The following is a 144,179-nucleotide window of genomic DNA, read 5'->3' on the forward strand; positions in this document are numbered from 1 at the left end:
ACCTGATGGCAGCACTGAGACCAAAGCACAGTAAAATAGATTGACTGTATAAATCCCATGTGGAGCTTTCCATATCTTAATAGACCAGCGAGAGGGCAAAGATTTACAACACAACAAGCTGCGGCCGTGGGTTGGTGCTATATGTATGTGTCAGTGTGTGTGTGTGTGTGTGTTTGGCTGCTGCATGTTTGTGTGTTTGGCAAAGTCAGGATTTTCCTGTGTGACACGTCACATTACTTTCCACCGGGTTAAGAAATACAGCCGCTGCACGGCACATGTGCACGGAGCCGCAGACGGAGCCGGCGAGAAAAAACAAATGAAGCTGTCTGCTCGGCCCCGCCGCTCGCCGCTCGCCGCCCACTCACCAACTTTCTGCCGTCTACAAACTACTCTCTGTTTTTCATCGTCTAATCCACACCTGAAACCTGACAGCAAGCCCAAATGAGAATGACTGTGCAGACGGATGGATCGCCTGTAGGCTGCGGCTCATCTGCAAGAGGCTCCACAGGCACAGAGATGGGAACTTTAACCGATTTTGCCAAACACTGCAGCAGCCGTGTTGGTCAAACATCTCTAATCTGTTATCTGAGGCCAATCGCTCCCAATCTGACGGCTGGGATCGGCCCCAGAGGTTTAAAAAAGATAAATCTGTGGGGTTAGCGGATGATTAACCTGATTGGAAAGACGAACATCAGTTCTGTCTCACGAATGTTTAATTCTAGATATTAGGGTCCAGAAGCAAAATGGAACAATGCATACAAAGGTCCTATATCCATCCTGACGGAGGTTTGGCAAATGGAAATGGTGAATTTGAAAGTTAGCCATGTCGGTAGGTTAGCCTGTAACTTTGGCTTTGCTCCGTGACCCATCAGATGATTACTGACAACGTTGGTGCTTTGCAATGAACTCTGGTGCAAACATTCACGCCTCTGTTCTGATGACTTCTACTAACTTTTGATCCCTCGACAGCCAACATTTGCTTCTAGTGCTAAACTGAGCTAAGCTAAGATGGTAAATATGACTTTAGCTTGTTGATTTCATTGTATTTTAGAACATGGACACCAGCAATTAGCTTAAATCACTGTTGTGCCTCAGGAAAGCCACACAGAGCATGTTCCTTATCTATATTTTATATTGATGGAAAACCTGTTAATATAAAACATCTTCTCATCATCTTCTAAACTGCTACAGTTCCTCTAAAGACGTTGGGTTTGCTCGTGTCTTCTTCATCCCCCACTTCAATATTAACTCAGATTAACTATAACCAGATTCATATTTGTGCATAAACAAACCAACATCAACGAGAATAGCAACGTATAAACCAATTAAACCAGTTTAACCTGCAGGAGTGAGATATCAACTCGCGACTGTCGAGAATCTGCCCTGATTTTCCGGAGACCTTTGATCTGGGATTACACGGTGGCTGCCGAGGAGAGAACTAAGTGTTTGGCCTGGCAGAGCGTGCGGTGCCGCCCGAGGTGGTCCAGACCTCTGAAGTCAACGCTGCCACTGGAAAAGACGGAAAAAACATCTGATTTAAGTGCAAACGATATTCAGAGAAACTGTTTTATGCTGCTGCTCCGATTTGGACTGAATCATCCTGCAGTTTCTCCTGGAAATCATGTTTCTGTATGTGCAGCTAGGAAATGCATTCACTGCTGGGATTATAGAAAACCAGACTACAATTTAATCTTAACTATGTGTTGTGAGAGTGTAAATTAAGCAATTTAAAGGTTTGATATATTCGTTTCGAGGAGGTTATGTTTTCACCCAGGTCTGTTTGTACGAGAGGCAGCTTTACCAGTAATAAACCAGACTGTCTTTAGTTTAACCAAGTTTTGTGAGCGTCTAACCATAAAAAACTCTAATAAAACTTTAATATAATCCAGCATTGTGGTGGAAAACAAATACATCGTCTGTGAACATTTCATTGATATGCCTGTTTTTCATTCTCTATTTTAATCCAGCGCTTATTTTGAAATTCAAATCAGGAGCATTCTCTCGCAGCCTCGGGGCTCTGACAGCTCACTGTACTTCCAGAAGATGTCATCTCCCCTCAAACCAAAGTCTTTATGGGAACAATTGCACAATGGGAGTGTCACACGGCTCCCCCCCCCCCCCCCGGGTCTCAGGACTGACAGGTGAGGTGCCTGCTGGGATCCGTCGCTAAACTCGCTAACCTCACTGAGCCCCGGCCTTCAGAGGAAATATCCTTTTGGATGCAATTAAAGATACATATGTTTTCTCTGTCTTTCACCATTTTCTTTTTCAATCTGCATGAAATGAACTTTGAGTTGCATCCATTTTACCTAAATGCTCCCCCCCCCACCACCACCCTCTTCCCTTCCTCTCTTTCCCCATCAAAAAGCTTTGAATCAATTTCATGCCCTACAAATGATGTTTACCCTCTCGGGTGTGAAACATCTGCTGCTAGCTCGCGCTGGTTTATTGTGCCGTCCTTGCTCTCTCTTTCTTTCTTTCTTTCTTTCTCTCTCACTGGCTCTTTTCTTTCTTTTTTCTCTCCAATGCTTTATGAAGAATCTCGTCGCAGTTCAAACCCAGTGTGGAGACGGTCGATTGCTCATAATGTTCATTAAGAACGAGTGGGCCCGGTGTATTCATTTCCTGTATTCATCACCGAGGGACACTGCTACAGTCGGTCCACAGTCCAGTATATCATGCAACCGCAATCTGTTCTCTGTTTTCACCGTTCCCTTCGTGCACTTATTATCTCAGAGGGTGAAAACGTGTCTCTGAGGTCCATTCAATAAAAACTCCCCACCATCTGGAGAAGTCTTTTTATGAAACATTAAATAAAAGTTTTATTTACAGACGTTTTAATAGCAGCCGTACGGATTTCTCGCACTCTTGTTAAATTCTCTGTTCTGGGGTCTGTCAGATTTGGAGTGATTTAAATAAGGCCTGTAATTACTCATGGGGGGTTTTGTTGCCGTGTCATGCGAACAACTGAAAAGCAACTGCTCGTATACCGGAGAGGAGTCTGAGGAGGAGGTTAGTGCGTCTACAGGTTTAATGTCCAGTAATCTGAACCGACATGTGAAGACTTGTGTTATTGGTGTTAAAGCTCGAGGATCTGTTTGTACATGTTGTATGACATGAAGCGATGTAACATGGAATCCTGTAAGTCACGTCTCTCAGAAACATATTAAAAAAGGTTATTTTCAGAGCCCTGCAGGAATCATGACCACAATATCGAGAAAAATCGAAATATTGTTTGCAGGCTTTGTGACCAAACATGTTGTTGTGTTCCTCGGTTGTTTTCGAAGGTTGAGTTTACCTTTTTTAAATCATGAGAGTATCTGTGAAGTGATATGAATCTATTCACACCTGGCAGTGAACATCCAGCGCTTCGATGACAAACTGTTTTTCAAAGAGATAATCGCGTCAGACCAAAGATTCGGACACTTTCAGGCCTCAACTCAACCAACCAAACGGTAAACACGTTAAAAGACCAAAGAACATTAAAACTTTGTGGTCATGTCCAGGGCGGGACAAGGTGGTGACGCAAATCACATAGGTCCTTCATAGACCAGACAGTGTTGCCGGACATACGCTAATTATCATATTTGTACGATAATTTTGCCCTCTCTACAGTCCTTCCTGTCTTATGTTTCAAAATAAAAGCCTTGTGACTTCAAAAGGATTGTGTCTGTACACTAAATCCCTTCGGAATAACGATACAGCTTGGAAAGGTCGGTATTGAGCGTCCCGTCCCTTCTCTGCTCGCGTACAATAATTGTCATCACAATACGATAATTTAAAGCTTCTGGTACGATACTTCAACATTTCCCATCTGGCAGCGCTGAGACCAGACCTTCTGATTACGGATCAGCCATCACAGGCTTATAATACCATATCTTTTATATCTAGGCCCACGATCACAATGTGTCACGATCATTATAATGACAGTGCATTAAACAGACGCATGTTATTATCCAGAAAACTATTTCACATACAAATCACGTCTCTAGCATTTGTGTGTTACGCGGCCGTTTCCAGTTCCTCAGTTCGAGGAAAACTCTCGAGATGCTGAAAGGTGCAAGTTTTCAATTAACTTTTTGTGTTTCTTCAGGACTGTGACTAGGAAATGCCACTCTCTCTCTTTCCTCAGCGGGACCTGACCTTTTCCTCTCCCAGACAGTCTCAGCGCCGACTTTTCTAGCAGGGTTTCAAACCCACAAGACAAATATTTCCACAGTTCAGCACAGCCCCTGCATGGGTCCTTGTTATAAAACTGTTTTCAAAAAGTAGAAGTGAAGTTGTTATGCTAATGGAAGAAAGTGTGACAGGTGACAGGATGCAGACGGATATTTAAGGTGCCACCGTTTGGAAAATCCATTCGAAAATTAACATTTGTTCGACTTGTCATTTACATCGGAAAATGTCAAGTGCAATGTTTTCATTATTTTATATTTGTATTGCATTCACACACTGTACAAACTCTGAATATCTCTGCTTTCTCTGCAGCTCATCGTCTGTCCTGGACTGAATCTTCACTTCATCAGCTGGAAAGAGAAATATCAACAATTAGTTTATATATTAGTTTGTGTTGCAATGTGAAGACACCAATGACAGAGCAGTTCCGGTCGGTGCAGCGTCGGCTCCCTCTCCACAAAGATGTTATCAGATCAGGACGGATACACTGCACCTCCGACCTGCTCCTCCTCACCACCACCACCACCTCCTGCCAAGCGACAGACAAATCCCTTACTCCTCTTTCCGGCCATACAGATTTTTGAAACGGACAACAAACACATATCCAACAAGATTCATTGTGGGGGAAAAAAAGTAAAGTTTGGTAAAAAGCAGCATATTTCTCTCACTCTCATCTTGGTGCTTCCCATAGTTCACACATTGGTTATGCTGGAAACAATAGAAATCCCACTTCCTGCTTGTATGCTAGAGGATTTATAGAACTTCACAATACGATTCTGATTCAAAAGAAAACCGCCGAACACATGAAATCTTAAAAGATGCATTTGATAAAGATGTTCACGTGATTCTCCCTGTAATCCCAGTGATTACAGCTGTGGTGTGACACACAGACCATAATGCTCTTATCCGCTGGATTAAGGTCAAACTACAGGCGACAACATGCGCTAACATGCTAAAGTGGGTTTTTTCCAAAAGTGACATCCGATGCAAATAAATGTTCCTGGAGAACTTAAACTGATAAGTAGGGAGTTAAATCTAAGATCCTGGCATTTTTTGCGATAAGCAAAAAAAAAGAAAATCCTTAGTAGTTTTTTTTAATCTGTCCATATGTCGAGAGAACCAGAAAAATACAAGATTAATCTTTTAGCTTTCAAACCCTTGTGGTGGAGAAAGAAGGGCTCGTTCCAGAAGGTTTACCGAAGCTGTGTGTGTGTTGTGTTGCTACATCGAAGGTGGGCTGTTTCCGTTAACCCTTACCTGCGCCATAATCGGGTCGCCACTCCGGGGAGGTGATTATTCTCCAGCCTGGTTAATGGTCCTTACTGACGGCACTTAATGAAAATTAATGACCGGCTTCAGGACACGTGCGCACAAATGGAGGCAGCGACTGTATTTCCCCCCCCCTCTGCTCCGTGTGCAGAAACCAGACGGGGGATCCTACGTTGGTGTGGGTGCAAGGAGTTAACAGAATCCCAGGGAGCTCGCAGCCCGTGCCAACGTGTCGCTGTGCAGAATCAACACTCACAGATAAATCAAGCTGCCCTGCGGTAAAGCTCCAAAATTCACTTGATAAAATGAACTGCTGGATGTATTCCTGTCTAATAATAACAAATTTCACATCCTGGCACAGCCTCTGATGCACTACCTTGGCAGTATTCTTGCTTCATCATCCACTCATTGGTCGGCCCAGATGGCTGCGGAGAAAGAAAAAATAAAAAGCAAAGCATCACCCACTATAGCAGAGCTCAGCCTGGAGCCGTAAGCCGGAGAGTATCCCATTAATGAGCATTAACGGATGTCTTGGAATGCCGAGATCCCCGCAACATGGATTGGATCTACAGCCTCTTAACCCGACTCACTCTGAAAGATTAGCTCTTACTGGATTTGTAGGTAGATAAATTTTACACGCCGTCTTTACTTTGCTTCATTGGCTTTGCTGCACACAGGTACCGTGCACACAGCCGGGGCACCGGGCTGCGGAAAATCAGTTTACTGTTTCCAGAATCGTTTCCAGCGGTGAATCGCTCTCTCGCCGCCCCGGCTTCTTATTGATTCTGATCCAAGTCCCTAATATTGACAGGACTTTAATCAGGGTTTGATTTAGATGATGAGAGTGAGGACGTGTTAGCCAAAGAAAAACAGTGTATGCTGACATCATGCAGGATTCAGTGAAGTTCACCTCGCTCTCGTAAAGAGTCTCTGCAGAGTCACAGCTCGTCTAAATGCTGATGAAGATCGTCTTCCTCCTCCTCCTCGGCGTCACGAGCCTCTGAGGTTAGATGTGGGGGGGAGAGTCGTCACCAGGATTCTTCTGCCTGTTGCTGTCAAATAGATTTTTACTGTGTAATATCCCTGATATTTAGCACCAATAGTTCCTGACCTAGAAACAAAGATCTTCAGATAGATGTTACAAACCAAAATAATCAATATATTGTCTGATTAAAAACCGTCTGGAGCCTAATAGAGCTTAGAATTATCTGTATGTTGGTTAAAATGCACGTTTCTGGTGTTTAGTGTCTGATTTCTGTCAGCAGCTTAATCCGGCTTCTATAAAAGTGGATATGATGCATATAACTCATATTATTCATATAACACTGATCATCTCTAGATGGGTACGACATCAGATTCAAACATTCACGTCGGCCTCGTGGGTGAACACCAAGTTTTTTACCTTCGCCAAGGACGTTATGTTTTTCGCCTCTGTCCCTTTGTTTGTTTGTGGGACTGAAAAAAAACTACCAGATTTCCCAGTAAATAATTCATGGACCTTGATGGAAAAACTTCAGGCATATTGAAGGGGACCGATATTTACACGTGTGTGACTTGGTTTCCTTTTTTTTCGAATATGATCTCCAGTCCTCAACACTTTTACTCATGCAGCCGTTTTGTTGCTCCTTTTTAATTAAGATTGATTTTTTTTTTGTGGGTCTACTGCATTTAAAACCCTGCATAAGTGATTTAACAAATCCTCCAAATGTGCATTCCATTACCCATTCACCGAAGTTCCCCCTGTTCTGCAGTGTCAGGGGAGCCTCGGTGAATGTTGCCGAATCGGTGAATATTTAGTAAAAGTCCAAAAACAAACTTGTCACATTCAGACTTTAATCCGAGCACAGTATCCTGAGGTCATACGTGTGCGTGACTACTGCACATGCTGCCGTACATGTGAGATAAAAGGTGAGCATGCACCTGTGAATTAAAATGTATGTATGTATATTGCGTCCGCAGCATGTTCACACGTGTGCCCCGCCTGCAGAATTACAGTGTTGTTCTGAGATAACACGTATTTCCGTGTCTGGTTCGCGCTCGTTGCTTTTCCAACCCAAGATATTAACAGTCAATACTTGTGCAAGGCATCTGAAACCATTGCAATTTACAGGCCTTGTTTCTGCTGATACAGCCGGGCTGTCAAAATCATCAGCGTGTGCACACAAACACCGCTGCTGCTTCTGCAGGCACGGAAACGCATACAGAGCAGACACACCACACACACCCCGAGAACCAGAGGAGGAAAGAATCTCTCACTCTTCCTCTCTGTCTATCGCTTTCTCTCCTTCTTCTCCACTAGCTGTTTATTTTTGCCCGGCCTCTCCCACCCCTCGGTACTTCATGCCATTCAGAGATTATCTTGTTTTCCTCCTATTCCGTGGCTGCGAACCCCATCAAGCCGGGATTTGTGTGGAAAGCTGTCATTCAAAACCCTTCAGCTGTGTGGGGTTTTTTTTTTCACAAATAATTTTTGCGCATGGCATCAGTGAAGCACACACATCTTTTTTGTGGATCTTCATTGTAATGACAGAAGATGTAATTCAATAAAAGCAGCACGTGCACGGGGCACTTGATGTCAGAGCTTCTAGTTTCTTCAGATGGTGACCACCTCTGTAAAGGAGGTTATGTTTCCACCTCTGTCCACCTGTAGTGGTTTTTATTTTAAAGCAGGATTTTGCAAAACTACGGATCAGATCTCCACGGAACTTGGAAGGATCGGACATGGACACGTGCATCTGTTTTCATCACTTTCTTTACAATTTTCAGATGTTGCGTTGATCTTCTTGAAATGTCCCAAGGAATTATTCATGAATCTAGATGGAGGAATACAAAACAGGCCCATTAGGGGACTGATATAGTGTCATTTAAGTCTGGATCTGGTGGATTTAGGATTTGTTCAGGCGCTGCACCGTAACAAATAGGGATAAAAACCTGTAACTGATATAATGCATGTGATATATGGTGCAGAATTGATGGAGTGTTGGGCCTTGGCGGAGCTGTTTATGCTTTCCTGAACTCTAGTTGTTATTTGTGTGCTTATATTACCAGCAGGTTTCTCTCACCAGCGCCCCCTGTCCCTGTGGACGAGCGTTTACATTCAATCTGCTGACCACGTTTATAAATCACACGTTTCCACTGCGCCGGTGAAAATGACGAAGCCCGATGGGGACGGGATGAAGAGGAGTGTGAGATTTTTAAAGCTATCAAGGACTGATGAAGTCAAACTGATAAACCCCACAGTGGCTCCTCCAGTGCCCCCCCGATCCAACATACCTGTTTGGATCAAGCTGCCCTGTCAATAGCACGCAGTGATTTGATCTCTGCCTCCGGGTGCTGTGATAATTACACCGCTAGAGCATCAATGGGGATTTATTGGTCTTCACTCCACAGTGTATAAAAGAGCCTGCCTTTAATCTGTGTGGGGTGAGCGCCTTCGACTTGTTAGCCATGTGTGAAAAGCACCAGCGCTTCTTTATCCTTTAACGAATCGTTAGTGGAAATTAGCGGGGACGGAGGGTGAGTTCGGAGGCCGTGTGGAGGAAAACTGCGAAAAAGTGAGGAGTGCTTTTCTTACAAGTATGTGGTCGTAGCAAATCAGCAACATGTGACCATGGGAGGCCGAGGACGAGGACGAGGACGAGGCAGGTCACCGAGGATGGAGTCGAGCATTTCACCAACACTGAGCGGACAGACTCATGATTTTCATTACGTGTTTACCACCGTGTGCATCTTAATGTCATCGCTGCCTGTGTGTGTGTGTGTGTGTGTGTGTGTGTGTGTTTCTGTCCGTGACACATCAGGGACAAAGTTTTCTCTTAAAGTATCTTCACAGGTTTTTGAATGTCAGGCGCATTTTTTCTGTTTTACAAAACCCCGGAACCTGCTGTTCGGCTTCAAGTCAGTTTTATTACTCCGACTAACACAGTGTAATGACCTGTGGACGCTGTTAAAATCAACCATGTCTCCTTGACATTACGTTTCTATAACAGCTGGATTATATTCAGTGGAAATGTATTTTTTTTGTCCATGGTTGAATGAAGAACTACATTCATCAGCAGCAGTGGAGTCGCCAGGAGGTGGTTGTGTTGGACTGTGGGTGTGAAAAGCACACGGCTGTCACACCGGAGTTCAGGGTTTGATTCCAGAGAGACTTTGTGTGGTCAGGTTTACGTAACAGAAGCCCTTTGGTTAAGGTTTGGAAAAGAACATGTTGTTTATGAAGTGATAGAAATAGATAGAGAGATGTTTCTGTAATAAACCAAATCAGTCTTTACGTAATGTTGCCTAAACAGAACCATTAAAACATGGAGTTGTGATGTGGGCTCTACAAGTGGATGTTGTTCTGCAAGATCAGATATTTAATGTCTGTAAATATTTTCCTGACATGATAATTAACAACATATCCTAGTTGCATAAATAGAAAGTGCCATCCACGTGGTCCAAACACTGGAACACTTAGCAACCAGGGGCTGGTGGAGACTAAAACCGAGCTAAAAGCAGAGTGAACATTGGACTTACATTCAGCAGGTTGCCAAGAACACAGCTCAGAACACATGCTAATGCTGTTGTGTGTCTGCTGAGCATGTGAACAAGCAACCGTTTCCTCCAAACATCACCTTATCAGATCACATCAGTTTAGAAGTGTTGTGTTTACAGCTTGTTAGAGGGAGGTTACGGGTTTAGGGTGAAGTTCAGGTTGAAAATAGCCTCCAGGGGATGAGTGAGAGTCCACAAATTGTCTCGTAAACTGTGCTCGACGGTGTGTGTGTTTGTTCTGTGTGCACATCGGCTGTGTGTAATCCCACATCCAGGTCAGAGGAAGCAGTGTGTAGCGGCCTTGGCCCGAGCGTGTGAACTCCGAGGTCTGAGGAAGGTGACTCCCACAGTGTGTAATTAAACAGCAAACTGCCTCACTAAACATGGAAGCTGCCCTACTGAGCGCCTCCCCGCTCTGGCATCTGTGCCCGACACCAGACCGGCTTCCCCCGCCCATTTTTCACGCCGCTCCTCTGCACCGTGGAAGAAGCCAACGAGCAAACGAGGGGCCAAATTGCGGCGCCGTGCCGTCAGCGTGACAGGTTAGAAAGTCAGGAACTGCGAGGAACACAAAGGGATCTTTGTTTTACCTGAAGCTACGAATCTCAAACTGCCTCATTATACCGCAGCTCCCAGGACGCAGAGGTGCCAGTTATTAGACAGAGGCGAAGACCACACTTTGAAGATGAGCTTTATGTTTTTCTTTATGGGGAAAATAGCATGAAATGTGGAAGACAACAGCACCGAAGGAGGAGGTGAGACTCTCTCACTTCTCGTCGCTGCCTCGTCTCAGAGTATCGGAGCTAATAAATGCCAACGTGAGTTTAATATCTGCACGTCTTGAGAAAAACACACAGTAGTAGCTGAGTGTTTTGTTTTCCAATAAGAGATCCCACCGAGAATTAACTTTACTTCACCTGCTGGAGCTGACCTCGTTATTATCATCTGGCAAAAAGGATAGATAGATAGATAGATAGATAGATAGATAGATAGATAGATAGACAGACAGACAGACAGACAGACAGATAGATAGATAGATAGATAGATAGATAGATAGATAGATAGATAGATAGAATGGATGGATGACGGACAGATGGATAGATCAGATGTTCATCCTTTGAGGGTTAATTAACCTCCTCAGGATTTGCCTTTGAAGTCGACCCAGAGACTGGAGGTCGTGTCACACGCCACGAGCACACAATTCACACTCGAACACAACAAAGGAGCAAGTCGCACAACTTCCCCAAATCAAACAGTCCCTCACCCTGCTTCAAGTGATGAAACCTTATATTTGTGTGGGGTTCGGAAAATGATTCTGTGCATTGGTGTTTAACCACGGTCACCCGCATGAAATAGCCCGAGACCATCTGCGATTTATGATTCGCTCCCAGCCTCTGGAAAGCTAGGCTGAATAATTTACATTGTGCTGAGGCCTACGTGCCCAGAATTTCTGATGCCAAAAATAGAGGAAAAGAGGGGAGCGAGTAGTGGGATGGGGGGGGGGGGGACCGAGTCAGACGGTGCTACCGCTGCACCGTAGGAAGGTGGCACAGAGTGGGTGTGTCGGGGGGGGGGGGGGGGGGGGGGGGGGGGGGAAGGGAGCGGGGAGCACGCTGAGTAATTGGCCGAACACGCTGAGTCACGTGGAGGCGCCGATCGGAGGCCGCGCTAATCTGCGGCGCCTCCGGTGTGTTACCATGACACTCTCGACGCCGCGCAGGAATCTGTTTCCCCTTCCGCCGCAGCTCGAGCAGGAGACGCTGAGTGTGTGATCCACGAGTCAAGTGGGAAGGATGAAGAGCCTTCTTTCTCTTCAGCTGTCAAACGCCGTGCATTCAGATGACAGTCGTGAACGGGAAACATCAAACAAACAAATGAATCCAGCACAAAAGCCTCGGAATTACAAAAGCAGATGAAACAGGGGTATGGGAAATATTGAGGTGTGTATTGTATATTTATGTGTGTGTGTGTGTGTGTGTTTCTCCCCCGATGCCTCCTGGCTATAACCTTGGACAGCTCTGCCTCTCTCACAGGTGAATGCTCTTTAACAAAGGTGCATCCCCCCCCCCCCCCCCCGCAGCTCCCAGCCTCCCAAAGGCCCCCAGAAAACTGCAAAATGGGGACAAACCAAAAACACTAGCTAAGGTCACAAATAAAAGACTCATTAACTTGCGGGAATTATGAAAAATAAAGACACACACTGTGATAATGGCTTAACGAGAAGCACAACAAACGCTGTTTGTCGCCGACGACATGAAAACGTGTCCTTGAGGAGGCTTCTCTTGTGTCTTTGAACACAAAAGTAAGCAGGCAAACAGCGATCGCGTTCCGTGATAATCTTCTGCTGCCAATCACCCCGGCCTAATCACATTGGGGATTTAATGAAAGTGGAGGACCACAGGCAGCACAAAGTTAAACTGAGGCAGATAAGAAACTCCAGTGGCCTGTAATTGGACCTCATTGATCTGCTGGGTTTATAGATCCTTATCATCTTACATTATGTAAATTCTTCCATCTCCCAAGAGCATTAGCAGACATCCCTTGTGACTTTACTTGTGACCCACATGGTTGTGAAAGGCTGCCTGTATAAGAGACTCAGTGGAAATGAAAGGCATTACGCAAGACTGCATTCATCCCGTGCATCGGAGGGAACGATGGGGTCACATGGCAGCTATGGAGGTTTTCCTTGATCCTTCTGGGAGGAAACTCAACTTTAAGATCGACTATTTCCTCATTCTCCTTTTGCTTCCCTTATATTTTCTTTGATTCCAGAATAAAATGAAGAATCATCTGAGTCGAACGTCCCTCAAAATGCAGAGAGTAGTCGCCGCCTGCCCATGTCCTACCCATGTGAGCTTATGTCCACAGAGACCCCATGGGCAGTGGACAGATGGCGAGGCACTACCATCCACAGATGCCCACCTCTTATCTCTCGCGTCTCTGCCAAGACAAAACACATGAAGCCGACAACGGGATCAAGCAGTCGAGAACAAAATCCAGGGAGGAACGCTGAGGGAAGAAACACACACTCTTCTACTACAAAGATGTGTGTTGTGTCAAATCAGCAGAATTCTGTATTCTCAGTGTTGTCGTGTCTGGCACAGAAACAGTTGTTTTTTCTGTGTTCAACAATAAGTTGTCCTCTTTATGCAATTTGTTCCACAACTATGCAAAACTGAGATTTTTATCCAGTAAATGTTATTAAAATTGGCTTTTTTGTTTGTTTGTATATCTTTATTTCTGTGTGATACAGGAAAAGACTGAAGCACCAAATGAGTTTATTCTTTATACCTGCCGATCATATACAATGTCAGAGTCCCAACGTTTCTATAGTGGCTCTATATTCCTGAGTATTTTCAATAAGCTCATAATGATTTAACCGATCTTTAATCTCATAATCGTCAGACCACACACGAAACTGAAAATCTAAACGATTCTTCTTCCTCAGTTTTTGATGGTGGTTGGCAAACGACTTTGAGGTGATTGCCGTCAATTTCTGAAACGGAGTGTGGAAAACTGGTGTGATCGAACCCGACTTCAGAAGAAGATCAAACACGGAGGAGGACTAACCTCGTGTGTTCTGTTTAGCAGCGAAAAACTATGGATAGAGTCATTGGCTGAGAAGGTGGAGTTGAGTTGTACATTTTGCGGAGCGAGCTGCTGTTGAGTTAGAAACGTACCGTTGTTCTGAGTCGCAGCAACATCTGGCTGGAGACGTTTCCCAGTCGGCTCGCTCTTATTGGCTATTCTGTCAGAGCCGATTATCGTAAATATCAAACGTCTGATATTTATAACATCGGGGAGGCTGCCACTCAATAGCTAGACTATTAAGATTATTTTGTAAACCCCCCCACACTTGAGGATAATTATTATAATCGGCACTGACTTACCTCCAGTCGGGAACACCCCCCCCCTCGATTGTGGGCAGGGGCTAATCAGGTCTGAAATTGGTCCGATTATCCTCTAGTGTGCAGCAGCCTTTATTCATAATATCCTCCACAAATGTAAAAATGTAAATCTGCTGCACGAACTAAAAGAAACATCTGAAGAGATTCCTACATGTGGAGTAGCACAAAGGGTTAGAGAGCAATTATCAAGTGGATTATCAGCTTTACGGGGGGTGGGGGGGGTGGGGGGTGGAAACAGATTATTTGATAACTGCCTCTGATATTATCAGAGATATCTGAGGATCATAGATGAAATCAGACAATCAAAACAATGGGTATGATTTCCAGATTAAGAAACCAGTTTAAAGAACCCAGTGGTGCCGTATGTGAACATCTGGCATCGTGCAACAAATTTGAATTTACACCATAAATCATACTGATTGGAAGTTGGACCTGATATTTAGAGCGAGACTGGAGTCGAGTCGTGTGGAAGACATTCAACTATGGACAAAATTCAATAAAGCTGCCAAAACTGATCCAAGTCATCACTGGGACGAACTCCTGCAAAGAGAAAAGTTTCATCAGAAGCTTTGAATTGATGGGAGCTCAAACTCAAACCAACCCTCATTCAAGCACATCCAAAGCAAAGCAAAGAAACAGAGCATTTGTCCTTTATCGTGCAGGTCTGTAGCCTTATTTATTGATAAAAAGTCATATTTCTTATTTACTAAGTGAAGCATTACTGCCCAACACTGTGAAGTGTGTTTCCAGAGTCGGCTAATGGATGTTTCCTTTGTGCAGAACTCAACTCAAAATAATGCATCAGAAACTGAAGCAGAGACACAATCACATTTCTAAAAACACCTGACCTTGGTTTTGCAAATCGTTTCTGAAGTATGGGGATTGCAGCAGTTGAGCTAAAACATCCAGAATCATTGTCCTTATGAAACAACAGTGTCTTATTGTCACTCGCACCAACAGAGTGAATGATCACGTTTGTTTTACATGATCCAATCTGGTTTAATGTTCTTCCAACTCAGCCCCAACCTGAGCTGCAGTGTGTGCTACACAGCCGTCCAGATTGAAACCCAGCTTGGGGTAAAGGTTAATGGAAGAGACTGCAAAACAGGGATTTACAACAACCACATCTGCTGTGGCAACCTTGGAAATGTAACATTCTTCCTACCAAAAAAACATCTTTTTTTTTTTTTTTATAAAAGAGAAAAATAAATAAACACAAACAAAAAGCAAAGGCAGAGAAAAAAGTTTTACTTTCACTGTATTTACCGTATAAGCTGTCCCTGGATATTTGCTCCTATGATTCACATTCATAGGTGAACTCCAGAAACTCGGTGTCAGGTTGAAAATTGCCTTGAGGCAAGTTAAGATTATTCTGCCAGGCTTAAGATCAGAGGAAATGGAAAAAGAAAAAAGAACAGTGGAAGAGAACAAGTCCCGGTCTAATGTGAACATGGGAAGGACAGAACAGAGCTGTCTCTCACCCTGGAGATAGCCCGAATATATCTCCTGCAGTCAGAATCGCTAAGGAGATCACGTCCACCTGTGAAGGCCAGAAATTCAACCCATGCAGTTTGGTCGTTGAACGATTCACAGCCCCTCCAATCCGTCTTTGTACATGTCTGGTGTCTCTACTCTGCTCTATCTCCCAAGAACGAATATGTTCTTTACATTTCAAGCAGATTTTTTATTTTTCTAACTGCTGCTTTGTCGGCGATGACGAAGCTGGACAGATGTTACGAGCAGCTTGAGAAGATACTTTCAGGTCATTTTTAAATCACTGAGTCATGCGTTCAGTTGTTGGATTGTTGGATTTATAATTTCAAGCTTTTTCCTGTGTCCATTATATGCAGGAAACACATTGATTTGTAGAAGGCTGCGCGCCATTGCAATTTCAGCATTGTTTCTTATTTCATTATGCATTGTTCTATTTGTACATTATTCATAATGTTCTCTGTGTGGAGACTTTGATGGTTATAATGTCAATCTAATGAAAAACAAAAACAACAATAAGCATTTGAAGGATTTTTGTTCAATATGATAAATGAATAGAGCTCAGGAAAGCAGCGCTATTGAAATGACTCAAGGCCTCAACACCCGCGACCTGAAACTGTTCAGCGCCTGGAAATTGCCAGGCAACAAACAGATTTCCTGCTCATGAAGAGTGTTTTTGATAAACTACTTTTAAAACTAGAATTTGTTCATAAGAGTCTCGGCTGTTCAAGGTCCTTAACTTTCTTTTTACTTTGTATGTATCAATCTTGCAAAGGATGAACAGATGCAATTCACCGGTCATGTAAAAAAAAGCGGATAGTAAACAATCCAGTCATATTTCCTGAGGAGATAAATCACAGCTGGAGCCTGTGGACTGGCGCTGTCCGTGTCTCCATAACTTCACAGTGTATTAATTGTCTCAGCGCCGTCAGCAGAATGGCCTCGGCTTGTTGAATGGCATCCAGAAGTAAAGTCATCAGCCAAATTGCACGGGAGCAGAGACCGACGCTGTGCGGCTACAGTGCGAGATGCTGAAAATTTTAGAATATCTGCCGCTCTGGAAACAGGTAGTGAGCGGACGAATGGGTGCATCATCACAAATGGTTAATTCATCAGGACGGGGGGGTTACCGTGGAGAAGACGTGAAGGACGCAGGCATCACTGGCATTGACGTGACACACACTCTTATCCACAGTGACCTGGGTACACTGTGAATACGATGTACTAGAGTGGAAGATGTGTGTGAAGAGGTGCGTTTGGTGGCACGCTTACAGCAGTGATTAGCTAAGTGTTAGAGGTGCGGCAGGAAATAAACCCCTTGAGCTTCAGATGAAAAATCTTCTGGGAGCAATTTCAATTTAAAAAAGTCCTGTTTTTGCACAATGAAAAGGGAAGAAAAATCATAATTTTGTGGGATTTTGAGTTTGTAATTGGCTCAGCTGGTGCTAAGTTTGACCATTTGGGAAAATCTGGGAGTTTGACGTGTTGCAGAGCATTGTGAGTTTACATAATTTGCCTATATATAGGATAAAGATTTGCATATATAGTGGTAGTAAAAGTACTATATTTAACTCAAATATCTCGGAGCTGAAGTAAACAAACCACTTTTAAAAAAAACACAAGCACCTCTGCTAATGAGGACGTTTCACAAACGATCAAGCTTCATAAATTCTTTAAGACGTGTGTTAGCGGATCATTATATCTTAAAAGCTTTTCATTGGGGATGTATATATTTCATTATGAGGCCAGTTGTGTTGGAGGCTGAAAGGGGAAAGGGGGCTACATAGATTAGCAACCCCGCTGCAGATGCGATGCACATTAAAAATTCAGCTGCCCATTGCTTCCTTAAATACAGGCAGCTGGGGTGACGCAGAGGGAGGCCTGCTGCCGATTAAGCACCATTGCATTTCCAATACGGGGGTTAGAGCAGAATGTTAAGTAGGATTCTGTTTATGACTACTGCTCCAGTCGGTTTTTCCATAGAAACACGAAGTGAGGGGGAAAGGGGAATCAAACCCCCTTTGGACGGTGCCTGGATAACGGTGCGCCCGCATTCACTGGCTCAAATGGAGCGTGTCAGCACCACGGACAGCGCCCGGTGAAGCGCCCTGTATTGGATCGCAGCAGGGGGTCGGGAGCCGGATGCACCGGGGACGCACGCACACACGCGCAGGCTGCTGGTGCTCGTGTGTGTGCAGGCAACTTGTGAGGAGCCTCGTCACCACATGCACTTCCCAAACACACCAGGCTGCAGAGAAAACTACTATTTCAGCTTCACGATTTACATTTTTGCTCAAAAATGAAGGGGGGGAGGGGGGGGGGGCGGTCTTTCACAGGGCTCGTGCCACCGTGAAATGTTTTTAAACTCACGACGGAGCTCACGCGGGTCGCGGTCTCACCAGAAGAGGGCATTCCAGATTCTGCCTGGCAAAGTTGCCTTGACGTGATTAACGGCGCCGTCGTGCTGCATTTCAAACCCCGAGCTGCGAGAGGGAGAAGCCAGGGGGACGTTTTGGGGAGATAAAGCGGATTTTTGGGATACGCAGGGTCTCGCTGACAGCTTGTGGATAAGGTGGTTACTTCCCCCCCCCCCCCCACCACCCTGTGCGCCATGCGCGGATCCCTCTGAGCATCCTGTAGAACAGAGAGACGCCGGGGGTCTCACTCGGGAGAGAGGAAGGAATCTACTGCTCGACTCCTTTTTGGGGGGGAAATTACGCCGTGTGTGTGTGTGTTTTTCTTTGCGCATCGTGCAGATGTATTTGTGAAGTTGTGTCACACGGTTTTCGCGGAATCTCTACGACTGACATGCGTCGCTTGGATGGCGCTGCGTTATTGTATGCGCACACTGCAGTGCTCTTTTTGGCTGTAAGTTGAAAAAAATAAAAGAGAGGAGAGAGGAGACGATTCCTTGCGCCGCGAAGACATGGAGAGGGAGTAAAGACGCGGGATTGTTTCCCACCCTGACATCTGGAATTGGAAGTAAATGACATTCGCCCCGGTTCGGTCTCACGGTCACAGATGCAGAACTGAGCCGGATAGCGCATCCGGGACCGGGGGAGAGTAAAGGGCAGGTGCGCTTTGGAGTCGGCGGCTGCGCGGAGACACCGGGCTCGCGGATCATCAGGACGGTACCTGCCTGTGGAGAGCGCGTCATGCGGACTCGGACGTCGCGCACCAGAAGCCATTAAAACCTGTAGGCTGGAGCTGACAGATCCGCGGATATGGGTAAGTTCTGGTCGTGGTACCATCTTGTTTTTTTTCCTTACATTGCGTGGGTTGTTGGATGCTCCAGTTGTCCTCCTTTCTCGTTATGCACCCCCCCTTATAAAATGCACTGACTTCTCCGAGAGGAATCTGGTGTGAATCTTGGTTTTGCGTCAAACATCATCGTCTTTTCATTCTGCAGCGTCTATTGAGGGGTTTGGGCATCTTCTAAGCCAAGTGGATCAGGGAGCTTGAGGAATGTGGATGGAGCCTGTGCCGTATAGTCGCAGAGCTGCAATATACTGTTCCCTCCATTTCCTGAGCGGTATCGATCATGAGACACCGAGGACACACAATCTCTGGTTTTCCAAGACTTTGCGCATCAGGATTTGATCCCCCAAAAAATGTTTGGGGAGAATCGAGGGGGAATCTGTTTTGGGGGAGTGAGGACTATCCATTCTTAGTCCTGACTAGTTAGAGGGGCTGCCTCATTGACATGGAGCGGAATGCTAATCACGGTAAATGTTGGAAGCCAGTCAACTTTATAACGCGTGGTCCTGCATAATCATTGCCTTGGTTTTAAATCTGCACGCACGGAGCCCATTGTCCAGTTTTCAGCCGCCTCCCCAAAAAAACTCTTGTGGTTCTGCAGGAGCCGGCTCGTGCAGGGTTTTTTTTTTTTTTTTGCGTCTGATTCTAGAAAAGCTTCGTATGTCTTCACCTGGGACTCCCTAAGAATCCAGGGTAGAACTGTGCATCCATGTCTCAGCCCTCTCTCCTCGATCCCCTGCGTGTGCGTCGTCAATACGCATGTTTTTCTCATCTTATCCTTCCTTTCTGTGCCATTAAAATGTCCAATCTTGCCCTGTTCTGGTGTCCCCCATGCGCACACAGGACCCCCCCCCCCCCACCACCACTTTATCATGTCCTCTTCCTCTGTTGGTATTTCACTGTTTTGGGTTTTTATTCCTCCCCCTCTCTCACAAATGCTCCATCAGTCTGGGATCCCTCCACCTCTATGCATCCTCTCCATCTGATATTGTCGTCAGATGTGGTCTAATCTCCTCAGCCATTCTTAACTAGCATACAGATGGCCAAGTTCACTGGTGGTGCTGTGCCATTAATTGCAAGGCCGCATGATATATCGACCCTCGGTGGGTTACTGCACCACATCAATATAAGCTACAACAGCACACAAAGCCCTACAGTACGGGCCCTGGGAGCTCAGATGCAATTTATGTACACCGCAAAGAAACCGTATATGGTTAATCATAGAAGTGCGGTTTATGGCTGGTTCTAAATTGAATTTCAGAAAACCCTGAGACTCACACACACGCATGTGCACACAAACACACGTGTGTCCAGGTGCACCCCCCCAAAAAAACAAAAAGCCTTTTCAACCATAAAGCTTCCTGCTGTCGCCCACAATTATTTGGTGATTACGTGGCACTGTAGCTTCGGTTATCTACAACTGTAGCCGACTGTGATGCTCTTCATTAACAGCATGCGATGCACTTATGTTTCATGGACCACATCATTAGAGATCTGCTTTGCACACAGGAAGGGGGACGCTAAAAAGCCACAGCCAGCAGAGCACGTGCAGAGCTTTAAGATAAATTTAGAACCGTAATGATATTTCACATCTATCTGCTGCGGGGGGGAAAAAAAGTATGACCACCTGTCTGCATAATAGCAAATAAAATAAATGTAGAGGAAATGTAACCACATAGAAATAAAATCAGTATCATACAATATAGATAACAGATGACCTTCTCGTGGCCTCACAGCATCCAACAGGCAGCATTCTGGAAATGTCAGGTGAACAAAGTGCAGAGAGGAGATTCAACAGGCCTTTTAAGGGCCATATCCAGGAATTCGCTATTTACATTTGCTTATTTTCAAAGTACAAAGTCAATGGGTTGTGAAACACAAGGGGAAACATCCATTATCTACAGTGGGCCTGCCTTTACCATTCAGGACTGCAGGGCCTGGCTGCACGGAGCTACAAGCTGAGTGCACACTGGGATGGATCACCAGTAACTCTTGGTACATGCATACTTAAAACACAGATTGCTAAACAATGGCTGCAGTTGAAGAAGGACATAGGAATGTGTCTTGCACCCAGATTTAATGTGGATGTTAAATATCACAGATGAGCTTAACATAATTCAGTCTGATCATTTAGCTGATATTTTGCCAGGTATCTAAACATCTATACTTGCAAGGACTCCTAATAGCATGATGCATTTCAGAGCCCCCAACCATCACCTAGCAACTACTACTACAACCTACTTACTTTAACTCTGAATATGATCTCCATGACGAACACTGTCATGTCAATCTGGATTTATTGAACCTGATCAGGATGCGTCTTTTCTGCAGGATGTGAAAGACATTATAGAAGAAATAGAGAAACTTTTACAAATGAAGTTATGACACCGTTTGTGTTGAACCCAAGTGCCTCGAACACAATTTCCATGAGTAATGTTTTATCCACAAATATTATCAGCTGGAGGAAAGCTGTGCCCTGGTAACTATTTATTTACCTGCGCATGTTTGTTACTTTATCCAAATAGGATCTGACTTCCAGAGTCTCCTAACACAAATGTCAGTTTCACAATGCAATACAATGTGTGTGTGTGTGTTTGTGTGAACACTGTGTCGGGTTATTCTGCCCAATCAGTTCTGCAAATGCCAGACAGACAGTCCGGGACACAATGTTTCCAGACCACAGTTGAAATGGGTCTAACCTGACAGACCTTGCTACCATCTTAAAGATAATGGGGGACTAATAGGAAGGCTCAGGCTGGTTTGGATACGTCCTTCCCTATGTGCCGGGCTGCTGTTCAGCTGCTATGTGCAGTCAAGGCTGAGGCTGGAAGCAGTTTTGTCAATGACAGGTACCAAATAGCAATGAGCCACTTGTGTGCACTCAAAGTGCACCAGTTAGTGAGTCCATTTGCCAAGTTATTAAGCTACATTTGGTTTTATTTTAGGTCAGCAGTAAAGTGCACTTACTCTCTCTATGTGTTAGAGTTGAGAGGCAGAAATAGCTATCTTCTTGTGCTGAGGACAGCAGGGCTGTCTGCTACATAACTAAGCATTAGGGACATACCTTTAGACAAACTTTAGCGTGGACTTATCCATCCATATTAGATTTGAACAGTTAAGTGCAGAGGGTGACGATGAAAAACGAGTAGAAAAGATCCATGTATTATTATAAAGAGCACTGAAAAGGAAAGTAAGGAAAACATTGAAAAGTTGGAGGAAAGAAAGAAGGTAAGGGAGGAAGAATGTAAATCAGCAAGAGGAATGAAAGGGGTGAAGATGGATTTGACCCCATGCATAAAACAGACTTAATATCCTCAAAAAACACCCGGATGGCTGCAGGGTTCAAGGATATGCAAACCTCGGATATTTTCAGGAGGACGGAGAACAGAGGGAGCAGAAGTGTTCGTCTAAGTAGATACAGCAGAAGAACAGTAATTGTGAGAAGTACATCAGGTAAGAGGTTATGGAGACACAAGCCCCATGAGTGACACATCAGAGAGTGACTTGTGCTCCTTTGTGAATAAGATTAGAGCAGTAGTGAGGAAGGAGATGGCTTACCGAGGCATTAGCGCACAGAGCGCTCATTAAACCGCATGCAGTGTCAGTGAGGGGAGAGAGGTGTCTGGTGAGACAGTCACAATCTGAAAGAGATGGCAGGGAGACGCTTCTAATAAAGCAAGACTATTATGCACATGGGAAATAAAAGCAGTTGGGGGTCGTTGCCACGTCCTCCCGGGATTCGAGACCAACACTAAAAATTTACAAAACACGCATTCATGTTTAACATCCCACACACTCTGTTCCCCAGTCAAAGGCGGTGTGTCTATTAAAATTCCTGTAAATGCACATGGAACGTTGCACATGGGAATTGTTCTATATCGGTATTCCTCTGCCACCGCTACCTTTTCCTTTTCTAAGCCTCTGAGACACAAGAGTTGTTGCCGAATTAATTTACATTCAGAAAAACCTGAGACAAACTAATTGGCTACGCGCAGAAACCTGGCGTCTTGTGATCACCATGTGTCTCCCTGCAACATTAAAGGGAAACGAAGATGTATGACGGATGTATCTGTTGGTACAATCAATAGTCGGCGCAAGTTATTGGAACAGTTCCACACTTCTGTAGGGGAACGATGGAAGTTTCCTCTGAAAACAGTTTCCATCTCTCTCTCTCTCTCGATCACACTTTTGGACACGCACACACACAAGCAAACACACAAATAAAACACCCATATGGGAAGAGCAGATGCTTGGCAATGAGTGAAATGGCTATGTTAGATAGCATATGCTGTATGATGCCTCTCAGGCGCTCGATGTCAGGGAATTATTTCTGACAAATCCTGTAAAAATTATGGAAAACACTGGAAATTTAGCTCCAGTTCCTCGTAATGGTAACATGTCTATGAAAAAAACACATTCATTGCAATGAATTTAACGAGCGCGGCACCTGCCAGCACATCAGAGAATACATTGTGTGAGCTAATTCGAGTGCGGACTTCCCGTATCCTGACATCTTCGTCTTATCTCGTTGTGATAATGGTAATAAAGTCCAAAGTTGATGATGTTTCCTTGAGAAACACACATAAGCAGTGAATCCCTCCATGCCTCCTCCTCAAGGGGAAATCAATGCATCTTAATGACAGATCATTAGAGGCTCTGTAAGGGGGAACGATTTTAATGGAAACAACTCTGTCTTACCTCAGAACAAGGAGCGATATCAGGAAGCCACTGACCATTTTGCTTGACTTTTAAAATCACATTAGGAGCACACAGCATTTACTCCCATAAAATTAGGAGATTTGCATCATAGATAGTCATTCTCCACAGACAGCCCTGGCAAACACGCAGCCGTTTCCTGCAGCAGAGATGAATTGTGTAATTCCATCGGGGTTATTTAGACTTTTTCCTTTTGGACCCGTGGAAAGCAGGAGCGACGATTCCAGCTGAACCTGTCCTGCTTTGGTTTGGGCAAACACAAAATGGTCGGAGTCGAAATTGAAATGCCTCTGGGATTGTTGACACAACCAACAGCTCTTGAATGTTAATCTGCTCTGCATCGGTTTCCTTGTATGACTTACCTGCCTCTGCTGCTGGTGCAGTGAATACAAATACAGATAATACACGACTGAGTAAATTACAAGTGGCTTTGATTAAACGTTGATTTTCAATGCAAATTCATTGTGGCACAAATTACAGCAGTTTCAACAGCCAAGACCTATTTCTAGAAATTAGTCCACACGATGTGAAAATATTCTGTTGTTGAAATAAGTTAAAACACTTCTTATGAAACCAAATGAACAATTAAGTTCAAATAAATTGTCAATATAAAGTAAACTACACTACAAATTACTTGAAGGAGTAATGATTGATGATTTACAGTTCACAACCAATTTAATTTAAATTTGTTGGAGTAATACCATTAATCCCTATGATTAGGTCATGAACTTAACCTTCAAGTTAGGTTAGGCTGTATAAAATATTACATTCTTATATGATTAGTATACGTAACCAAGACGGAAAATGAAATGGATGACGAACATTATTTTCGTGACGGTTGAGTGGAGGTAGAGAGTTTCCAGGTTTTGGGGGAGTAAATTAAAATGATCGCAGATGTCTTTCAAAAGGAGGTTGAAGGAAGTTGATAGTTTTACTTTTACTAAACACCTTTTCTTTCTCCCCCCCCATAGGCTCTGCTCTGCGGCATCGCTGGCTAGTGGTCCAACTCCTGATGCAGGTGTGGCTGGCGGCAAATCCCTCTCTGAGTGAGCGCCCGTGCCCCAAAAGCTGTCGATGTGATGGAAAAATTGTCTACTGTGAGTCAAGCGCCTTTCGTGATGTTCCTAAGAACCTGTCAGGAGGCTGCGAGGGCCTGTCGTTACGGTACAACAGCCTCGCCAGTCTGCGAGCGGGCCAGTTTGTGGGGCTCAACCATCTCATCTGGCTCTACCTGGACCACAACTACATTGCCACTGTGGATGGGATGGCCTTCCAAGGGGTCCGCAGGCTCAAGGAGCTGATCCTGAGCTCCAACAAGATCACATCCCTCCACAACACCACATTCCATCCAGTCCCTAATTTGCGTAACCTGGACCTGTCGTACAACAAACTGCAAGCCTTGCAGCCTGGGCAGTTTCAGGGCCTGAGGAAGCTTCTCAGCCTTCACATACGCTCAAACTCTCTAAAAACTGTCCCAGTGCGTCTGTTTCAAGATTGCAGAAATCTTGAGTTCCTGGACCTGGGTTACAACCGCCTGCGCAGTATCACTCGGAATGCATTTTCAGGCCTGGTCAAGCTCACTGAGCTGCACCTGGAGCATAACCAGTTCTCAAAAATCAATTTCTCTCACTTTCCTCGCCTCTACAATCTTCGGGCTCTTTATCTGCAGTGGAATCGCATTCGCTCGATGAGCCAGGGCCTGACTTGGACCTGGGCCTCCATCCAGAAACTGGATTTGTCTGGGAACGATCTGACGGAGGTGGATGCTGTGGTTTACCAATGTCTACCCAACCTGCAGACGCTCAACCTGGACTCAAACAAGCTGACCAATGTTTCCCAGGAGGTGGTTGATGCCTGGATCTCTTTGACTACGATTAGTTTAGCTGGGAATGTATGGGACTGTGGCCCCGCCATCTGCCCCTTGGTGGGCTGGCTGAGAAAATTCAGAGGAGCAAAGGAGACCACCATGATCTGCGCCTCTCCCAAGAAAGCCCAGGGTGAGAAAGTGATGGATGCTATTGAAGCTTTTGGTGTTTGTCAATCAAACGCGGGGACAACGCTCTCTGAGAGTATCGCCCCAACCCCATCCAATGTCCCGGTGCAGACTGACCATCGCCCGGCCATTCTGGCCTCACCCACTGGATCCGGAAAGAGAGGAGATGGCTCTGTTAGGGGCTCCACCTCCTCGGCGGTGACACCACCTGTGGCTCTTCCCCCAGAGCAAGACATGGAGCCTGTGTCCTTCCACAAGATTGTGGCCGGGAGTGTTGCCCTTTTTCTATCCGTCGCGATGATCCTGTTGGTGATCTACGTGTCTTGGAAGCGCTATCCAAGCAGCGTCAAGCAGCTGCAGGAGCATTCGGCAGCCGCCCGCAAACGCCGCAAGAAAGCCAGGGAGACGGAGCGCACCCTGAGCTCTCCACTGCAGGAGTACTATGTGGACTACAAGCCCACCAATTCTGAGGCCATGGATGTGCTTGTCAATGGGACAGGACCCTGCACCTATACTATCTCAGGCTCCCGAGAATGCGAGGTATGACCCACACCACCGCCACCACTTCTCCTAAACAAAACTCTGTCCACAGTGAAGCGACCAGAGGTAAATATTTGTGCTGCTTTAAAAGATGATACGTCTGCCACTTGCTTACTTGCCCGCACACGGTGTTACCCTGGATTCTCACTGAAAAAAAGCAGAATCGGGTTTGTAGGAGCACGTCGTGTATAACGAGACATCTCAGGTTTTCAGAAAGGTGCTTGTATATTTGCGTAAACAATCTCTCTTAAGATGCAAATGTTTGTTTTTGCTGCACAATTGTAGAGAAATACAGATAAATGAGTATGATTACATTCTCTGTTCTGCGTAAGCTTGAGCGTAAGCAATGTTGTTTGTGCTTGTTTAGGTTCTCATTTACCTTTCTTTTTTTTTTCCTCCAGCATAACACAGACTTAGTGCTTTGTGTTTGCTCTACTGCGATTCAATTTTTGGACGAGCCGTATTGTGTACGGAGAATAGCTGAATGGTAGAGATACACTTCTGGACACTGGATGTGAATACTGATAGAGTCTCTTGTCACTGAGCTCAGCTTCCACCGAGGTGATGACTTCACACTTTTCTTGACATATCGATGACTCATGACAGATGTCGGAAAATACCTAATGCTCATCGTCTCCCGACAGCACTCGCTGAACTCACTGTAAACTTTCATGTGAAGCTCATACATGGAATGAAACAACACACACACAGACACGCAAATGGTGTTTTATAGTCCTAGAAGGAATTGGAATCTTCTGAAATGTTTTGTACACAGGCGAGTGTTCCTTCAAAACAGTATTTACAGACTACAGCAATGTGGGAATACCTTTTTTCCCTCTGTTCTTGCTTTCAATTACTAGCGTCTAGTGTACCTGACATACTGTTCCATTCTTGGTGAAACCTTTTTTGTCCTATTGCACAAAATACTGCAGCTACAAGAAGTAAGACTTCTGCAGACGTGCATCTCTCAATCGCTGATTATCTGGAACAGTTGTAAGACGGGGCTAATGATGGGCTAAGCCCACCTGGATCAGGTAGCCCACCCTGCAAAGCTGTTACCCGACGTGTAAGAGATATTCAGCTCTCTATCTTGTGTTTTTATTCGCGGCCCACTCATACTCAGTCTATCTCCTAGACTTGGCATATCCATGTCATGAATATCTGGTGTGTTATCTCTGGAGGAAATGAGTGTATAGGTTTAAACAGCAAGGAGGAGGTGGAGGAGGAGGAGGAGGAGGAGGAGGGCTCGATCCTCCACGTTGTTTTCCATTTTAGTTACTGACTGTCTGGCTTTCCTCGAGGCAGGTCACCTGGTATATGTAATACATGCAGGCTGCTCACGCAGGTTTGATTGCAAGGATCGAGCACACATCACACCTTGCCCTCCCTGGGCCTCCCATAGGCACGAAGTGCTGCCTTGTGTATTATGTGGATTTTTTTGTTATGATGCTGCTCTGAAGAGTCAGATCTGGAGGGGAATGCATTATTTTCTAGTACAAATTGATCTGCTGTGTAAATATTATTTACCATTTACAGAGGCAGAAAATTAAAACAGGAGCTGTCGTGCCCTCTGTGTCGACCTGTGGATCGGTCACTTCAATTTACTGTGATAATTTTAGAGCTGCAGTGTGTGCACTCTACCTGGTAGCATTGTTAGCCTAAATTAATTATGAATACATATAGAAAGGTAGTTTTCAGCTTATTGAATATGATCAAAGTAATTATTTTGACCGGCTTATTTGTTAAACTTGTCAATAATCAATTCTTTGATGAATTGCCCTGCAAACTTGTCTGTGTGTGTTGGACCTAGTCACTGACATTTTAAATCAAAGAACTTACAAATGTAATCGCGTGTCTTGAGTGTTGTAAACACTGATATTACGTAAAGAACAGAAGGCTATAGCACTGAGGATCAGGAGGAATTAACAGCGCTGCAGAGGAGGGGATACTGTCACACGAGGTGAGGGCAGACCAAAATACTCTGGGTGCATTCCAATGATTCACATTACAAGAGATGAAATGGCTGACTGTCTTTCTTATCTCTCAGTTTTATTCCTGTTGCCCCACGCCAGTGAGACCGGACTGTTATCAGACTCATAATGAAAGGCCTGCGGAGGGCCTGTAAGAGATGTTATCCATGAAAGGTGCCCTCCACTTCCACTTAAAAAGTAAACACGGAGCACCACCGTCTCGCCAGCAGTGTAAACTCGATTCGGGCTGGAAATCATGGAAGTCTTTTCATCTTGACTCGACTAAACTTGGCAATTTAGCCGACTCTTTTATCCCGTGAGCCAAATAAAGCAGGGATTACCCCCTGCTAAGAGGGGCGAGGGCTGAACTGCCATTACAGAGCCAGAAGAGTGTAATAACTCTGAGGTTCTGGGAATATGTGTAAGTCATCAACTAACGAGCCACATGAAGGGACTGTTGACAAGGATGCAGGAGCAGGAAAAGAAGGGGAAAAGTATAGTTTCAGGGTGATGCTGGAATAGATCCAGTGCAACATGAGTACAGGGTGGTGATAAAGAACAGCAAGAACCTTCCTCAATCAAGGGCAAACATTACACGGCAGAAAATTAATAAAATATAATTGAGCAACGATGACTGCCAATAAAAGTTTGAAACTGTGCAGGTTTCTCATAAATGTCATTTTGATAGCTTGGTCGTCAACAGTTTTTTATCATCCCTGACACGACCCACCTCTCTTATGTAAGCTGTCGAAGGGCGAGAGCCCAACCTGCTGTACACAGGGGATTTAAATAAGGCTAAAAGGTGAAATGCATATTCATAATACACTATAAATATCATATATGATTTCTTTATTGTAGATATATCACATATTTGAACGTAAGACAGTTGAAATTCCCCTGCATGGAAGACGAGGGCTTATACGAGAGGTACTGTAGCAGTAATGACTTCTTGCCGTGCTCCTTGGGATTCATGTCCATGAGCTGATTTGTTTTCATCCAAGACTTTATCTTGCCCCTCCTTCCTCTGCAATTTGCTAATTAACACTTCATCTGTAGGGGATTGTTATTGTCAACAGTTTTCACATTTTGGCCTCAGGACTCTTATAGCGCACGACCTGCGAAGCTAAAGCCGTATTACGTGGCATATTGCAAGAAAAGCATTTACAGTATTTGCGAGGAGAGGAAAGCCGAGTGTCGACACAGCACTCTGCTAACTCCTGTCACATTAGCACTTCTGTTTCCTTGAGCTTCTCTTTGTCCCCAAAAATCCCACTCGCTCACTCCTCCATCTTGTTTCGTGACACATCCTTGAAAATGCATTCACCCCGGCCTTATCTGTCGCTCTGTCTCATCTCCAAGCAGTGCAGGGGGGAGACAGGAACTATCAGTCAGCAGTCTGCAAAGTCCTGAGTTCATCGCAGGATGTGTTCCGATCTTGTTTCTACATTTTGTTGCCCCCTGCGTAGACATAAATCACTCGGCAGTACGCGGAGGCACCTGCCGCACTCTCGCCGTCTGTCCTCAGACGTAAGGCCTCAGATACTCTGTTCATCTCTGCTGAGTGGGAGTTTCTTATTCTCCCTGTGTCACTCTTACCCCTGTCTTTCATTTGGATTCTGTGCCACAACTCACCCTGAACCCCCCCCGGTCCACTTGATATGACTGAGGTTGGCAGCTCTTTTTAGTGAATTACCTGAAGATGGTGCAATCCTCGTTTTCCGTTGTCCCTTCAACCTTCGCTTAGAGATGATTATTTGGATTATTTCTTTTCTCTTTCGTTGATATTTTCCTTTATAGCTGTAATCCTGATCTTGAGTCTGTTCCACTTGTGGCCTTATGTCACCTTTTCATGTCACAGAGCATCCATTTTCTTTTCGATGTGGAAGCATCTGTGTTTTGTCTCCTTCTTCCCTTCACCACTGCTTCCCTTTCTCCTCTCATCTTCTTTCACTTCATAGGATTTTGACATCTCTCAGAGATCTATCATCATCCTCTGACCTCTGCCTCGCTTCGCACAGATCTGCTCATTTGCTGTCGGCTGCACCTCGGCGGCCAGAAGCCGAAAGAACTGAGCAGACATTGTTTTTTTTTTGCCTCCAACAAAAAGTAGCTCAAATCCTGTTCCTTGATAGGGTGATTGATTGAAATGCCAGGTTGGCTCTGGAAGTAGTGCACCAGCCATCACAGTTTCATCTTCCCAAACATACTCTGCATTACCCTTTTCTAAGTAAGTCTTTAAACTCATTTGTGCCAGCAGGACTTCTTCATGCCCTTTTGAGGTAGCTTCATCTCTTCTTTTGAAGACGGCTTGTGACATTTTCCAAACAGCAAATCAGCCACTTACTATAATGTCAAACTGCATATGGCTGTCTTTGAATTAATTATGTTGTTCCTATTTTTGAGAGCGAGACAATTATACCACTTCTCTTGATAGTGTTACCCTTTAGCACCGTGAGCATCATCATCGCTGTCACTCACATCACTTTCTGTTTGTACACCTGTCTGCTCAGCTATACGCAGACCTCACCACATTTGATCTGTTGTGATTAAACAAAATCTATTTGTGAATTAGATGATTGACTCAAAGTCAAGCAACAAGGATCGTAGCAAATGAGCAATCTCAAGCAGAAATGCCAAATTGCACAAAATGAAAATCTTATAACCTTTAAATACCAAAACGTAATGCTCTTACTAACTGTCCCTTTAGCAGTAGATGCTTGAATGTACCATTCTTTCTAAAGAGTAAGTTTATTTACTTCCACAGTCACAGTTTTTACACTGAGGACTCTCAACTCTCCATAAAATCCCGCCCCACTACTCAGAAAATAAGCAACGACTTCAAGGACAGGGAGGACAAAGTAAAATGTCACTAAAATCCGAGGCGAGGAACAAACAAAACAACGGACAACAAATGTCCAACACATAAATACAAGACCGGTACATTTGTGGTATAAGGGGTTAGTGATGATAAGTATTAGTTAATTCACAAGGCATCAACAGGTTGCTTTGTAAACATCGGTCTACAGCTTTGCATTCTGGGAAAGTGATCTTAGACTTTTGGACAGCAGAGGATTTTAGTCTTAAATTGAGACATGCACCACTACAAACTTTACCTGCCTCCTGGATTTATACCCCCAGAGTGAATCCAAGGCCGGGTCTAGTTGTGGTGTTTTGTCAATGACTCATTGTTGACCTTGCTCCTGAGATTTGCTACTTTTGTGTAATTCACAGCCCATGAGACAAGACTCGGAAATTAGCGAGAACCACACGTTCTTATACGATGTCAAAAAATCTAGTACCGTACAGCAGGAGCTATTCTTTGAACATACAAGGCAGTTTACTTCTCCCTCACTCTCTCTCTCCTCGGTCCAAGGTCACAGTGTCAGATTGTTAATTGCTCAGAGAAAATCAACACAAACGCTGGGAGGCAAGCCAAGGGCAAGCGAGCTATCTGTAATTCAGTGGGGAGGCAGAACTTCTCCACGCTTGTGTCTACAGTCGACAATTAGCCGCGCAGGAGACTTCAAACTTTCGCCGCGCGTGAGTGAGCAGCTCTGTCATCTGCTAATCCCGTCTGTTTCACACTCTGCCTCCATGACGCTGCTTTTCTGCACCCGCGTTTGATCCATGCTTAATGAGGGCGTTAGATCACAAGTACAGCAATTACATTACCTGGAGAAGAGTCTTGTTTCTCTCCGAGTTTTTCACAATGCAACCCAAGTGCATCATTAATGCTAAGCTTCGTGATGCACGGCCTCTGCTATCGTTTCTTCTTGCCTGCGATACCCGTCTTAAAACCTTTTTTTTTAAATAATTTGCATCTGATGCACTTGGTTTGTACGTTCTCCTTCTGCAGTCATTATTTACCCCCCCCCCCCCCCCCCTCCCGGCCCCTCGACTGGTCTGGTTACTTCCAGAGGCATTTTTCACAGCTGCGCATCATTTGTTTTACAGAGGCCTCTTGTCTGTTTTACTACCTCTTATTTGCTTCACTACCTACTGATACGAGTCCTGTTACTCCACACAGCCTGTTCTCCTCAGCCCTCCTCATGGATGGGAACACATCAATGACATGTTGTGACCATGTGTAACAGGACAAAGCAACAACAAAAACAAACAACGTCCTGTTTTTTATAAATTGGGTGTAATAAAAGAAAATCTCAAGTGACCAATGTGAACAATTCCTGGAAGGGTAATATTACATTAGAGCTGCGTCAATAGTGTTCCTGACCTGCCAGACTACCATGTATCCTTCAGCTACATTTTCTGCAGCATACAGCCCTGTTAAGTGTCTCTAACAGCGTTGTATACTGGCAACAAGCACAAAGCACACATAGTTACAAAAAAAGTATGTCCCTATATTTCGAATGAGGCCCTAGGAGCATACTAATACATAATAATCCTGGACGTTTGTCGTCATGGTGACACTAATAAACCTTCAAGGAGCTCGCAGGTGGCAGTAGCACCAGCATTTTGTCTCCACGGTAACAGTAATAAACATGTGATTAAGGTTTTGCAAGTTCAGTCAAGGTTTTGTCGGGTTTAGGAAAAGATCAGGGGACATATGCGCTGACAAGGAAAACAAAGCATGGATCCTCTCTTTTTAGACCTTTACACTATGTCACCTGACTTCTTTCTAATTGCCACGGCTGCTAGAGGTTGACCAACAAGAAATTATGATTATAGTTCGTAAAAAAGCTTATTGCATAGGCGTCTCATGAGCTTTTGTACAAGACGATGGATCTTTCTCTATCATGAATTATTCCATTTGACGATTTTCCATAGTTTAACACAAAGAAAGCAGCTTTTTACCTTAAAATCAAGATAAATTTTAATACCTGAGATTATTCCACTGTGAATCTACAGCTAAATCTGTTCTATGACTTTAGCAAACTTGAGAGACAAGATCCTGACATTTCAAGAGAGGTTCTCCTTTTTTCTTTCACGGCGGGCGCTGGGTGTCTTGCCTGCAATTTCGAATGCTTGACAGTTGTGTGGACTCAAGGCGAGGTTAGAGGACATTAGCGCCCCAATGGAGCACTCGTTTTTTCTCATTAACTATATGATAATTTCCAGTAAGGTTGGACAGCCTCGCCATCACCTCGCCCATTAGTCACAAAATTCAAATACGTGTAAATCAGCAGGTATGAGGGGAAGATGCAGATGAGTCATTCACGGCTCTGCATCTAAGTACACCACTAAGCACCTGCAGCAGTACATCTGTTCAGGCTTAAAGTGCAATAAAATGGAGACGTAAAATGAGACCAAGCCATCGCTGTGATGGGCATTTTTCACTTTTTTATCCGAGCAACACTCGCTGCCGGAGGAGGCACTTTTGCTGAACTTGTGCAGAGTGGATCTCTCTTACCAGAAAATGATGCGCTATTTCATGAATTGACACCGAGTCAAGTATAATTAGCCTGTCATCTTTACATAACGCAGCTGTCGACATTTTTTTTAGCTTTTCATATTCAACTCTATATTTCTGTTTAATAGGTTTCTCAGGGCCCAGTGTCGAGAAACATACTTGGAATTTAAGACGGACTCTTTCAAAGAAGTAAACTCTCAATTCAATGCTTCTAGGGAGACTCGTTATCTGATTCTGTAGCTCGTCCTAATTAACTAACTGCGGTAATTAAGAAGAATATTCATCAAAAAGAGAGGGCAGAGGCCTCGTCTTGGCTTCGTCCTTTGGGGTGGACAGAGTATTAAGGATAAAAATAAGGCTTTTTCTTGCCCGGCCTTGAAAATAGTCAGTATTCAACAAAGTAAGAAGCAAATAAAGAAAAAACATATTTCTGTAGCAGATCTCTTTCTTAATTCTCAACCCAGGTGTCATCATGACACCTTGGAGGGGTATTTAAACCCCAACAGGTTATTCTACTGATTACCACCTCTCAGCACTTTGCCTGAATGAGAACATCAACATTAATACATATTTTTCATTTCTATTCAGAAGTTCCTTGCGTAGTTTTTGCGTCAAACTTTTTAAAAAGTACACGGTATTCTCAATACACTATGAAATCATGTATAAGTCAGAGCAAACACCCCCTCACCTCCAGAGCAGAGGAGACATTAGCGATTTTATTGGCACTGACAGAATTGAAGTCCTGCTGCTCAGCGGACTCAACAGGCAGAAAAGACAGACTGGCACTCAGGGTTGATGTGGAGTAAGACAGGAAGGCAGGTGAACCTGGCAGAGACGTGCGTTGAACAGGAGACGCAGTTAGCAAGCCCGAGAAAATCAGGCAGTCATCCAGAGTCGACAGCTAGATTGGCAGGCGTCTGTCCACAAAGACACGTAGGCCTTTGTCCGCGGAGCAGCTGTCCGTCCTCCGATCGGTGATGGCTCCAAGCTTTTTTGAGGAAAGATAATAAGTCTGAGGCGAGGCGCGGCAGATTGGCATGTTTTCCACAGTGGTCGGGGCAGAACAGTTTTGCAGGAGTGTGCGTTTCCAGAATTAAAGGCACATGATCAATACCGTGTCAAAGTTGTCCGGTTATTGAAGGGAAGTAGTTTGAATAATTACAGCTGAGGTGACAATGCAAGACTTCAAGTGTTGGTCAGTATAAAAGAAGCTGCTGCAGTTTATTTGACAGAGTCTTCACTACTGTTATTTCTGGTATTGAAACAATTAGTTGATTGAATACAGCCGACAGAAAATGAATAGTTTGAGGTTTTGGATCTTTTGTCAAACCCTATAAACGTTTGAAGATTACTTTGGGTTCCAGAAAATTGTAATGACTGTGATTTCATTACTTTTTGCACATTTGTGCACAAGTGATTAAGTCAATTATACACACAACACAAAGAAAGATTAAATTGTTAGTTGCAGCAGCAAATACAAAGTTATTTTAGGCTGTTGTTCTGCATGATCACGTCAGTATTGGAAACCACAGGGGAACAGTATCAGTGGAATGAAAGTAATCAAGTTTGGCATCTTTGCTTTGTATCAATTTGACCCAGTTTCAAGGGCGATGGAGTCTCAGAGGCCAAATCTCATCCGTATGGCTTAGAAATCTACCCAAATGTTGTTGAAAGGTTCGTTAGCGACAGCAACTTGTAGATTTTCTCTCAGTGCTTTGTGTTCTTTCTTCATTTTACAGGATTTTCATTGGTTCCCAAGGTTCACGCTACGCACACGTCACTTAGCTTCTCTTACAACAACTGTTCGAATCAAAGGGCTCGTGCAGCGCACAAAGTTCAAAGGCGCAATCGGACAGAAAATTTCCGCTGCCGCTGTGATGTGCCGCCAGTCTTTTATGCCGCATATATAAAGAACTCACATGAAGGGATGTGGGTGAGTGAAATATATTGATGTTGAATGTCCAATGATATTTCCCATGCCGTCAAGTTTGATCTTTCCACAGTGTGTAGGTGTGGAAGCAGGCGGCTGCATGTGCTGCATCCACTCATGCCGGCACACAAAGTAACCTTCATCTCCCCAGCTGGGCTATTCTCGGAGGTTTCATTTCGATGCGTCTCCTGTTCCTTTTAAAGGCCGTTTTTTTCCTACCGTGTCAAGAACATATTATTTTTAGTTAATTACCTGTCTCTGTCAACCTCCTGCATCCCACTCTGTGGTCTGACTGCATCAGCCCGGTGCAGGTTGTCTTCCACTGCAGGAACATGTGCACCCCTCATGATTGATGACTTCTGTCGTCCCTCAGCTTCACTTCAGTATTCCAGCCTAAAGAAAAAAGAACATAATCCAAACACATTTTTCTGTTTTGTTTTCATGAATAGTTTTCCAGCACAGACAAAGATCCCACGACATTTGCGACGGGGGAGAAGCAGTGGCTGGAACATTATCGCTCTCCAATACACACACTCAAGCAATATCTGCTCTACAATGCAACACGCTCCATGTAGCAAATGTCGTACATTTGCAGTCCATCTTTCACCGTAAAATATAATGGTCCCTCTCATCGATTGGATTAGCAAGGTAATAAAAAGCTTTGTATTGACAAAAGTGACAATGGATACGTTGGGGATTGATTGTTCCATGAAGCTAGTGAGGCTACTTAAGGATGAGGACCCCCCCCCCCCCCCCCCTCTCTGTATCTGTTGCCCGTCGCTCCACAGGAGAACAATATCACAGATAATGAGGATCATAAAATGATCCAATGAGAGACCGCACACCGCACCTGAGCCTCGTGTCTGTGATAAACCTTGACTTTTAACGTGGCGTTTCAAAATCACTAAATTTTTCACTAAATATATATTTGAAGTAATAATAATAATAATCATTCTCAATTACGTCATTCAAAAAAGTTCCAAGTTGATCTCAAGCTGACAGCTTTTATTCTTTGTGACTATATGGCCGCCTTTGGTTCCACGCCCTGTGCATTAGGTTTCCTGTTTTAAAGAATAATGAATTCACTGCTTTTCATATTGTAATTAATTATACTGGTATTTGCAGTGACAGGGGAAATGGTAATTTGCAAAGAAAACCGACTAATGTGCCAGTTTAAACGATGGATAATTTCATGGGCGGTTATTCCAACTGAAAATTTCCAGTTTGACATGTTCCAACGTAGCTACATTATACATTAAACCAACCTGCCACTGAGCTTGAATAATGAGTCTCTAGAGATCTAAGGTTGGTTTTTACTATGTTGCACTTTGACCTGTCATGTGACAGGAAGTTAAAGGTTAAAACAGGAAGTAGGAAGTCCACCTGTTTATCTTCTCTGGCAGCCACGCTGAAGCCTGCAGCTCTGTATGCTAATGCTGAGCACAGCCTGTAAGTTGTCATCAAGTCTAAGTTACGTTTATGTGAACATGGCTTGAGTTTTCTACGTTGTTAGCATAATGGCTCTAGCATTAGCTGGTTAGCATGTCTTGTTTGTTAGCCAGCTTGCTCTAGCTTAGCCTGTTGGCTTTATTTTGTCACATGGGGGTTGATTGGACTGCCATGAGTGTACATTAAAACTACTGAGCAGTTAATTTGCTTTATGGTGAATGTGATACTTTGTGCCTTACGGATGGTGGTTCGTATTTTATACTGCCGTTTTCACTCTTGTCTGTCTTGAGTGGCAAACGTGAATAAAGTTCACGAAGGAGAATTACTTCAGTGTGTCATCGAGGGAAGAGTTAGCTATCTGCAGGGCTGCGTCGGGGAAGCAGCGAGGGCAGAATAATGGCCGCCCCAGGTTTTACAGCGTGGTAATTGGTGTGTAGGGATTTGACTGAAGCTCATTTATGAATGTGCACCAGGTAAGCATGTGACCACTATATTATAATTTGGAACAGAGAGAGGGAGTAAAGAAAGATACGAAATACAGATTGGTTGCATTGTGCCATATACAATATCAGTGCCAATTGCAAATCATCATTCTTGAGGAGCAAAGCTGCACAAAGTCTGCTCACATTGCTTCGATTGACAAAACTTGAGTTCTTGTCAATTGGGCCCGAGGGCGACATTATCAGGGTCAGAGGCAAAGGATCAGGCTCAAAATCAAGGTGTTTAATACAAAAGTCCGGTGAAACGAAAGTCAGCACAAGAGATGGCAGAGGTGCCAAAATCGTCAGGAGAAAAGGCCAAAATCACTACGAGGACGAGAGGTCGCACACGCAGGGAATTAACTTTAAAGTGCTGGAATGCTTAACATTGTGGGCATGGACCAGGTTTTGTGAGGAAAAAAGACTGAGTGGAATACCAAGAAACATATCTTTGGATCGGCTGCGTCACTATTTGTGCTTTTTTAATCTTTTTTTTCCAATTGTCCGCTGTGAACAAAGCTGTGTCTGGGTCCCAGGGCAGTTTTTTCCCTCTTTGTGTGCCTGCTTTAGTTTCACTGTATTAAAAAAAAGATCCTTGAGTGTATTGTGTATTTTGTGCGGTGGGGAATCTTGCCCCATCCGAGACGTTTACTCAATTCAGTGCAAATACAAGAGAATAAAACATTTAAAATCCAACATAGATATCGAACTACGCATTGCCTCCTGTTACCCTCGTAATGACTCACACCGTGAACGAGGAGCTGTGTTCTCTGGCTTCTTAAAGGGCAGAAAGAAATCCTCCCTCAGCTGCACTGATGTTCCAGCTCTGCTCATTACTTGTGAATTTGACTGAAAATCATTTTTGCAGCAAACACGTCTTCAATCGTTCACGCTGCTGTGCAAAGAAACCGACATATTTTGGACTGTTGACGGTTAGAGAATGTCTGTTTAATCCGTGTTGCAAATCATCGTTAGTGGCATCCAGATTCACATAGTTTGTTTTCATTCGTATTTCTATATGTTTTCTGAAAGACACAGACAAAACAGCATACCACTGGAAATCGTGCAAGGGGGGGGGGGATGTATCTAACCCTAACCATGGCAGAATTTGTAAAGATTCTTGAGACTTCGCCCTTTCATTAGTTGGACCACTTTCGAAAGAGTTGTGTGATCATAACCTCCTCCACCGTTACCAAGTTGTTGTCAGAAACTCTCGACTCTGTGCTGCCCTCTGTTGGACGTATTGGTCGACCACGCCAACGTACAGGGCACATGGGAGTATGGGTGCAGCGATGATTGCGTAATTTGAAACACTTTTTTGTAAAGGCATCACAAATGAGCATTTAGTAAAAGTATCGACAGTCTGTTTTGGGTGTGTCTGACACGCCAATCATTCATCGTACCTGATGTGCCGCCTTTGAGATACGATCCCCGGTGCTGTTTTTGCCACTGATTATAACCATTAACAAGCAGTCTGTCTGTGAATGGATGGGGTCACTACCCTCAACAGTAAAACATTCATCAGAGAATATGATTTACCGGGTGCTCTCACAAAGTGGGAGGATGTGCTCTTTGTAACGCGGAGATTTACAAATGGGATGTATTCCAAAGTGCAATCGCAATCAATGCAAATAGAACATTTTAATCATCTCCAGCTATTCTCCTTCACCTCTATTCTGATCGATTAAACACTTTGCTTCTGATTTGACGACGCGGCTCCTCTCCCGTGACATAACCAAACTCTAAAGAAAAGACCCCCGACCTTTTCACAGAGAACCATCAACAAAGTAGACGTGCGTTTGACCCACGGTAATTACATTCTGCGTGTTTTTTCTAAAGAGATCAACTGCTCACAACTCAAATAGTTAAGCAGATTTTTTTTGTCCTCTACTCTTTTTAATCAAGGCAGATGGAGTTATTTCGATTTCCTCATAATAAGGGGGCCATGCCGGGCAGCAATCAACATCAGGCTATTCAGATTTGGGTTAACAAATTGATGTTTTGGACCTGTGACCGCTGGAGTTAATGGAGGTAGAATAATCTACACAGTGCACGAGTGCTCAGGTAAAATGAAAGTGGTGGGTGTAAATCTGGTTATCCATTCATCCGTGAATTAAATCACCTGCAAATGGGACACAGGTATTTACAGAGCCATGCAGACAAATCATGACAAATGCAGGAGAGTTGCAATGACACGTTCTCCCAGGGCACCGGGACCTGGCTCCATAGCTCACACTGTTTTTGTTATTTATTTTTTTGCAGGGAAACATCCCTGTCACCTAAATTTATCAAGCCAGCAGCACAGGAAGGTTTGGTGGAGAAAAGGGCACAGAGAAGGAATGGAAAATTACAAGTTGAGCCAAAAAAGATGGGGGAAGACAAAAGTAGAGAGGAGAGACAGAAATGAGGAGGTGGACCTGCAGGATTTGAGGACAGGGAGGAGATGATAGCAGGAAGGGGAGAGCATCGCAGTCACTCCTCCAGCTCTCTCTGACCTGAGAGGCACAGCCTGTTTGATTTAGTGCCAATCAGAGTTTTTAATGTCTGTGCAGCGCATCATAATTTATTAGGATTATCATAAACTTGAGCTGGGAGAAGGAGCAGGGGCACTTGTGCCTCCTCTCAGAATGAATTACTCGCTGCAAGCTGGAGCGTCAGTCAGGGCCAGAAACGGCTATAGCAGCTTTTCCCCCCCTCACTTTGTTTTTGCTCCAGTCTCAGTGCGGCCCATCAAAGCCCGGACCCGCAATAAATATTCATCCCATCATATCCCGACCCAGACAGGGCCAAGAATATTAGATGCAGAAGAGCTGAAGGCAGGTTTGAATTACTTTCCGGCTGGGAGGGGGCATCTGTGTCACGAACAGCAGGGGTGGGAACTTATTAAAAGGACTGATTTCCTCTGGTCTCATTAGTAAAACCAACAACCACAGAGGCAGTTATTGTTCCTCCTCCATCCAAACCATGTGAAAGATATATATAACGACAATTACTGGAGCTTAGATTATTTAGCATCTCTTAATATCCACCATTACTCGAGTATTTATTGCCATTAGTTAATTAATCATCACTTTTTGCAGCTTCACCCTTCTCCTCCGTGGCAGATGTATAATTCTCATGTTGATGTTCTGGGTGTCTCCTGTTCGTGGCTGCTGAGCTTGTTGCTTAATTTAAACACTGCGTAAAGGGGGACACTTGTCTCCGGCTCTTTTTGTAGCGACTGAAATGAAGACACTGATCTCTCATCATCCGCTAAGCCCCTTCGACTCCATTTGTTTTTCATCAGAAGACGGGAAAGAGGCATCGAGGGGGATGTCTTGTTGCATCTGTTCAAGATTAAGAACCCTCCTTACCTACCTTTGCCTCTGGATGGACTGAGGCTGAATTAATTTACTCTGGGAGTCAAATGGTCGAGTGGGTGCAGATACAAAGGTTTTAGTTTGGTTTGAGAAGGCTGCAAAGATAACTAGCACTCAATCAATATAACCCAACTAGGGTGCCTCACAGAGTAAAAAGCCAGAGACCCTCAAACAGAGAATATTTCAACTCTTTCCAAATGAAAGCATCATCAACAAAATATGACTTGTGGTGATTCTCCTGCACACATGCAGCCACAATCTGTCCGTGCAATGTTGTGTCTGTCCTTTCTAGGTTGTTTTGCTGTAATTTAGTGAATTTACAGCATGGCTTTAAACTCCATGGTGGCCCGAGCTGATAGCGAAAAAATCCACATTCCGACGAATGAATGGGAAATCCGTGGAACAATGGATGGACCCGGCTTTTCGGGAGTTGGTCTGGGGCCTGTACTGGCACGGAGCTCTGAGGGAGTATGAGAGGCAGGCAGACTGGAAGCCTAATTAATCCAGCCTTCCTTAATTAGTCTCTCTTCCGCTCCTGACGCACTCGACGATCTTCTGATGCTCCCTTCTCCTCCTCTGCTCTCGCCGTTTTATGCACAACGCTCCCTCTTCTTTTCTCCCACCTATACGTGCACTGTGTCTTCCTCCCTTCCTCCGCCGCTCTGTCTGGTTCGCCATCTTTCCGGGCTTTTGACCGAATGCTGACAATATGTTCCGAGGTGATAAACAAGCACACGCTGCTACTGAGGGCAGCTTAGGCAACGCTGTGGTTGTTTGTGCCGTTGCCTGCGTTGCCACTAGAGGACCAGACAAAGGCCCAGAGATTGCCTGCACCACATTACCTCTGCAGATATACGGCTTGTCTCACAATGCAGGTGGTCGCCGCGCGGCGGGATGGCGCGGAGCCCTGCGCACTGCACCTTCCTCGTGCAGATCATGGCAGTCGTCTGCAAACAGGAGCGCGAGGAAACACTGGATGCTCGTCTCCAGCGTGGGGGGATAACAGGCCACGGCAGTAGCTTGTGACCATGGCCAAGCCTGTTATGCTCAAACACGCTGACTTTAATGACGCTGTGCGACGCAGAGGCCCGACCCGCTCGCTCTGCGCTCAGGATAATGAGGCAGTTATTCCACCAGTGGCCACGACCATTCAAAATGACTGCACTGTGGATCCTGATCAAGACTAACTGTTGACATTCTTACACGCGCCCATGCTGGTTTTTATAATGAGCTGCATGATTAATTCACCAGGGTTTGCTTGTCTTTCTTGCAGGATAGGTAATATACCCGTCTTCAAATTTACCCAATTATTACTCAATCATATAAAGATGTGTATATACAGTATAAATATATATATATGCGTGTGTGTGTGTGTTGAGCCCCGATAAATATAACATAAGCTTCCTGACAGGAAAAAGTTATTAACAAGCCGATGAAGAAGATGCACATATTTACCGTAGCTTCGGCCGTGGGAGTGGGATCCGTCTTCTTATCTAATTCTCAGCGAGAAAGTAAATGGCCTTATTTCCCAAAATGTCAAACTATTCCCTCAAGCAATTCGGATTGATAAACTACCACAGGCTAAATGCTCATCCTGCAAACTGCTTTACAGGTTTTATTTTTTTATGCATTTTCTTTCATTAAAAACATGACTGGAATGAAAGGTGAGTTACCACATAATGAAATCCTAAAATACAGCAAAGGGAAATTTTAAAAGAAGCAAAGAGTTTGATGGGTTTTAATAATGTATCTGAAGGAGACAGGTCTTAAACCACCGGCGTCCCCTCAGGTTCAGGGTCATGAAAAAGTTGCAGATGGACCATAATGTGATAAATGTCTTAAGGGATGATTTTTAAACTTTTTTTTTTTGTAAAGACGAGCTATTTGTGTAACAAGGTCATCTTCTATCCCTGCTGCATTTCCACAGAACACTTTTTCATTCTCTCACGCTCTCTTTCATCATCACCTTCTCTCTCTCTCTCATATACAGTATATATATAATATATATATATTTCATTGGGGGAGGAGACCAGATGAGGGTCGAGACACAAAAAAAAATCCCCTTTTCTCCAGTCTTTGGTGACTGCAGTGGAAAAGTCTCCCAGGTTTTTTTCAGGGTTGTGTTTCAAAGTGGAAACTAAACCAGTTTATGATTTGAGTTGTGAACATTGTGTACTTTATGTAAGCTGGAGCATATCATCCAGCTCAGCCCCAGGATAGAGTGCCTCCTCCGGAAAAGAGTGTGTGGCCAAAACACAAGCAGGAGGTGTTAACTTTTGCCGTAAAACAGCTCGGCGAGTTTGTCTGGAACTTCTTCACCCCTGGCCGGTATAATCCCAGGTTGCCCCAGCGCTGTGTGGGTCTGGGATCTGGGCGCTCTAACTGGTGACTCACCACTACGCTGCGGTCTGAAGACTTTGCCATCGCAGTCCCTGAGTACCGAGCACAAATCTGTTTAGTCTGCTCCAGTTTCTTTTCTCCCACATTTCTTGTGTTTGGCGTCGTGATTCACCGGCTTTGAATCGCCTCTTTGAGAACATCTCTTTGGTTGGTTGGAAAAAAAACTGTTTTTTGGTGTGTTCAGTTTGGCCCAATTCTTCCGTGTGGGTTTTTTCGGTCCTGCGTGCGTCTTTTATTTCTATAGCGCTCTCTTTCCCAGGGCCTCGTCGGCATCATTTGCATGGCCTACTTTCTGTATGGGGTTTGGTTAATACCCAGGAGCAGACACTTGAGCAGTAAACACTTCCCTTGCCGTGACTACCACTGGGCTTTCCCGAATGAACTGATCCACTTAAGACTTGATCTCTTTAATGCCTGTGATACCATTCTGCACCACACTTCCTCTCTCCAGGAACTGACCAAACAAATCTGCAGGGTTAAGAGAACCCCCGTCTTTCCAAGAGTGACACCTAATACAATAATCATATTAACTCAGTTATCCGCAGCACTAGGACGTAATCTGCGCCGCGTAATTCCCACACCGAGTCCTGTGTGAAATCTGAGTTACCCTCTCAGAGAATGATGAACACCTGCCTTGTTGCGGGAGGAGTTGCTTCAGAGACGGAGGGAATTACACCCTTACGTACGAGTGCGGAGATTCATGAGAAAAGGAAAAGAAAACACCTCGAAGGCATCTGCTGCTAATTAAAGTTATTGATCCGTCAGCAGAGAGCGCGCATTACTCCCGAGTTTGTCCGTGTTCCTGAACGTCTCGCAACGGTCGCTTTACTATTTTCCCACCTGTTCTCAGTCCCTTTTGCAAACGTGAGTTTCGGATGTGCGGCAGCTGAAGCTCGTCGAGGACGGGCAGCTGTGCCTCTTTCACTCGAGAGGAGTGTGTGTCGCCACTTGCAAATCCATGCTCTGATTTCCTCCGTGCTTATTATGGGGTTTAAATTTGAAATGTATTCAAAATATTCGGGTGTGAGATGATTTGGGATTGAGCCCCATTACCTACTACACTAGACTATTAGTTTTTCTGTGCTTTGTCCTTTTTCTATTATCTTGCAGTCACATGCATACACACATGCGAAGACACCGTATGCACATATATGAAATAAAAATATACAGATGACTAAAAAGAAAAGCATAAAACATCAGTAGACTATATGCAAAAACCCACATATCTACACTTTGTAGTCTTCACCTGTCAACCTGAGAGCTATTCTCCATACACCTCAGGGGCATTCCACTATTCCCCCCGTTTCAGAGTTCCCTACAGAGAGACAGAAAAAGAAACTGGATTCACATTGAAGTGTCGAATGCATAAGTTCACAGCAAATGATCGGCTGCATTCGCACATTTGCATTGATTTCTTCAGTATTTGCGATGGGGAAAGATGGCGATGGAAGGCAGATCTCGGGAAAAGCTAATCTCCCGCTGCATTTGCAAGGCTTTCTGGGACATCAGACCCCCCCCAGGGAGGAGGCTGCGTGGCTGCACCATAAACAACTTATCAAGAGTTTGTGTTGGTGGTTTTCTTTGAGAGAGCAGCAGGTGAGACGCGGAGGTTTGTCTTCCCAAGATGGGGAACAGGAAACGGGTGAGAGATGGCGAGGGGAGAGCACGGTTCATATATTACGGGCGGAGTGGTGCAGAATGAGAATCGGCTGTTTTTCATTTCACCTGTCGTCGTAACAGAAGCACCTGTCACAACAGGGGCAATGTCAACGGGACGGACAATGTTTCCATGACAACTGGGAATTTTTCCCCGTCTTTCTGATTTGTGTTGGGATAAGGTCTTTAAGCAGGGACGTGCCGCTCCTCCACAGAACTTAAACGAGAGGAACATTTCTGTTTTTTCCCCCACATCCAAGCTGCGAGATCAATCTTGCGTCTTTCTTTGTTGTCGTCGTCCCTTTGCTCTTAAGATCAGTTTCCTCCACGCTGCTGTTTAATTCTGTTCAAATCAAGCGGCGCCTTTTGATCGTCACTCCGCTTGTTCTACATCAGACGCAGGCAGTGGGAGTAAATTTATAGACTGTTGTGTCATGGTTCCACTAATGTCTCACATCTGTGTTTAACATCTAAAGACAAAACAATCAAGTTGTCACCCTCGCATTATCAAACGCTGCGAGTTGTGCACAGGCGTGTTCTGATAAGAGCCGTGGAAAAGAGGCACTGGAGATTTCACTTTGTCGGGACGGGAACAAAGAGGGCACAGGTTACAATCCCAAGGCAATCTGTAAAGATAACAGCAACCCACTGGGTTTAGGATGTTTCCTGCTCCATCCATGAAATCCCCAGGATGAAATGTATCAGTGCTGTGATCCAGGATAAGGCGCCGCTGCATACTGACACACAGCAGCGATTCAGGTCATCCCAGTGGTTTAATAAGGGAACATCCCAAAACCTCTGGTGATTGTGTAGGGGTGCGAAGCAGGGATACAGCCATGCAGCTATAGCGAGACCTGCATTCACCCAAGTTTTGAGATATTCATTTGATATTTCTCCTTGTCTGTTCACAGCGAGATCTGTAGATCGTCCTCGGGGGACACATGACACATTCATGTGTAACTTTAGCATTTTCATTTTTAAAAAAACATCAAATCTTTTGACATCCGTCAATTTTGGAAGAATTCTAAGATACAGATGTCTCAAATCCTCAGGAGGTAATAACAAAAAAAAAGAAACTATCTCCAGGCCACTCAGAGAAAATATGTGTCCGTTTGTTATTTGGGTGATTCAACACTAAAAGTGAAGTCAGCGTTTGTGTGAGGAGGCTTTTTCCATTAGAAGGAAGCTGTAAGTAATGGCACTGATTCAGATACGATCTAACACGGGGGGCTGCAGAACCCTTTTCCTATCGAGGGCCGTTTCAATTTCTACCACATCCTTCACGGGGCCAGAGTGAATTATCGAACACGCATCACACCGACCTCTCTGCCTGCTTCTCTTTGCAAGGCATCTGACTTCAGATGTCAGGTTTTAGCCCAGATACCTTTTCTCAAACGAATCCTCACCTTCGGTCGGGCCCCGCATGCCTTGCAGAGACAGCAATTCCTCCCTCGTACAAAACTCTGCAGTGATCCCACGAGCACAAATGGCCAGTTTGGAGGTATTTGTTATGTCTGAAAATGACTTGAGGCGTCCGTCAGCGTTCGGTGCTTTGAGACGAACTGACACCGAAGATCTCTTTTGCTTTGTCTGGTTTCTAGCAGGTCCACAGTGGCGACCGAGCACTAAAAATTATCCTGTTGGAATTCAGCCTCTTAGCTATTAGTCTCTGTCAGAGTGCAGTCCTGTGAGAGCTGCTTGTTGGACAGCCGAACTCCAAGACCGTTTACTCATATACATATATATATATATAGTCGCCTTTTTTTTTGTACGTATGAATAGCCTCGCAGTTCGAATTGCCTCTGGTATGAAGCCTGGAGGTCTGAGGTTCTCCGCCCTTAATCTAATTCATATTGCAGAGGCACCGTTGGCTCCGTGCACAATCAAACCTGAAGCCGACAGGAGAGACGCGTTCCAGCAGAATCAGAGGCCACTTTCCCATTGTCACCCTGTTGGAAAATGATGAGGCCAATCTGTTCCATGCGGCGAGAGACAGTCCCCTGTAGGCTTCTTGATTTTAAGGCGGTACGTTTGCATTATGCTGCACCATCGCTCATTTTGGGAGCTGTAGGTGGGCTCTTCTTCTGGAGCACAGATTGTAACTCCGACATCCCCGCCTGACATCGAGTCACTTCCCCAGGTACAGTGACAGACCTGCGGCAGCACGCACTGTTTGCAATATGTATTTACTTTGGTCAACGGTTATAATCAAGGTCCATTTCACCCTCACTGAAGCAGATTATTACACCGTATATATCAGTATATTGTGTTTTGGTTTCACAATTGTTTCCCCGGACATCACATGTATTTATTTTCCCATAGTATATAACATTCCTAAATGTCAGTGAGGAAATCAAATGGTTGTGAATTTAATGGTATGAATCTGGTGATGGATGACATCTCGTAGTTCTGCCTCCTCAGTGCAGTCGTTACAGAAAATCTAAAACACTTTTGGAAGAAATTGTGGAGTGAGGATAAGCACTTGTATGCGACACAGTGAATCACATCCGAGTCCAACTTCTACCACTATGGCACAACAGTATGACAAAGTGTGATTTTGTAATTATGCAAAGCTCAGGCTTCTTTTAACTTTCTCCAAACCCTGAGTTTTCCCACAAATCTAATTTATTCATTTCCAGGCACCAACATGCTCGTCTGTAAAAAAACACACAAAGAGAAGGAGGCTGTTTGTCAGACGTTGCAGAACTTGTGTTGGTAAAAACCTTTTTCAAATAAAAGGCAGAATTCTCTTGTGATTTCTGCCAAGAAACTTTAGATCTTAGTTTTTAGTCATTCCCATAATCAATCAGATATCTGTCTTTTCTTCTGTTGCCACTTTCACAATCAATCTTCGCCTTTAATCAATGAACGTATGGATTTTAAATAGCACGTTATTGATCATATGGTTTGATTAGGTGTCCATGTTGTGTTGTTTTTCATTGATGTCATCATTACATTCACTTATAAAAGTAAAAGTTGTTGAGTACATAGGCGCCTAATGCCAGTAAAGGACTGTGGACCTTTAAGTATTTATGATGGCCTTAAAATTAAAAGGTATATATTAAAAATAAGGTGAAAAAGCTTCAAAAGTTGCATAATTACATATTTTTAGCAATAATGAATTAATATTCCCCACATCTGCTAATGTCTGCAATGAGAATTGAAGGCATAAGAGTGAGACCTTATTCTCAAAAGTGCAGGTTCCGAACAGGTTCTCGATTTGAACCTACAGCTAAGCAACCACGTCTTCCGTGCAGGCAGGAAAGGTTCCCGGAACGTTTTCTGCCTGCTCATGTCAAGTGCAATAATGTGCATGTGGTCAAAATGAGAAATTGCAGTTCTGCTCGCGTTCTGTTTTTGATGGGTGGTATGGAGATGTACAAGAGTTAAATTGACAGCGGGTACAGTAAGTGCAGGCACTTGGCTGTCACGAGAAATGCACAAACACACCTCCCCGATCCCGACACTGGCAGCCGCGCTCCGCTCAATCAGACTCCAGTTGTCAGATCGAGGGGTCAAAGTTGAAACGAAACTCTTAACGACTCCCAGCAGACACAACATTAGGCTGTGGTCTCTCAGTTCGGCATGATGCAAATACACTGGAAGTGTGCATTGATTTTCCCATCATGTCAGGACCATTCAGCAGCGCCAAATCCTTTTCCAGTCTCTCCCAATTAGCTTTCGGCCCGGGGAACACTGTCGATCCCCATCTGCCCATCTGCCTGTCAGTGGCTCCATTCCACTGAAGGAGGGAGATAGGGATGAGGGAGAAGGGAAGGAAATGAGGGAGAGAACAAGAGAGCGATGGATAATTCTGTGTTTGGCCGCGACGGGCAAGAAGGCTTGGCAGATCTGTCCAGAGCCAAAGCCAGTGGGGGTGGTTTGGAAGCGGAAGGACTCCCTGAGAGAGATACTGTTGTTTGGATGATAGAGTGAGGCACAATGCCCACTCGCTCGCTCCGCAGTCATTTATCAATGGGGGAAAAAAACAACATGAATTTCTCCAAACAGACTTTCACCAAAGAGGGATGCAGATTTCTCATTTCCCCGGGTTTGTATCTGCTCAGTTTCTTTCTCTCCTCCCCTGGGGTGGAGATATCACTGCTCTGCCCTGAACTTTAGGGCATGTGGTCCAGATAATAGCCGGTCTGAGAGGACTAGGGTCTTTCACTCTCCCAAAAGGCCTTGGCGCTTGGCCTTTGCAGCACCAGGTTGACGTTCTGCACCGTTTCTGCCTCATCACTCTCCTCTACGGCGTCTCCTGCACCTCCCTCCCTGAAACGGAAGATGGCTCCTACCTGGACTGAAATGAGTGACACGATATCCTCCTCCCAGTCACACTGCGTGCGGCGTCTGACCTCATCTTCAACTGCCAGAAACTGGCCGCGTGCCACAGTTGTCAGGTCGGGAGCCGGGATGAGAAATCTGTGCGGCGTAAATGAGATAAAAAAAATAAAAAACAGTCCTGTCTGTCGAATTTAATTCAACATCCAGTTTCCTCCTTGCGGGGGTCTTTCTGCCTTGCCCACCTCCCACTGCTGAATAGTGTGTAATTGTATTTGTATGGAGTTGCTGTTATATTGCATTGGCCGTGAGTGGTTTCATCCTTTTGGAATTGGCTCCTTGCTCGTGACAAGGCTTGGTCCACGTACGTATAAATCACCGTCCATGCTGTCGTGGCAGCTTTGTTGTCCTCACTCTCCTCACTCATTGGTATTCCTCCTCACTCTTGGCCCTGATGGGTGGTGTAATTACTGAAGCCACGGGGAGGTGGCTGTATTTTATAGTTTGTGGAAAGCCTGCTGTGAGCCGCCGACTAGTGGGCAGGAAGAGAAATCCACCCTCATCAACCAGTGTGCGACAGACGATAAAACCCCCCCCCTAACTTTGACGGAAACAAAATGCACGTACACACGGCGATATTGAGTCACGTAATTGGACAAGATCATCCATGCACACATCGCACACTGAAAAACACTCATATAAATGCGCGCTCACACAGCAGGCCATGTAGTCACACGTTGAGGAAATGCATCTGTCCGCCCCTGCACACAAACAGATAAAGTCGCCATTGGCCCCGATGAATTTCCCTACACAGCCCTTTATGGGTTGTACTTTTTATTTTGCTGCTGGGGTTTTATCTGGCGGCAGCAGTAGCCGAATCCACATATCCTTGCACTGGCACAGTCGGGACTTCGCCCGCAGTGCATTAGTTCTCACATGAGAAATGAGTTTTTTGATGAAATGGCCCACCATTCTCAGGCCTGATGGAACACAACTATGGGTTTACCCACTGTGATCTAATCCACAGCTGGGCCCAGACACTGGCTGATGTACTAGAGAGAGGGCAGAGAGACAGAGGGAGATTGAAGGAGCTGGATAGAAAGGATGTGGAGTGAGAGCGGGGGATTGAACCAGAATGAAAAGGATATACTCTGCGAGGAGAAACAGCGTGAGAGGATCCTCCATTAGAGAGTCCGTATTTGACATGTGTCTGTGCGGGCGTGTGTGTGTGTGTGTGTGTGTGTGCATCTCGCCCATCTTGCTGTCGGATAAACAACGCCGTGCATGACTGCAGGCGTGCTGGTGGGTCAGTGTGGTGTGTTTGAGGGGGTAGGATGAGAGAGTAAACATCAGTAACAGCAGCCAGGGTAAGCAACAACAACAACCATCGGCGGCGGCGTTGCAGTGAATCCCGCGATGGAGGCCCGGGAGGAGCAGCGGCTGCATTCAGAAGCACGGCTATGACTCATCGGTGGGCCATAATGACCACAGATGGCCATTAGCGAGGTGTGAGGTGAACAGCGTAGGCCCCGGGCCCCCAGAGCCACAGAGGTGTACATTGCTCAGTTATGACAGGCTCAGACTTGATGCGCATCTAACGAGCCCCCTGGTAAATTGTGCTTGTGTACAGTGCAGCTCCCCTCGGCAGCCGCCAGTAGGAATTCCAGTAGAAACTCCTGCCGCTATAGGCAGATCTCACATCGCTGGTATCAATTACCGGCAATTTTAAGCTGATGCTCAGGCTTTCGACCAATTACAGATTCAATTTGTCACCACACCTTAGCCTGTCAACCGAAGTTTGGGTTTTTAGTGGGATAAGCAGGTCTAGCTTATACAAAACCAGTCCAGGCTGTCTCACACACTTTGGGGCATCGATTTTAAATTCGTATTTTCTGTATTTTTGTTGGAACCTCATAATGTGAGTTGATCTTTCCTTACTATTGATCAATTTACATTATAGCAACAGTACAACAACAGTGATTATTAAGGTTTAGAAGCACATGAATAAAAGCAAAAAGGACGTAGAAACTAAAGAATAACATTGTTTAATGGGTAAATGCAAATTTCTGCATGGAAATCCAGTTGGAAGTTTTTCAAACAACTACATAGTTTAATGACCCTTCTTCTCAAGTCCCGCTCTCTTCGCATCATTCCCCCCCTCGCTCATATCACCTTCTGTGCAGATGAGTCTCAATGTGCCACTCACGGCCTCATTGGCACTCTTATTCCCCAGGTGCATTCTGTGTAACGGTACGGGAGGAGTTAAGCCCCTCTTCGGGGAAGTGGGTGCTCAGATGCTTGAAGGAGTTTGCATCGAGTTTGCCGCTCCCTCCGTCGTCTGCGGTGCGTCCCACCTCCCTCCGCCCTCCCCCCGTCTCCCTCTGTCTCCCGTCTCCCTCTAAGCTTGTTTAGATTCCTCGCCGTGTCCCGTCGCGGCTAAGCCGAACAAATCTCTGCATATTTTCCTGAAAATTGCCTGATGCAAGCAGGGCTGTGAAATTTGTGTTTTATTTCTCTGAAAGAGAGATGTTGAGGGTGTGGAGGAGAACAGATTCATAGTTGGAGCTAAAGGATCAATGGTATGCGAATGTGTGCTTTTTTATTTATATACTCCGTTACGTTGTGTTTCCCCTTTTCTCAGAAACTATTTCCCTGTCACGTCATAATGACAAACACGAGCCTCCTGCTTAAACTTTGTGCGTAACCTGGTCGTGTGGCGTCAGTGACAGAAGAACTCACTTAAACTGGAAGGCGCCCTGTGAACACCAGTCCTCCACCTGCCACACGCTGGGTGAGGCCATGTATTATTAATAGGATACATTGCACTAAGCCTGGGACAGACAGAAAGTGAAACGCTACACGTCAGAGTAAAAAGCATGGACACTACTGTCTTTTTTCAGCTTGGTCAGGTTTTGTTTGACACAGTTCCACTGGCCATTTGAACTGGAACCCAGTTATTGTACCGTATTATTCATTTGTAACACAGATTTCAACATGAAAAATGTAATTGAAATGCAAAAGATACACCACAAGGGATTAAATATAAGGACATAAGGCAATTATCTGCAAGATAAATATAATATTTAGATTTATGTGCAACTCAAGACATGTTTTGTTTCTTGGAAAATGCTCAGTAGGCGGCAGAAGTGAAAGGAGAACAGCTCGACCTCCCCAGGAAGCTGCAGTGTTTTTTGTGTATACTCCTGAGTCACTGAATACAAGAGTATCGCTGCTTGTAGAGCTATTCAGTTACCAGAAATAGAATGCAATGGTTGAACTGGGCAGCACTGAGGTGGGAAGGATCAACAATATAACTGTGAAGCAGCTCTGCAGGCGAACAACAAGCGTGTCCGCTCAGATTCCTTTTGCCTAAATCCTCATGGCTTCTGTCCATGTGCAAGCATCGGCATCTTTCTTTTTTGTCACTTTCGGGTAAAAAGTTGAAAGCCAGTTTCACAACTTCCTCCATTAGTGTCAAAAATGACTAAACCTCGTTTGGAACCTTGTGAAGGATCAAACCCTTTTCATCCGCCGCATCCCTTCTCCTAGAGCTCAGAACTTCTTCAAACAAAAGCATCGCCAAGCAAGACTGTTACCGACTTTTTCCCACTTTGAATTTTTCCAGTCTGTCCCTTCTTGTTAGTCAAAACAAGTCTGATCCCCGGGAGACTGCTGCAGGTCCTGGCCGTCCTTCGTGGTCCTTTATGGTGCATCAGGCCGGTGACGGAGCAGCTTTGCTCCACTCAGCAGGTATCCGTCTCTGACTTCTCCTCTCAGAGGGAGTCGGACACCAGGCGGACAGGAGTGCAGAAGCCTGTGGCAGGGCAGGAGAGAATGAATCACATAAAAACAACACGGGCTTGACTGTAAATGAGCATGAGAGCTGACAGCGGGGAGTTGAGGGGGGGTCATCCGATGGCGGCGGCTGCGTGAGGCGAGGGGCCAACAGGCCTCGGACCAGACGTGCAGATTCCACATCTCCAATCATTGAGCAGTTTTGAGCCACAGTGGGAGTATTACGGAATTCTTCTGGATTCTTCTTTCCCTCATTGACTCGCTGGGTGATTGACAGTCATCCACATTGATTGACACTAAGGGTACTAGCAGCTTGCTGAGAGGAGGGCGACGCCGGGCTAATTGACTGTCTTCCAGCTGGTTGATGGCTGGATTCCTAAGAAACAGCACGGCTGCAGCACGCCGCTATTTTTCTCCTTAGATAGCGTCGAAATGATGAATCCTGCCCGAGTGTTTCGGCAGAGATGCATGGACACGGCTAAGTCGATTCTCACTTTGTCTTTCCCATAAACGTGGGTGTGGATGTTGTTAGTCACCGCCACCACCACCACCACCACCACCCTTTTCCCCTCTCCGTTATAAATACTGTCTCCGCGTCCCTAAAGGCAGAAGTTAGAGGTAGATGGAGTTGAGGGGCTCTACTAAATAAAGCATTTCACCGGATGAATTATTGAGCAAATAGAGATGTATACCTGCAGCAGAACAGCAGGACCTGATGGTGTCTTTTGAACACGCCAGCAGAACCAGTCATGTGTTAAATTATGTGTTCCAATTATTTACTCCAGCATACAACACTGGATTTTGGAGATTTTCTTTTCAACAGCCTCACGATTAGAAAAACGTGCAGAGTCCTCGGAGAACGCAACAAGACAGAAGAGACAGTTTCTGCACAACCTGTTGTAGTTGGACACTATGGAGGAAAAGTTGTGCATTATGTATTAAAAAGAATAATATAGTTTGCTCACCAAATATAAGATCTTGATAAAACAAATGATCTCATAGCATATTTTCTTCTACTTGTCTTTTGCTGCCTTCTCCATTCACTTCCCAGCTCCTGCACTTGTTCTGTTAACTGAATCGAAGCCGTCTGGCAACAATATTAACATTTCAATGAGTTATTTAATTTCCCATATTACTTTGGGACCGTCTCCTTTCAGCTCTTTATGCAGAACTCTAATACAAACTTTCTGGGTCGGAGGATAACGGCAACAACACGGTTTCAATAACTTTTAAACATACTCTGGAGTAATGCTGATAAACAATAGCTGATCCAAAGCTAATATCTTTTTTAATTTGCACTGGATACACACTGAATGCACCGAGGTCATCCTATTGATTTACCGTGAGCTGCCTCAATGGGGAAAGAAATGACATTCATTGAACCAATACATAGACGGGATGCATTTGAAATTGATTTTGCGAGAAGATGCAGCCGTTGCAATGTTTCCTGTTCACTCAGAGTATGAAATCTACATGACAAATTAACACATTTGATTTTAATTACGTCCGTGGACGACCGATCGTTAAAGGTGAAAGCTCGGTGAACCATAAAAACATCCCAGTCAACTCTCTATGAAATCCATGCATGGAGCCATCAAGACGAGAGGCAGCAGGTCCTTCGATAATACACTGAAAACGCCTCCTCGCTTAAGAAAAAAAGGAAAAGTGGCCAGCAGGAAATTTGAATGGACCATCCAATTTTCTGCTTCAGTGGACGTCTGTGGAAATCTTAGCTGTACGTATGGACGGCCATGCTCTGATGGTAACACATGGAGGATTCAGATTGGAGTCAGCAAGAAAAACAGATAGATAGATAGATGGATAGATAGATAGATAGATAGATAGATGGATAGATAGATAGATACAGCGAGCAGTGGGCTTTTAAAGAGTGTGCTGCATGTGGTGTCGCTCCACAGCTCTAGCTCAGGCCTTGGCATTGACAAGCTGTCCACATCTCACTGTAATTTAGAGACCTTACCCCAGAGAGCCGGCCTGAGTTATAACATTTCTCTCTCTACCCACTCGTCCTCCACTGCCGGCTCCTTCCTCTTCCCTCCGCCCATCTTCCACTCTCTCCAGCTTTCTTTTTTTTTCTCCAATCTGATTTTCTTTGCCCCCTCGCGATGCCATTTTGGTTCAGTAAGACGTGGGTCTAAGGTTTATCGCTTTAGTCCATCACGCCTACAAATAACACTAACACTGTACTCAGCACGTGTCAAACAGACGTCCAACTGCAGAGAGAGATCATACATCTATTACCATATACTGATGGATTCTGGTAATTATATACAGCAGTTTGCAGATTTACCCGTTAACCTGTGCGATTACTGATTGTTTGATAAATAACATTCTGGATGCATTCACTTTTACCTCAAATATAAATGGCTTATTACATAATCTTGAGCAAATGTTTCCTACTCCTATCATCAGTTTACTTTGTTATTGCCTTTACAATTGCTTTTGGTGAGTACAATATAATCGTCCATCCATCATTTTTCGGTACCATTTACCCTGCAGGGGTCCAGCCAGGGTGTCGCAGGGCCAACATACAGAGACAGACAACAACCATTGACACTCCCAGTCACACCATCGGTCAGGGCAGAGTGCCCAATTAACCTAACCACTGTTTTTGGGCTGTGGGAGGAAGTTGGAGTACCTGGAGAAAAACCACGCATAAAAAAGCTAACTCCAAAAGTTGCAAAAAAACCCAGATCATACAGTATCTTTCACTTCACTAAACCCAGTTTCATGTTTTATCCTAAAAGCACTTTCTTACCCGTCCAATAACCCAGCTAAGCCCCACTTTCCAATTTGTACAACATAAATCAGCATAGCATTGTCTGCACCAGAAACATCTGCACTTTTTGACCAACAGAATTGACTTTTTATGTAGATTAAATGACATTTTTATTGCATTTCCTCTAATGATCTTGCATTTTCCTGACATTACATTAGGCCGATATGGCTCTGTAGTTATAATGTTGACGGGATGACTGGAACGAAAAGTTCTCTGTTCTTCCTCTCGAGAGCTAAACTGCAGAGGTTGGTAATTGTGGAAACTTTTCCCATTTTCTTGACAACTAAATCATCACATATGCTTCTGTAGAAGAAGCATATGTAACCAATCAGCCCTTGATCAGATGTCCCGCAAGAACCGGTAACTGACGTCCCTCTGGATTCTCTGAAGGCAGTTTATCAAAACTCTTATTTTGTACCTGCAAATTACAATGTAAATCTGTCCCATCTTAGAAAAACAGATGCCTCAGATCAGCTTAACAAGGATTCACACGAACGCCGTTGTATTCAAAGTAGACAAGGTAAGGAGCCAATTCCTCGGAGGCTCCCGGTGCCTCCCCACCATCGACATTTCCATCTGACTGTGAGAAATTAAGACCGGCCACTTAAGATGCTAATTTAACAGCTTAGCACACGATTTGACTATTCTCGGTAAAGCTTTGATCCCGTCATGAAGCTGTTATGTCACGTCCCGCTTCCCCCCCCCCCCCCCACAAGCCGAGGTACAGGGGTACGCTGCCGCTCGCCTCACCCGCGAGGAGCAACCTTCATGTTTTAGTTTTAATCACTTAATCCATGCTTTAATACAGAGGCAAACAAATAAAAGCACATCTAAGTAAATGAACAGTCGGAGTCATTCGGTAATAGCTCGTAAATCTTTCAGAGTTCGTAATGAGCTCCTCTCTCCTCCGGGCTTAGCTGCGAAAAATCAGCACTTCACATGCGAGTGAGAGCGGCGGGCGGACAGGCTCCCACTCTGAACGTGCTCCGTGGAGAGACTTAGCGGGGCAGGACTGGATTGTTTGTTTGGGAAAGTCGTGTTAATCCGTATAAGAACAGTGGAGGGGCTTTAAAGGTAAATGTAGAAAGAACTGATTAGATTTTTTTTTGGTTTATTTACTCTGCTTTGTCATTTATGAGAATATTTTACAGGGTTACCTCAGCCTGTAAACAGTCATAAGGGTTGTTCTTTAAACAAGTGGCAGTTCTTTCAAATGCATTGCTTTGCATTTCATTTCAAACAGAACATACCTAACAAGATGAAATGACCATCGTCTTTCTTGTATCCAGGCAACTAGAAAGAGCACATTACATTATCCATCCTCTCTTCCCTGCTCTGGCTCTCTTCTCTCTTTTGCTTCAGGGAACTCCTCATCTTTAATTTTCAAATTAAAAGCCTGCATAGATAATTTATTTTTTGTCCCTACAATTTGTAACTGATTCCCATTCCCCCCTTTTTAAGTGCACGACTGTGTGTTGGTGGATTCCTGGTGCATCGTGCCACTGAGCTGTGACTGTGGTTTATGGCTCTCCTTGAGGAGTGATGAAATGTTTACCAGTGAGTAAGGAGCAAACAGGGCAAGGGAGGGGGTGACGGTGGTGGCTAAGCCCTGCAAAAGGGAGGAACGGATGGGGAAGAGGATGAGATATAGAGTTTGATGTCATGGAGGCACATCCCACACGCTGGAATAAATCACCAACGGCTGCAAAGTTCGTTAGAACACCGTCTTATTTTCTCCTTTGTGGGTGCACGTCACATCTGCACGTACATTTCGAATTGTGGCGCTTCACCATTTCATGTTCTCTGCCCACCAGCGTTCGGTTTGCAGTAATTTCCATTTGCTCAGAAATATCTGGAAGTCGTCGCTGATGCTCTCACATCAAGTTGCCAGAGAAACGGCGCTGAGCTTTTACTGCAGGAGAGAGAGAGTGAGAGAGTGTGAGAGAGAGTGAGAGAGAGAGAGAGAGAGAGAAATGACAGCTCGAGAAATAATTGTTTTCACAAAGTGCACGAGGTCGCTCATTGTTTAAAGCGGGAGGATTTATTTCTCATTAGCCCGTATAGAAGTAGTTATCAGTTATTGGCAGGTATTTTCTTCTACACTTGAATACATGTGATAAAACGTTCACGTGCTTCATACAAATAACTTTTAATTAGCCAGTGATATTGAAAGACATCTTTTTTTATAAGTTTTTATTTTATTTTTCTCGTCTTTTTTTCCGATATTCAGGAAATTATAAACAAACTTGTTGGATTAACTTGTACAAGAGCTCCTGGTGCATTATGTATTTTTTTTACTTTTAATCTCCTCCCTCTCACTCTGCCGCAGAAGCTTTTAATGGTTCAATTTGATGCATTGCTGGAGTTGCTATGTTGAGCGATTAAAGAGTTCGTTTGTTTTGTTTCTTCTCCCCCTCGCCATAGTCCCCCGGTGCGCACAGCAAAGTATTAAGTGACAGTATCTGTTGCATTTAAATGACAGCATTGAGAATATTGGTTATGAAACAGCCCACACACCCAGGGAGCTATTCTAGTAACCGGTCGCTTGCAGTAATACCTGTATATAAATACAGGTATTACTGCAAGTTTCCAACACGTACAGTAAAAAATAAATCGCACCCTCTGAGCCCATATAGGTCGTCTGTGCAAGCAGCTTATTACGACCTATAGTTAGGTTTTAGCGTCGGGGCGACCTCTAGCAGCCGTAATATTTATGGGAAGAATAATTATCAAAGGATAAAGTCGGGGGGGTGACATAGTTCACGTGTTAGAAGGAGGACGATGCAGGAGCTTCACACAGGTCACTGCCGCGCTGCTTTTACCCGAGACTTTCACCACCATACCTGCGTCTTTAGTCGAGTGGGTAAAGAAACAGGTGCAGCCGCGGACGCACTTTCCACTTAGGTCGTAATTTATTGCTGCGAAATAAGTGCACCTGCTGAAAACCCCAAAGTATTTACGCTTTTAGAAGTTTCAACTTTGACAACTTGGTGGCTTTATTATTAAGTGCAAAGAGAGTCGGAGGAATTTATTTTTAAGAGATGTGATGTCTGGCTTCTGCTCTTAAACCGTAATAAATGTAGTTAAAGCGACTGCACATATGCAGCGTTCACAGTTTTTTACCACTAGGTGCCGAAGAGTTTAATTCTATAAATTCTAAATATCAGCCTTCATCTAGTGTAATTCCAGCTGTTTGTTGACAATTGTATAGCTGTTTTGAACGCCCAAGATCTTTACATTTTACATGTGCTCAGCCCTCCGCCCTGTCCTCTGCAAAGCAGCAAGACAGGGCAGGAAGTCGGCGACAGCAGGAGACACTGACTCTAACCGATAGTTCCACGTGATGGATGTGGCTCGCAGGTGACAGTTCATGCCGACACCCTCAATGACAAAGCCGTGCTTTACAGCGGCCGACTGGCTGCTACCTGCACCCGCGGGATCAGACTTCATATCCTCTGCAGTGTGGAAATCACTTGTGCCACACGCTAGCAACTCTGTGCAGTGACGGTGCTGACAAGTGGCATGTAGAGGAAAAGTGGAGTGTGTGTGTTTTTATTTTTAAAGGAGATCACCAGCCAGAGCCACGCCGTTGGTTGTATTCCGTGTGTGGTGGAGGAGGAGTTTGCCTGGTGGGCAGACTTGCAGGAAAAAAAAATTACTAGGCCAGTTGTTAATTATAACTATGCTGCACTGTGCAAGCGTTCATCCGGGCACCTTTGTGCATGATGTTCGTGCACGTGCCTGTTTGCATGTATATGCATATCTTGTATATGCATCAGGGTACACGTAAAAAACGGCTTTCCAGGTTTTACCATGCATAAATAGCATCAGTAGCAGAATGTAAGTAATCCATATTAAAGAAATATCACACATGGGAAATATAAGACAGAGGGCGAGCAGCTTTCTGTCAAGTCTTGGCTTCCGTACCTTCCTTCCATGACCTTATTCTTCCTCTGAAAACAACCATTTCAAGAGGAGAAACCTTCAGGGCAGAAAACAACACATCAACACCTTGTTGTCTCTTTTCCTTTTTTTTTTTTGTCTTTTCTGTTTGTTTTTTCCGTGAACCAGACGTCCTGAGAAACGGAGACTTATTGGAGGGCATGAGAAAAACAGAGTGAGCGAGATAAGCCCAGACTCCTCCTTAAATACCTTTCCATCTATTAAGATGGAGATTATAGCTTCAAAGCTAATTGTTTTCCTCTTTCTTCCTTATTCTGTTCCTGGAGAATGTGCAGGAAATCAAGAAGTGTGGCCCCCTTTTCTTTTCAATTTCCCCTCCTAATAAATCCACCCGCTTTTATCCCTTGTCCTAATATAACGGCAAATTAAAATTCATTGGATTTCAACATGTTCATTAGGCTCTGAAGGTGAGCTTTCTGTGAGAGGATGTGCTGCTTCAGAGGCACTTGTCTTCCCCTGTGGAAGTCAGGGACAAATAGAGATGGAGTGTCAGAAGTGAATGCAGAACAAGTGTGAACGAGCTGGTGGCAGGCTTCCCATTTGCCGAGGGATTTTTCCCTTAATGTACAGTTTCCTGTGTGAGTGATGTGAGTCATGCAGATCCATTCGCACTGTGCTAACCTCGTGCTCGGAGACACAGGAGGGATGGAGATGGAGGAGCAGAGATTCACTTATTTAAGCCGACAGACAGTTCAGTGGCACATTTTGCTTGTGGATGATGATGGGGGGGAAAAAATGGGGCTGGCAGCTGCTTAGGGATTCATGTGCAGAGGAGAAGAACAGCGAAGTGACGGATGTGACACATGCAGTTGACGCAGGGAAGTCGTTTTCAGGCATGAACTCTGGGAAATAGCCGCACATTTTCCGGACTTATCGTATATTAATAAGGGCGGAAAGCGCGTCGACACCAGCGTTAGCCACTAATCACCAAAAGCTCTCTAATCTCAGTACTTTCCAAGTTAACATCGACTTCAGCTTCTACATGTATGGAATGAATATGTATTTGTTTGGTGACGTGATCCAACTGGTAAACAAACAAGCGATATCGAGGATGGCAAAAATAATCGTAGTCAAGTCTAAATATCGTACGATAAGTCAACAACGTAATTATCCTGACAAGCCGATGCTTAATGTATAAAGCTATTGCTTCCGTGTATTTGTCCTTTTGAGGTTTGCTTCGTCGTCTATAAAAAGGAATCCGGGTGTTTGCAGAACTAAATTGGGGCTAGGGGCCATTTCTTAATATATCAGAGTCTTTAATTGGGTATTTAGTTTATGTCTTAAGGTCTTTTTTTCCCTTTTAGCCTAATTTTTGTACTTCCACTTTAACAAGTTACAGCTTCAATGGTCTTTAGAAGGGAGGTCACTCATTTCTCTCTCTCAGTTCGCACAAGATGTCCGAACCCGTTACTGTGCGTTGCCATGGAGATGGCCATACAGGAAGAGAAGCATTATTGAAGCCTGTCCTCTTCAAGTATAGTCATTACTCTGCTGTAGCTGAAAAGACTCCAGCGGTCTTGAAAACAAATTTAAATTTAAATTTCACTCCAAACTGATTCGGTGAAGCTGTTATTTACTCCCACATATTATTAGTATAGCTTAATGCAAGTAAATAACTCAAAGGCAAACATATACATGAATAACCCACTCTTTTTATTCACATGTGGTGTAAATAACAACCCCTGTATATATTATGGATATATATCACATGTAATACTTTTGACATGAATGATTATAGTATGTTGGAATCCCAGTAGACTCTCACATACAATGTACCTTATCAGGGTCATTCATTTTCCCCGACAAGCCTTTCGCCTATTTGTTTTGTGAGATAGACGAGTAAACAACCGTGTTCATGAGGTTTCAGCCGACTGCGAAGTGTGTGTGTGTGTTTTTGTGTGTGTGTGTGTGTGTGTGTGCGTGTGTCTGTGTGTGTGTGTCGTGGGGTTGGAGGGTGATGAGAAAATCAAGGGCAGCCGCCTGTGCCTTCCCTAACTCTGTTAGGCCAGACTGGCATTTTAATAAGGGCTGGTGAATACCACTGCTTCATCCCCGTGGGGGAAACCAAACACACACACACACACACACACACACACACACACACACACCTTCCACCGCATGTGCACAAAGTATACAGAGTGAGGTCGGGGCACAAATCATGCATAGGTGTGTTTGCATGCTGGAGTACACAGAATGAGGCCGTGCACATAAAGAAAAATGCTCCGTGTCTTGAAGGTATAACGGCACGACTGGTGAATGTGTTCTAGATCTTAAATTACTTTAAAAGCAAATCTAAGAATGGTAAATTAAGTGTCTGGCAGAGATAACCACCAGGGAAACCGTGTCCATGTTGTAACGCCATGACTGTCCCTGCTAGAGCAGCGGCAGTGCAGTGCACGTGTCCTGCACCGAGCCCACTGACACTGAGGAGTGGGAGTGATCTGCGGCACGGATCAAACACTGCACAGGGCTTATATTAGTGTTTGCTGCCCGTCAGCCGCCGACTGTCGCACAACGTGTCACATCCAGAGGTGGAACACCGGGCACCAAGGGGGACTCATCTGTGGAGAGTAATGCAGATGGATGAACGCTGGCTCTCATTGACCAACGCAGATGAAAGCAGAGTCGTACATAATGTTCACACGTACGGGGGCCGGCTCTCGTGATCGATCGTGTGGAAGTGGCGGAGATGCTGCGGTGCACTCGTTGGATTGCTGCTGTCACACTCCTGACGCTCGGCCACATCCTGTGTCGCAATTTATGTGATGCACCTCGGGGCCCGGCCCAGCAGTGGTGCAGATCAAAAACAACCCCCCCCCCCAAAAGAAAGCCTGCGTCCAATGTCATCTGGGACAAATAGAAAAATGCATTTATTATTTCTAAATAATACGTTTTTTGTAGCAACTGCAGGAAAAACACGACGACTTGGAGCGACTTGCAAATGCGGCCGGCACCAAACTAATACGGTGACCTTTTAAGTTGACAAGTGTGTAATGTGATTGCATGCACGCGTCTCTGTTTTCCTTTTTCTTGAGATTCCCTTTCGCGCAGTCGGGGGGTGGGGGGGGGCAGCTCGTGCGAGGGATCAGAGGGGGCGTGATAACGCTCGGCCCCTTTTTTTTAAGCAAGAAAAAAGATGAAACAGCAACGTCCCCGATTGAAGATGAATCCAGCTCGATTATCTCGGCTGAACTCTTTAGGTTGTTGTTTCTTTTTCACTTCCTCTCGGTTTCCAAACCAACATTAAATACTCGTATAATCGTTCAATCCATAGTCACCTTTTTTCTAGATCCGATTTCTAGATTTCTCTGTCGCTCTCATTCAAAACCAACAAATGATTTGCCTTCATCTATAATGTGCAACTACAGGTGTGTAAATCATCATGCATGCTTGCAAGCAGGGGGCATTAAACCGTGTATATTACCATATGTATTACTTCAATTCAATTACCCGTATCCCCTTAAGTTGGAAGAAAGTATTATTGGATGTCCTTTCTACGTCCTGATTTATTCATTTTCATTTTCCCGCCATGAGCCAGGCAGCTGTGTCCAAGTTTTCTTTTTACATGCATGCAATTATTGCCTCCATGAGGTCCTTATACCTACACCTATGCATAACCCTGACATGTATAGGCTCTGGCTCGTCCCTTTACATTATTGGAATTGCCCAATGGGCATTGCCAGCAGGGGTTTAATGAATTAAAGTGTACATAGCTGACTCAGTTCAATCGATAACTGGTCCCCTGCGGAGGCCTTTGCTCTGTGCGCCAGAAACAGCCGAGCAGGGGGGGAGATAGAAAGACAGAGATATAGTGACAAAGGGAACGAGAGAGAGAGAGAGAAATGAAGGAGAGAGCAGAAAAGAGCGTACAAAGGAGAAAAAAGAGGAGGGACTAACCCTCGAGAGAGAGGGATGATGTGAAGGGAGAGAACGAGGGATGGAGCAGAATAAGAAATTGGATGAAGGCGATGAATGAGGCCCCGGCTGATGAAAGGGTTAAGTGTTTTGCAGTCGCTCACTGGAATGGCTCCTGAGGCTTCTCCTCCAGAGGGCTGCTTGGTGCTACGTCCCCGTTAGATCCCGGCTGACGAACACTTGATTTGCTCTCGCTAACAGCAGCTTGTTTGTTCTTTTACAGCACAAACAAAGTGGGACTTTATGGCACGTGGCCTCATTCAGTCCGGCGCTCGTAGAAACAACATTTGTCTTGCTCTTCATCTTGGTGCTGAAATCATAATCGTCGTGGCCTTTGGAGCAATAAACACTTTCCCACCGCAGGGCGCTTTGTTCCAGTGGCAGTGAGGGAAAAAAGTGAGTTTTTGTTTGATTTTCACTTTGCATGAGAAAGAGATTAAAGAAAAAAAACGGTCGCCCTTGAAAAGAATTACAGAAGACACAATGGAAAGTAAAAGCGTTTGACATGGTTGAATGATCTCTCTCGCTCTCCAGGGTCCACGCTGGCTTGTGTCAGGGATTCAAAACACCCACCATTAAATGGGATTTGGCTGTTTTATGAGATTTCCTCTGGCGATATGCGGGGAATGAATGCAACACAGGGTCCAGCAGAGTCCCTGGTCAACGGCTTACAAGCGAGAAATACTCGTCTAGCCTTTATCTTGGATACCAAATCAGGAAATGAGATGACATCTGAATTACATTTGACAGCTGCAGCAGACAATGCATTGGTCCAATATGGATTCTCCTTTTTGCTCTGCTTTAGTCTCCTCCAATTCTTGAGAAGAAACATCTGTCTCCGACTGTCCCTCACTACCCAGCTGCAGACTTTTGTTGTTTTAGTAGTTTGGTTCTGTGAAACAAAAGCAAATCAATGAGCAAAAAGCTCAGAATTGCTGGTATTTGATCCATTTAAAAATATATGCTCTTCACTTTATATATATATGTGTATATATATATAAACCCACTGACTGTGTATTTTGTTATGTATGCACTGTGGGTATGAGGAGTTGGAGTGTCCGAGTTCAATGATGAAGTTGCGTCTGTGGTCAGAGCGATTTGTCAAAAGCAATATTTCACTTTTTGAGTTTAGACTGTAGATTTCTTTCCGACTATTCCAAACTCATGAGCATGAACCGTCCTGTCTGGAATGACAGCCTCTATCTCGCCTGTTTTTAGCACCGCCACTCTTTTCAATCACAGTTTCTCTTTTTCTCACATTCTATTATTTTTGTTTTGTTTTAGCCTGCACCCCCCCCCCCGTCCTCCCAGAGCTCTCTTTTCATATTTCTCTGCCTTGACAGGGAACGGGTTCGCCTGTCATGTCACACTTGTGACTGACTGGGTGATGGATGGTGTTCTGGTTAGAGCCCTGCTCTGTTTAAGGCACACAGCGGGGCAGGAGCACCCAGCCACCTCCCACTCTACCTGTCACACGCCGCACCCCGCTCACGTCACCCTGCATTACCGAGATTTTCTCCTGCCGCTTCTCCGGCTTTCAAAGCCGCCTTGCTCCGGCTCTCCATCCATTTGTTGGCTTTTCACTCTCGCCTGCCAGTATTTGTCTTTGCACCCAGTATCTGTCTGCTGCAGACACTCCATCATTGTCTCATACTTAGCTCCGTGATTCCCCCCCCCCCCCTCCCTCACATTTGCATATTGCCATCATTTTAGCACAAGGTAATATCCTGTAATAATGCCGTCTCCTCCAGTGAACCTGTTAGCTGTCTGCTGTTTAGTCACAGGACTCTAGAACTTATCTGCAGTGTAACATTCCTCTCTCTGCAGAACTGTCGTCCAACAAAACAATATAATCTAATGTCACCTTTTTTTTTTACACATGGTCTCCTTCAGGCTCTCTGTTCTACCGTCTTCTTGCTCCCAGTCATTTCCCCTCCCACTAATCACGGCGAGCGCAGATTGGACAAAGTGTTAAAATTTAGTTATGCTAACAAGGATCAGGGCGCACGCAGCTTTTCAGACGCCGCCTGCTGCAGTAATGGGTCCTCGACTGATTGACAGGACCATTCTCTGCTCCTCCTGAGTGACAAGTCTGCAGTCGCCGCTGCAACGTAGGAAATGAGAGTGGAATTACAATAGCAGCCATGTCACCTCCTCAGGGGACAGGAAAAAGAAAATACAATCACAGTCCCCATCAGAAACACACACACACACACACACACAAACACACAAGTGGCATTCTCCATTTACCTTCACTCTGGTGGGGAAAACACACAAACATGCACAAACACAACAAGTCTCCATGCAAAGGTTTTGCCTGCGATTGTACTAGTTTGTACTTGAGCTGTTTAGACAATGAAATGAGTAAATCTGCATGTTTACACACCAATACTCGTGCAGGTTTTATTCCTATAAACCTGAAACCCCTAAAGTTTGTGAAATAAACAAACTTGGAAACAAATAAATCCGTCGAAAATCTTAAATCTATTGACGAATGGAGATATTTTCTGCTCGGGCACCTTGGGGACGTCAACTTAAATAGTTTGAGGCCACTTTATAGAGGAAGTGACAATGTGAATACAGGGGGGAGCTAATTTATTTCATCCATGTCCTCCTGTAGGGAAGTTAAAGTGAGTGTGTGAAGGAGTGTGGTTTTTCTTGGGCGAGGGGTTGTGAAAACACCCTTAATATTTTAGGGTAACCCAGGGATTCATTTAAAGTAAGTGTGAAAAAGACAGAAAGTGTGTGTGTGTGTGTGTGTGTGTGTGTGTGTGTGTGTGTGTGTGTGTGTGTGTGTGTGTGTGTGTGTGTGTGTGTGTGTGTGTGTGTGTGTGTGTGTGTGTGTGTGTGTGTGTGTGTGTGTGTGTGTGTGTGTGTGTGTGTGCATAAAAACAAGAGACACGGAGTAAAGAGAAAGAGCGAGACGGTGCAGGAGAGCTGAGGTATGTTGTATATTTACACCACATGAGAAAGATGCAAATTCAGACGTGCAGATTTGATTGCTGTCAATCAAGTCTAAGTAATATAATCCCAGTAAGTGTGTGTGTGTGTGTGTGTGTGTGTGTGCATGTGCGTGTGGGGGCGGGCACTAAGTGGCGCTGACCGAGTGAACCCTGCTTCGCCACCTTTTGTCCGCTTCGTGCTGCGGTTGCATTATGTGCTACTGAGTCATTACCAGGTCGGGTTAATATGCTGCTTTGGTAGATTAAAGTCTAAATGGGGAATACTTCCTATTAAAAGCTTTATATTTCCTGGGCTTTTACATCGAGGCGGCCACCAGCTCGCCGCCCGCTCGCCGCGGCTTTTACCGACGTTCCCCTGTTCGCCGTTTATTTACTGCCTGCAGTGCGAGCGGGGGAGTTTATGAGTTTATGAAGGCGCATGATGCACCATCATGCTTTTATAAATGCAGACATGAAAACTTAGCCCACACACCCTTTCCCGCTCGCTCCCCACTGTCAGCCCCCCCCACCCCCCTTTGTTTCCTAACCATCCCAGCACACTCATTTAACCTTGTTAAACTCACTAAACCGGGCCGCTCAAGGGCTGTTACATGCCACAGTAATCTCTAACAGGGGATTCATTCCCGTCACCGTTAAAAGGGGGGGGGGAAACAGTGCACATCAGCCGTATGTAATTTACAGACGCCGGCCCGGAGATCTTTAGAGGAGGAGGGATGGCTATTGTTGCGATGCTAGTTGAAGATGTGGCCTCGGGGGCCGAAGTGGAGACGAGGCGCAGGCCGGTTAGTGCTCGGAAGCGACTTGAAGGCCTTTTGTGGCGTGACAGGCGGACACAGGGCGAGGGGTTGAGAGCACAGAAGAGGCAGGGGGGTGGACGCAGGGAAGACGGACACACGCATGTCTTTAGCGTTAAGCAGCAGCTGGATGGGTGCTTCGCCGCCATAATGAACCCTATTGAAGGTGAGCAGGAGCCAGGTGGCCGTGCTTTCAGCGGTGGACAAAAGGCAATCAGCCCCGTGCACCCTTTGTTTGTGTGTGTGTGTGTGTGATGCACCCGCAGAGGGAAAGTGGGATCAGCCAGAGAATTGTGTGCGGCGTTGAGAATTGCTTTCAGGGGAGCTGGAGTGTGCTGCTGTAGATGGACTCATATTATAGCCTCAGCAGACATCTATTGGAAAATCCCCTCCGAATTCATTGTGGTTAGAATAAAGTCTCCGTGTCAAGCACGAGGCTGTTCAATAATTCTCCACTGTAAATTGATAGTTTTGAGTGTATTGCACCTCATGGTGTCATGGGCTTCTGAAATTGTTTTTTTCGTTGAGCTATAGGTTTCCAATCCTGCAGTTAATGATACTTGTATTTTATTCTTTCAACTGCGGCCATCTGTACTCTTTGAGTTTCAAACCGGGCTCATGAGCACACCTGTTTGAATGAAAAACGGCCGGCGCAATATTGTGCAGTTAAGGCGCGTCCTGCGGGGAAAGAAATGGTGATTGTTTTCTTCTTAGAGATGTTCTCCACGGCCGCAGCAGGGGGCCCACTCCATAGATAAACCACCAGATGTTCCCGCGCCCGCAGATTTGGCGATGGCTCTTCTTAACGGCGGCTCGACGCCCGGATGACAGAACGCGTATACGGTCAAATCACTGTTTGTGACAGCGCTCCCCGTAATCTTTGCTCTCCTAACAACCCGCCATACGCTTTTCCTTTACTCAGCTCCTCCTCGCATTTGTCATTTTTGCAGGGGATTCGGCTCCGGTGGCACTTGGCTATATTTTAAACTGCACTGTTTGCTGGTGCTAATGCATTTAGTATCAATGGCTAATTAAAACTGCAAGATCACTTTGGTGAACATCTGTTCCGCTCTTAATAAGCAGGGCTGTCTTGAAGCGATTGCGTTTAGTGTCATTAAGTGCTGATCAAACGCTGCTGCCCAGTCAATGGTGGTAACGTTGCTGAATGCTGAGTTGTGCATGCCCTGAATTCGAACACACTCCATGATCACACTGTCTCTTCCCCTTCTCTGCTTTTATTTCTGTCTATTTTCTGCTGTCGCTTTATATCTTATGGATCCTGTTTGTTGATCTACTTCATAAAGGTTCTATTTGTAATCAATCAATCCTTTTTATTTTATTCAATTTGTTTTCAGGCAGCATCTGTTCAGAGACCGAGGGTAAAAGAAAAAGTCAATCAAAAAGTGGCTCAATTGCAATTAGAGCACCACTGGTATTGGGGCAATTATAGATGTATTGGTTTCCGCTTGAATGGTGTCTGATGTGCAGAAAAAGAGATGATTGATATTTCTAAAGTTTGTATCTGCATCAAGCCCCTGAAAGAAAAAAATCCAGTATCGTTGTCCTCAATATTGTTTACAGAAAAGTTGGTTGAAATCTGCCCTGATCTGCGTTGACATCAAAACTTAGGATTTTAAAGCTGTTTACCAATTTAAACCTTAAAAAAAAACGCGAAGCTTCTCGGCTTGTTCCCACTGTGCAGTGTTGACTTACCCAATATCAGTAAATGGAACAACAAATGCTTCCCCTATCTGGGTCATCCATTTACATACAGACAAAAAAAAAAAGACAGCGAGGAAGAGAGAGAGAGAGAGAGAGAGAGAGACAGTGAGGGAGAGAGAGAGAGAGAGAGAGGGAGAGATAACCAAAAATGATTCATCTGAAAGTCTGAGTGCAGGAAGAAAAGAACCTCAAAAGGAAAGTGAATTTTAAGTACGGTGCAGGATTCAGAGAGAATGACAAGGTGCCTCCTAAACTAGGTCAGACCCAGAACCCACGACATCTGTCTGATCGTCGTGATGGATTTGTTGAGAAATCGCAGCCGACGGACGGACGTTTAACGTAGAGACACTTTGATTTTGATCAACAATTTCGTCCTTAGATCTGCAATTTGGCCTTCGATATCCGATCCAAAATTAAACAACCGTCAGCGCTTCTATCCGTCTATGTGTCAAAAAGGTCCTTTTGAAACGTCTAGGCTGGTTATGTATTCTCCAGGAGCTAAACGTGCATGTATTTTGTATAATCGTTATTCTCTATTTTTAAAGTTTGGATCTAAAGATTATACGAGGGGGAAGTGAAACCTCAAGAAAAACAAAGCACGTCGTGGAGAGCTTCACAGAATCCAAGAAGTTTATTGCCCTTGCGATGGTCTTTTTATTAAAACTTAATGGATTTGGCTGAGCAGTCTCTCAAAGGCTTTTGTGTATCCCCCCCCCCACCCCGTCCACCACCCTTGCCTGAATCGCCCCCTACTGTACTTCGGCTTCATAGTCTTTTTTCGGTTCATCCCTCTATGCAAGTGCTCCGTCGTTTGTCCCCCCGTATAATGTCTAAAAGGCACCATTCCAAGTCCTATTGTGCAAAGCATTGGTGTGCATTGCTGAACTAATGGCTTTTAAGATGTCAAAAGGAAAATGTAGCGCACCGGAGAAAGAAAAACTCCTCGTGTCCCTGTGTGGGTTTTTCAGCTAAAATTGGTTCCTGTGCACCGCGCACCCTCGGACAACCGCCATCCATTCTCTGCCTCGCTCAGAGAACGGTTAACAGCGGCAGGCAGCGGTGACAATTTAAGTGGATGCATAATAAATCTGTTAATGTTAACACGGCCTTGTCAACTTAAAAGCACGGCAGAGAAAAGATGTTCCTGTGTGTAGTTGAGTGGGTTTTTTTGCCACGTGCATTTCTGCATTTTAAACTCGGCTGTGGGACTCTGACGTGTGGAGCGTGTGTGGTGGTGCTGATCCCATTATTTTCACTCTTGGCTTGTAAAAACACTGTGCGGGCCCGCGCTCTAAGGTGACCACGTCGGCAGCCATCCGCTTATACAATGCTTCTCCGCTCCGGCAGTCTTATACCCCGGCAAATGAAGGGCTGTGTGAGTTTTATCAGCTCTGCAATGCTCCCTCTGAAGGCTTCCTCTCAGGAAATGGAGGAGGAAGTAAGGGGTTGTGCACCGTCAGTTATCAGATATACAGTAGTTGCGCTGGGATATTACTCTCTGATAGATTCTAAATAAGACATCTGCCAAAACGCTTCTGGAGAGCCACTCCTCGCGTAGGTGCTTCACGAGAGAGCGCACGCTATTGGATTCCAAGATTGGAAATGCCTTAGAAGTTGCAATTGTTCCGGCCCCTTATCGGTGCGGCATAGTGAAATTGCACGGGCGCCGCTCCCGTCCCCTACAATTTACCGAGCCGTGCGGGTTAAGACGATGTGTATCCAGCACAAGAGGACGAGTCTGCTACATCCACAACACTTGCACTGACACATCTGACAGGTGCTAGAATGAGACATAAGGGCCGGCGTGGCGAGCAAAGGAGCCGAGCGGCTGCGTATCCTGAGCCAAAAAAGCCAAGGAGCGCTGCCGTCTGAGGCCACAACCCCCGACAGCGTCGCTACGTGCCATTTGTCTTCATGGATGTGACAGTCCTTAATTATTTCCAGGGGAGGCTGAACGATTTGTATTTCAGTCGATGAGCTACGGGCTCTTTTCTTCATCTAGTGTTAGTGATTTGACTAAGTGCCTCTCATGTGCTCTATCTGCATATGAATTCTGTTAACCATACTTTTAGGCCCAGCGTCCTCTCACTGATGGCTCTATGATGCTCTGGCTTCTATTTAATTATCACTATCATTAGAGAATAAGGTAATTGTCCTGCTATGCCGATTGCATGGCTTCATTTCGTGGGCCAGTGGCTCTGCTGTTTTCTTTTGTTGTACATTTATTTATTTGTCTTTTAAAAGAGACGTCCTTCAGTTCACTGTGTGCTAATGACGTTCTTTTCTGAAAATCAACCTTTGATGCTCTGCCTCTCGCTCCATTTCGCGGTTGGGATTTTGTTTGTTTTTCCCCGTGTTCGTCGGTGAAATCTTTCCCGAAGCCCTTTTTCTCCTCCCCACTCTCTTCCCCTCGTATTTCCCAAGACGTCGCTGCTGTAAATAGATTTACCTTTCCCCATAAGTCCCTTCTGCACCCCCCACCCCTTTCCCGATCAAGCCTTTCATCCCTGACTCTCTTGTTTCGCTTGAGACGAAAGTGAGGGGACAGATTGATTCAAGCCACCACGTTAATAACAGCTCCCCTCCAGAATCTCAATGTTGCCATCTAGTTTGGTTGCATTTATTATTTCTACGCCATTATGCAGCGGGAGCCGGCTGTGTTGTTTCATCTGTGTCTAGTCAACTGCGTTTTTCCTTCTATGTCATTAAAAGAGCAACAAAAAACAAAACCCAGAATACGTACGGATACAAAAACATGTGTTTGCATAAAAAGACGACGTTTAAAAATGTATTGGTACACATCATTAGTGTCTCCCTAAGCTGACAGGGTTACCTTTCTATTCACGACATTTTAAATCTCCCTGCCGTACGACAGCAAACAATGTAGGAGTGGCTTCCAAAAAACCCCAGTAATCCATCTTCTTGGTGATTACCCCGAGAACTGGCTGTTAACTGCTTGTGACAGCCAACACGAAACACTGAGACAGATGTCATAAGTTATTGTCGTTGGCAGTCAAGAGGCATTATGCAACTTTAATGATGACTTTACATCGAGCTTCACGGAGCCTCGTCAACTCCAAACGAGGAAGCCGCGCCGCTCGCGGTGCCGTGTCTCTCCGGCGCAAACACACAATCCACGTCCGTGAGCCGCAAAACCAGAGGAGCATCGCTCCCAAAAGACTCACTGGAGCGTGGCCTCGAGCCACCTTGAACCACGCTGCTGCTCCTCAAATAACTCAAATGGAGGTCAGCTCGCAAAGGGACGTCACTGCAAGCACACAATGGATGCACTAGTCTGCAGCAATGGCCCAAGGAGCTGGGGAGCTTGAATGAGGCCTGGGATATTATTTTTTAATCTCTCTCGCTCTCCTCCTCTGTCATTTGTGCACAACATGCTCTGTCGCTCCATTTCTCTGTTCCACGTTTGGCTTCTCAGGATGATTTACAGCTCCGGTGGCAGAAGTCCACACATAGCAACACCTACTGGCATCCCTCAGCTCATTACCGCTCAGACAGTGGAAGTCCTCTTCCCGCGCTGCTCTTTCCCACCAGCAAGTCCCCCGACTGTTGCTCAGTGCCTGTTTTCAACCCCTTTCCTCCCCCCCCCCCCCCCCCCCCACACACACACGTAAATCCCTCTCTCTGCAGGACATGTCCCACTGTCTCAAATTACCCTCCATTAGACCAACCCTGCAACATGCAGCGCGGCGGAAAAAGCCCACTCATCTTTAAGTGTTTCCTTTTGTTACGCACGGTTACCGGCCTGAGACTCAACCCTCTGCCCAACTCATCAGGTTTGCTAATAGCCACCCAGAGTACGGGGAAGAAACCAGGGCGGTGTTGGGTCCGGACGGGAGGAGACAACGAGACGTGTGTGTGTGTGTGTGTGTGTGTGTGTTTGGGGTGGGATTCTCTTTGAGGCTGATCCGGCTTCTGAAATTAACGAAGAAAGATATCATTCGCCAAATCCCACCGAAGTGTAATATGCGGCCTTAATGAATGGGAATAGCAAACGAGGGAGGGGCACAGACAAACACACAGGCTGTCTGAATAATTCCATTAGAACACAGTCAATGTTCATCTGGGCCGTAATTAGACCCCCTCTCCCGGAGACATGCTGGCCTGATTGATAGTCAAATTGCAGAAGATTGTGTTTACTTTTTCATCCCATCTAGTTAGGAATTCTTCCTCCGTCTCATGTCTCATGTTCTCCCCTTTCATCCCTCCACCCAATACCCCCCCCACCCCCGATCCATCTCATGCATAAACCAACAGATTGGCTGGAGGTTGATTCTTGGGGGGAAAAAAAGGAAACGCAGTTATTGTAAACTCTGGGTACACCTCTCTAAAGGGAGGTGGGAGTAATAACAGAGGCGTTTCATCGCTGAGGTTGGATGTTTGCCGGTGTACGGCGGCGGCGGCGGCTTTGAAGCCACCATTATGAGTGTCAAGTCTGCCATTGCTCACAAAAAAACGGGGGGCTTGCTCGCCTCTTTCCAAACATTGAAATGTTCCAAAAATCTTTTCAGGTGTGAAGCATTGTAAACAACCCCCCCCCCCCTCAGTCTCTCAGTCGTCCCTTTCAATTCTGCTTAAGTGTAACATTGTTGTGTTTTTTCAATGCTCATTGTTTTGACGTTTTATCCGCAGGAGAAAAAAGTGTGGCACCGTGCCTCCTGCTGTGATGCAGCGTTTTTCACAGAGGGAAACTGGGCCTTCCACTCCCGTGTTTTGGTCGTGAACATGCAACACAATGATTTTTGTAATCATGTGTATGTTTCACAAAGTGGATGACATTGAGTTTTATGCTTTGCTGCGTGCACGTGCTGTTCGCTCCCCAAAATAATGACTCCGCCTCCAACTAAACCTTAAAATCCTATTTCATCCAGATTGCGTCCGGTTGCATCGTCAGTAAGTCAGTCAAAATCAAGGGATTGTAATAAGTAGGCACCGTTTTTTCGAGCGTGTTCGAAAAAATCCATCCATCGTACTTTCCGAATGTTCCAGAACTTTTTCTTCAAGCTTTTCCTAATTCCCCCGGATCCGCAGTGTTCTTCCATCATGCGAGAAAATGGGGATAAAATAGCATCCAATACATTTCTCTGACCATTCCACCACCAAATGGCCTGCGTGTCTCCCGAGTGCCCACGACAGCAGTTTTGTTTTCTTTATCGTGCACTCATGAGGCCGCGGTGATGAAAAAAGGCAGCGTGAGCGATCCAATGGCAGCCGACTCACCCTGGCAGCCATGAGTGTGCTGGCAGCGCCGGCGGTAATGACTTAATGTCCGTCCTCCCACAGCCGAGCGGATGAGTGTACAGGTAGGCAGATTGTCCCCTGTCACATGGCACTGCAGGGCCCACACATGCCATACTCCAATGCATGTATATGTCTGTGTGTGTACATACGACACACGTGTGCTTATGTGTGCATGTTGTCCTCACTCCGCTCCTGCAGTAGCTCTTCCTAAGCGTTTTTCTGTTTCCTCTAAGACGTGGAAACAGGAGCAGGCTGCAGCTTTCTTGATTATTTTTCCTCCCGCTTTCTTTCACTCTCCCTCCTTCTGTCTGTTTCTCTCTCTCTCTCTCTCTCTCTCTCTCTCTCTCTCTCTATCACACACACCCACGCTCTAACATGTGCCTGCATAACCACACTGTCTTGCACAAACATGGGAGGGGGGGGAGAGGAGGAGGGAGAAATGGTGATGACTAGCGAAGGGAATGAGCTTTGGCCTGAATCTCATCCCAAAGCCACCCCAGCTGCCCCAGAACAAGGCAGACGGACCCAGCTGTTATCACGGCGGTGCACGCGGGGCTCTGTCAACAGGTCAGGGTGCTTCACTGCATGCACTTTGCTCTCCCTCACTATCTGCGGCAGCTTTTGTGCTTTGAGACCCGGCTAAATTTAATCTTGTTTCAGTTTAGCTCTGCTCCCATCGACTCTGCCTGAATCCAGAAATAGTTTAGCCGAAGTTCTTATGTGGTTAGCTCCACATGGAAACAAGGAAGAGCTGTATACAAATCCAGTACCCCACAGTATATATATCTATAGTGATATATATCAAACAAGGCCACAATACCAAGTTTATTTTGTGCATGTACAATGATTTTATTTAGATCCTGGGGGTTCACACTAAACATAAAGAAACACTACAGCGAACAAAACGCCCACATGAAAGTGGTTAAATCATGCAACACATCCATAAACATACTTATATTCCTATATAAAATATGGTTGCAGGCGTAGGGCCGTGTTTTTAAAGCCGTGGACCAAATCAAGAGGGGAAATAGTCTGTTTGTTGAACATCAGATTCAATCGCGGCCGAGTTGTTGGCACGGTAATAGTTTCAGGTGTTTTTTAGTCTTTCTAGTGCTCAGAATAGTGATTGCATGTATATTGTTGTGTCATCTGCATACATACAAGTTGAAGATCATTAGTAAAGATGGAAAACAACCTCCCTGTGGAATTGCACACTCACACAAGCCTCCATTAGAGAGAGAACTCTGCATTTTGATTGGACAGGTTGGCTTTCTATTCATTATAGAATGGAAGGAGCAAAACCCACAACATAAATGTTTGATAATTTTTCATCAGGCAAATCAAAAGGCGTCGCTGAAGTGTAACAGTTCTGCTTCCATCATATGCATGTGATGGATTCGTGTGTGTGGTATTTGTGTGAGCAGCACTATGCATGTTAAGTGACCTCCCCTCTTGCAGGCAGTCAGAGAAATGGCATTTGTATTTGATTCGACATGTTTATTTATTTATTTGTTTTCCAGGAGTGTGTTCAGCGCAGGTAACAATCTGTTTGTTCGAGGCAGGAGGAGCAGCCCTGGCCTTCTTGGGTAGTGGCAAGATTTCAGCTTTGGGGACAAACATTACTTACAAGGCTCAGATTTAGAATTTGGCAAATCGGAGCCACAATATGTTCGTCTACCGATTGCTCTTCTCGGTAAGACGTCAATACCAGATGGTTCGTGATTATTGATAGACAGCAATATTTGTTTTTTTACTCCTTCATTACTTGGTCCTTTATACATAAATATATTGACTCACAATGTAGAGTTGGCATTTCCTACCTCAATTTAAAAGAACATTTAAATCATTTGCAGATGTCTTTATTACATATCATATCATTTAAGTTACCGCAGAGATTTTTCTAGTCCATCCTTTCTTTTCTATTGGCTCTCATTTTGCTTTATATCTTTCAAGCATACATCTCTATATCAGTCTCCTGACAGGTTTGTGCTTATCAATAACAGCTTTTCCATAAAACACTGTTTCATAAATCCTCTTCTTACTCGTATCAGACAAACAAATGTTCACAATAAACAAAATCCCTTGTCTCATCTCTTCGAGGGCTAATCCCAGTCTGTCACAACTTGGGTCTCATTGTGGTGCTTCTGGACGTTATTTATTTGACACACAGCGACACACGCCATGTTCCCAGGATCTCAGCTGATTCTTCTGTGAGAGCAGTGTTACAGTAACTGATGAAACAGACAGGCATGTCTGTCATAATAAGCCTTAAGTGTTAATACGTTTGAATTAAGGCATTTGATTTGACGCAGCTGTGGCGCGCTGCAGGTGAGAGATGATGAGTTGAAGTGACACGCCACCGGCGTCGACGCCACCGCTGCTTTCTCAACACTACACTTCTTTGCATCATCAAAAAAACAAAACGCATACGTTGTCGTAGGAGTTAAAGTTACACAACAAAACCCCTGAAAGCGGCTCCGACTGGCTGCAGGGTGTAAGCCCATTATACCCTGTACCATATGACTAAAAAATTACAGATGAACAAAAATAGTCACGATATGAATGTGTCATTTGGGGTAATTATACAGCTGAGTGTATCATCCTCCTGAGATACAAATGCATGCAACACTATTTCATCTGCATCCCCTCCATCTGCGGTGCAACTCCTGGAACCAGCGACACGGTTGACATGTTGCTCTCAGCTGACGGGTCCAAGAAATACACCGACGCACTTTGACCTGTCGCCAGACGCCAGAGAACTTGTGTTTGAAAACCTCCACAGATGGGTTCGGGTAGAAATGCAATATGAGACTAGTTTTGATAAAGACAAATAAAGATTTGTGGGTTTTAAAGAGGTGTTTCTAAGATGTTTATAGGGTTGGATCCTCTCAATACCTTGTGAGATGCATAACACAGGATTAATGAGTTTGCATCTTAATCTACTCGCTCTTGGGGCAAATATGGACGAAAGCCTTTTTTTCCTCTCCACAGATATTAGATCACGTATGAAACTCTGACGTTTCAAATCGATCACTTGATTGAATGATTCATCGCAGCTTACCCTCGCCTTGTTATCGATCCATTTCCCCACATAAGAATTTCCAATCACCTGTGTAAAGCCATGTGTGGAGTCTGGAGATCATCTTTTCTAATATCGCATGTCACAGTATTTTTTTTATTGATCGTCTGTTATCAGGTAAACACACAATTAGCTTCAAAGCAAATGAACTGACTGGAAAAAGCCCACTAAACACTGAATGTTAATGTTACGAACCTTACGACATGTTCGGCACCTCTCAGATTCACATATGCATGATTCATACAAGTCGCGGCAGAGCAGAGGGGATTGTGGGTGTGGAATTAGAGATAAGCCTGAAATATGAAAAAGATCATGCACGGAGTTTATTATCGGCTCGTTGCACGTTCAGAAAATAACTTTTTGATGAGTTCACCAAGTTATAGACATGTTACCTTATATTCACCATAGGTTAGAGCAGAAGAAGGAATGAATTCACCAGAAGTGACGTAAAAACCTAGAAAATCCAGGTTGCATTTACAGAGAAAATCTGTTTATGGAGTAATAATTAAAAGGTGAGTACATGTGCGATGCATGTGGAGCTCTGCAGAGACTCCTCCCATTCACTTAGCATCGACAAACGCAGGTTTAGTCTGTTTCTCAAGATGTTATGTTGCATTTATGTCTAAAAGGTTCGCAGTAAATATGAATGTATATTAGCATAAAGTATATTTTATTCATCTTCTGTAGCTGGAGAGAATCTTTTTTTTTATTCAGTGTAGATTCCACTGGTGAGGGCCACTCTGCATTGATTTCATTTTAATTTGTAATTGCTTGCAGCCATAAAGATCGATAAAGACCTTTTTATATTAAAGAAACCAAAAATATAGAAATACAAAAACCAGTTCCATCCTCAGCGCAGTTAAACATCCTCCCACTACGCGTTGCATGTATGGACAAGGCCAGTGGGTGGGCGGCCATGGTTCAGCACTGATCTGCATCGCCTCCAGCAGGGGTACTGGGACCAAGTGCATTTAGATTCCTCGCCTGACAGATATGAAACAAACTGAATAAAGTTAGTGCAGACATTTTCCATCATAATAATAATAATGCAGGGAGTTGGAGGAGGTGCTGGATTTACCCAGCTAACCCTGTCTCTGTAATTATGTGCAACAACAGCTTGAAGGAGACATAATGATGCCCGTCATTTCTTTATCAACATAATGAAGAAGTTTTGTTGCTGGAAGTATTTTTTCGCAAGAAACAAAGTTTTAACAGTCAATTCAAACTCTCATATTTCACGCATTATATTTCATTGCATCGCCTTAAACTAAAAACAGAGTTCAGGATATGAAGTGATAATCATTCATCGGCCCATTAGCTGTACCGCTTGTCCTTTGCGGGGGGGGGGATGAGGCAGGTGGAGGCAAAATAAAACCCACAGAGTCACAGGGAGACACTTAAACTACCTGGTGCTACCGACTCATCTCAGAAACAAAATGGCTGCTTGGTCATTTATTCAAATCACACTGAATTCGACACGGCACTTCCTTTGGGATGTGGATAACTCAGATGTTTCTCGAGATATCCGTTCCACACACAAGCAGACGGGTTTGTGGAGTTATCAGATGGATACTGTGTACGTCGGCGTGGATGGTAAACACCACTTCAACACACAACTTTAAGGTTAGGAACACAAAACACTCACAACGGATGAGTCATCTAAGTGATTTTGAAAGGCAGTGAAAAACTACGTTCTGTATTTTCATCATCTCTGTTTGCAAACTCGTCTCTAGTGTTTCCCTTCATACGCAACCGAGCATTCGTCTTTGAATTAATGCATAAACCTTATTTCTTTCTGTTTTTGAGGAAAGTGATTAAGACAATCGGTTTTCTCGGAGTCTAATAACATTTTCTCAGATGACACGCACTCCTTAATTACCCTTTCTCACCACCACGTCTCACAGGGACGTCTAAGACAAGCATCGTCCCCACTTCTGTCTTCCAAAAACACTGGTCTGGCTTAATTGACTCGGACCCGTCCAGAGTGGCTCTTCCGTATTACGGAAACCTAAGCTGCTTGTGAGTGTCATGAGGCGAGCCAGCAGGGCCCGGGGAGGAAATATTCTGCGACAGCTCCTCTCCCCTGAGCCCTTATTGTTCCTCAAGCAGCACCATTGGCGGAGAATGGAACATTTGGATGATTAAAGGGATTTTGGTGGCGCACTGTGTCATGTTCCTGTAATCTCCCAGATGATGGATTAGGGGTCTGCCCTGTCACACTCCCCTAATCTGGCCCGGGTGATGTCTGTGTGTGCGAGTCCCAGTTGCCTTGACGCCCCACGCCGTCTTCCCAGAGGCCTCCACTGCCCCGGAGGAGCAGCAGCTGCAATTTGACCCAGTCAGCCAGATTCCGGAACACAATGGCATCGTATGAGCGGCTTATGGGCAGAGAATGCCTGGCGCTTATCTCTCCGCATTCCTAAACTGTAGCCATAATAGAGCGATTGTTAAATATTCTCGTTTTTTCTTTCCCCCTCATATTTGATCCACTGTATATATCACTTTTCTTAGAGATCAGGAGAAAAAAGGGAAACGGAGCGACAAAGAGCGAGGGAATTACCAATTCGGAGTATTTTTAGACCCAAGGGAGTGTCACACTCGCCATCTGTCATATTGCACATTCCTACCACCAATGATTTGGATGGATTGTCTCGTGGGATTTTGAATATGATGAGGTCGGAATGATAGTGAAATTAATAAGGTGAAATAGACGGATGTGAGCCTTGGCCTTTGCCTTTTAAGTGGCTGTCATCACTTTCTGACAGGCGTCGTGAGAGGAAAGAAAGAGAACGAGGGAGAGTGAGGAAATAGAAAAGGGACAGAAAAGGGGGATGAGGCAAGAGAAGAGCTTTCCAACCACTGCCTCCCCCTAACAATAGCCCTGTCATCTCCCTCCAAAGAGCCGATGCCCAGGTTCCCGGTGGCATCTCCAGAGAGAATGTCAGGGGAGAAATAAATCTCCCGGCCAATTTATGTGAGGGAGGTGAACTTTTTATACCAGCTTTTCCATGGTAAAAAGCAAGGAGGGAAAATCACTGACAGCTCTGAGTGGAGATTTTCTTTCTTCTTGCCTCGTTGACATGGCATTTTTATTCATTGGACCTCCAGAATGCACTCTTGTGCAACGTGGGGGTGAAAGAGAGTCAAAAACAGTCCATGTGAAACTCCCCCGACAGCAGAATAGTAACAAAAAAACTAAAAAAATGTGAAAGAAATCCTGTTTCCGAGAGCTAGAGCTTCGAAACGCTGCCTATCAGTTTTCCTTCCTTCACCATTTGAGGAAAATCCCATTAGAGGCGAGCTGTAAATACTCATGCAAGTGGCTGAAAGAGCACATTGCATTACCTCTTTTCTGCTGAACAAACATGTGAGCCCCAACACATTTCTCTTTCCCCATCACGCTCCTCTGCAGCGCGTGAAATGTTGGATTTACCGTAAGACCGCAGGACATACAGAATTACCTGTAATTATAAAGTGTGGCATTGTCTTTCCCTGTGTTATCCTGAAAAACTGACACATATTAACACAAAGCCAATTGATTTCCTGCAGCAAAATACATATTCGGTTGGTGTTATTCACGTCTGCACTTTAAATCCACACTGCGACTCGGTGCAAAGTGCTTAGGGATTCAGTGCACACGCAACATGCTGTATAGTGTTGGTTCATCATTTCATGCCAATAAGTGGAGTTAATACCCTTGAAAAGAAGTGAGGAGAGAGCTGAGACTCCTGCACACAGGAGGCTGTGCAGAATACAGGGAAGCACCTGAAACTCTTTTAATGATATAAAAAAAGGCCCCAGGACATTAACAATAGTAATAAATAATAATTGTTATGATAGGGGGGGGGGGGGGGGGGGGGGGGGGCGTTTCTGTCTTACCTTGCATCTAAGCGTGACTGAAATCGAAAGTCTAGAAGTTCCAAAATTGATGCACTGAAAAAATGTTACACAAGACAAATTAGCATGCAAGTTGAGACTGTTGGTTTTAAATATACCTCAAGATGACAGTGGTTAATTAAAAAATGATAACTACACCTACAACCACATGTCCGTCACTTCTTCAGAGAGTCTTTAATTCAAGATGAGTTAATAATTGTTGGCGTTACGTGCAATTAATAAGCAGTTTGTTTGATGCCAAGGCCCATAAAACAAAGTAGAACTTGATGAGCTTTGTCGATGATGTTGCATTTCCTTCAGAGACACAGACAGAAAGTTTGAAGTGTGTCTGTGTTTCCTGTGGTGTAAGCACGTCGGACAGCCTTGTATCGTACCGGAGGGCTTCAGCGCCAGAGGTCAGCGACTACTCCCATTGTTTGGCGATGACCAGGTTTTGCACTTAAGAGTAGAACTCGGGTCCCGGCGGGATGATATCCTGACAAGTCGCTACACGACTACGTTGATGTAGCGAGGAATTTAAATGAGGCAAAAAATGCTCTCTCATCTCCCGTGGGGATGACTCAGTGGCAGTCAAAACTACAAAAAGAACGCTGCACGGGGGGGAGGGGGGAAAGTGCTGTTGTGTGCACTTTCTCTTTTTCCCCCCCTTTTTGGTCATGATTACAGTAAAAGTAAAAGTGAGGCATCTTGGCTTTATTGCACAAGAGGCACGGCAGGAACAGTCCAGATCTATATAATGAGTTGCACGGTTCAATTTGAAAGATGGCGCAGAAGACGAGGACTTGTTCACGCTCCATCCTGTTCCACCTGCGTCCTGACCCGGAGCGGTGCGTCCTGCCCGTTCCACTCCAGGGATCTGCAGCGCCGACCGGTTGCCAGGCAGAGTTCAGATCCATTACGGTCTGTAGCGGCTCCTCCTCTGCAGGATGTCGGGCTTATACCTATTAAAAAGGTGTAAAAGAAGCTGCCGGGGCCCCGACCAGAAAAGTCCATCTCTCTCTGTTTAATGAGCCTATAAACAGCCACATCACCACCTGCACCATCCCAGCACGAGGATCCTCATTAGAATGTGCGTTAAACAGAAAGGTGGCGTACAGGAGCTGTACACACGGCGCGCTGCTGCCCCTCCGACCAACGAGGTGTTATTGTGTTCCTATCATTCCAGACGGTTCAATGTACGGTGTTCAAATCCATGCGAAGCCGCGTGCTATCACTGCCTTTTAACTCCAGGAGGATGTGAAACTCACATTCGTCTTCATCTGTTGAACATCAGCGCTGCACATTTACAACGAGCCAGAGGTTGTTGTGGCGCTTTAATCCAGTTTCCCTCTCACTTGGGTGCTTCCCCCAAAGCTCGAGTCATCTCCGATTTGAACTCTGGAGGAACTTTATCAACCAAGAAGTTGAGACTTAGTGTTGAAAGTTTGCTCTCTGTGGTGTCTCTGTGACCTCGTTCAAACCCGGTAAAGGTCTAAATGCACCCATGTGTCCTGAAGAGTTCTGAGGATTGGGATTCGAACACACGTGTCCTGGGCCACATATTAAGGACGACCTACTCAACTGGATGGTTCTTAGTTTAATTTTGTCTGTGGCCATTGCACCAATATCAACACTGATCACCTTATAATAATTGTTTGTCATCAGACTCCCCTCTAAATCCTGATCGGGTTAAAACAACATCATTAAGTCTTCCCCCACTCAAACGATGTATATTTGCATATACACACGACACAGTCAGGACACGTTTTGATATCAGGTGTAATTGACGTACTCAGGAGCAGCAGTTCACGTGAGGTGATCAGATGAAGTCAGACACAGTGCGGAGGCAGTTATCCTTGTAGTCTGAGGTTGTGATTGATCCCTGAGGTGATTGATACGGTCGAGGTCAGGGATCCATGGAGGCGGCTGCAGCTCCTCCTCTAATCAAACCAATCAAACTCACTTTCAGCCGTTGTCAGACTGTTGCCACGAGGTCGAAGCAGAGTTTTATATCACGTCCCACAGCCTTGTAGACAAAGACTTGGGGACTGGGTGACTTTACACTTTTGGTCCTATGCTCTGTGTTTATTGTTGGTGGAACAAATCCCATATTATGTGTTTTATAAACAGTACGAGACCTTTTCTCTCTCTCACTTTCCCTCTCCTGTGTTTGCACAACGCTGCAGCCACGGCTCTCCCAGTCAATATCCATCGACAACACCGGGGCAACATTATAGAGTAAGCACATTAGAAATATGCCTCGTGTCCAGTTCTGCTTTTCTTCAGCTCATTATTTTTAATAACTGTATCACACAGTGAATTACAGGGCAATCTGCTCTCATTTAAATCGTATTGTTTGGTTTGTCAGCGACACGTTGACCAAGTTGGGTCAGATTGTGATACTGCGAATAAATGTTTATGTGATGTTCCATTCCGGTGTGTGTGTGTGTGTGTGTGTGTGCACATGTGTGAGCGTGCATGTCCTCTGCGGGCCCGAGCCGCTCCTCTGGACATGCCGGGGGGGGAGGCTCGGGTGATGGGGACACGCCGCCGCTGTCGGGCCATTCTTCTGAGATAATGTCATAATGGGGGGGGACAGCTGGCAGCTTCGTTTCCTGTCGGCGCAAATTTTCTACTACATCAATAATGAGTGCCACAGCCCAGCCATGAGCGCCACGGCTCAGTGGGCGCATGACTGTGTTCTCATGTGTCCTCTCCTTTCGTTCTCCTTCCCTCAATGTGTCCCGCCAACCCCCCCCCCCCGTCTGTCTTTACCTTTCCTGAATCGTCTTTATTCAGTCTTCACCATCTCGACTCACATTTATTTATGTTACTCTACATATCAATCTCTTCTTCCCACGCAAACATGGCCACGTTCTTTCTTTACACGCTAATTGAAGCACGTACTGTATCTCCAACACAGGAATACAGTTCTGAAAGTAGATGCTCTGGAACCTTTGCAGTAAATATCGAGATCGAGGATATGACCCGTGTATTTATGGCGCCGGGACGAGCTTCTGCTGCCATCATTTAAATGGAATACAACCCAAATGGAGCAAATGAAGGACGCTCCAAAGCCATTATGAAAAATCATGCAGTGTTGTTTGGATTGAAATTGTGCCGCTTTTAGGATTCTTGATTTTCTTGGCCAGTGAAATGTCATCGTAGCCGTTATTCAAAAGAATCAGATCACAAAATGCATCAGACTATTACACTGCACCAACCTCCTGCACATCTTTATAACCACCTAGAAATAATCACACTGATATGTTCTGTGACCCGTCGTCTATTTTTTATCTATAAATATATATATTACATGGAGAAAGGAAGCCTGGCAAAATAGCGGCGCATGTTTAGTGATTCATTTGTAAGTCAAGCAAACAGATAAAGGTTAACACCATGTGATCTTTCGCTGGTACAATCCCACCTTCGATCTTCCCGGGGAGAAAATGATCTCCTGCACAACCTTTATGCCTCGAAACCCGATGATTAAAACTAAAACTTTGACTCTGAACGCGATCTTCCATTTTAGCACCAATCAACAGCAGGAAGCTTCCCCCGCCGGAATTCAGACGGGGTTAATTTTAACGTGGGTTTATTGCAACGGCTTGAAATGCAGCTCTCCAATCTCACGTTACAAACATGCAGTCAGTGTCATTAGAAGGTTTTTATGGTGATTTTTTTTTTTTAAACACACCATTTGGTATAATCACCGTTTCATTAAGGCGGCGTTGATGCACTGCAGAATGGAGAGAGACGTGTTTACAGCTTAGTGTCACTGAGCTGCAGATGTCTTTGCAAATGGAGGAATATATATACACAGGTAATAATCCCTGACTATATCCTGGAACTGTGTTGTTATTGGTACAAATTAACCCATAGTTAAATCACGATTCAATCAATATTCCCATTGTTTATACAATCCAGCTATCGAGGGGATTCGCCATGAATCTGTTTGCATAGACATTCATGGTCCCCAGAGGAATAAATCCAAGTGACTCCAGCCTGTTTCCTTTGTGGTTCTGTGGAGACCTGTCTTATATTGCTCCCGTATTAGCATTTCATCCACTGTGTCTTTGTCTTTTTATTCAGTGTCTCCGTTCTACTCTCCGTACCAACTGTGATTCATTCCTCCTTTATGAGTTATGGCCGTTTTGTGTTCCCTCCCAGTCTATAAATGTTTTCATCTTTATCCGTCTCTGTAAAGCACTTTGTTACTCCGTTCTAAAAAGCACTTTATTTAAATAAAGCTCATTATAATTACAGTTAGTCTTGCTCAGCCAGTCCATTATCACCAATTTGGTTTAGTTTGAGCAGGAGCGAATAATAATCAGGCACAACTCACTTTCTAACCAAGAAAAATGCATCAGTGTCAGAGGCAAAGGTTGTAGCTCGAAAACTCTCCATCTACTGTTATTAAGCCAACAGTTGATTGAACACGAAGGCCGGCCAGCGATTAATCAAACGGTGGGTTGCAGTTTCCCATCGTAAACTCAATATTTGCTGCTAGCTGTGCCGTTAGCTTTGTTGTGGCTGCAGATTGAAGGGGGGGGGGGGGGGGGGGGGGGGGGCGACTTTGAATTTCGTTAGCGTCGAGCAGACGTCAGGTGGAGGAAGCCAAAATCTGCTGGAACCAAATGGTGGAATTATCTAGAGTCAGACATCTGGTGAGTTAGACAAACAGTAACTGCTGCCAAGATATTCCACTGATAGTGTTTCTACACTGAGTTTTGTTCACTGTGCGGTTGTGTGCTAACATGATGGAGACACTTCCCCCCGACTGCAGATTAAGAACAATAAGTAAAATCACGCTATGACATTTTTAACGATTCAGTTTTTTGGGGAAATTGTTTCGTTGGTGCAGTGCAAGTCCAGGTTCACAGCCAAGTGGTGGCTGCAGCTTTTCTTTCTGAAACCGTGAAAGTCACCTGCAGTAATTGAGCTGCAGCGAGTAAAGAGCTGCAGCCGGACCGGAGCCTGAAGCTGCACCCCCGCTGCTGCACACAGAGCTGTTCAACCAGTTTGCTCAAAGTTCGGTGAAGCTAAAAACTGGAGAATCAGTCGACGTGACCGCGCCCATCATCAAAATCAACAGCATCACTTCTGTTCATTAAGATTTTACAATATATCAAACGCATCACGTGTCTAAATTGACACTTTAATATATTAGTGCTGGTTAATCTAATGTTTTATCAGCATGTGAGCTGAGGAAGAAACAGAGAAAATCTGTGATATTCAATACGATCATCATCATCATCATCCGCTTCATATTTATACCAAGTCATAAAGAACATTGTGTTGTGTTCTCATCTGACTCCCCCCAGTAAAACACAGAGCCCAAATTATCCAGCCAGCATGAAGAACCGACGCCTTATGTTCGATTCAGAAATATGTAACTGTGGAAACATGCCACGGAGAAGTGTTTGTACATGTGCACGACTTGCGATGAATAAACTATGTGATATCGACAGCCCCACTCTTCAAACAGCATCTCTGTGCCACTGAAGAGACGAGTCGTCGCTGTACGATCGCACCGAAACACCCTCTTAACAATCGAGCATGTTTTTATTTCCCACACTCAACATGAGCATAATAGTTCTGTCATTTATTTTCCGAGAACATTTCTATTCCGGCTGCTCTTCCATTCAAATAGATACAAAAAAATAAAGTTGTTTACAGGTGAAATACGTGACACCGTGGTGATTTCTACATGGTTGGACAATAATTGATTGTCCCTGTCAAGGCAGGGAATTAAAATAAATATTAGTAATAACCGAGCTGACTTTTCAAACAGAAAATAACACTCTGTGATATGTTTTTTTGGGAGGAATCGCCATGGAAACAGTCGTCTTAATGCCCAGGACATGACCACACAATCAGACCACTTAGCAGGCAGCAGAGGACGGTAATTCTTGGCACCCTCTCCTCCCTGTAATTCGGTTACCACTAGGATGTCATTTAGCCCAGGAAGACTGACAGGGCTTTAAAAGTAAGGAAGAAACTGCAATTACCCTGGGAGGGCTGCGGTAGAAAGGCAGGAGCCATCAGGGCCTCTTTCATGTTCCACGCTCACACGCAGGAAGCGAAGGACGGACTCCGTGCACGTCAGTGAGACTGGAGAAGCGTCCTCGATCTCCTGTTTCCCTTTTTGTGTGCGCGTTGTGTGTTCTCTGCGTGGCATTTTTAATGTGTTGCACTTAGATCTGATAAGAGTCTCGTAGCATCGTCAGTCGGCGGCGTGTCATGCACACCGGTACGCTGCCGGTATCTGGCGTTTGATAAAGAGATGATTCACATACAGAGATACGTCTCGTACCCGACGGCATTAATCTGACACGTTCTGTCCAGTTGATGGGAATTTATATATTTTTTCCTCTCCCCCCCTTGCAGCAGATTTGTCTTTGAGGGTTTCATTTCACAGACTCGACCTTTGTGACCTCTCGTTGTGTATCTGTGTTTCACTTCAATCTTTATTTAATTTGCAATATATCAGGGTTTAATCCGGGGTAGCAAACCACCCACTGCAAGATACAGCGCGGTATTAACTCTTAGCTCCCAGTCGATGTAAAGATCATACACACATGTGGCTCCTTCTGGAATCTGTGACTCATAATCAGTTCGATAACATATTATTCCGTTTTTAAAATACGATTGACTTTCAGTTGTTGCTGCAGCTCAGAATGTCCCTTTTAATAAAGTTCTCATGCTTTGAATGATGTAGAATATTAGATTAACAAAGAAAGCGTGAAAAAATAACACATGAAAAGATTATGTATAATATATTAAAGTTTATTTAAAGGGATTATTAATGAAATGTCCATATTAAGAGAATTTAATTGGGTATACTTTTCATTTCATCTTACATGTTGCATATCTATATTTATTTGTAATGCAAATATAACAACTGCTTCCTGATGGAGCCAGTTAGCACCCGTCAAATGATATAACTCACATATTCACCTTTGATTTTCTTAAGACCAAATCAAGAACATATGGCCGACGGTGCTTAGACATGTAATTACTTCACACGCCTGTAGAAAAACGATAATGATAATGATGGTAATTATTTTAATAATAATAATAATAATAATACATTATTTTAATCAAGCTTTCACAAATGCCTCAACAAGCTGTTGTGTAATTAGCCAACAGAAGAATAATTTAACTGCATTAACTCGTTCGAGAATTTAAACTAGAGGAAAAAAAACGAGAGCGGTAAAGAAACTAATTGCCCTCAGACGCCCCCGGACTGCGGCTTCTATTCTTTCCATTGTGAGCGATAACGAACTGTTCTGACAAGGACGTCCAAATACATCCCATTAGAAGTCTGACAGGGCCTCGACAGGGCATGAAGCAAGGTGTTAGTATTCTCCAACAGTGTGATCATGCCTGCAAGACACTTCTGGCTGAATTAATGAATTTATGTACGTCTCTAATATCCATAAACATAAGAAATTTGACTGTGATGCCATCAGGGGGAGATAAGTTACTGCACCAAGGACAAGAGGGTGTTCATTTCCAAATTCCCGTCCCCTCTCTCCACCAAGTACTCTCAGATCTGCACCGTTAACAAATATGAGGGACTCTCGGTTTAGTATTCAGAACAGATCAGTTATTTTACATCAGCTTTGAATTCCGTTGAAGTCCATGCCAGGATATAAATTGATTTTTTTTTTTTGCCTGTGTACGCTTGGTTTGTCCGTGTGTTTAGTTGTGGCTCCGTTCTGCCAATCGCTGATTGCAATTTTGAGTACGTGGAAAAAAGCTGCAGGTTAAGAGGAGGGAATGAAAAGCAGAGGAACTATAAATTCTATTCCTGGGAACTAAGAGACAAAAGGCAGCTACACGCTCAGCTTGACTGAACGGGCAATTGATCGTGAAATCTGCAAAGATGGCTGAAATCAGTCAGTTGGGGCCTGGCAAGGGAGAGTGCCACTATCCGCCAGATGGAGAGCGGAGTGCAGGTTTGGGTTGACACTTGACTTGGCTGGCAGCATATGGTGAAATGGAAGGTTTGCACTATAACGCAGGTACAAGGACGCTAGTTCTGCATGAGGAGAACAGAAAGTTTGCACAGCGTCTGCCATCTGTCCCCATGCAAAGCAACGCATTGAAGTTTGCGACACGCATTTGCTAGAAACTTTGCACAAAAGGTATTTGAATCCTAACTCCAGTTGTATTTCATTTTCTAACAAGCAAACCAAAACCAGTGAGTAGATAGAGACGCACGTTTTTTGAGAAAGTTGTTTTTCTTGAAAATAACTAAAGGTGATATTGTTGATTTTACTGCGTTTCCTCTGGTTATTCTCAAACCCTGACCCGACCGAGAGAGGAAGGGATGAGATGACAGAGGCAGGTACAGATGAGGGAGAGGAGAAAAATAAGAAACGACGAGGTAATAGAGCAACACAGAGGCGTAGGAGGGAGGCGAGAGACACGGTGACAGGGAGCCTGACAGTGCATGGAAGCATATCGCTGCAGGCTCGGACAGACTGCTGGTCAAAGTGCACCAGACTGGGGTATTTTGCTGTTCAAAAATTCTGTCAGGTTTGGACCCCCCCCCTCCCCTCCCTCTGGACCACTCCAACTCTGCTTGTGTAACCTCATCTGTTAACAGATGTGTCTCTGAAATCCTGCAGCGCCGACGCCGGGAAAAAAAACCCTCCTCAGGTGGTACAAGGGTAATTTTTAGAGTTTGGAACTGGAGGTGGAAGTGTGATGTTAAACAAGTGATGCGGCTCCACGAGACGTTTGTGAGAGTTTATATTTATTTCAATATCAACAGAAGAGTTTTATTTTTGTATCGTGCGCCGCCGTGACATTTATCCTTTTTTATTCATATACACCTTTGTTATACATTTTGTTGACTTGGGGACTTGCATCCGAAACGTTTCCAACAATATTAAAACCCAAAGAAATCCTCAGTTTTATTAAAGATGGGATGTTTCGTTTTAGTCGCCTTTTAATTGCGTTATATCCACTTTACCCATTTCTGCTGTAACTTCACAAATATACATGTATTTTCTGCTTATTGCATTGTGTAGAATGTGTGTGTGTGTGTGTGTGTGTGTGTTGTGGTTATCTCACTAACGGCAATTTGAATATTGTTGCTCCATTACATGAGCAACCTGATGAAATATTTATCAGGGATTTGAGGATTCAGGCAGTTTTTAATTACCACTTGCTGAACAGGCATCTCACAAGGTTTACTACGGCGCCATCGGTCCCGTCACTCAGCGTTGTGCTCGTCTCGGCTTGCAGCTGCATGTGTTGCTTTGTTTTCAGTGTGAATATGAGCCAAACAACCGCGTGTACGTATCGTTTTTTTTTTTTTGTTCTCGCTGTTGAGAATGTTCTCAAACATGAAGATTTAAGTGCTCTGGAGAGATGCTAGGATGAGTAGTGAGCATAATAGGCTGCAGCCACGCAGTGTTCTTCAGAGACACACAAATGAGTGCAGCTAACAAAAGAGTGGGACGTCTGTAAACGCCGATACAAAGGAAACTGAGGGAAGTGATTGGCATGTACCTGGAGATGAGTAAACAACTTGACAGTGTCGGAGGCGGAAAAGAAAAACAGACGGACTCTGTAAAGTCAGACCGTGGTTTTATTTATTTCAGGAGAAATGTCTGTTTTTATACGACATATAAACAACTATTCATAAGAAAAATAAGACTGTGCGTTTATCGTTAAGGATATAGGTTGTTGAAGCCCTGGAAGCAATCAACTCTGGAAATGAATCCACAGTTATTCCAACAATGTGAAAACAAATACATAAAATACATAAATACTAAAACTTACCCTTAGAACTCGAACATCATCGTCTGAACGGTAAAACTCCTTCTCCACATTTCTTTACAGAGTTGAACAAGGGGTCTGACGTCTTAACAGCTTAATAATAGCTTTCCTGTACACTGTACTGTTGAAATGAGTTCGTCTCCATGGTAGAGAAACTTAAGTCAGACGTGCAGCAGGCGTCACGTGTGGGCAGATGTTGCAGCTGCAGCATCAGTGTGGATACAATAACAACTTCAAGGTGGAAATGCAAATTTGGCACAAAAGAGAATGAGAATTTTAAGGATACGATGAAAAATGACAAGTTAGCAGCACCACACAGTGAGAATATGACAAAGCTGAGATACAATAAAGACCACGTGATGCTAACTTACTTATTCTGGTGAATGTGTGACGCAGTAGAATTGAAAACCAACTGATGCAGATAAACCCTGAGGAAAAAACCCGATATGCAGCGTCGGCTCAGCTTGTCAAAGAAAACCAAGGTGATCAAAAAGGTTATTTGCTGCAAATTCTTCTGAATTCAAGACGACTCCAGTTCTCAGTGTTCAGTTCCCTTCGCGGCGTTATTGAAATTCAGTCTGGAGATGTTCTTGCCTCAAAGGAACTGTGGGGTCAGGGTTTATCAGTGGAAAGGTTGTCTCTCCAGGGATTTGCTCGGCTGCGGGCATATGCAAAACTGTCCCCTCGGGGAGCGTCTGTAGCGACCTGGATTCTCCTACGATTACTTAAGCCCGATGGCTAATTACCTTTTCAGATGAAAACATACGCCTCCTCATTAATTCTGCACTCCACAATCTATCATAATTACTGGCAAATAAGTTGTTGTTATCGCTCTAATTCAAATTAGTGTCTGTGATTCTGAATCAAAAAGGGAGCTCCATGCATGTCTGTGCACCTAAAAGAAGCAGAGGATGAAAATGCTAAACTTGTACTAATTACTATGGGTTTCTTAACCAGCTCACATCCCCAAAAAATGTGAAATCAGATGTATAATAATTGAAAATGTGTAAATATGTGGACCTGGAATAAGGTTTTATGGAATTAGATTAATAACCTTGGCTAACAAAAACCTATTATTGTACCAAACGTCACTGTACACTTACTTTATCATAAAACGTATCATATAACTTATAGCATCTACTATATCTGATGAATAAGAAACCTTCACTTCCTCGCTGCTACACATCTTCACACGAATGGCGTTTGTCCAGCGACCGAGGAGCGAGCGACAAGTAGCATTTGGTCAAGAAAATAATTAAAAGAAACTTCGATTTCTGGCGTTCAGAAGAGAGAACATGTTGATTCGTGGAGCGGAAAAAATGGGTTTTTTAAAAAAATAATTAGGAGGAGGAGGGAGGGAGAAAGTATGTGACCTTTTTCCAACTTTTTCCAACAGTCAGACAAGGGTGAAAAATGTGAGTCGAGCCAAGAGAGACGGGAGAAAATGATTAGCCATGAGGGCGCATGCTGCTTCGAGATGCTTTCTGCGTTGTTTGTGTGCATCAGTGAATATCCAGCTTTGTTAAAAGACCATCTGTGTGCACACGCTGCCGAGGCTGGTGCACGGCGAGGCGGGATGGGGGGGGGGGAGAGCAGATAGGGAGTGGGTATCAGTTCTGGCTGCTGCCCAGCTCCCTTTGACATGTCTTATTAGTCAGGTCTTTAAAAGCCCCGGCACTGCCTTCCCCGGCACACTCCTCCCCAATATCCCTGATTAAAGTGCGACGGACGCTCCCAGTGTGGAGCCAAGTTGGCCACACAGCGTTTATGTTGAGGTCATGCTCATTACTCAGACACACTGCCGGTGCCGCCGCTGCCGCCGCCGCGGTGGGAAGCCACACATAATGCGAGACATAGGCAGCCAAGAGATTTGGGAACTTTGAATTCATTGTGGGACAGCAGAAATGAAACTACAAATCGTTCTCCTTTGACACGGCCCGTCACTCTGCCGTCCTCAGACACAGCCGGGCGCCGGGTCGCAGGAGATTTACTGCACGAGGAGACGTTTGTTTGTTTAGCCATGAAACAACATCAGCAAGTGCCCGGACTTCATTAACATTTACAAACAGTATCATTTACGGTGTTCGGTTAAATCACACCTCGCAGATTTGAATGGGTTAAGTGCTGGATTTAATCTGAAAATAAAGCTGCTGTAATTATTGGTTGATGACAAATAATACATACAAAAATGACAATGATTTAATCATAATATATATGATGTTTAATCTCTATTGATGCTCTTATCATCATTATGTCACATTACTGTCGAGTTGACTGAAGGTGGAGCAGCCTGAGAGGCAAAACACTGACTCTCTACTCCTCGTTAAGCTAATTACTGTGAGTGTTAAGACAAATAAGATGATTGGCTCTTGTATTATTATTATTATTATTGTTATTTTTTTATTAAAGTAGCTGAACAGTGCTATAGCAGCAATCATACGCCCCCTGGCTGAAACAATTAGCGTAACTACTCATTTACTTGATTGGTTAAGTGACCGAAGATTTGTCTGGAGTATTAATTATGAGTTAGTCACCATCAAGGGGAACAATACCAAAACGTTTTCTGCTCACAGCTTCACAAAAGTGAGAACTAGTTTTTTATATCATTATAAATTAACCAATGTTTGTCAGTCAAAGCAAACAGACTAATGACATTATAACAATTAAAGTAAAGTAAGCAAATAATCCAAAATATAATTAACAATGATAATTATCATTAACCGCAGCCCTGATTTGTACAGGACGGAAGTGAGATGACATGAAACTGTAAAATGAGTAAAAAGTGCTTCATGAGCTGCTGTGATTGTGTGTTGCAGTGTGTGTGTGTGTGTGTGTGTGTGTTAGATCACGTGTTGAGTGGTGAGTAACATTTCACGGCCCATTTCCTGTGGTCGGCAGAAGCTCCTCTACTGTACGTACCGTGAAGTGGGAGGAGGTCGTGATGGGCGCTCACTGGTGTGTGAAGGGGGCCTCGATCCTGCTCCCACTTTCCCCCACTTTCCCCTGATTTTAATACGGAGTGTACCTGTGTGTGTGTGTGTGTGTGTGTGTTGTGTTGTGTTGTGTCAGAGACCTGTAATCAAGAGTCACTGCACATAAAAGGACCTGAAGTCATTATGGAATTAGCGGGAGACTAACGGCTTGTTTAGAGAATCAATTAGTTTAAAAATGTGGACGGTTGTTTTTTTTACCCGCGGCTCAACGAGGGGATATCAAGGTTGCACATTCTGCCTCTGAAGTTAACTGACCCTTTATGACTCGTCTCTTTACGCCCACTCAATGGATGCAGCTCTTAAAAAAAAACAAACAGTGAAATGGCAGGTACACGCGTCTTTAGCTTCCCAAATTGTGAAATGGAACGTGAGGGTATACAATTTCACCAGGAGATATGATCAAAGTGTTCCTGGATTTCATTTGATCACTGGAAGTGGAAGCATTATTCGGTGACGGCAGAGTCCCCGGAGCAGCAGAGTGAATCCTCCACTCGGTGCTACAGGGCTGTTTGTAGTGTGGTGTCAGCCTGTGGGGGGGGGGGGGCGGAGGATTAGTGGATCAATCTCTGTCGTGCACTTCGATCACAGCCGCTGCACTTTTGGAAATGAGAGGGTTAAACGTGTGTCACTGGGCCACAAGCTAACAAGGGGGGGGGGCTCTATATGATGGGAGGGGTTCGCTGGTCCCATCAAATCAAATGAAGTTAAAGGAAATGAATGCATGGACACGCAGCTTCAGAGTGATTGATGGATCCGTAGAGGTTTGTTTGTTTGTAAGATTACAAATCGGGCAACAAATCTGTAACTGAGATCACGTGTTTTTATTTATCTTTAATATTTTTACAACTACGTCCAAACGCATACGATGGATTTAATGCACTATTCCAGGGTTTGGCCTTGACGGAGGATTCTGCCGTTCTAGTTCCACTTTGCTTTGTTCTTAAAGAAGATGTAATTTCCAGGGAATGATGATGATTTCTCCTTCATCAACATTCTCTCATGCTGCCTTTGATTATGTTACGACAGATGTTAACACAAAGACAGATGTGCCCTACTACTACTACACACACACATAAATCTGTTATACTGACACAGACTCACACACACACAGACACACACACTTGCCCCATGCAGCTGGGAAGGCTTCCTCTCGGGATGTGCTGTCTGAGAGCAAACTGATGGTGTTTAGCTTCACACCCCCTCAGACATGTCCACGCACACTGCTCTGCTGAAAAGCCCGACTGGTGGGCTCCGTGTCACTGACGCCCGCCCAGCAACATCTGTGCCGACTATCCCTCCCCTCGCACGCCGCGGCAGCAGACATGTGAGAGGCAGCGCTCACCCACACGGGCTCTTCTCGCACGGACAGATGCATGTGAGCAGAACCACACGCACGTATGGACTTTCATGCAACGCACACACACACACACACGGTGACATTTTGCATATAGGACACAGTTGATGTATTTATCACTTGAAATTCAGCGAGAGACATCTGGCACCGTTGGACCATATGTACAAGTACATATTTACACACCTCACCTCTTTATATGCCATTAACACTGTGACATGTTGTAACGTGACGTATGGAAGGAACAACGTAGTTTATTTCTATGTTTCCTACTTTATTTGCATGTAGGTTAAGTTTCTGCGACGCAGCCCCGTTGATTTCACTCTTGTTTATGTCCTATTTGCCCCAAAAATGATGTAGAGCTCAGTGGAAAATATCTGAAAAGAGAAGCAGAGCCCCGTGGAAGCTGAGATTTATTCCCTGTGACAGTTACTACTTTGTACAACAGCACAGTCGTGTGGGATGTGGTTACACTGAGACAATTCCAACAGCACAGACGCTGAACCTTTACATCAAATATGCATCGCAGTCTCCTTTAAATATAGATGGACCAAAAATGAATTATGGTAATACGACTCTACAAAGAGGACCAGAGGGACGAGGACTGGACAAAGAGAAGAGTAATTAAACAGTTATTTCCAGTAGCTCGTGGTTCACGGTGGCTTTCGGGAGTGAATCGGTATCCTGCAAATTGTTTTTATATTTAATATCGCAATAGACATTGTTGACATGTTGGAGCAGAACAACAACGGCTAATATTCACAAAAATATTTTTAAAAAATGTTTATAATTCTCATGTTAACAGAGGAAGACAAAAAACACTTCCCACTCAAAACTGGTAAACAAACAATTCCCTTCTTCATGGGTTTACACAGTCATAAAAAAAACTAAAAACTAAAGCCTGGGCAACATTTTAGTGGGAGACTCTTAGTGCGCCTCCTCTCGACTTGGTTCTGCTGCTGTGTCCCATAATTCAGTGACGGGAGGGGATCAAAGTGTTTGGCCGGGGAAAGGGCTGCAGACTTTTTGAACTGTAATGCTCCTAAAGCCCACGGAGGCATTAGCATTGTCTGCCCGTGGCACCGGCGCTGCCTCCTTAGCTGCTCATGAAAGCATGAAGGCAAAAGAGAGAAAAACACGACTTCAGAGGGGCACTGGGATGGTGTGGAAAATTAATTTGGGGGGGATTTGTTTTTGAAGTTACTCATGAAACCGAACAAATTAGAGCTGTTTTTTAGAAATATATGTTTTGTAGAATGGGGAAGAAACACATGCATGTTCTCTGACTCGGGTTTTTACAGTGGTGACAATCAAATATGCAGAAATAACCTCGGAACACAAGAGCAGCTCAAGTCCCCAGGAATGAAAGTTTAAGGAAAAAAGGTTTACAAGACAGACAGCGGTCCGAGTCTCCTTGGGCAGGTTGCGTCAAAGCTCCGGGGCCTGAGGTCACCCTGCGGAGCGTTCAGGCGTTCAGTGACAGACATCCAGGAGGAGGCAGGGTGCCAGTCATTGTGAGTTGAAGCACATGCTGATAGAGGTGGCAGAGATCCAAGGATGTAAAAGAAAATCCATCCAGCGTTGCAGCATGAGAGGTTGTGAGTGTGTGTGTGTGTTTTTTTTTTTCTCAATGCAAATGTATTCCGATTGGTGGGAGCTGCTCGCTAGACAATAAAACGTTACGGGGCTGCACCTGCACCAACTAAAGCTTGACTGCTCAGCGGCACAATTGATTTGTGTGTTCTAAGAGCGTTGTGGTATTTTGGTCCGTTGTTCCTCCTTCATGTCTCCAAAGCTCCTTCTCAACTTTGACCCCTGACGGACTTTGTTCCCTTCTCGGTCGCCGCGTTTCTTGCTCGTCTCAGAAAGAGGATAATTGCCGCTGCTTCCCTCTTCTATCGTAATCTGAAATACATAATTCATAGCGGCTGTGCTCACCGTTTTGCCTTTCAAATGTCCTGCTGCCTCGCTGCTACCTGGCGCATGGCGACGTGACCCTGGGCTACATTCAGCCTCCTTACTGTACTCCGCGCTCCAGCTCACGATCGGCACAACTCACACCCTTGATCCGATGTAAAGAGCCGCAATCAGGTGCCAGGACCAGTTCTGTCTCCATCCTGGATATGAGGATGCTTCATGTAATGCAATGCACAGATAAAGACACAGTATCTCAAGTGTTTCCTTGCAAAACAACCACAATCAGTGGAAAATGAACCAATTTGTCAAGCACGTTACATCCGCTCACTTTGCCCCCGATAACGTCATCGGGCTCCCATTCAGCTGGATATGTAAATGATGTGCTCAGCGCTCAACAAGCCCCCGAAAGCGTCAGATTTAGCGAGTGAGACAGTCGGCGTCTTTGTGTCCTCGCGTCTGACTGGAGTCTTCAGACTAGACCCAGAAGCCGCCAGAAGGATCTCAGGTTGCACTCGCGGGGGCTTATCGCTCCAAAGATATATATAGATGCTGGAATCAAGATGATAAGCAAATGGTTTTGTACCTTTGATGAGATGCGTTGCTGCGATTTCAAAGTGACGTCAACGTTAGATCTTAATACGGCCTCCGTGTTCGTTTTGCTAAGCAGTAAACCAACAGGCGAGATAAGCGATTCCATTGGTGGATACTGAATCAAAAGAGAATCGATTCGTATCTATAGCGATTAGGACGGACTTCACCCCTTTGATGCTTTTATTTTGCTGAAATATAAAAATAATCTCTCTGCAGTGTTTGGTTTGGTTTGATAAGCCGGCAACCTTCCAGGTTTCATTCCCACCCAAACCACGTATCTGTAGGACATTTGGAAAGTAAATTGAAGTGTCTGTTTTGTATTATTTTGTTCTTCTGACCAGATGTTAGCCATTTACATATTTGGCTGTCTTCGCTGTCAACAGACTATTCAGTGTGAGGAATTAATAATTCCCATAATGCTGAGAGGCACAAAACGAGGCTGATACTGTTCCTAATGAGTTAGTTGTACCTTTCAACTACACGGATTAGGGCTGAATATCAATGATATACGTTTTATTCAGGGAGCATCTCGGGTTGTATGTGGTCGACAAACCACATCTGGCCAAGGGATCGGTTTGCATCTCTCAACGTCACATGTTCTTCTACACGTGCCGAATATTTTAAAAGTGCAAGTTGAATTCAAAGCTGCCGTCTCATCTCTCTTTATATACATATAGTGGATTTTCTCTCTCTCCCTTTTCTGTCTCATTCTGTTCCTTCACCCTCCTTATTCTTTCAAATATATTCAGACAGGCATCCATGCACAAACACGTGCACACACACACACACACTCGCAATCTGCACGAGGCCAGATTTATGCCCTGACAATTTGATAGAATCCACTGAAACGGTAAGGAGTTAATGTTGGTTAATTAATTCGTTGGACCTGGGCAGGGAGCTGTGAGCAGAGCTGCGGAGGACGGGGGATGGCGGCGGCGGCGGTGGCGGAGGCGGTGGCGGAGGCGGTGGAGGTGTGGCGGCTATAGCGACGGCGGGGTTGGTGAAGGGTTTAGTATCTAAATGAGGGGAGTAATCCACTGAGTGCCTATAATGTAATGAGTCAGTCTCGCTTAATGGAGTCCATTTGGGGAGGAAAGAGGTACGGAAGGAAGGGAAGGTGGCGGCTCTGGAGGTGCGTGGGTGTCGTTGGATGTGTGGACTGGAGAAGTGATTTTATGAAAATGTGTCCCGTCGCTGGATGAGCGAGCTCTCAGCAGCTGTTTTATTTGTGCAATTGCTGGATTGTGATGCCGCAGTGCATCACGGGGGCGTGTTACTGTAACGCTCCAGGTTACGGAATAACACCATTTTTTATCTGAAACAGAACTGGTGTTAATGCTTTCGGAGTGGCTTTATCTTCGCCCCCTGGTTCAGGGTAATTCCTGAACTGCCAGGCTGCGTTTGCGCGACGCCATTTCCATTTGACTTTGAAATCTGTGAACTCGCTCTCTCACACACACACACACACACATTCGCTTATAAACAGACACTATTCCCCCGTCTCCTTCTGCATTTATCTGCATTTCATTAACACAGAGAGTCGTCCTTTTAAGAAATCCTGTCCTAAATTATTTTATAGTCCCTCGAATATAATTTCTCTTTCTCAGAAGTTCTTTGGTATATTAAGTTAATGAATGTACATGACGCTCTTATTTTCAATTCCACTTTATTAACCTGTCTTCTTCTGCTTTGCTTCTCTGGGACATCATTTAGTATTTAGCAGTAATTGCTATGGACTATTATTTATTTTCTACGTTGCAGTTCACCAATTCAAAAGGGCCATTTTTCTACCTGTGGTGTTTAACCAAGTAGCTAAACTTGGTTTCATGTGCCAATGTTCTTGTCTTTAGTCTAAAACCATAGAAAAACATGCATCTTGTAAAAAAAATTGACTTTTACAGAAGTGGATTCTCTTTTAAAACACGTCCGTTTGTTTGTGGGCTTGAAAGTTGGTGGAACTGGGTCAATTACGTACTGGTTCAGAGCTCTGGTCCCCATCACTGGTGAAGGCCGATAAGAAGGTTTAACCAGTGTGCATGAAAGACAGATGCAGATGCGACACTAGCTCTTCTCCCAACGCCTCCTCTGGAGTCAGGGGTTGTATTATTCATGTCTTCCGTGCTGGTGTCATATCTGTAGCTCCCGCTGTTGTGTGCTTCTTGTCGCCTCTGCGTTCAGATGTGATGAGCCGTCGCTCTGCCAGGGCGCGGCGTGTAATCCAGGTCAGCTGCCATCTCACCCCGCTGCTTTCACGGCCCGTTAGAAATCTCTTAATTGTGCGTCTTTAAACCGGGACTAGACGGAGCGTCTCAGGAGTCTCATCTGTGCGTCTGGCGCCGTGTCGAGGTTAGGGGAGGGGAAACACGAGATCAGACACACGGCCAGATGTGACGTGTGCTGCTGGCGGTGACACGGCACAGGCCCATTTGCTCCAAACTCTTGTACTTTCGAGTTGAACACAAAAGCAAGTGTGGTTTTGTGTCATTCAGGTGCTACGTAAACGTGCGACAGTCGCACCAAGCATCGCTGCACAAGTCACGGGCAGGAAGGGAAACTCGGGGAGACGTCTCACATCTGAAAAAAAAAGAGGATTTGTCGCAGATGCTTCAGAGCACTCGTTTTTTGGGGGGGGGAGGGATTCTGCAGCAAACAGGTTTTGGGTAGCTGCAGGCTCAGGTGGTCGCCATGTGAGGACGACTGCAGAGGGCCAGGAGCGAGCTGCCAAGATGACTGTGCTGTCGGGTTGGAGTCGCACATGCACAGTGAAATGTGGTGTTACAAATTAACCAAACACAACATCATTTGAAAGGATGTAATGTCGAAAGGTAAACAGCTGTGTCTGTGGTCGCCGCAGAACATCCGGGGGGGCGTTTGTTCTAGTTGGACAACAGTCTGCATTTAATCCGTGTTTATTTTAGATAGAATAAAAAGCTTGGTTCACCTGCATCACGAAACAAAAAAAATACACAACAGCAGCTGGATATGTGCACACAACACAAATGAAATTCCTCTCACCTCCAGTCACAGTGAAAGGTGGTGAACCTCAGCTGGGGCCGTACAACCCAAACTGTCAACACACAATAGTTCAGTTAAAATTAAATGAATATCAAATAAAAACATGAAGCATGATGTGGATAACTCGTAACAGATTAAATAGTGTGCATAATCATTTATGACATTATTGGACATAATTCTCTCATTTCATTTTCATCAGTTTTTCTTGTTTTTGGTAAATTTGAATTCCACAGTTTGCTGACAACCTTTGTGTCTCATTCTCTTTCTTCATGTCCTCTTCTCGTCCCTCTCCGCTCTCTCTCTCTAAACAGGTCCCCCACCAGATGGGTGCACTGACCTTCTACCGCTACGAGCAGCCCATTGTCGACTACTGCCAGGCCCATCAACCCCTGCGGCTCAACATGGGCTACGAGGGACCCCCACAGGGCCTGGACGACCTGGGGCCGCGTGATAGGGGCACCATACAGACAGTGGCGCTGCCCGCCGTGCCCTCCGCTGCCAGCATAGGCGCCCCTATGCCAGGGCCTCGCTCCCCTCCGCCTTCCCTCAGACCACCGACCGACGGTCCCAGCGGCGGGCCCTTTCCCTCCGCCGAGCGCACCGGCACACTCAAATTCGGACGCTAGCGAGCCAAGTCTGGTTGTTAGAAATGGGGGCAAGGGGCCTTTGATTAACCCTGACTTTGAAATGAAGGGGCAGGTGAGCTGGTTTATTCAGTGGGGGCCTTGTTTTCAGAACATGACTAGAGGAAAAAATGTAAAAAAAATATATATATATATATCACATTCTGCCTGGAGGGGATTTGCCATCAGAAACACACCGACTCACCAGTATACAGTCGAGGTTGAGACGCCATCGCTGATCATTTTCTTTTTGGTTTTGTTGTTTTTCCGAAGCACCTTAATGGAAACGTATCACTACTGACTGAACGGGAGGTGATCTGGAATGTGACAAAAATGATATCTGGTCTTTGCCATGTCGGCATCACGGGGCTCCTGCTCGCAGCCTAACGGACAGTCCACCTGCGCCGAGGCAGGAGGGAAAGGGAAAGTGCAATAAACACGAGTTTTCAGTCATAAAACGTAACATAAAAAGACACTGAACGTGGCGTGAAGAGCAGGCGGCTTCTTACTGTGATTATTTTTACTTTTTATAGTCGGTAGTCGTTCACAAAAAAAAAATATCAATCTCTTTATTTCGTAGAGATGAGTCACTCCCTTCAGACGAGTGACTGCGAGAGTTTCTGTTTCTTTTTTCCTTCGGATGTTGGATTTCATGCTGAGCTCCATTAATGTGCATGTCGAACCAAAGAGTTTACTTTTTCTGTTTTATTTTTTTCATTTTAATGCACATGTGCTACTTCAGCCGAGGGCCGTTCTTAAAACGTCACCTGGCCTCTGCCAACCTCAACGTCACAATTACAACCAAAATCTGCCGGTGGTCTCAGGCGGACCGAGCTCGTCTGCACAGATAAACAACAAGAAAAGATTTTTTTTCTCATGATTACGTATCGTAGCTGATCTCAACAACCACAGACACATCACAGCATGATCCATAACTTTCTCTTACACATGACACGGGGGCCCTTTCCACTTCAGAATGGCAGGTTTTTTTTGTATATGATTATATCCCAGCTGAATTATTCACTATGCTTTAAAGAGGTAATCATGGGGGAGGGGGGGGAGGGAGGGAGGGGGGGGGGGTTGTTTTGTTGTGATAAAAATAAGTACATTTGAATGCAAAACGAATTGTACATATTCTTAAAAAAAGGTCCACTCTACTGAAGGCCGAACCACTCTCACTGCCCCGAACAGAAACATTTGTCGAGTTGCCGTTTGACTCCCGCCCGCTCCGGACAGTTTGGAGAGCGCCGTCCTCGCTGGGTTTTTGGCGAAGCTCCGGGCCACGTTGCTCCCGTCTCGGCCACAGAGAACATCGGTGCCTAGTGGGAGCGCGTGGAGCCGGCACGTTGACTTCTCCTCGACCTGCGTGTGAACCTGTCGGACTGGACTGGGAATATCGCCTGACATCTCCCCTTTTCTTTTGTTCCCCTGCAGCAAAGGGGGGGGGCCTGCGGTGCTGGACTTTATTGCACCCGCTAACCCCTCGGCCACCACGTCGAGCACTGCTACTTATTGACTTAGGGGAGCCGGTACGGATATGACCGCGACGGCCTGTCAAACATCATCCACCGGCTTAATCCGAGCAGAGCGCCGGGGCCGTCCCTCTACATGTCAGTGGACGTGCTCGCGGGAGTTGGAGGAAACTCGGTCCTCCCACAGAGCAGCTGATTCATCCACAGATGAAACTGATAAAGGGGCAAAATAAACCCCCAGTAAATGTGGGTGTGTCCTCAAGATAAGAAGAAAAAAATAGACTTTTTTTGTTTTGTTTTGTTTCTGTTTGTTATTCTGGCTTTGAACAGAAGAGACAATTTTTTTTTTCGAGGTGTTCACAGATGATGTCAAGAAATTCTATAAGACTAATCAAAGGACAAAAATCAAATAGAACTTATTTATCGTGTAAATAGTGAATCTTTAATGGAGGAGGAGGAGGAGGAGGAGAAAAAAAAAAGAAAAATGAACTTCACTTCTTCTGAAACACAAACTGCTTGTGACCAGAAGAGGAGCCTTATTCACTCTGCGGCGGGAATCTGTCCCGAGGAGGTTTCCTGCCGCGACGCTCCTGTTGTTTCGATGATAAATATTTTTCTATCTGCTCCCGTCACTATTCCACACACCACGCCATTCAACAGAAGTTACCGAGGTTGTTTCTCAAATCCAAAACCGTTTTTAGTGAATCACATGAAGAAAAAGAGGGGGTTTGGAGGCCTGTTGTCGTTTAAACACCGAGATCCCGTGTTTTCCGTTCCGACGTGTGAGAGCTGATCGTGCAGGAGGCGGCCGTGTGACGTGTCGTTTATTACATCCCACTCCTCTCGTTGATGAATTCCAACTCTGCCATTTTAAGGTCTACTCAAGGGGACGTAGTGTGATATTCTTTACAACGAGAGTTTAAACTTGTGACAGGATGTTTCTTTTTTGATGTGCCATAATTTCTTCCTGTGTTAAATGTTTTTTTGTTTGTTTTTTTACCAAAAAACCAGCCCCCGAAAAAGACAAGCGACCCCAAAAGTCTGAGACTAAGAAGGGCTCAGTTCCCCCTTCGTGTACAGGACATTGCATAAAAAGCTGATTCGCTCAGTACGGTTGCTTCATAGTGCTGGTGGAGTTTACTTTTGTAATAGCAGCTGTGCCAATGTCTTTATAATGGGAGCTCTCTCAATTCTATCCATGTATTGTCTTGCCTTGCTCTATATCACCCCTGCTAACTCCTTGGCCTGAATTTCATGTCTGCCTCTTGGTGACTCGGGTGAACCTGTTTAACGATGTTCTATTTCTGTCCGCATGCTGATATTTTGGGAAACTTGCGCCCGGTTAGGGAAGAGCACTGACCCGGAGACGTGAACAGCCACAGAGGTGTTTCCTGTCGCCTGTGCCACGAACGCCAGACGCAACGTGTCACGCGACAACTCCGTCGCTCTTACGGCAACTCGTCTGCCGACCCATTCCTGCCCCGGTCTCGCCTACAGTAGGATTCCCTGGCGCCGTGTAAGGCTGAGAAAGAGGCTCGTGTGGGCCGCTCGCTCCGGGGACAGACTTTCCCCATTTAATAGTCTCCTGCCAAAAACCCCCACATGTAGTGATTACCTCAGCGACGCCGATTCAACATCGCCCTCAACACAACGATCAAAGCTTCACGTTGGCCTTCACGCGTAATTAGAAAAAAAGCTCAAAAATCTCTGTGTATTAACAATTAAATCTCCTACTAATAAGCATTCGATTCATCGCGGCTCCCTCCCTGATAAAGGTTTGGATACGTTCAGTGGAATGTTCGAATCCTGCCGCCAGTAATTATTTTGTCTTTTGTCCATTTCCTTTGCCATCAGAGAGCTGGGGAGCACCGGCGCTGCATGCTAATGATGCATGTTTGAGCTGAACTCCAGGACCGTGCGCGCTACTGCCCCACAACGCCAACAGGCTTTATTTTCTCTTCTGCTTTTGTTTGTTTATGGTTGCGTACACCCCGACACCCCCCCCCCCCCCCCCCCCCTCCCCTCCGATCTCAGAGTTTGGGCTCAAGTCTTCACTGGGAGCTTGTTCTCTTCCTTCCCCTCTTTTTCCGCTTTTGCTCCGGGTGGGGTGAATAAAGGTCTGAAGAATCGCAGCGAAAACTTTCATATTTCAGTGTTTATGCTCAGAGGAAAAGCTAAATGCAAATCTCGGAGGGGAGAGGAGAATCGGAAGAGGCAAGAGGGGTGGAGAGAGAGAGAGAGAGAATATATATTGAGGGACAAATGGGTAAGTTCAAGGACATTTTATTTTGTTACAGACAAAAAACGCCCCAGGCGGCTTTTATTCCACTTTAAGAAATGACACAAACAGCTTCAGCCACGGGTTAAATTGGGGCTGGAAACGATCCGAGCGTCTGGCACCCTCGATAACGTGGTAAACAAATCTGATTGGCGGTTTCATACATGATAATGTCAGGCGAGTTCATGTTTCATGTGCCGCAGCCTGGCGTTCTCTCCCCGACTGATGCCATTGAGATACTCCACCCTGCGGCCCCGCCCACACACACACACACACACACACACGTGTTTACCTTTTCTCAATCTTTTCCTGCAGGAGATTTCCAAAATCAGTTCATCAACTAAATTTACTAGAAAGAACACGAGTGTCATTTTTAGTTGTGATTTTTAAGTTATTCCATGTATTAGTATTTGTGGAGAAAATGCCTCTTCCAGCAGATCCTCACAGAAGACAATGGTCTCTTCACGTCATTGTTGCAGAGGTAGCAACAGCCTGCGTCTCCAGGAGCACATGAGAAGCTTTACGTTATAAATTCATGAGGTCGTTAGAAAGGTCAGTTCAGCGTGTGATTGGAAAAAAAAGAGCAGGATGGCTTCATGACCGGTTGTGGAGAAATGCTCTTCTGGTGCGAACGGCCAAGACGACTGTTGGCGCAGGAAGTGACACATCACGGCCGATTCCCGTCCGACCCTGGTGACACATGTGCAGAAGGAGAGTTAGTTTTCTCCTGCCAAGCTCACACACACACACACACACACACACACACACTAGTATCCTGTAGAGTAACATATGGCTCACACAAATCAAAAGGCATACTTGCATCCTCTAAACTATGTAATATGCATGCGTGCATAGAAAAACACACATCTATAGTTTAAACACCTTCTTGGACTTCAGTTTAATGATGTGCACTTCATCACACAGAATCCACTTCACCTCGTCAGTCTTTAATTGCAGAAACAATCATTGCAATCCCAAAACACAAGTAGGAAAAAAACACACACACACGTTGATAAATAAGCACTCCAGGTTTTGACGTTCTCATTCATTCCAGTTCACCCCCCCCCCGGCCATCTGCGAGCGTCAACAGGTTCTAATCCATTACCTGATAAATAGATTTGAAAAATTGAATTCCAAGCCAGACGAGGATTTGCAGCCTTTTTTCCTCCTCTGCCACACATCTGCGTCTTACCTGCAGGCAGCGCCGGAGCACATCCCCGCGGCCTCGACTCCTCGGAGGCAGCGCGTATACGTACGGATCGGAGGGGGGGGGGGGCAAGCGAGCAGGAAAAAAAGATGAAGAAGAAGAAGAGGAAATGAATGAATAAACAGGCTAATGCTCCCCATCTGCCACTTCAAGATTTCCACTTTCTATTTTTGTTAGTGTGTCATTAGCGCGTGTGCAGACTGCAAAGTGGTAAGAATTAATAAGTGTGTCGTGCTAAGAAGGCGCCGAGCGAGACAGGAAGCCCTGCTAGTGAGTTAGCGACCCTGCATGTACCCAGAAGGCCTAAGTGTGTGCGTGTGCGTGTGCGTGTGTATCTAAAGCAGCACCCACTCCTCTACCTCCTCTGAAACAACCATTACTGATGTTCAGGCCGGTCCCCATTGATTCTTATTGTTCCACGCTGTTCCACATTAGCAGGAAGTCTTTAACCTCTGACCCGCATTGTCCTGACTGTGTTTTTCTGTTGTTGCTCATGTCGTGGGGGGGGGGGGAGACACAGAAAGGGGACGGCACGGTCATTAACCTCTGTCGGAGAAAAACACACTTCTTCGTTGGGTCCGACAAAGCCCGTTTATGCCCCTAATTGGTCCGAACGCGAGCGCCGAAGAAAGGAAGGCTTTCATTTAAACGGGCTGCACTCCCGCAGTCCAGAGAGAGAGAGAGAGAGAGAGAGAGAGACACTGACAGAAAGCAATATCAGAATTGGTCTGTGTTTCTTTGCAGCCTCAAACCGCTTTCCACATAAACCACAGGACACCCCCCTCCCCCCGCTGTCTCCTCATTCATTTCTTGCAGAGAGCATTGATTTCTGTAGGGTGTAAATATGCGCTGCATTGTTTTTCTTTGGTAGTTGGTTGTTTTTTTTTATTTCTTATTTTGGATTTTTTTTATTTTGTTGGGTTCTTTTAACTGTATTCAGACCTTTACGCATTTTTGTGGAGACCTGGTCCAAGCGCAAAAATATGGCTCTTCTTTGAGTATATTATTGTCAGAAAAATGTTTTGTAAAAATTTTGATGATGATATCAAAAATAAACATCTGAAGATGGGAGTTGTGACGTCTCCGGTGTCTGAATGTACGGTTCTGTAAACTGCTCCAAACATACATGTGCTGCTTAAAGTTACTAAATTGCAGGTTTATCTCTAAATAAACAATTTTTTGAACCTGGATTAAGTTAGTTGGACAAAATGTTCATGGATATTTGACATGGATTATCAAATTAATTAATTATTCACATCTACTTACCAGCGTGCATCTTTTCTGAGATATAATTTTATGACGGTGGATCGAGTGGATCATATCAGAGATTTTGATGGAAGCCCAAAGTAAATTTGTCAAAGTTGAATAAAGTCAAAGCCAAAAAAAAAGGTTTAAATAAACAGATCAAGTTAAATCATCCAACTCAGAATTGTCTCTGCTGCATCACACACACATTCTTTCTTTTTGGACTTCATCAAAGTGCAACACTAAATCCCCGAGCGCTCTCTAACCAGCGTTCATGAGTTCTCCGTGGCCGCTCCACTCGTCGCTCACTGGACTGGGGAGTTGGACCCGGGCCCGGCGTCCTCCTCTGGTGACTGCAGCTCTGCGCTCGGTGTGTTGTTCGGGAACAACAACTAGACAAAGACAGAAACTACAACAAAGTGCAGTTCAGCGATGAGGAGGAACCGTCACCGGTCTCATGCATCCTGTTCTACTCTTCTCGGGAATAACCCACATTCGGTAGAGAGCACATTTTTGAAGCTTTGCAACCAATCAGAAATTAAAAATCAAGAACCTGACAGTACCCAGAACCCAACTGGTGCAAGGAGACAATATCTGTGGTCTCACATCACAACTGGATCCATTTTACAGACACTTGACCTCCATAATTCACACAATCCATAGGAAAGAGTTGCGTGGTTCCTCATCATAGGGATTACATGGATGAGACGAGCAGATACAAGCAGATATCATTCAACACCCTTCTGAATGTCATGAGGAGGACATTTAATAATGGATTTTGAGTTGATAGCCTACAATTCCTGGAGAAGGCGGCTTGTTTCCGAGCAGTGAGCGGTCCAGTGATTCTTAAAACTACGGTAAGTCACCGAGCAGAATGATAAGAGTCCGGTGAAATACAGTATTTGCAAAACCCTCCGGAAACAAAGCCGTTCATGCTAAATTAAACTTCATACCCTCAGTTCCTGTGCTTTATAACACCAGCACTTTGGAATAGTTGTTGGTGATTGACCATAAAAGCGACGGTTAATAAACGCGTCCTTTCCATTTGTTCTTCTCTTCTCTCTGCGCCATGTTCGAGCTTTTATGAGCTCTGGTGTTTTACAGTGAATCCACTTTGTTCCGTCTGGGATCGGACTCCGTTCCAGATGCATCGGTGCTAAAGCAGATGCGACTCCTTTAGCCCGCAACCCTTCTCGCTGTCTTCTCAATTCCCTGCTCTGACGTACGGGTTTCTGCAGCACATTGTGCCACGATTGTATCTGGAGAGCCTCCGACTCGGTTCGATGTCCAAAAATACACAAACTGCGCCTGATTTCAGTGTAACTGACAGGGTAATGACTTTTTGACGCTCGTCCAAACACATTCACAGTAATTAGTGTAATCTGGACCTTCCACCACCTGCAGGACTGCAATCAAGGGCCCAAGGAGACGGGAACTGAGCTCAGCAGGCGCTGGCAGCCTGTGGTTAGTCTGACGAGGGATTTTCCTCTAAATAGCAACGCAATCCACAGCGCCATTCAGTCAGGATATCTATATTTGTTTCACACAGTGTTGAGGTGGCTTCTAGTTCTTCAAACAGGAGCCCAGCAGAAGAGAATAATTCCAGTTTGACAAGGCATCAGCTTCATAATAACAAATTATATGAGTTTTATTTCATATTTTGTGATAAGAAGAAACCACTGAGGTGTTCCAGAATACAAGTCCAGTGAGGGAGAAGATGGGCTCATTCTGACACTGATTTATATCCACTGCATGGGATGTAAAGGGCAGTCAAGCGCACACTAGAGTGCCCTTCTATTTCCTTGTTGTGGCTGCAGATGCATGGTCCACCTGTGTCACACACAGACGTCAGACTCTAAACACCACATGAGCCGGTTGAGGCCACAGACATGAGGCCAGACACAGACACAGATCATCGCAGCAGTGGATTCAGAGCTACAGAGGTGGATCGCTGCCGTGCAAGAAAAAAGAGAAAAACCCCCGGATCAGTACCAGGTCCGTAAAACCTCAAATATAATTTCTAAATCTAAAAAAACTTGAACACACGAAGAATAAGAGAAAACCAGTGGAGCTCTCACAGACAGACAAACCAGTAAAGAAGTTAAATACACAAGTTTACATGACACAGGTGGAACCAATGAGGAGGGAAACCGGATACAAACAGGAAGTTAAGTGACGAAGAGGCTTCAATGTAAAACAGGGAATAAAGAACTTTAACTGCTGAACGTTCAGAATCATGATATGTGGTAAAATATTTGAAAATTGAAGCAGAAATTACACATGACACAGAGAAGAGAGCATCTGTCCCCGATGCATCTCAACACTTTAAATCTTGGATCACAATTTTGTGCTGCAGCAGCAAAGAGGAGATCGGAATAAGTAATAAATAAGTAGACATGCAAAATAAATGCACAGAAATGTAAAATTATAATTAGAATATGAATATATGCAAGTGAATATTTATATACAATCTGAGGTAAGAGGACGCAAATGCAGCTGTGCTTTTTACCCAGTTATTATAAAGTTGTAGTACAAAAATCTATAACCAGTGACACTCCTGCCTTTATTCCAACTGAAGCACAGAGAGTTACCAAAAGTACTGAGGAGGCAGAGTCGAGGGAGGGAGGAAGAAATAACACCCGAGAGAAATAAAAAAAGAAGTGGCCATATTCCCAACATTTCAGAGTTGGTGTTTATTTTTACAAAACTTTTCTGGAGACAGCGCCGGCTCACCGACGATCACAAAGCCAACTTGACGCATGCGGCTGACTTGTTCCGAGCGAAGCGAATACCCTCAGCGAGCGGGAGTGTACCGTCGGTGTCACCGAGACGGCAGATCTGTTCTCTTCAGCCGGCTGTCACTTCAAGTGCACACATCACGCCGTCACCGCCTCGGAGGAACATGACAGGCCCCGCTCACCGTCTGGCTCACAGCGGTTTTTCAGGACATGGGGTCTCTCGCTATCTTTTACTTTTTTTTCTCCTCCAGTGGTCGCACACCTTTCCAGGGGGGGGGGGGGGGGGGGGGCGGGTCGACACAGAGGTATCGTCTCGCCAGGGAACCGGCAGATAGGCGGCGTTGCTAATGGATACCGATAATGACCTAATTAATGCAAATTGGCTCATCTAGAACTGCAGTAATTGGTACAGAAGTCGTGCTCGTATGAATAGAGAGGATTCGCTAGTTTCCGTGAACTGAACTAGCGACAATTGCGATTTGCAGGATGAAAAATTACCAAAGTGTGTGTGTGTGATGAGAAATGCTGCGAGCGGTATCAAATCAAAAAAACGCACCAAATTGCGAAGCCTTTGGAAGGGCACCAGCTTTTCTCCTCTGCAAAAAGCCACACACACCTTATCGGAAAGGTTAAGGTCTGACATGGCTGAGGGGTCAGGCTCTCTCAGCTGATTGCACACAGCCCACCTCGTCTCAGTCTGTGTGAGAAAACCCCGTGGCTGCTGTTTGATTGGCCCGGGTCAGGTGGCCTGGTAAGTGTGTGTGCGATTCCCTGTGACCTTTAACGCAGTGTGATGGCTGGAAACTCTGCTGCTGGAGGGAGAAACTCGTGGGTCTCAGACAATCCCAGGTTGTTTCCTCTCTGATTTGCAACCGTAACACTTGCTTCTCCTTTTTTTATTTTTATTTTTTTTCCCGTTTCCAGACTCAGCCAGCCACAGATTTTTATGGCATTGTTAGACCTACATCCAGAGTAATGGAGCTCCTCGGGGATGTTAATGGTTTGTCCTCACACAACCTCCACTGGCTTTCAGCTGCGTCCTCCCGCAGTCTGCAACCGGCTTAAGTAAATTTCATCCACAACCGTCGCCCTCTATAGAAAGAGCCCTTTTCCTGTTCCCCTCGGCGCTCTCTTGTTACACACTGTGCCGTGTCTTCCCCTTGACCTGAAACGAGCAGTCAACATTTAAAAATAGACGTTATGTACATGTTGTGCTTTATTTGCTCTCGTTTGCTTTGTGCATCCATGCAGGTTTTTTCTCTCTCAGTGTTTCCCAAAATAAAGAAACCGTACATTAGGATGTTTTATTTAAAAAGCTAGATATTCAAAAATATAACTTAAAATTCCATTAAATGCTTTGGAATTAATCTCAATGACAGTGGACTAATGCATTTCAAATGTTGAAACTCAATTAGAGAAGGAAAGAGCAGTTTCTTTTTGTAATGGATTCAGTCGAGGGAGAGTCGACCCCCCCGGTGACAGAGCGGAGGAGCAGCTCGACTGCTGCGTCGGAGACAGAGACAGATTTGAAGATGCACATTGAAGGTCAACAAAAGTTTCCTGAACAAATCGCAAAGTCAGAAACAAACGTGTTCAGAGAAAATGTCTAAATTAACTTTTAAAACACCAAGTGCATTAAAAATACGTTTTTAAAATCGTGAAAAACTGGGATATGTCCACTGAAGGTGTTGGAATCATGTCTAAACCACATAGTTAATCAGGGACACATCAGGAAAAGATGTTGTTGCACATAAATAAAGCGTGCAGAGGATGCACAGGTGAAATGAAACTTGATGTTTCAAGATCTGTCAAAGTATGAGCACGATCCAGATGTGCAAATAGGTCTCTGGGATATTGAATCTTCTCATCGAGGGTCTGTTATGTGAGTCTGTTTCTATCTGAGCTGCTATTTATGTTTTTCCCTCCAGGGACGAATCACATACGAGAGGATGACAAATACAGAAATGTAACAAAAGTGAAAGGAGTTCTCTGAGACGCCTAATCTTACAAAACCCTTCAATAAGTTTCCTCAACCATACATTTGTTCTGATATGAATACATAATAAAAACTGTATATGATATAAATACATTATTTAATAAGTAAATAATAGATCTGTGGCCTGTTTCCTTTTATGTTTGTACTTGTCCTTGGTTTATAGGGGAAATCACAGGTAGGTGAAGCATTCATCTGCTGCAGTTTCCTCTTCATCTTCCAACAAAAGGAAGCCTCAGAAATATCTGCGTTGACATTTAGACAAACACAATGTTTCCTCCCAAAGTTTAAAGACTCCAGGTTCCTTCTTACTGCAAAATCCTACAAGCAGTTGATTTGGTTTATCAATTTTTAAATCAAAAGCCTCTCATGAATCATTTCTACTCATCTTTGGTGCATCGTACAGTAATTGCAGCAGCCAGGACTTGATTGATTTACAATAGTTTGGGCTTGAACACTCGTATTTTCTATGTTTGCTTGTCAGTGGACACATGCTGTTACTTGTTCTTCACGAGGGTTCAATCCATCGTGCTTTTATACTTAAAAAAAGCATGTGTAACGACCTCATGTGGAGGTTTAAGTCTCTCATGGGGAGCAATCACTCCACAGAACTGGGCCTCTCTTCCCCAACTTAAACCACTTTTGTCTAAATTGGTGCTTCCCCCTGATGTACGGCCTCCCAAGGCAGAACACACACAGCGAGACACAAAGTCCCCGTGCACGTTATTTGAAAAATCTACCGATTCCTGCTCCGCTGGGTCGAGCTTTTAGCATCGCGGAGGAGAAGTGGACTTCATTACAGCGCAACAAAGCAAAGTGGAGCAGATGAGAGGATGAGACTTCTGTAGGCGAGGAACGAAACCCAAGGCTATAGTGGTGAGTGGTGTTATTAAAGCTTTACAGCAGCAGGGAATTTTAAATTTGTTATAGAAACACTAAGTGGGAACATGTTGAGACATTGTTCAGATAGAAGCACAAAGAAAAACTTTATTCTAGGATTGATTAGAGAGAGTAAGAGTAAGAACAGGAACATGCATTTACTAACTTCATCACATTTATTCCAGAGGACTCAACGCACTGCAGCTTAAGACACGAGCACATTCAACCATTAGACAACACATGTGCTCATATACCCAGAACTGAATATGACAGCAATTCCCAAACAAGGGGTTGAAACCCCCTGAGGGGTCATAACTTACTTATACTGGGACACCAATAAATCAAGTAACATTAAACAGTTAGGAAGTAGACGTAACATAATGATAAAGTAGTTTGATTTTAAATAAAACCATGAAATTTAAAATATAATCGGAAGGTTCGGGTTAGTCAAGGACACATTAGCAGCAGGAAGACATGTGACACGAGCATATCTCAAGTCTGTATCCTCTGTATATGCTTCCACCACCTGGAGGTCGCTGCCGTCTCCAGCACCATTATTCTAAATGCTGTAACACAAAACTTGAGAATTTTGACAAAGGATTTATGGAATAAAAAAAGACAATGCCCCTGTTTTGGTTCTCCTCCTTTTTAACACTCCCTTGTTTCTGGCACAGAGTTGCGTTGCTAACCGAGAGGAGTCCTCTTATCCCAAATGCAATCGAACTCTGCATTCAAGGCAATTGTGCACCAGGGACAGAAGAGTCTCATTATCCAACGGTGATGCTCTCAGCGAGGGATGGCCAAGTACTAATTGCCTTTTCAGTTGTTTACTTCCCGGCGACACGTTAATAAAAAAGACACAAGTGTAAACATACACAAGTTCCCAGGTGAGGTGGCGTCATTATTTTCCACGTGGCCACTGAATCAAAGTGTCCTTAATCAAGTCAATCGGCGGAATCCGGGTTTCACAGCGACACAAAGCATCGGCACAAACAAACAATGTTCTACCGATTACACACACACGCAGCTGCCACATGTGAAATACAACAAACATTAAAGTGGACGAAGGATTATCTCTTCACGCCGCCAACTGGGAACCACGCTGTTCCACCCATTGATCCATGGAGCCGCAGTTTTCTGCAATACATCTTCAACTCTCCTGGACTCAACCGTCCGAGGTGATAGAGACGCTGTGTCAAATTGGTGCTATTGGCATATAATTGAATTCTTTGTGAAATAAATTCTCCCACAATGTGTCCACATCACACACTGTATGTACTTAATCTCTCAGAGTTCGGTGTATTCAGACAGACTGTGCCGCTGGGAGGTCGAGGAAGAGGAGCGGGCGGCGAGGCCGAGAAGAAGGAGGAAGAAATTTGAATTGGTTGAGTTCCCAGAACGTGAACACACTCTGTTGTGTTGTTATCTCTCGTCTTCTATGAGGCGCTCGGAAATCAATCTGTTTGTTACACGTTGTCTTTCGGGTACTTGACTTGCATTACGGTTAATACAACTACAGACGCCGAAGGCACACGAGGAGGAGGAGGAGGGTGGGGAAGAAGCAGGGGAGCAGAAATAATCCCAACTTGATAGACGTCGATGTGGCTTTGTGAAAGATGTATAACCTTGGAATCAAACTAAATTCTCAGAGGCCCCGGGAGGTGGTGAATATTTTAAAGCTACAACGAAGGGTTCATTCTGGTTCTCTCAGTGGGGATTCAATTAGAGACTTGTCTAGTGTTTGTACTCAGATTTCAGTTTTATCCTCGGTATTAAGTGGCTCTTCTGAAACAGCACGACTACTCGAACTATCGTCCCGGCAGTCCCGATCGAGCTGTCACCCTCAGCATGGAGCAGTCAGAGAAAAGAGGGAACACTGGTATTGTTGGAGACATTTCTCGATGAGTAAAGGAATAAAGTTTGACGCTGGACCCTCAGTGTTTCTTCTGGTCTTTTAATCAATGGGTATTAATGATAATTCTGACCCAAAGCAATGTGATTAGTTGTTGCTTCCAATTCCCCATTACTATTGGTTTCTTTGGACCATGACATCATTCTGAAAGGTGCCTATCTCCGCCCACAGAGGAGGTTAATGGATTTCCGACAAACTTGGTGGTACGATGCGGTTCAGGGAAGAACCCATTAGATTTAGGTATAGATCTGGATAAGGGGGCGGATCCAGGAATGTTATTGACTTTACAACATGAGGGTGTTTCTGAACTTTTCCCAGGTAAGAATTCATGGAACTTGATGAAAAAAAAGAATCAGGCACATAAAGAGAAGTTATATCTGTGATTATGTGACATGTTAGTGCAGCATGATTGAATTTAAAAAGGACTGTTGAAGAAAAGTAAACCAACAAGTCCAAACACAAAAAGTCTCTTAAAAGTTCAGAACCAGGGTAGAATCATGGGATCTGTGAGTGTGTGTAATTTGGTCGAAGCCTAATTGAATTTAAAAGGGACTGTTGGGATGTGCCATAATTAAACACTATCTAAACCCTCTAGGAAAGCACAGCTCACTGTTAAATACAAATAATCTGTTTGGTTTGTTTAATCAAAGCCACAAAAACAAGAGTTGGGTTTAATTAAGAAAAGATCACGTTCCAAGTTAACATGGTTTTATGTTGACGTTGGTTTGGGTTAAAAGCTCTTCATGAGGTAAGAGGACGGTTTGTGTCATGTTACAAAAATAATCACATGTTTAAGATAATCTCACCGTCACCGCAAACTTGTTTTGGGCCAATTACCGAACTGTCTCAGTCATCTTTCCAGTGGAACGACCCATTACCAGCACCCAGGGGTCGGGCTAAACCATTAAAATCTGCCCCAGTCTCCTGTGTGTCATGCAGCTTTGTGCCAGAGTTGTTTCCAGAAACTGTGCAAACACAAATAGAGCCGTGCCCGGCTGCCCCCCCCCCCACACACTCGCAGGTTCATCACAAAATTAACAAACGTGCACGAGTACAAAACGTGAAGCTTGTGAGTGACGGAAATAGAATTTACTTTATTTGTTTGTAGTTTTCTTCTCCTGCAGGAATAATATCTGCTGTAATGTGTCCACTGTCGCTCCATGTGAGCAATTCACTGTGATAAATACCAAATATTGAATCGGGGCATAAAACTAAAGTTCTTATTTATCCTCTATTTACTGTGTTTTTATTTCTATCAGACAATATCGCACAATTTTATCTCAAAGGGGCAATAAAGATAGACGTGTTGGGTAAAAAGCCAAGTATGGAGATGAATGAATGAATCTCACAAACGGCGAAGCGGTCCTGAATAGTAATCGAGCTGAAACGCTGAGAGAGAATCTGGTAATAAATACACGGCGCAAATCTCTTCACACTCATTTGCCTCTGAACATGTTGTGAAAACCCAAATATTGCCTTTTTTTTTCTTGCATCCAACTCCCAGGGTCGATCTATTTACTTTTTCTATTTCCATGCACACTTTTGTGTTTAAAGAAGAGAAAAATTGCATTTACGCAGGGAAATCAACTTGCTCTCAGCCACACTGCTAAGCATCTGCATAATAGACAGACAAGGCACAGAGGTAGAAATACTCTAACTGAAAAAGTAGAAGTACCATGTTATCTTTTCTACTTGAGTTTAAGTAAGTACTTGTTTTTAAATGCACTTGAAGTTTTGAAAGTAAAAGCAACTTGCATGTAGACTATTGCAGCGATCTAATACAGAATTGTGGAGTGTTTTGCAAAACTGCAGCGGATTTAAAAGTACAGATGGTGTAAAAGTGAAAAGTACTGGAAAATAAACGTACTTGGTGTTGGTATCCCTGGAAAACGCTAACAAGAGCTGCGACCGACACATCCTGGCTCCTCCCATCGACCCTCCCACTAAGGCTACGCCCCCAAAACACGTGAACGTGCACCGACAACCGCGACAAGCCGACCTTTCCGTGACTCGCTCGGTAACGTCCAAATCTCCGTCATGTGCAAGAAGATAAAAGAGGAAACAAATGACCAACCCCACCTGCAAGTAAAGATACATGTACAATATACAAGTACTACAATAAAGTAAATGTACTTTGTTACATCCCACCACTGACTGGGGGGGGGGGGTCTCATGGATTGAAGAGTACTAAGAGGGAGCTGCTCACCTCTTGACTCCTTAAGTTGTCCCATTCACTCACACTGCCGGATTTCACTGGACATGGATACTCGGCTTTGTACAGGGATTATATTTAGTCTGCGTCTCGAGAATGGAAGGAAGTTTTCTTTTTTTTTCACGTGTCCCCAATATACAGTAGCTTCATCTTTTCCCAGAGCAGATGATTGAAATTGTGTCACTGGGTCTTTTGAAGCTGTCAGTTAATGCGTTTTTTTTTTTTTTCACATCCCTCCCTTTTAGTATTTAGGTCTTTGCGGCAGGCAGAAACCGATCTGCTTTCACCGAGGTGTAAACTCTACACACTCCATTGTGGAGCGACGTTTAATTGACAAGCGCTGGTGAAATTCAACACAAGGAATCAAAGTAAAAAAGCCACAGCGAACATCTGATCTCTCCCTGCAGGCTCCAGATAGCAGCCTCCGACTCGTCTGTGGTCATCGTCAAGGGCACAAAAGGATTCAAATCCCCTATTGTCCCGAATCTGTCGGTGCCAACAAAGCTCCAGAGCGCTCGTCTCTTCTTCTTCTTCTTCTTCTTCTTCTTCTTCTTCTTCTTCTTTCTAGTCATCATCATCAAAAAAAAAAAACGGTTCTCTATAAATGAATGAGCTCACTGCAGGAAATAGATCCTTACTTCAAGTGGGAAAAAAAAAACACACAGAAAAACTTTGTCTTTGAAAGTTCGTGACATGTTATTTTTGGTAAAGCTCTTGTTTGCATCAAGGCTGCGAACTTCTGAAGAGCAGGTTCGAGCCTCTTGAGAGTAACAAGTACATTTCAGCTGTCGTCACGTCACCATTTAGACAATTACAAAGCTGCGACTGAACACCGGTGTCGAAAGAGAGAGAGAGAGAGAGAGAGAGAGAGAGAGAGAGAGAGAGAGAGAGAGAGAGAGAGAGAGAGAGAGAGAGAGACCCTTTTTGCAAATAGCTCTGGATCTGTGATTTTAAAAATCCCCAAAACCTCATACACAAAGATCTCAGTCAAAGCAAATCATATTTTAATACATCCCACTCCCCGAGATGGACTAAACTGATTAATAAGCCCTTGTTGTGAGCGGCGCAGATTGAAAAATGTATAAAATTTTCCAATTACTGTAAGTTCACGGTGCGCTGAGCAGACGCTGCACCTCTCGCTCTGTGCAGATGGAGTTTCTGGAACTCTTTGTGCAGCGCTGCATTCGCCGAAGCTACGACTCCGCTTGAAGAGCAACACTTGAACCCGGGCGAAAACAAAAGAGCCGGGATCCATAGAAGCCTCTCGTGGATGCCTCAGCAGCAAAACAAAAAAAGAACCCTGTATTAAACGCTCGGCTGGTGGCGCAACCCACTGATCTGTAGTTCGATTTTTTTTATTATTATTATAAAATCCCCCTGCTGTGTCTCATCAGTTGGTCTGTTTGAAGTTGGTCAGTCATTAATGCAATCATTAATGGTATCACTTCAATGTGCCGGCCCAGTTCCATCAAACAAGGACAGGATAAGATTACAATAATAAAGATTAATGAGCAGATTTGTTCAGCGATGTGAGATTGGGAGGAATCCTGATAGTGACGCATCAAGTTCGGTTCACTTGTTGCAGCGTTAATCACATAAAACAAGTCTGGAGATCTTGAGACGCTGTTAGTTCACGTCCCACATCGTGTAAACAATAAAAGTTTGGGTACAGACCCAGACGCTGAACTGTACCCGGACCTGTGACTCCTGATCTTTGAGAATTTCGGATTTATGTGGTTGAGCAGCAGGAAACTCACAGGCCAATTGCATGAATTTTAATTTATCTGACTGGAGTCACTGTGATACAAACAGGAGGAGGAAGAATGGACAGTGATGAGTGAGTCAGAGAAAAGTAAGAAAAGTCAATAATCATGGCGTCCTCCGAAAAGAAGAGAAAAGTAAACAGCAGAATTTACTTTTTAATCTGGACATATTCAGACTGCTCATGATTTTAATAGTATTGCATTATACTTGACTGCACACAGATATTTATACATAATACTAATGATTGGAGATAGTACATGTACTTTAAACCAAACACAGAATGATTCGATTCTAAACTCGGCACCTAAACGTGTCCTTGCTTTTCCTTGTCATTCTAGTGCATTCCAATCCTTAATATTTGTCCATTATATATGGAAATTAAATAAAACCAATAATGCATCTTGAGTTAATTGAGGCATGTGCTGTGCATGGAGGGGAGAGAACATTAACCAAGCGTTCCTGGGCACGGAGTTGGAAAGATGTGGGGGTTTATCAAGCGGGGAGGGTCTAATGACAGGCGCTATTGAGTTGCATAATGGAAGGTGCAAGTAGCCAGGGTTTTAAGGCCTGGAGCCAGAATGAAAATTAGAATACCTCCTTTTTTCTTTATATCTGCCCAGTGACTCAGACCATAGAAGCACATCTTTCATTTTAGTCTTATTATTTTACATCAGACTCCTTGTTCATCATTCATCCATTAGAAAATGTGGTGTTTCATTTATTTGAGTGATCTTAAGCTTAAGCTAGATAGTGTCTCCTAATAAAAACACATTTTCTGTTGCTGTTTAGTTTTATATAAAAATCATAATTTCTTGCAATGTCCTCTATTGTCTGTCCTTGTGCCGTTTGTCTAAATGAACCCTTGATAATATTGGGACATGCTGCCTTGAGGAATTCCAATTATTCTCCTAACATCGATATTGTCTCTTAAATTGAATCAATACAATGTTATATATGTATGGACCATCATCTGCAGAAAATGCACAATAACAAACAATGTCGATTTAAAACTATTCTGACCTTCAGTCAAGTCTGAACAATCCTACATGTTTGCGTCGTTGTTATAGTTGTTACACGGAAGAAAATAATTGAAATGTCCATAAAACCTGAATTATTTATTTGTCATAAAACATAGTTAATGAAAATAAAATGTATTGTTATTGTTTGCCCCAACGTTCCACCACATTTGACAGATATCAGGGAGTAGATTTGTGTAATCCAAGTCAGACGTGCATGAAAACACAACCTCTCTGGTGCAGGTGAATTTAAACATCTCACTTATTATTCTTCCCAGGACTCAGAGAGCGACTGTCACACTGTGCTCACAGTGACTTTTTGTCCCACCACATAATATGATATGCTCCAACTATACGCCGAGACATGATGTAAGAAGTCGAGGCCCTGCAGTGGAGGTGGCAGTGGGGGAAAAGGGTTTGAAATATTTGACAGGGTGAAAATTAGCTCTGCACTAAAATACAGAGCCGCACTTGGAGAAGAGCCTCTGCATGTCTGGCCCTTGAAGCCCTGCCAGGTTGTCTTGGACACTGCAGAGAGGAGACGAGGAAGAAGAAGAGGAGAGACGGAGAGCGAGAGACAGCGGAGGATTAACGGGACAACGAGGCTGACGAGCCTGAGACAGACAAACAAACAGCTCAACAGATTGACCGGGGACGGAGCGACGGATGAAAGCTTCGACTGACTGAAAAAGTTACTCAGACAAAATTCATAATCTTGCCACGACACAGGGGAAGGAGAGTTGTTTTTCCAAGTTGATCACATGCGGTAAGTGGCCCGGTTCCAGTGTTGGTACAATAACAACTCCCTCAGTGAGGAGAGAAGGATGGAGAGAGAGAATCGACAAAACAGACCACAGGCGAGGAAGGAAAAGATGAAGCATTCAGAGCACAAGATACCAGCCGCTCCTCCATTACAGGATCAGGGTCTTAATTACCGTCTGCAATCAGCCCACAGAAGGTTCGGTCCTTTCACTCATTACCTGTGTTGCAATAGTCCTTTCACAGCGTCTTCCTGTGCAGAGGCGGCAAATGGAAGCTAAGTCAATTTCCATCACTCAGGTAAACATTGGCTCTAACTTTAAACACCACTTGTGAGGAAACGGGGGGGGGGGGGGGGGGGAAATGGTGAGAGGAAGTGAGAGAGCAGAGGTAAGACTGACACTATAGATATACACACAAAGACAAATATAGATATATCCACAAAAACACCTACATGCATATCCACACAGAGACACATAAATACATACACACATAAATATCCACACACACACATAGATACACACACAATACACACATACATATATACACATATTTCCTCCACTTGTGTTTCCTCCATCAAGCTCGGGTCCTCTGTCAGGGACCAGGGAGCCTGAGGGTTCAGTATCTTATCTGTTCCAAGGACCTTCACTCTTCTGGATCTTGCGTCTTTTAATTGTGGAATCGGTTTGAATCTCTCTCCCAGTTAGGAGCTACAGTCGCCACTGGGCCTTCACTTCCCCACATCTCCTCGAGTTTCTCTCCCCAGACCCGTTTCAAGCTTCCTGATGTTGCTGCCACTCTGGATTTTTATACATCTATCACAACTACCCCCCCCGCCCCCCCCCCCCCCCCCCCCCCCCACCCCCCCCCCCCCCCCCCCCCCCCCCCCCCCCCCCCCCCCCCCCCCCCCCCCTTCTGCTGTTTTGCCGACCACCACGATGATGATCACCAGCCTGGATCTGGAAGTCTCACGGACTGTAGCCAGGTCGTTCTCAACCACGCTCATCCTCCCCACATTCCCCATGAGATGAGGTTCCCAAGCCCCAATAACAGTTTCTGAGGATCATACATGGAACTTGTGAACACGACTACAAACGGAAAGTCTTCTGATATTCTGCTGGATGTATATGCAGCACTACACAGTCTCCCTGCAGTCACTGATACATATGTGTAAGTGGGGGAAGGTGATAAGATGAGCACTGGTAGTTTCCAAAGCAATTCCATTCTCTGTATGTTGCATAACTGCTTTATTCTGGTGTTGAAGCACTTGTTAAAGGGAATAATAATTTCAGGGAGGTGATCAACCTTAAAACTTATCAGCGCCAGCAGGATGTATCCCAGCACCCCCGCTAAGATACATCATCTAATACAATTACTGTTTTCTTGTTGCCAAGGCAGTCGAACCGAGGAGAGTTAATGCAGCAGGCCTCGTTCTTCCAGCTGTGACGTCGCTGAAGCTTCGGATTATCAATGCAAACTCAATTGCAGGTAAATTCCCATCAAAAGAAATCTGTGAAAGGAAACTTATCCTTTATTAAAGCAACAGCGAACTACAAACCCCCTCGTTCAGGCTTTATCATTTGTTTTAATGTAAAAACTTTGGAGGATTTCACATCCACTGAACTCCGCTGCCAAGGCTGAACGTGGGGAATGAAAACAAGTTCTGATGAAGTTGAAGTTTTCAAGTGAGGAGCGAGTGGAGCAATTATTGTTGACTAGAACTGTCACTCACATCATGTGCAGCGTCAAACACCAACGGGACCACTTAACAGGCGGCATTAGACACAAAACACTTGGCTGGAAACCCCCCAAACACACGGAACTTGAGTTTTTATTTCCTCGCTCCGTGTGGCACAACAGAGAGAGAACACCTGTTTCTGCAGTGGCTCCAACAGACAGGTACGGACTCCAGGGATTTAACCCAGGTTGTAAATCTCTCTTCTTCTTCTTCTTTTTCCTTCCACGGGTTCTGGAATGCGGGTGGATTCAGCTAATTAGAAGGAGCCAGGTGTTAATTAGCCGAGGCGAGGGGGGATCGGTTTGGTTCCGATCCATAATGCTGCGTCTCACCGAGCTCCAGCTCTTTGATCGTCCCCTGCACGGCTGAACGCGCCACTGTGCTTGTCATTTTCAATTAGGATGTTAAACAGATATTCCACAGATATCCTCCTTGTTGCGCTGTCCCTTCCTCGTCCCAGCCAGATGAGTGGAACAAGAAGGATGACAAATTGGCACAGAGCATGTTTTCCTTTCCTTGAAGTGCTCTCGCTCTCCCTCTCAGCTGACTGACAGACAGGAAGCCGGAGCTGCGATCGCAAGGCAACACCTGCTGAGGAGGAAGTGGGGGGGGGATATAAACATGGCAACAGTTTTCTGTCGGTTCGGATAAAACCAAATGAAGTCGTTTGTGCCGTCGCCGTCGTCATTAGAGAGAAGACAATTCCACGGTAATGGTTGTCCACGAGCTTTTAAACTGGCAGCGCTCACACGTCGCTAAGGTCCATTAAACACATCATCAAATCCAAATGTGTCACCAGTAGAACTGAGATGTAATTTAAGACAATCAATCAGCCCGTTATGCTAATGAGGAGTGTTTGTTGGCACGGCCCCTCGGAGGCTTACATATGTGCACAAATACCACTGGAGACGAGATGCAGGGTGTACAGCCAAGTGTGTGTGGGACGGGCAGGTGACGTTGTTCCTCAGAACCTCAGAACCTGACATGAATACAAGGACCACAGCTTTCCAGGTTAAAGAAATCCAGAAATAATACCAGTTTGTCGCAATCTATTTTCTCCTATAACATGTTAGGAGGTGTCTGCATCGTTTAAATAGTTAAATGCTGCTTTGCAAACACACATGTTGGTCTTTCATTTTACCTTTTCTCAAAAAGTCAATTAGAAGAATTAAGAATTCATTTTGTCGATAAGAGTTTTGAAAAATATTATCCCATCAGTGCTGAATGACAAATTCAGTGTTTAACAGTCCCTGTTTCAACGTATTGTTGAGAAGAAACAAACTTAACACAACCCAAACAATTATCGTATAGCTCAACAATTAACTCTGGGGTCCCTCAGGGATATGTTCTGTACCCACTCATGTACTCATTGTGCAAAAAACAAATTAATTCCCCCACTCTTTGTCTTTGAGGACGTTGACATTCAGAGTTGTGGTTTTTGATCTCCAAACGATGATACGACAACCCACAAAAGTAAAGTTTCATATCTCACAAACAAGCTGAAAGTGAAAGTCGAAAATGTAGTCGTGGACATTCAGTCCAACTGTCGATGGAGGGACAACATCCCCACATTGTTATGAAAGCCCACCTGAGACACAAATTGAGCACATCCAGAAGTGGTGTGGTCCGGTTTTATGGAGCTGCAGTGAAGAGCAGCCATCCAGTGTTATTGGATGCGATCTCCTGCCCGTAACCGGAATCTATAGGGCTACATAACAAATGAAGGGCCTTAAACTTTTAAACGACCCTTCACACACGGCTAACGGCTTAATTTCCTTCCTCCTCGCTGAAGTCTAAAAAAAAACTATTAAGACCCGAACGCTCAGGTTTCAAAATAGCACAGATCCTGAAGCCGTGCGGCTCCTTAACTCTCAACTTTAAGTAATTGTGCAATAACGCAGATGTTTTCAATGCACTTGAAGCACTTTCTCCTCGTGGGTCGTTTGATGCCGTTTGCCAATTCCCCTACAGGTGATGGTGCTTTATCTATGGTTGTCCTTATGTGTGGGGCTTTTATTTTATTTCACCCATTTGTTTTATGTTTTTATGATTGTTTTACACGTTGTATTTTCTACCTCTGTTTTATACTTGTTCAATGTTTTATGGGCTTTATTTCTTTTCTGTGTCCTGGATTCAGTGAGCTCACTGGGACAAATTCAAATCAGTCGTGTTATCATGGCAATAAAGTGTTGAATCTTAAATCGTGGGTATAGTATATTTACACGTTGTCGGTTCAACCTAAAATATTCATGGTTTTGAGGAACTCGATGGAGTTTTCAGTCATGTTTGTATTCAGGGTGCGAGAACTATGAAGTACACGGAAACTTCTCTACAAGACGTCGCTCTGTGGCGCCAATATCGGTCAGAAACTCAATATGCAGGAGGTTCCCGGATATTTTTAAGAATACAAAACAGACATGTAAAAAGCCGTGTGCATGTTTTTGCAATTACTGCAACTCTCAGATGTGCTGAAATCTAATGTCGTGTCCCATCATTAATGCCGCACTTGCTAATTTAACAGCTCGATTCCCCCCCCCCCCCCTTCATGGACATTTGTCCTGCTCAGGGCAATCACACGAGGTTCCCGAGGCCCCATCACGCCTTGACATTCTACCCTGATTCATGAAAGAGATGGCACAGTGTGAACACGCATGGCAAATGGATTAGCGGGCGACAGAATTCTACTGACGTCTCGATTCTATCTCTGCGGCGCCTCGAACATCTCGCGGCAGCCGCTGCACCCAAACGTCTAAACACCTTTGTTTTGCGTGATGCACATACAGAATAACAGAGGATTAGAAGAGGAGCATTTGCATGTGAACAAACTATTCACTTATGGGGGGGGGGGGGTGCTCGATGCCCAGAGTCTATAGATGCTCAGACGAGTAACGTGTCGTACGGATGGGCACGTGCAGAAACGGCTCATGGGTTTATTCCCTGTCGGATCCAATTGAAAGGCTTACATAGAATTAGCCGAGCTTTAGCTGGAGCTATAGGATTCTGCCGTACAGACACACACACGGCAGGTCATTTAACACGGCGTAATGTGGTAATTGTTTGGCCGTGTAAATATGAACCTGACAATTCTGCAAGGAACAAACCACGATGGGGGAAATGGACATTTGATTGGACGGCACACATGTCCTGTGTTTGGACAGTGAACATGGCGTGGACGGGGTTTTCAGTGTGGAGGAGAAACAGTGAGTCGCACAATTGCTGCTTTTTAGGACACAAAAAAATCTGTGCGAGTGGGAGGAGGGGAGCGAGCGAATGAGAAAAAAAAAAAAGGCAGAGACGGAAAAGAGAACCCATCAGAGATTGAAAGTCGTGTCACTCAAAAGAGAGAGTCAGACGGGAGGAGGGGGGGGGGGGGGTTGTACAAAGAGGGAGAGAGAGCCAGAGAGAATAAGTGAGAGTGTGAGAATAAGGCTGGAGGGGGAGACAAAAAAAAAAAACACAATTGAATGATACTCCTCTCAACTTGATTCTGGAGTGAAGGAGCTTCAAGGAAAGAATGGAACGGGGGGGGGGGGGGGGGGGGGGGATCATTTTAAAATTTAAAGGCTTGAAAACTGAGAACACAGAAGAGGAATGCAGAGACTGGAAGAGGATTTTTTTCTCAAGACACAAAGCACCAGCCGGAAGGAAGAGAATGATGAAATTAAAAGAGGATACTTTATTACGCCGCCATTTAAACAGAAGCTAAATTAATAGGAGAGTTGTTGTTATGATTAATGCAGGGGGAGATTATAGAAGTTGTGATTAATGCAGGGTGAAAGGAACTGAAATGACACCAGTGTAAAAAAGAAAATCCCAAAACCTCCTTAATAAAAATGCACTTTTGAGGTTTTTCTGCAGAGATTTGAGGAATAAAACCGACGCAGGATGTTTTTTGCTTCTCTGCAGCAGAATAAAGATCCTATAAGGGATTTAAAAAACATCTAAACATATACAACCAACATCGTTAAACAAGGATGAATCGAGTAAAAAGTCCCACATGTATCTAAAATGAGGAAATGATGCGCTAACTTTACATACATAGCAAGTTGAATTTTTAAAAAAATGCACATTTTTCATTGATGTCTGCTCGGAGCCTTTCATGTCAGATGTGGGGAAATAGCTATAACTCTTAATATCTTGCTGTCGTCATGCCGCCTTATGTATGCGAGTCACGGGGGAAGTCGCAGGCAGCTGTGACCTCACAGCGAGCACAGCATGTGGAGTTCAAGAAGCTCCACTCCTCGAGTCCCTCAGACGCACACATACATGACGCAGGGGGGCAAACGGCCAGCAGCAGTCGATGCCACCATATGGCGGTGAAAAAAAAGGGGCTCATTGTGGAAGCCAGCAAAACGTGTTATGTAATGCAATAAGAGCCGATGATTTCCAATGGCCGCTGTTTGTCCCTGTGTTTTGTAAAAAGGCTGCCAGGCCTGCAGACCCCCGAAGGCCCATATCAATCAATGTCCCCGCAGAAGCAATTATAAGAAGCACTTCTGCTGCAAATCCACATCGTCTCCGTGCGTTGCCTCCCAGCGAATGTTGGAAACTGAAAGGCACCACGCAGTCAGGTGAGCTGTTTCATTCCATCAGACAAAAGGCGTCCGGATGCTAATTGAGAAAGAAGAAATCACAGAAACCTCACAGGAGCTAGTTACACACACACACGGATTCTATTATTCAAGACTGTATCCACCCTCCCTCTCTTCTCTCTCTGCGTCACTCGTGTGATAGACTGACCCAGGGATGTAAATGACATGAATTCCTATCTATCACTCCTCCGCTGTTCCCCTCTCCCCTTCTCCCTCCCATGTGCTGAGGAAATCAAAGACTGCTGAGCCAGGGGGAAAGAAAGACTCCATCAATCTTCGCTTGTCCCCAACAGTCACGTTTACCTGACAGAGTTGCACAGCACTCTGTGAAATGCGGCTCCGTCCTGCCACAGCCTTGGCTCCTGCCCCTGAAATACTGTTTCTTTCTTTATATTAAATTCCATTTAATGGGCCGCCGTGGTGTTTGAGCAGGCGTAGGTGCATAATGTGAACTTGCAAGATCATGGAATCTGCCTCATGACCTTCGTCACATGTCTTCCTCCCTCTATTTTAAGCTTTATTTATTCAGGGCGGGTTTGCTGAGCATGCAGGCTTCGCTCTCCACAATGCCTCGCTTAACATTCATAGTCCCGCACGTTCACCGGGAGCCGCCCCTGCACTGATTCGGTCTTTAATGTGGGACACTGGTGCAGCCGGGGCTTGTGCCTGGAGGGTCTCTCGGTGGAACTCACCTGATTGGCTCCTGGAGCCGTTAACATTTTCCCTGCTAATGAAACCGAAGAACGGCTGGAGATTCTACTCAGTTATTCATTTCATTGAATTGGCAAAATTGTGTGAGTGGAAGTCGGGTCAGATCTAAATTCCTTTTGATTCATTTCCCTTTTTAGTTCTGAACCATATGTGCAATATGGTTCCTGTGGGGCATTTAAAAAAAAGAAAGAAATAGAAAGTCGGTGGAATGTGTGTGAAAATTGTTTTTAAAGAAACATGAAAAAATGTGGACTTATCTTGAGCTTATGCTTTTAGTGTCAAAGCCCGAGATTGACTCCAACTTCTCAGGGGCGGAGTCATCAGGGAATTAACTCACCCCGAAAAGAAAGCACTTCTTTTTGTACCGTTTTAAAATTCACGTGTTATTTCTATTATTACTTTGTCTTTCACTTTTCTCTGCTACAGTTTACATAAAGTTATGTCTGATGGTCTCAATCTATTTGAATCATACTTCTCCTAAACACTTCTTACTAATTTTGTTGATTTATTTATACTTCATTATTGTTTATTATAAATTGTCATATTTACATGTCTCAGTTTTATTTAACAGGCAGGAAAGTGACCTTATTATTTATTTATTCTGATCCTGACCAGTGAATGATGGTTTTGTCCCTTGCTGCATTTTAACCTCAACCCAAACATTTCTATTTATTTCTGCGACGTGATACCATTAAACAGGAAATGTCAGATAAAAAATGACAGTGACAGACTATTGCTACAGACGGCACATAAAAATACATTTGAACATTTTTTATTTATACATTTATCTGTTGTTTTCACCAAATTATGCTGCATCTGACGACTTCCAGGCCATTTCCCTTTCATCACGACACAAACGTTTCTTTGCGTCGTCATCTGCGACTTGTCTGACATGCAGCTGCTGTGCACCACGACGGAGCCTAAACACCACATATGTACGTTGCAGTAATCCGAAGATAAACACCGGCCCCTGGCCTCTCAGAGCGGAGAGTATTTCACCAACATGAGAGCCCGAGGAAAACCGCTGCAGAATTATGATGCTGTGCGCAGCCCTGATACTGAGCAATAAGATCATACACCTGTCATGCTGTATTCCAGAGGTGGCCATGTGTCTTGTCATGTTAACAACACAATAAATGTGACGCTAAGAGGCCAGTGTCCTCTCAGATGAGCCACGTATCCTCGGGTAGTCTGCCTTAGCTGCGGAGTCATCTTGTGTTAAGTCAGCCTAACCGCAGCTACGGGGCTAACGTGTTGGATAAACGATGTTGCCGGCCTGCCGGGAGCCGGAGCCGGGTCGTGACATTGTCTGCAGAGGCCCCGTGGCCACGTCAACACGTTCACCGCGGGCGTCTCTGCTATAGGCTACTCGGGGAAAACAGGCTTCCAGGTGCTTCAATTCCTCTTCCCCCTTTCTCCGTCCTCTCATTAAGCAGCCTCTGGGAGCCGGGGGCTGCGGGGCAGCTCCTCGCTGGCCCACAATGATAATGTTGATCCTCCAGGCGTCCAGCCAAACCGAGAGGACTTTCTATACTTAGACCGTCATGCACATATCTGCAAAAACATTATCAGCGAAGCCATGAGAAATAAGGCTGGGCAAAGATTTTAGGGGTTATTCAAGCTTAGCGGAGTAGTTAGCATCTGCTGTCTGATCTGTCTTAGGGCAATATCATATCAGAATAATGAGGACAGATATACTCTTCGGAGACTCTGCAAAGCGCCAGTTGAATATCTTTGCCTTAACGTATGATTCATTCAGTAGCTTGCTGAGGACAATCCATATCTCCCCCCTATCACGGTATATCAGGGAGAATTTACTCATGTACACTGGCCATAAAAGACTCTTATATAATTATGAACTACTCGCAATAAATCCACTCAAATAATTACGTGAGACCGAAGGCCTTAAAGTTTAGTCATTAGACCTTTGGTTTTTGATAAGAGATGGCAGTGATGGAAAAGAGCAGAGGAGCTGCACAAAAAAATATAGACACGAGTTTGAAGAGTTTGGGGGAAAAGTGAGAACTGAGTGACCGTGTCTGTCTAATACAAAATATACTTTGTGTTTCTTTGAAAAAAAAGGAACATGAATATCATTTTATTCACAGGGACAGAAGCACCGAAGCAAACCGATGTTTTCGTTGTGTCTTCTGTGTCATTACAGAACGTCCGCCTTGTGGCTCTGGCACAAATACACACAGGAGAAAACACACATTCCCCGGGAAGACAGTGCCCACAGGAGAGTGGCTAAAGAGACAAAATACACTATACAACACAAACGCAACCACAACAAAAAATCATCACCTGGAAAAGCAACAGTCGCCCCAAAATATTACTCAATGATTATTTGGCTTTTGAAGTCGGATATAAATATATCGTCTAAAATAAGCAGCATTTTGTGTTTGTCCTCCGAGGTTCCAGTTTTGTCACCGTTTTTTTTTTCTAAAGTAATTGCAAGAACGCCTCTAACTGGCAAAAAATGGATTGGGATTAATCTATTTATGTACGCTGCAATTTCAAAGGGAGTATTTTCATTTGTGTGTGTTTTTTTTCTTTTATTTTGATTCCTGACTGCCTCACTCTTTGAGCTCTGAAGCAAAGACTGATCACAGTTGGCGCTCGGAGGAGCGATGCTTTCTGTGGAAACGCTCACATCTCAACAGGAGCCTCGGCGTGTGCAGCGGCGGCCTCTGCTCATTGTTCGGTGGCGAGGCCGCTCTGTCACGCTGACACGACAGAGCGGTGAGAGGAGGACGACTTTCAGCCAGAGTCACGTGACCGCTGACATCACGCCACGAAGACGAGGGCTCGCTGTGCACGGTTTGCGAGGGAGGAAGAGGGAGAGCGGCGTCAAAGCTGGCTCTGGCCTCGTGTAACCTTTGCAGGAAATTATATTTGCAATAATGGAAGCAGCCTCCACTTTTTCCTCTCCAAATGAGAATATAAACAAATGATGGATAGCAATAATCTGAGCAGTCGGCAGAGCGCGGCGGCCATGTTGAAATATTCAGAGGCAGAAAATAAACGAGAGAGGAGAGAAATTAACGACAAAAAAAAATATTACTCTCTCCAAAATAACTAGAACTAGAGTGAGGTTAGAACAGTGGACTGGGAAACAGGAAAACAACAGAGGAGCATCGTATTTGCTGCTTCTGCATATTTACTCTACACGGCCGTGTGTGTGTGTGTGTGTGTGTGTGTGTGTGTGTGTGTCTCTACTTTCTTCAGATGCTATGTTTTTCCTTCAGGTGCATTGTTGTTCTGGAAGTCACATCTCACTGCTGCATCATGTTTTTTTTATCCCTGTTCAGGCTAATTTGCCGTTGTTTCATATCAAACGTGATCCAATTTCTTATTTGCAGAGAAATAAATCTGTCGTCTCAGCAGAAAACGTTTTTTTCTTAACAAGCTCTGACATAATCTAACTAATTTAACCCATCGATCCATCTACTTCCACTTCTCCGAGGTCAGGTCACAGTGTCTGCAGGCTGAACAGGTCTCCCCTCCCCCAGCAACACTTTCCAGCCCCTCCTGGCCCCCAGGGGGAGCTGTAATGTATTCAAGTCAGTGATTTAAAGAATATACGAACATCTTGCAAAAAGCAATTACAACACAGCCTCACTACTGTACAAGCATCTCATCCGTCCAATGAGGGAGGACATTTAAAGACGTTTGGTGCTATTTAGCTTCCAATGCGTCTGATATCTGAGGATGAGAAGGTGGGAAACGACAAAGGATGAGCATGATATTGATAAAGCATCACTTTTTAAGCGCAAGCGGCAATTTCCTATTTGCAGATATAACAGTTATCTTTGATTTTGACTTGTGCTTCAGGACATTGGACGAACATGAGCCCAACATCCACCGTCTTTAACCTCCTGACCCACATAGCGAGGGGCTTCTCCACTCCCTTCCTGTGCATCCACAGTATCATCCTCACTGTTTCTATTCCTGTCTCCGTCTCCTGCCACTCTCCATCCGCCCAGACTTCCCTCCCCGTCCCGGTCGTGTGGCTGCCAGCTCCACCTGCTCCTCGTCCACCATCTATCTCCGGAGCCTCCCTGCCCACTCACACACCTGTTCACGGCTCTCTCGTTGTTCCAGCCGGTAGTTGAAAGCAGCCATTACCACCAGCTCATTGTCAGACTGTGTCTCGGAGTGTTTATCGGTTTTCCTGCTTATCCAACCGTCCATCTGCACAGCTTGTCCTCTTTATTGTGTCTATGGAAGTGTCTTCACTGCCCCTCTCTGACTACGTCTCTGCAGATAAATAATACACAAGCTCGATGTCCAAACAAACTACTTCTGAATAACAGTGAGACATAAATACAAGCTGTAGGACACAGGTGTCATATTCACATTTATATTCACTGTCTGGAAAACACAGTGAGCGGGTCCAGAACCTTGGACTTATTCATGTTCCTCCCAATCAGCCAAACTCAGCTCACCTGAGGAGGAAACAGGAAACTCCGTTTTTGGTCTCGACCGATTCCTGAGGGAAACACGTGGCTCTTCAGCAGTTAAATGCTTCACTTTGTCCCTGAGCTCGTTGCTGATTCAGTCTCTCTGCTGTTCGGCGCTGGGCATGTCGGGCGCCATGTTTACTTTGCAAAAATGTACTTATTTATTTATGTATTTATTTGTAAAGCTTTTTTTGTTGTTTGCCGGAAAACAGATGTTTGCTGCATCAGAAAGAGAAACGATGACGTGATGAGGGTGAAACTAAGCAAAGACTGAGGTGAAGTTTCAAAATGAAAAGTGACGTCTTTCCCATTTTCCCATTGTCCTTGGATTGTCTTTGCTATTGTCAAAATAATTGATTATGGCAGCTTTAAATGTGCTGAGTGCATTTCCTTCCTCACAAAACATTTGCAAAGTCAATATTCAAAGATTTATTTATTTATTTTTTAAATCCTGCATTGTTTACCTCCATGTTTACTTCTTCTGTCTTTCCTTGCTGCAGCATTACAGCATTCAGAAACTCCAAATGAGACCTTTCACCATTTTCTTTCTGATTTAACCTTCACCTAAAGACAACAGGAAACCATTTGAACTTGTTCGCCATAAACATGGCGTCCAGTTACGCCCGTTAACCAGGACGATACACTAACTTACAGCCCAGGGACTTGACAGGATGAGAGATGACCTCAGCTAAACCAAGGTCCCTTCCAATTTATTTTCCTCCTCTCACTGATGCTGCCGGGCAGAGTCTCTCCACGTGTCTCCCCACGTGTGTCTCGCCTGATTTCAAAATTTCTGATTGATTATTGATCAGCCCGTTCCGAGTAGCGGGCGTCGTCGGTGGAGTCATTCCTGATGAAGTGCTGCATGAATAAATGACTGGAATTGAACCGACGGCTGAGCCGAGAACAGGAGCACGCCCCCAGTTGCTCCGGAGCAAGCGGACGAAATCCTGGGGCCACAGAGGTCGGTGGCATCCTCCCCTTTCCCAACGATTCCCACCGTCCACGGCCGGGATGCTCACCTTGGAATGACCTGGTTATTATGTACTGTTTGGAAGCACGCTGTTTAAGCCATGTCAGCTGGCCTAAATAATGCCATCACCTGAACAAGCAGGACTCTGCAGCGAGATCGGGGGGAGGGGGATTAGCCGGCGTGTTGGCTGCTTTCTGCCTCACCGGCCGAAGGGCAGATGGAAATTACTTGGAAAGACAATCCTTTTATCACCAATGTCAATATTAATATTAATCACACGGGGAACAATTCTGTGAGCAAAATTCAGGAAAGAATGATAAACACATATTTGTACAAGCACACAAAGGTAAAACACACACACACACACACACACAGAATGACTTGTGCTCTGGCCAACACACACATTCAGTAGTAAAAAAAACAATAAGGTCACCTAAGGACTAAAGGCTGAAAGCAAACCAGCCCATGATTTAATGTCCAGTGCGTCGTCCAAACAAACAATCCGTTAAATCTTCTTAAAATCTGTTTGTAATATCTGTGATATTTAAAAAAACACGGAAACACTGATATACTATATATCATCCCCCCCCCCCCCACACACACACACACACACACACAGAGAAGCTTAAAACAGCAAATGTGCCTTTTGCAATCGTTTGTCTGCTCAGATGCATTTTGAATGTGAACGAGTGGAATTTTTAGTTTTTTTCAGCCACAATGTCAACGCTGCTTGAGAATTTGATGTATCAGAATATATCTGTTATGTAACCATCCATCCACGGGGGGGGGCAGCTCACTAACTAGGACGTTCCACACATCCCTCTCCCCAGCAATGTTTCTAACCATCGCATATTCAAAACATATGAATGACGTGAATTTGTCAAAGCAATTAAACAGCAGCCTCATGAATCTAAAAACATATCAGCATCTCCCATCTGTCAGATGAGCATTGAAGACAGTTTGCAGAAGGTGGAAAATGACGACTATTGAAATGCGAGCCACAGAGTAAAAAACTAAAATCACAAAAAACTATTTCAAAGTCACACCTGATGTGACTCAGTGTGAAAACCACATGCATGAGTGGGTTTGAACAGCAAGGGGGGGGGCATGATGGATTTCCATTTCAATTACGCTATGCAGGTGTCTGCCACCGGGGCAATAATCAGACAATCAGAGATAAAGTCATGTAGTATTTTTTTTACAGCTTTGTAGATAATGTTGGATGATCGTGCTTTGAAAAAACTGCATGTCGTGCTTTTGCGCCAGAATCAAGTTTAATTGAATCAATTCAAGATCAAATGTTAAATTCACAATTACAGAGAGGACATTTTATAATAATAGACGTAGCACAGAGTGGATTTAGGCTGAAACACAAACTACTATGTTTTCACAACTTCCCGTTTTAGAGGAAATATCCCACAACTCCAGTGTTTAACCTTCCTTTGCAGCTTTAAACGACGCTGTTATCTTTGCAAAGTCAGGTGCAGGTGCCAGTGGGAGATTTACATCCTCAGTTAGGGTTTAAATATAGGTTTATGTTATTTAGATTTAAATTAAACCCAGATTAAATCCTGTCTAAGTTTAAGATTTAGCCTCTCTACCAAGATTCAACGTTGCCTCTATCTTGCATTTTATGGTGCGGCCTCTCCTCTGCTGGACTGATTGAATCAGACCGTTTCTGTTTTGTAGTGATTAAAGTCTTATGCCAGGTAAAGTCCCCGGCTCCTCCTGCACTGCTCAGCTCTCAGGTTTGTTTTGGAATGAGAAGTGAGAGCCTGAAGTACGAGAAAAAACAGAGACGCTGCAGAAACGTTGCTTTGGCATGTTAGGCCGATCCCACCGAGAGCTGGGAGAGGAGCAGACGGACGTGTGGACGATCTACTGGGAAATATCTCTTGGATATCTGGCACTGTGGAAATAAACATAATCCCCTGCTTGCGCCATTATCTTCGTCTGGGTCTGTGCAGTCTTGAGATAATGTCGGCGAGGAGGGGTTGAGTAAAAGCATATCCTGTCCAAATAACGCCTGCATCTGATTGGCCTCTGGCTGTTGTTGGCGGACAGGGAGGCGCCTTAATCTCCAACTTCTACAGCAGGTGGCAAAAAAAGAGAAAAGACACAAGAGGGGGAGAGGAGAGGTAAAGAAAAGATGGAAGTGTAATCATGTTTGACTCTCGTCTTCTTTATGCTGTGTTTTCAAGGCGCTACCCCGTTCGGCACATATACAGCGTCTGTAGATTAAACACACTTCGGCTCTGTGCGTATTAAAGTGCCATTGTCCAAATCTTTGAATTCACCTGACAACCAGAAACGCTTTTGATGTCGGGCCGGGGTCAGACTGCATCCTGACTCAGCTTGGAGGGAATCGGGGCCTCTTCATCTTTATGTGCATAAAGATGAAGGAGCCCCCTGGAAGAAGAGGGGAATAAATTGCTTTCCACTTTCTCTCCCCCTCTCCGCCCCCCCACTGCACAGACATGCAGCCTCACTCTACCACAAATGGGTTCGTTTTAATGTATTTTTCATAGAAATATCAACTATGAATTACAGCGTCATGAAAAAGAAATGATACATGTTTTATTGTCCTGTTAAATGGAGCCAGCCCTGCCTCCTGCAACATGCAAGTCTCCAACATGCTGCGGGGTGATTTCTGGCACTTCATTATTCCTTTTGGATTCCTTATCAAAGTGCATACTGCAGCTGTGATTCTCTTTTTTTCTGGCTCATCACGCCAAATAGATCAGCCCTGAGATTCATGCCTAAATTTATTAGTTATTCCATCCCTCCAAGGGGGAAGTAGTACGATAAAAAATAAGACGGAGAATACTGGATTCCTTGTCCCTCTGTGGGTACTGGCACTAACTCCTGCCTCCCCCTCTGTTTCTCTTTGTCACTGATGTTTTCTCTCCGTCTCTTTCTTGCCCGCTCATGCAGACAGGAACATACAGCACCCCCCCCCCCCCATAACGCTGTTAAAGTAAGTGATGGAGTGATTCCAATGGGCCGACGTGCGCCTGAATCCTCAAATTTGTTGCCACTGTTGTTGCTATAAGTTCGATGTCTTCCTCTGCCCCCTCTCCTTGGCATCTGTCGGCTGCTGCTGCTGTGCCTGCAGGACACCGCGGGAGACGACTGGCATCCACAACGAGGAGGGAAGCGGTGCCTCGCCTTCACGCTCCAGCGCCTGCACGCCCGAAGAAATGACAGGGAGAGGGAAAGGTGTAGGTTGACAGGCCAAAACAGCTTTTGCATTCACGCGAAGACACGAAGACATTTTCACAAATACATATTGCAAGCCGCAAATTTGGTTCACACGAGCGAGGGGCTGGACACGATAACAGCAAACACCGTTAAATGCAATGATTCCTCCCCGTCACCGCAGATTTGAGTTTACACCTCTGTGAACGGTCCCGATGAAAATGAACCGTGTCACCGATGAGTTTTTTTTACAAGTTGTATAATCTCTACAAAATGTATGCAAATGCACGTTTGGCCACAAAGCAAACGGGCGTAGTTTTATAAATACATGTAAATCCGTACATGTACCTGCAAACAAATGAGATGAAACTCAACTCAATACAGTTTTTTTTTTTTGTGCCATTTGCATTGAAATTGGTTCATGAAAGCAAAATCTTTTTTTAACCCTCCCAGGTGGTTTGGGCTTGATTTTCTCTTGAGTTGTATGGTTCAGTTTTACATAACATATGTGAAGCTACACAGCAATATGTTCTGTAGGAGGTTTAATTGCGACCAGTTTATGTCGATCTATTAACATAATGATAAGTCGCAGATATATTGATTCTGACAATATCAGTAAAATGACAACATATTTGTTTATTCCAGGACAATATCAACCTGTATCTTCTCAGGAACTGGGAGCATGTGAGTCAAACCACAGACGGAGCAATTATGTGTTTTTTATGCAAATACCTGCACGTAAAAATGATGGGAAAGGTCAATCCTCCAGCAATGTAGGAAGAATTGTGTTCATATAGGACATTATACTACATGTGCTGCAGAAAAAAGTGTCATAGGAAACAACAACAACAAATATCTGTTGGACGGGGGGGGGGATATTCCCAAAATTGCTTAAATTTCCAGAGTTGAATCATATTCACTGCATCACAGACACCACGGCTTGTTGTGTGTTGTCTCATCAAATATCATCACCCTCCTGACGTCTTCTGCTCGGCTTTATGAACCGAAAATGTTTTTAGGGTTTCACAATTTTTTCATATTATCAACACTGACTATTTAAAATAAGTCAAATTCAATGCAAAGCTCTACTCAGCCTCTCTGCCATGTTCCCTCTCTGTTACACAAACACATACACACACACACACAGACACACACAGAGCAACAACCCACCCGTCTGTCATAGTCTAACTAAAAACAACACAGCCTATGGTCCTAGCAAACATGACGCATGTGTGCATCTGAATATATCACTGGGAAGTGAGATCTGATCACGCACACGGATGCTAATGTCAGGCGTGAACAGACGTGTACTTCTGTCTGTCTACCACCAGGCATGTTAAAGGAATGAACGCTGTCTATGACGGCTGAGATTTCCACCAACAAAATAACAATCTATACACAACTTGTGTATTTTAACATGAAATCTCCTGTATAATGTTTTTTTTTGCATTTCCCTGAAAACCCCAATCTGTGGCTGTTCAGCTCTGACCTCACCACATGCAGGCCACAGACGGTGCCACCGTCCGAGCCAGTTTTCACTTGGACAAAGAAAATGAAATTAACGTGAGCCGAATGTTAAGTGTGATGAATCTTGAGCGGGTTTCTAAACTCTGCAAATTGATTTTTTTAACACAAAGTAAAATGAAAAGACACTGACACCTGCTTGGAATGAAGGAAATCACTATTTAAATATTTGTATTTTGCTGCACAGGATTTAACGACCTCGATGGCGTGAAACGTTATTGAATGGTTTGAGTTATGTGGCACCGATAAATACTTTTATATTACCGGAGCCTATTAAGCCTATTATACAGGAAATGATCTCTTTAAAAACCTATAATGTTGCTGGTTGTGAGCAGTTGATCCATCACATGGCTTTGTTGTCCTGCTGAATAAAGATTAAAATCTGAAATTCGTAAAAAAAGAAAGCTTGACTGAATTGCAACCCACAATGTTTTCAGTTGTGTAATTTAATAGGGACCAACCAGGCTGTCATTAAAAATGCCCTGTGGGCTGTTGTGTAACCATAATCCAGACTGCCAGATTTCACAGATTTCATGTCAGATACCAAGGTGACGCAACTGCAAGGACAGGCGTCCGTCAGCGAGCGAACAGATTGCTCGTGGTCGATCCAGCATGTGGACTTTCCCGGGCTGGTGGGCGAGTCTGGCTCCGTGCTGTGGACAACACGATGACTAATTGTCTCAGCAAAAAGGGGGTTGAATGCTGAGTTAAAATATCAGTTTGATGCAATTAAAAATGAAAGATCAAGGTTATTATCTCGAAATGAGACTCAGAAGATCGACTGAAGGCGTTTTCACACCTGAAAGTCGAACATCGGGTTAGTTCTGGTAACAAAGTGCGATTTAGGGACGAAAGACAAGTTTGTGACCTACACAATTTGTCGTCATCACCCGTACTCGTACTTGGTTTGTAGACGAGCGTGTGTTTGATATCCGTGTTTTGTCAATTCTGCTGTTGTGTTCACTAACCTTTTTGAATCAAGTGCAGAGAAAATGAATAGAGAAAAACGTTTGATATTGTTGTGATGCCATTTGTCCGAATCCTGTCTCCACTGATCCATCAGTACCTTAATAATCCTTGTCATGCAAATGTCTTTTCTTCCAGAAGCTTTCCGGACATTAAAGAACATTAGAAACGTCCCATGAGAGGAATCTGATTTGCCCTCGTTGGTCCATGTTACGATGCAGGAACACGTCAGTGTCGTGTCAGTCTGTAGGTCTTCATGTTTACAGCTCTTTGTGGAAGAGACAGAAACTGAGCTCCTCTAAGTATCGACTCGAGGAATCGACATGACAAGACATATATGTGTTTTTTAACTGGAAACAAATCAGACATTTTGAAAAGATTCTCTGTATAAAAAAGGACAAAGCAGCTCACATTCCTACTAAGCGATATTAAAACATCAGTGTAGATCGGGTGATTCATCGATAGTAATCATCATTTGGACGTTTTTTAAAAAGCTTTGTCCAGTTCTGTGAAGTCTTTCCTTTGCATCTACATCCAGGATAATTATCACATCACTTCTTCTTCCAGAAATGTGAAGCACATCACTTCAATTACACGACATTTAACCATCATCACTTCACGTCAAGCCCATATGTGTCATATATGGCCCAGTACGGTGCAGCTGTATGAAAGATGTCCTGAATAGATGATCTAAGAGCTGCAAGTAAAAGCTCCGAGGCTGATGGAACTGACACGTCCTCTCATTACTTCATCACATACTCGTCACATGCATTCGTTCCCTTTATGACGCACAATGTGGACTGTACAATGAACCTCTTGCATGACTCACTTGCACTCTATTGGTCTTATTTCAAGTTTGAAGCTAAATTAAGAATCACTGCATGTAAACTGGCCCAGAATGCATTTTTCTGTTCTATCTATTCACGACCCCTGGATGAGACCCACAGGAACGTACCAGCCTTCATCACCATGAGATTTAAAAAATAAAAAATCTGATATCCTGAGGCAAATCATCCCACGGTTCCGGAGCCCAACCAGCAGCGGCTCTCTTAACCTTTGTGTCCAGATCTTGGAACAGCGACAAGAGAGATATCTCAGAAGTATCTCAGGGAGCGAGGGCGAAAAACACAGAAGATAGTAAAAAGGTCAAATATGCATAATCTGGAGCAGAGGGACCTCCGAGCTTTGATAGTAATGAGTAAAATTTTATAATCAGTTGGAAAATGAACAGGATCAGAAGAATATGATGGTGTTTCTTAGCTGGAAGCAACTCTTTGAACCGCTTTAAGTGCAGCGAGTTACAGAAGATGATTTGGAGTCAAAAAGTGAAAGAAAGAGGTTTTGTTTAGATTTGAATTACTTGTTTGCCATGCTGGTTCTCAAAGTGAAGGGGGGGGGGGGTTGTCTCCGCAAACACCTCCACCAGTAACGAGTGGCTGTTGAAGAAGACGTCTGTGACTGACAGCCGGTTAGCCGGCAGACTGTGGAAGAGGAGGATGACCGTTCGGTGAGGAGAGGTGTCAGCTCGGAGCAGAGGAGGGCTCCACGGCTCCTTTGCTCCACTGACTTCCTCTCTTCCGTACAAGAAAGCTGTCGGCCATCTTCCAAGAGGACCCTCTTTCACTCAATCTCCCTTTATCTCTCCTCCTATCTGACACCTCCCTCCCCCCCCCCCCACCTTTGCTCCCTTCCTACCGGCTCCCCCCTGTTTTCCAGGTCCCCGCCCGGGCCTCACGCTCGTCTCCTCTTGCTCCGTCAGCCTCTGTTAATTCAGATGGATTGCAGGTGTGTCTCTGGCGTGAGGGAGGATTCACTGCCGCTGTACGGCCTGCAACCCCTCAGCGTGACACGGCACCTCTCCTAATTTACCGAGCCATCATTTATATCCGCGGGGGACCCCTATACATACTTTAACTGCATTTATGCAATGCGGGTCGTATGGTTATCCGATTTATCATAAACCGCACACCTCTGCATTAACTCTGCCGCGTGATTAACTACAAATGCTGCCGTCAGAGAGCGCAATTATAAGGTCTCGCAATAAACCGCCCAACTTCATCCCCTGCCCGGGCCGGCGATGGAGATATTACTCAGGGGGCCAATCTGTGATTATGCCTCACTCGTTTATCCCGGGCGCTTTGAGCGCGAGATGAGGCCAGCGCCGCATATACCATTTCCTCGTGGTCGGAGGCGTATTTTCTTCCCCTGCATCCTCAAACTGGCAGCTGCTATCAGTAAATGGCACCAACCTCCGTGAAGGGGGGGGGGGGGAATTGCCCTGTATGCTCTGCTCTGGCCTCAGCCCCCCCCCCACTCTCCCAAGATGGCAGTTAAAAAAGAAAACGACGTTGACCCATGCGTGGCCCCCTGGACTGTATATCTCAACCAGAACAACACGCAGGAAATAATCCCCCCCCCCCCCTCGGTTTTGAATTATCGCCGGTCCCAAGGTCCCTGAATGGATTTCCTTCGGAGTCCGTAGAAGCTGGACATCAGAGTGTTTTTGCTTTGTTGGTGTTTTCCCCCCTCGTCTCTGTTATTGATTTTAATATTACCTCGACTTCCATAATCCCACTTATACAATTAGGTTTCTATTCACTCTCGCAGCGGTGCAGAACGGCGCTGATTAATTGAGTCTCTTTTGACGGCTCTCAATTAATTGGACAAAGCGCCGGATTCCAACTGTACGAAATTCATTAAAAGCCTTAACTTCTCACGGATTTCGCTTTGATGGATGACTGAGGTCTGGCCTCTTAAGATCGCAGCGGTAAACAGTCGGGTTGAGGCATTTTTCCCCAAACACCTTATTTTCTCTTTTCATTTTCAGCGTCTGTCTGTGTTTTCTGTATAAAACAATCACTGGCTTTGTCCTCACGAGCTCTCAAAGGTCAGGACCGGACGACACCGAGAGCTCTAATTATATTTCACTGGGAAACTGTCTCGGGAGCGCAGGTCCAGCCAGGTCCAGCTCTTTACTGAACTCTGACCCCTGACGAGACAGACGCTGCTTAAGAGTCACTGATTGCCTCTTTTGTCCTTTTCCCACACGTGTGAACTGTGATGCTTGATTTCCCCTGCAAAAATAAAGCGACACAAAGTTCTTTAAGTCAAAAGTCGATCCTTACCGTCGTCTTGTTTTCATGTTTTCCGGGTATTTTCTTTTCCTTTCAGTGAATTTTTGGGAAATCATGCGTAAAAACTGAAGGCACTGGAAAAAAAAACAACAAATCAATTTCTTTAAAAAAAGGCTTCAAAAGGGGCACCTGGGAGGAGAAGGGGGAGAAAAGCTGATCTCCAGTAATCCTCTTCAGTTTCTCTCGTCTCCGCTGAAGAAGTTTGGCAGCGACCTGAAGTTCGATGATGCCCCTGGTTTGATATTCTGAAATAAACACCCTCTATATACGCTTCACTGTATACGATCTATATCAAAATAATAAAAGTCTTCCTTATATAGTTGATCCAGGGTATGCACAGAATTAAAGGTGGTTGTAATACCTGCATAGAGGGAACGTTTGGATTAGAGGTTCACTTATGATTTATTCTACACCATAATATTCTGACTCTGTAGCATGAAGCAACTTAGTCCTCTAGAGAGAGAGGATTTTTTTTATTTATTATTTTTTGGCAACATTCACTCCTCAGAATGAGGTTGGAGGCGAAGGTGACCCCCGCAGAGCAAGTGTCTCCGTCTGAAACACTTTCCCCGTGGCTCTCTCCTGCCGTGCGGGGGCCATCAGAAAGCCAGGCTCAATCCACTTTTCTAAATTGCTGCCATTTAATGGAACACCTTGACCCGACTTCCCCGCCTGCCAAAAAATAAATAAAGAAGCTGTTGGTAAAGAATCGGGTCTTCCAACTCAGGAGATGCCGGTGGAAAATTGAACGCATCAAACGCCGCTCTCGCCGAATTGCTTGACAGATACTTCTCTCAAATAGATCTCCAGTGGGTTAAACACACGAGCGGTACTTTCTCCGGCTTCCCATACGGAGACGGGGAAATAACGGAGGAGACGTTTACGGCGTAATGTGCAGCACATACAGGGCGATAAAGAAAAGAAAAAGTATACAATTTACAGAATAACTCACTTCCTGTTCCCCAGGCGTTCTGGTTCCTCTTTAAACAGTCGAGAGGTGAATTGCAGCCACGGAAAAGAAGCTCGATTTTTCACGTTCGCCTCATCCCAGGTGGGTGGAGGAGCATTTTGCTGCGCGACCTGCAGGTACAAGTGGAGGAGTGTGAGGTTCAAACAAGAAGGGTGGAGCGCTGCTGCACTGCAAAGTAAAAAGAGCTTTCTTATTATTATTTTTTTATAAAATTCACTCCTGGTTTCCATGGCAATTATAGGGCTCTTTTATTTTTTTGGGGGCCAGTAATTCCTGCGAAATTCGGAGGCTGACTTTTATCTTTCCATATTGCTGAAAAGCCCACATTGATATACAGGAGCTCAGTGTGACTCCTTTGAGGGAGCTGGAGAAAAAAGTTTTTTTTTTGTAACCCAGACTCATTTTGATTTTTTTCCTCGTTGATTGTCGTCCTCAGAGCGAACAGCAAATCCCTTCAGATCCAAGATCTTACAAAAAAAATACGGTACGGACACTTTGAAACGTGTTTCCTCCTTTCAGGTTTAACACCTCTGATGAGAATTTAACTGCAACTGACCATAAAGTGTCCCAGTCATTAAATTAAATAAATTAGGCGAGCTGATGTAATTAGCATTGGCGTCACAGTGACAACTGGTTTATGCAGCCGTGTCGATAAGAGAAGGACGTTCGCCAAAAATCAAAGGGATCAAAGCAAAGACCCAGTTCTTAGCGAGTGGCTTAGTGGTGAAAATGACCTTTCTTACAAAAATTCATCCGAATGCAGGAGTTGTCATGAGACTTCATCAACCGACATCATTTCCCCACATTTAAAAAATTTCCATTTAATCTAAAAGACACAAAAAACAAAAAGCTAATCTCCAAAAGGGAACGTGGATCCTTTGAAGATCAAGACTAGATTTTCCACATAAAAGAAGTGTCATGTCTCCGTGCCCTGGACGTTCAGTTTGCCGACGGTGAACTATATTTGTTTCTGGTGTCGTGATGTTGCAATGCACGGAAAGTGAGCGAGGTTGGGATTGAACTTCCACCGGCGTCCGGGGTGCTCGCCCCCTTTTGATCTCGGCAGGAACCCCACTTCTGCCGGCTGGGTGGGCTGGTGAGCTCCGAGCCCAGTGACAGCAGCAGGTTAGAATCCAGCTGCTGGAGGTGGAACGTTACAACATCTAAACCTTCTGTGGAGGCAACACACAAATAGTGGTTTA

General features: G+C 44.6%; 1 protein-coding gene and 1 long non-coding RNA gene across 3 annotated transcripts; both read left to right on the plus strand.

The window, feature by feature from the left end:
* The first annotated feature begins 17,714 nt into the window (after positions 1-17,714).
* LOC117771755 (leucine-rich repeat transmembrane neuronal protein 4) lies at positions 17,715-101,782 on the plus strand. Of its 2 annotated transcripts, none has more exons than XR_004615639.1 (3): positions 17,715-18,608; positions 24,326-25,953; positions 100,922-101,055. XR_004615639.1 is itself a non-coding variant. In XM_034602488.1 (3 exons), the coding sequence occupies exons 1-3, from the start codon at positions 18,605-18,607 to the stop codon at positions 101,234-101,236; spliced, it is 1,881 nt and encodes a 626-aa protein (XP_034458379.1). In that variant the 5' UTR covers positions 17,715-18,604; the 3' UTR covers positions 101,237-101,782. The 2 variants fall into 2 exon arrangements, 1 of the variants encoding a protein (XP_034458379.1); XM_034602488.1 differs by having other exon boundaries at positions 24,326-25,887; positions 100,922-101,782.
* Positions 101,783-104,162: 2,380 nt separating this feature from the next.
* Positions 104,163-118,069, plus strand: LOC117771756. The gene is made up of 3 exons (XR_004615640.1): positions 104,163-104,928; positions 114,592-114,595; positions 118,015-118,069. It is a non-coding gene; the product is annotated as an uncharacterized LOC117771756 (long non-coding RNA).
* Positions 118,070-144,179: the final 26,110 nt, after the last annotated feature.

The sequence above is a fragment of the Hippoglossus hippoglossus genome, chromosome 12 (genome assembly GCF_009819705.1).
Source record: "Hippoglossus hippoglossus isolate fHipHip1 chromosome 12, fHipHip1.pri, whole genome shotgun sequence".
Taxonomy (NCBI): Eukaryota; Metazoa; Chordata; class Actinopteri; order Pleuronectiformes; family Pleuronectidae; genus Hippoglossus; species Hippoglossus hippoglossus.

Bases quoted from the DNA above. Each gene is read 5' to 3' on its own strand.
- LOC117771755 (XM_034602488.1), top strand. The intron at 25,888-100,921 runs GTATGACCCACA...CTCTCTAAACAG, and splicing joins CAGGCTCCCGAGAATGCGAG to GTCCCCCACCAGATGGGTGC.